The 120,000-nt window shown below is 52.2% G+C and overlaps 2 protein-coding genes and 1 long non-coding RNA gene across 3 annotated transcripts; 2 read left to right on the forward strand and 1 right to left on the reverse strand.

Moving 5' to 3' along the window:
* Nucleotides 1–16,677: 16,677 nt before the first annotated feature.
* LOC142498825 (uncharacterized) lies at nucleotides 16,678–43,622 on the forward strand. The gene is made up of 3 exons (XR_012802557.1): nucleotides 16,678–18,112; nucleotides 20,423–20,562; nucleotides 43,393–43,622. It is a non-coding gene; the product is annotated as an uncharacterized LOC142498825 (long non-coding RNA).
* NDUFA10 (NADH:ubiquinone oxidoreductase subunit A10) lies at nucleotides 23,879–47,554 on the reverse strand. The gene is made up of 10 exons (XM_075607377.1): nucleotides 47,397–47,554; nucleotides 46,598–46,766; nucleotides 46,234–46,449; nucleotides 45,704–45,790; nucleotides 45,358–45,479; nucleotides 43,578–43,657; nucleotides 39,484–39,538; nucleotides 38,960–39,045; nucleotides 38,736–38,844; nucleotides 23,879–24,224 (listed from the first exon to the last, which is right to left on the reverse strand). The coding sequence occupies exons 1-10, from the start codon at nucleotides 47,463–47,465 to the stop codon at nucleotides 24,156–24,158; spliced, it is 1,062 nt and encodes a 353-aa protein (XP_075463492.1). The 5' UTR covers nucleotides 47,466–47,554; the 3' UTR covers nucleotides 23,879–24,155.
* A 2,766-nt stretch (nucleotides 47,555–50,320) lies between these two features.
* On the forward strand, nucleotides 50,321–105,848 carry LOC142498826 (uncharacterized). The gene is made up of 10 exons (XM_075607378.1): nucleotides 50,321–50,629; nucleotides 53,439–53,626; nucleotides 61,859–61,959; nucleotides 68,156–68,245; nucleotides 69,445–69,571; nucleotides 95,755–95,885; nucleotides 102,372–102,574; nucleotides 102,887–102,996; nucleotides 103,179–103,320; nucleotides 103,476–105,848. The coding sequence occupies exons 1-10, from the start codon at nucleotides 50,571–50,573 to the stop codon at nucleotides 105,142–105,144; spliced, it is 2,820 nt and encodes a 939-aa protein (XP_075463493.1). The 5' UTR covers nucleotides 50,321–50,570; the 3' UTR covers nucleotides 105,145–105,848.
* Nucleotides 105,849–120,000: the final 14,152 nt, after the last annotated feature.

Here is a 120,000-nt window from a genome sequence, read left to right on the forward strand (position 1 = left end):
GCTCCTGTTCCACCACACTAATCCACTCCAGCTATTACCAAAACCCAGCAATCACTGCATGTAAACTGTGATGTGCTCCAGCGCTTCCTGTGAGCGGAGCAGATAACTGGAGATTCACAATATAAACACACGCCACACGGTTCCTGCTTTTACAATGCCTTAGGCAGAGTCCCCGGTGGTCCCGGCGGCGTGCCCGCCACACACCACAGCACAGCCCTCTATGGGGCAGGCCCCAGTGGCTTTGTGTGTGGGCGCGCAAAGCGCTGTGACGTCTACGCTAGCAGAGAAGACAAAAATGTCGTCTTCCCGTGCCGCGATCACGTGGCCGCGCGCAGATACGCCCCGTCATGGCCACGCCCCGTCATGGCCTGGCCCCCTCGCTCTCCCCTACAGACCGCCGATCGCAGCTGTAGTCTCTGCACGCGCCGCCAGGTGCGTGTGCAGCAGGGAGGACTGGGGCCGTGGCCTATGGAACAATACCGAGTCTCCCCATATTTTATTTTTCCCAATGGGACTCTCAGCACTTCACAGCTACAAGAAAGAAAACATTGAAGGTTATAGAAGAGACCAAACACAAGGAGATAGAATACAGGACAGGATAGTACTGTAGTTAATAGTCGGACAGGTTGTAGTTCACGGAATGGAATCTTTTGCCAGGGGCAAAACGCCACCGCAGGACACTTCGCCACGATGTTCGGTCCGCCATGCAACCGACCCAACAAGCCAAAACAGGTCTGCCACTCCGACAACTGCATGTTTAAACGTCCCGCGCGGGACCGCTACAGTGCCTGATGTCCCGCAGAACATTTTAAACATGCAGTTGTTGGAGAGGGTGGGCGCACGGTGGACGGCGGTCAGGTATAGGAGTGGACATAGTAGCGAAGTGATCCGGCGGCATTTTGGCAAAACTTCCTAGACCTGTGGCTCATTAATCAAGTGCCTGGGTAAATAGGTAGGTCTTGAGCCTGTTTTTATAGATTTCCAGAGAGGGGGCCTCTGGAACTGCACGAGGCAGACTGTTCCAGACTGTGGGAGCAGCGTGGCAAAGCTCAAGCCCCAAAGGGATTCAGGGCGGCTCTGGGAACCGTTAGGAGTCCTTAATTTGCAGATGGAAGAGAGGCAGCCAGGGCAGAGAACAGGTGCCATAGGGCAAGAACGGCTCTGGTCAGTTAATAAGTAAGACTGTTACAATATGTCGGGGCACTGACGCAGTATCCAAAAATAGAAAAAACAGGGTACCCCTATAAGTGGCAAACTAAAAAAAAGGCTTTATTAGAACATAGATAGGTGGTATTCAGTATAGAATAGTCCTCCCACGCAAGTGTTGCGCTTTCTCAAGGAGTAGCCTCACGAGACAGAGACCCTCTAGACCAGTGGCGGCCAACTCCAGTCCTCAACAGACACCAGCAGGTCAGGTTTTAAGGATATCCCTGCTTCAGCACAGGTGGATCCATCAGGGGCTCGGTCAACGACTGCGCCACCTATGCTGAAGCAGGGATATCCTGAAAACCTGACCTGTTGGTGGCCCTTGAGAACTGGAGTTGGCCGCCCCTGCAGTAGACAAATAACCAGGCATTCAATGTTTATTCGGAAACCAAGAAGAAATGCTCAGAGACCGAGCATAGATCAGGTTGTAATTACAGGTTGCAAATAATTAATGCAGCATTCTTGACGAGCTGCCATTTCTGCTGAATGGAAGAAAGTGGGTTAGATTTACTGCGTCGCCAACACACACACACACACACACAGGGTAGCACTGCTGTACCGCAACGGTAAACTATCAAGCATTCTCATTTTAATATGGAGCACGCAAGGGCAGCTCATGAGCAATTCAACAGCAGTCTCTTTACAGCCTCGGTTACAAGAACTCACACCTGGACCACACTAACTCGGAGGAAAAAGAAGAATCGACATGCTGCGTTGTTCCTGCAGGAAGACTGGGCAATCTGTGCATATAACACTCACGGTGTCGGTTTGCTCCGGTCTGAGCATATACTTGTTTAACCGCATTGGCGCAGACAATGTCACAAAGCACAAAAAGCTCACTACGGCTCTTTCACAAGTGCCGGAAGATCTGTAAGTCAGCCCAGCTCTGCCCACTCGCCAAGAAAAATGTGCACCTCGTCTGTACAGAAACTTTGCACCGTGCCAAATAATTATTTTGAAGGTTTAAATTGCAGCCTGTCTGGGGGAGAATTTTTTTTATTTTTTTTTTTAAATAACTGGATGGAAACAAATAGTTTTTTGGTCACCCTGGCAACCGGTTTCAAGTGTGGTACGCTGCTCTGTGTGACTCCATTACTGGTTCAACATGAGCATCCTACAGCAGGCGCTGCTCAGCAGGCAGAGAAGGCAGCTGGTACCATTCCTGGGCGTTGCATTTCACACCCACACAGGGTACTTGGATTGCGGATGCACGTGTTCTGCAGCCGCTCATCATCATCTCCTTTTGAAACGCTAGCTGTAGTCAAGGTTCCCCAAGACATGCAGAAAAGGAAGAGTCCTCCAAGCTCCCTGACCTGTGGTCGGAGGGCGGGGGGGGGGTGGGGGGGTATGGAGGGTTGAGGAATTCAAAAGTGATAACACTGTAAAGTGAAAGAGGAAGGAATCCTAATCGAGGTATGCAAGGTATGCCCCATCCCATCAGAAAACCGTCAACACCAACCACTTCCAACAGAATATGAGCTGCAGCCACGCGCAAGACATCCACATAGCTATCTACAACCGAAGATACCAGTAATCTCTCAGGAGAAGCACATGGGAACTCAATTATGGGTCATTTAATTAACCTGGTCACTGAATAAAGCTAAAAAGATGACAGCCCGGGCACACAAATACTCGTCATTTTCAATGTCAAAAGGGGCCAGCGACCAGCCCCCTTGCTGTACTGCAAGTACAGCTTGGTGAATAAGGCTGTGTCCTTAATGCGGGAAACGGCGTGAGCCAAACTCTACAAACACAAGGACGACAATGTATTCGTGTATAGTGCGCGCTAGCGCGTGCACATGTGCACCGGGGAGACCGGCGCTTCGTGCTACAAACAAGTTTGTATTTCCCTGCGAGACGGCCAAGTCACGTGAGTGGTTCGCCCAGTGAGGGCGAACCAGCTCCGTGATGTCACGGCCGCACCCCCCGACACGCCTTCCTGTCGCCTCAACCTGCAGGACAGGAAATCTCTCCTGCTGCAAGCGAGCGTGCGCCGATACGAAGCACGCGGAAGCGGGCGCATCCACTATAGCCAAGGCCTAAGGCTGCGGTCTCAATCAGCACTGTAGCACCGCACCCGGCAGGCGGGGAGGGGGGGGGCAACGCGTGCACACATGGAAAACGCGATCTGCGGTGAGGTGCATGGCAGGGGTTTTGCAGGGGTGTGGCCATGACCTCACGTGGCTGGTTTTCCCTCATTGGCTGAACCGCGAGGGGGGGCGTGGCCACTCCTCCGCCGCAGGTTGTAAATACAACAAAATTGTATTTAGAAAAACGGGTTGTAGAGCGCGGCTGCCAAATGCGCGCCAAGGTACATACTGGGCCCAGCCCCATTGAGGGGCGGTACTTGTTGGTGCAGCGCACGCGTAGAACGTACTGGGGACATAGCCTAAGGCTGTGTGGGCTATGGCTCCAGAGCAGGGTTTTCCAATCAGGGCTATGTCACACTGCGTACCTTTCTTATTTGCATTGTGTTGCCTATTTTATTCGTATAAATTACTGTGGTGCACAGATTAAAATGTTATGATCTTTAAGACGCAAACTCAGACCCTGCAGTGGCAAGGATGAGGTCAGGCCTCATCATGGGAGCTGAATCACTGCACACACCCTTTAGTATTAGTATTAAACAGAGCTCGAAGGCCACAGTGTGTTAAACTGCAGCTACAGAGCGCTTCCAATCCCTGGAACAGCTAAACTAGAACCATTTAAAGCGGCAATCCAAGCCAGCCACATTTTTTAGCCAATATACTTACCTCTGAAGTAGGTGTCGGTAGCCGCTCTCCTCAGCTACCAGGGATCACATAATGTTCAAAGCTCCTGTGCCCTGCGGGCCAATAGGAAGTCATGACCTCATCGGTGGGGCATAATATTGGCCCATGAGACACGGGAGCGTTAGACTTTAAAGACCAGCTCGCTCAGCCGGAGCGGCTACCGGCACCTACTACAGGAGGTAAGTATCTCCAGAAGAGGGGGTCCCCAGAGCTGAAATTTGTGGGGTTCAGCTCCGGAGACCCCCAGCTAGATACAGATACACACACACACACACCAGTTACAAACAGGGAAAAAGAAGAAAACATTTAAGGTTAGCAGCAAGACCAAACACAAGGAAAGGCACAGTGCAGGGTGGGACGGTACTGTAGCTATTAAATGCCTTACAGGTTGTGATTAATTAAATGCCTGGGTGCACAGGTAGTCAGCCTGTGTTTATAGTTTTCCAAATAGGGGGGCCCTCAAACTGTACGAAACACTCTTTCGTTCCAGCCAAGATCAAGACAAAAACTGGTGCAAGGGAGAGAGAAAAGGAGCTGAAATCTGTTTACGGCGTGTTGTTTCAAAGCACAGCGCTTATTAAACAAAATGAGCACACATTTTACTGCAGCCTCCTGGTTAAGGCATGAAATCCTGTTCCTTTCGCTAGACACAACACAAGACCTCTTCAGGTAGAATAAGGTTTTCTATGTAAAGAAGAACAGCAGAGACGCTCTCTTGTGATGAATATCAAATATTAAAGGGAATAAAAGTGATCGATGGTGAAATAATGAAGAAAGTGTTATATATCCGTGAAATAAATAATTAAAAATGATACGCTGCTCGACCGTCCTTCGATCCTTAGGAAATGTTGGTTGTAGGATAAGGGGAGCGCAGGATCATGACAAAGATAAAATGTACATATATTGCAATATTGCAATAGCCAAATGTTCTTGAAGAATAGTGGTAATTGTGTAAGTGGTCGTTGCCACTCCTCACATGGCCCAGATAGAAGGAAGACACGGAAAGGTTTCTTTATTGTATGTCTTTATTTATATAGCGCCATAAATGTACATAGCGCTTCACAGTAGTAATACATGCTGTAATCATATAAATAACAAATAATATAAACAGGTCATGGGAATAAATGCTTCAGACATAAAAGTAACATTAAGGAAGAGGAGTCCCTGCTCCCTACTTCTAGTAAGTGCGTCTGCAGGGGCCAAGCTTTATGTATCGTGTGTCCAGGATTATCCAGTGCTATTCATATGCTTCTTTAAGCAAATGTGTCTTAAGGTGGAGGAATGGTCTCCGTCCATCACCATCCCTGGAAGTCTTGGAACTGGCGTGTTACAGGGGAAGCATCTACCATAAGTTGGACCGGAACAGAGATCCTTCTGGGGATGTGTTGTGTTGCCTGCCTTTCCCCCACTGGTGTGGATAATAGTACACAGGTTTTCTTTCAGGTCCAACCGAAAATGATCCCAAAAAGCTCTGATGACCAGACCCCAGTTATGGCTGCACAAACTCATCACGAGTATAACTGCAACACACTCTGGAGCCCACACATCTTCAGCCCTTTTTGATGAAGGCCTTTCCCAATGAACTTCGAGGTACGTTTTTGCACGCATCTTCTTCACGTTGCTCTGACAAATTATGTGCATATATAGATTGTAAGCTCTTCAGGGCAGGGAATCCTTTTTCTATTGTTTGATTTCTGAAGCGCTTATTCCCATGATGTGTTGTATTATTAGGTTACATGTATTGCTGCTGTAAAATGCTATGTACCTGTATGGCGCTATTTAAAGACATACATACAGTACATACTTTAGGGCAAGAGTCAGAGTGTGTATGTCACAGACATACACACCCACACCCCCACACACACACACGCGAGTAGTCAGACCGTGGCCCCTCCCCTATCAAAACGCTGGCTCCTAGAAAGTATCTTACATTTTTGTCCACCCCTGAATTTTACAGGACACACACACACACACACACACACACAAAATCAGACACTGTTGTGTTATTTCAGGGAACCCCCAGTAAATGCTTGTTCAGAGCAACACACCAGAATTCACTGTTACAGTACTTTTATTATTAAAGGCCAAGACAAGAAAACAAAATAACTGCAGCCAGGAGGACTATCCTACAGCAGGGAGCAGCAGTGTAAAATGTGAAGGGAACTTTGACTCTCTCCAGCTGCCAACTTGTGAAAGCTGAATAACCATGTGCAGAATGACCGCAAAATGACCGCGCAGAGAGGCAGAGCCCCGCAGAATGACCGCGCAGAGAGGCAGAGCCCCGCAGAATGACCGCGCAGAGAGGCAGAGCCCCGCAGAATGACCGCGCAGAGAGGCAGAGCCCCGCAGAATGACCGCGCAGAGAGGCAGAGCCCCGCAGAATGACCGCGCAGAGAGGCAGAGCCCCGCAGAATGACCGCGCAGAGAGGCAGAGCCCCGCAGAATGACCGCGCAGAGAGGCAGAGCCCCGCAGAATGACCGCGCAGAGAGGCAGAGCCCCGCAGAATGACCGCGCAGAGAGGCAGAGCCCCGCAGAATGACCGCGCAGAGAGGCAGAGCCCCGCAGAATGACCGCGTTATTAAAAACTCAGTTTTACAACCAAACAAAATAAATCACAGCAGCTTCCTCTCCACCAGAAGCAACAGGCAGCGAGGGCACGTGTGGAGGCCAAGGAGGGCATCTCAGGATAGCACTAATACCTTCACATCAGGCCCGCACTTGGAGTAAAGTGAGGCTCTAATTGTTCTGTGGTCTGTGAGGCTGGCACGGTGATAGTCCAGTGATACCTGCTATTAAGTGCAAGGTTAGCCACAAGGTGATTGCTCCCGGTGAATAGAGTGCAGTTAACATCTGGCACTATGGCCAGTGCTTTGATTGTGTATTCATTATTTGTATTCGCTACATGGCAAAGTGTGAAGCCCTGGGGGAGAAGGGCAGTGGAATACAGCAGGATCTTAAAGCCACTTCTCTGCCAGAGGATCCCTGCATCGCATTGCTGTGCGTACGGCTCTACGAAGCGTTGCTGGCACAGAGGGAGCTCAGCAAGGTTCCACAATAACCCTATAGCAAGTCTGCCATATTCCTGAACCAGCCACGGCTGTCTATCCCGAGTGCACAGGCCATGCTCACTGCAGACTCCATGACACACCCCAGCAACGGTCTAGAACAACGTGCCACAGCAGTGTCGCTGCGAAGATAACTCTCTAACCTTACCCCAAAAGCCCCCAGCATTAAGTCCTTACCCCAACCCTAAAACCCCTTACCCTAAATCCCCTAACCTTAAACAATAATCTTCACCCTAAAAAGCTTAACCCCTTACCCTAATACCCACAATCAGAGCCCGTACTATAAAATCCTTAACGCCTCAACCTAAAAAGTTAAGTGTGGAGACGGGCGGCGGCGAGCTATCCCATTCCCCCCAGCCACGCTGTGCTCAGTGGCCGTGAGGAAGCCTGATATAGGCAGCCGCATGTAGCAATATATTCTTCTCAAATCATGTAACAACCATTAAAAAGCAGCAATACTACTTTCCAACTTTCCCCCCCGTTTCTTATTGGTATATGTAAAGCCTGTGACTATGTATAACTCCACATTCTCACCTAATCTGGCAATCGTTTGGTGCTCCTGTTATACATCTGTGAAAGTCCTGATTGTGTGCCTAACATAATGGCTGCTTCAGTCAGTGTTGGGCTACGGCCCCAGTCACTGAGCGCGTCGGAGCGCGTGCACCGGTTTCAGCCACGACTTGTAGTTGCGATGGGACGCGCGTCCAGAGAAGAGCAGGGGGGGAAGATAAGATCGCGACCGGGGGTGGGGCGTGGCCACAACATCACGCGGCTGATTTGCCCTCATTGGCTGAACCGCCGCCATAACGTGGCCATCGCTCTGCCGCCAAGAGTCAAATATCTTGACTTTTGAAAATGTGATCGCACATCGCGCTTCCTGCAGGCGCGCGCAGGTGGTTACTGGGGCCAGCCCCATAGAGGGCCGTCCTTTGTGTGCGCCGCGCACACCATCGCGTGCAGCGGGGACAAGGCCTGAGGCTGAGCTTAGAGTCAGCGCGCACGACAAACATAAAATTGCTTGATGTCTATGTGGCCGCCCCGAGTGCGCACGACGGAGAGCGATAGCGCGAACGCGTTTTTAAGAGAAAATGTTTTGTCTTTTCAAGCGCGCCCGCGTGATGTCCGCTGTTCAGCCAATGAAGGCGAACCAGCTCTGTGACGCGCCAGCAACGCCTCCAATCTCCTGCAGCCAAGTTCACAGATGGTTGGGGCTGCGTGCGCGAAGCTATGCAGTCTGACGCGCAGGTAGTATAATCTTTGCCCAACGCAGCAGCTACAATGTATCCTTATATTACGAAGTTAACATTATCTATTGTTACAGTTTACAACTCAAACTGCTGGGAATATTGGCAACAAATTATCCTAAAACAGGAAAGTGTTGCAAAAAACTTGCACTGCTTGGGAGGTGGGTTAAAGCTGCAGTTCAGGCAATATCCTGCATGTGTGTTTTTATTAATAAATCAGTTCTGTAGTAAGAAAAAATACTTTTAGCATTTTCTGTTTAAAAAAAAAAAAAAAAAAAACAACTTTGAAAGACCAATTTTCTTGTATTTTATTTTAACAGCCATTTGCTAAGGCACTGCCCCTTCATGTCCTGTCACAAGCCCTGGCACACCCCTTTGTGAGCCCTGCCCTCCCTCTTGCACATGTCAGTGGAGGAGTGCTCATGAATATTCATGAGCTTCCACTGAGTGACAGAAACAGAGGAAATACATTCCCCATATTTAAAGATGTCGCCAAACTTTGCCGATCAATTCACGGAGAACGAATTGACCGGCAGCTATGCAGTTCTTTAGGTAAGTAGAGATTGCCCACATGAAACTATTGAAGTAAAAAAAAAAAAAGTAAAAAAAAATTAATTAATTTTAAAAAAAAGGGAGCTTGAACTGCAGCTTTAAAACCAGCTATAGAAACCAAGGGATGCTTTAAAAAACTCATTAAAAATGGCATTAAAAGTTGAATAAAAACAAAAAAAACTCACAAATACTACAGAACCGATTAAAACAAAATAAGATTTCACATGTTTTGCTGCTTTAAAATGGAATGTTGCAGTTGGTTTAATTTAAACCTAAGCGCCAAAATCTTCTATAACAAAATCAAATAATACAAGACATGAAGAAGAGCTGTTCATTTCTAGCTGGGAGCTCACACCTGACACAGGAAAGAATGCAGAAGACCTTCTGACTTCACACGATCATAGCCAACTTATCAAGATATTCCATCAAAAACACACAACTTCTCAATGACTTCACAATGAGCCATGTGATGAAGGTGAAAGTGAGGCAAATACAACTGGGATTTATTTGTAGAACCACATTTTAGAAAGAAAACACACTTAACGTTGGAACACACTTGCCACACCCCAAAATCGTGAAGAAAGCAAATTAAAAAAGCATGTTAGAATCAATACTGAACCATTATGCAAAGACAGTTACACATATTTCATCCAACGCCACGGTTCACATAATCACATTCATGAAAAACAGAAGCGTCAAGAAATGTCAGACACCCTCTGGTTTAAAATGCCATCAAGTTCCCTGGGGTATTCGTGCCTTTCATCAGGTTGAAGATGCAGAGATGGTGTTCATGAGCTGTCCTTCACGTCTCGGCATCACTTGAAAATATTCCCTTGCCCAAAAACCCTCACTCTGGAAGAAAAAGAAATCCAGAGGGAGCAAGCAGGCCAGACACACGTGAGGTTGGAAGAGAACGGCTGTGCTGCACAGTGATGGAGAGCATCTTGATCAGTGTTTTTCCACCAGGGTTCCTAGGAACCCTTGGGTTCCCCCCGCATCCCTAAAGGGTTCCCTGCAATCTTCTGGTCGTTTGAAAATTGTATCTAATACAGAAGAATTTACAAAAGCATCTGATCACAGGGTTGCTATTCGAGATAGTTGGGGGTTCCTAAGAATTTCACTTGGGGTTCCTTGACCGTGATCTAAACCAATGATCCCAGTGTCCTCATCGCTAAGGAACCCCAGGCACGCAAGATTTGAGGAGTAACAAGAACACAGAATGGGATATTGGTTGGTTTAAAAATAAATAAATAAGTAGAGACTCCCTAAATTGCTTAACTCCCTGATCCGGTGTCTAATACATATTCTCCTTAGAGAAAACAGAAGGGAGAAAAATACATGTAATTAATTAGTCATAGAAAAAAAACTATATATATATATATATATAAAAAAAATCAGGTCACAAACCAGCTGCGCATTTCACGCCATAGCGCTTTATCAAGGTGTAGAGAAAGACAAGAATCTACATTATAATAACTATTTCATACGGCTCTTTTCTCCCATTGGGACTCAAAGGCGCTTCACAATGCCAGTATAGTGCGCGGTTCGCAGGGCATAGGGAGTTTTACTGATAGTCCCTGCAGTCATTCTCGATGAATTTACCATCTAAGCTTCTGGTGCCGACACCGGGAATTGGACCCCTGTTGTTGAGTCTTGACTCACTGAGCCACTCCTCCTCCAAGCATGAAGCCATGTTGCTGCTGGCCACCACATTCTCTTAACCCTTTCTCTGCCAGAGAAGCCAGAATCACAAAGCAAAGGGGTTACTACCCATCATTACAGTCCTTCCCCACCGCATGGCTTTTCTATTGGAGACTGGATGTATGAAGAAAGGAGTTGGTGAGAGCCTATATAGCTTTCTGGGAGTGTCATTTTAAATAGTAATAGTTAGAAGCGGGACGATTAAAAACCGGAGAAAAATGCAGTGGTGAAATGGCTGAAAAAAACTCAGAAATAAATCTCGATATCCTGTATGATTTGCAGAATAAGCAGCCAACAGCAAAACTTGTATCTTCATCAGCATGTTCAAGACATGTTTGATATACTGAAGAAAGGATGACAGAGAACTCTGTGCTGCCGTCAGTCTGCTTATTCCATCGCATTACCTTGCTCAGTACAATGAAGAACATATACAGACTGGTGTAACGCTGAAAGCGCTGGCCCTTGCCAGAAAAGGCACAATGCCCAAGACTCCCTATATTCTCCGTATTGGTTGGTAATGGCACTGCACTTGGATTCCAGCTTATCAGGATGCAGGTGAGTGCTGGCTGCTAGTGGCCTCACCAGAATTGTTTAGGTGGTGATTACTCCCGGTGCAGTCACAGCATGGCGCCTGGAACCGGTGCACAGCTTTTTAGTTATGAAGAGGAGATTACTCTCAGTCACAGGCCCTGTGTTTGCTTTGTTGACACAGGTAGATTCAGTCTGTCACACCTCTGCCTGTGCGGGTGCTGCTTTTCTAAAGCTTTAGTTTTATAAAAAGGTGGACTTCTCAGAAGAGCGCGTGTGTTCTGGTTTTGTTTGGTAACGGGTTCTGTACCATCCCTTTTATGGAGCAGTTGTGCCGGAGGAAAAGTTATGCTTCGCATGGAGAGAATAGCCGCAGAGCACTGCATCGTCTGTCCTGCTCAGGTGAGCCTGTTTTGCTTTTGAGTTGAGACAATCTGTTTTTGCAGTGGGTGGGTGATTCTCAAAGACAATCTTGTTGTAGACTTCCTTCAGGAGAACCTACTCAATACATACATTGTGTGCGTACACACCCGCTATTCTCATACTCCTTTGATTTCAGGGGGCTTCTCCGCTCAGAGGTAATAAAGGCCTCGATTCCACACGGCGTCAAGATCTCAGTAATAAACAGGCATCTAAAAAAAACATCATGGTTTTCACCGGGATGCCTCATGTTGGCTGTAGCCAGAAGAGAAAGCTCACTTCCTAATACTCTTCAGGGGGAAAAAAATACTGCATTGTACAGCAATACTGTGTACGACTGGAAGGGTTTGTGTGAGGACCTCTCCTTTATGTTTACCCACCGTTTTTGCACACTCCACAAACGGCTCCTCTCCACTTATTCACAGTGCAATTTTCCAGTTTCTGGTGCCTCCCGAATCTGTGAAGTTACATTTTCTGTCTGATTTTTCCCCAGGGGGGTTTCTGCTTCCATACCACTCTGAAAGCCATTCTTTGGATTCTCTTTCGATCATCTCATCTTCAGAGGCCTTCCCATTACGAGAGGCCCAGGAAACAGAAGTGAAATCTTAGGCGCGCTTCTACCGACACTCAGTCTGCCCACCCTCCCACCGCGACAGCAACAAAGAATAGAAAACAGAATGAATAAATAAGAACCCTGCCTCACGCATAATGCAGTTCTTATATTTCGATGATGAACAGAGTTTCTAGAAGAGCAGATTATTCCATAGCAACATTTGGCTGCTCATATGGAGAGGTTTACATAACTCCAACGTAAGCGACCATTTCAGCTCAATGCTGCTGGCTTCCTAGTGACTGAGCCAGCGCAGTAAAGTGTAATACGAATGGCTGTCATCAAGTGCTAGCAACATAAACAAGGCAGGAACTAGCAGGGAGCCGCGGGGAATACAAGGTGAATGAGTAGGAAATAAAGACCAGATACATCTGAACTCACTGCAGCCCATCCCCAGCGATTACACACCCGGAGCGCAGGAGATATTGTCTACAAATCACATTCCTGTAGCAAATTAACGCAACTTTCACTTATAAAAGAAAGGTAGCGACGAGCGATAAGAGAAGATTAATGTTCATGCACAGTGTGTGAAGCCCACGATTGAAACATACCCTGTCACCGACAGATCCAGGGAAACATTACACTAAAACCGCACACAATGTAACAGGCAGCAAAAAAACAGGGGTGGATAGAAAATAATTGTTTTCTCTTGTATATATACCACTGCCACTGTACATACAATTTTTGCAGGCACGGGTCCCTGCCCTAGAGAGCTTACAATCTATGTTTTTGGTGCCTGAGGCACAGGGAGATAAAGTGACTTGCCCAAGATCACAAGGAGCCGACACTGGGATTCTACAAAACTTAGGAACGAGGCAAATGCACAACCTCATCATACACACAGGAGCAAGATACACCAAAACTCCCCCTCCCGCCCAGGAGAGGGCCGCAGGGACGGAAAACCATTGCGGGCGGGGAGTGGCATCTCATATTTAGCACTTACTCGTCTGTTTTTTAAACCCCAAACATGTTAGGTCTTTGAAAATGGGATCTCAAGAGATATTACCCCTTCCATATGGTGACTCTCCTTGCCTCTCTCTCTACCTCTCCTCGCCTTCTAGTGCTCAGTCTCTTAACATAGCAGGCGCCATCTCCTCTCGAACCTCGCCCAGCTAAAGAGCCAAAGCACAAAGCTACAGGTTCTAAAAACATCCTCATGCACCTCCCTGTGAGTCCCACACACCCTCTTCAAGAAATAAGCTGCTGTACATCCTGGGAAGTAGTGGAAACACTTCCACCCGATACAGAGGAGACAGACCGCACACTCCCTTATCAAGAAGAGCTCTTCCCGCCGCCCAAGGTGCGCCACCACGAGGCTTGCGCAGCGCTACACAATTCATTGTGGGGCATGACTTTATAGAGCAGTGAATGAAAGCACCGACTCGGATTTGGGTGCAAGATCCTGGTCCGTTCGTTCCAGCAATGGGGCGTCTGTGAGGAGAGGAAAGGAGAGACGCACATGGCTGGCACCATAACACACGCACACAGCATTCTTCAAAGCGTGCACAAAACTTTCTCTGTTAGAGGTACAAAAACACACAGAATCCCAGCAAACTCAAAAAAAAAACATACCACACACACACATATCTATATCTATATCTCAACCCCCCTTATAACGCTGTGCTTGGGGTCCAAAGAATCACATCGCGCTATAAGCGGATCGCGTTAGAAATAATGTACAATTGTATGCATTGTACAATAAAATATTTAAGATACCAATAATTGTGATTTAAAGTATTCATAAATATGAAAATTGGGAGCCACGCTTGCATCGCGTTATAAGTGGATTCGCGTTGTAACGGGGTTGAGATTATATATATATATATATATATATATATATTAAAAAGTGTCAAAAGGAGTGCTAATGGGTGTGGCCAAATGTACACAACAAAAGACAGAAGCCCAAAGCTACATCCAATATGACAAAAATACACAGTGAAATACCTATATATTCTCTTGAAAAAGGGTCATTTAGTTAAACCCTTTGGCCAAAGCATTATAAGCCTGCAAGCCACATCAAGCAAGGCATGAGCAAATGTGCAGGTCCTAACACTACCTGATTAAAATTCTTATTTACCTTTATAATTAGAGGAAGAATGATCACATTGGATCTGACAGGGCACGGAGTGGCCCAGGAAGTCATTCTTGGCCAACTCCAGTGGTTAAACTGCAGACAAATTCTGTTTAATGACATAGAAATGAGCACAGTAAGTGTGTCATATTTTGCTTTCTACCCATCTTAAACAAGAGTATTCAAGGAAAGGAAGTCTACATACAATGCACGGAATATCAATGTAGTAAAAAAAAAAAAGGAGGAAGTAGGTGGTATGATGCCTTTTATTGGACCAACAAGTAACATTTCCACTACTTGTCAACAAGTAACATGGACAAGTAACATTTCAACTACTTGTTGGTCCAATACAATGTATCATACCACCTACTCCCTACCTCCTTTTTTTACTACATGGAAGGACCAACATGGCTACCCATACTTCTTTGCATGCGAAATATCAATGAAACACCACAAGATCATGAGAAGATAGGACAATTAGTAGAAGCGTTTCCAATGTACTGGAAGGATTTTAACGCAGAATATCTAAATAACTGCATGTTTGGTGTTTAATAATAAATGCATCAAATGCGTCCCATTGCAACGTGTGTTCTGCAGAAACTCTCCACACCACAAGCAGGTGCAAATGGGCAAAAAAAATAAAAAAAGAGAAGGAGCAAAGCCCCGCGATAAAACAGATATCCCACACGCACACACCCACTATCCCATCACCTGAAGCAAAGGGCTCTGGTACAGACTGAAGCTGTCGGTCACAGTCATGGCTCCATGAACTGGACATGCCCTCAGCACCAAGTCAGACCGAGCAGCGGACATAGGCACAGACACACCCAGCTCTGGTGAAACCAGAGCCTGAGGAGACAGGCCCTGAAACAGTAACCCCTTCACTGTTTATATGTGCAAAGTACCGCCCCCCAACCACCCCCAAGTACGTAGCGCACAGCATAGGGTTGTGAAATTCATTAACCCCAGATAATATTAAGCAGATTATTGTGATAAATACATTAACAGTTTTGCGTAATATTAAACACCGTTATTCCATATTTCTGAATGTCAGAGATAGATGTCGGGGATGTGACTAAGAGGAAGGAGGTAAACACAAGGTAAAGTGATCTCTTTGTGGTAGAGGGTTGAGAGAGATGCCAAGATCGTGTTTACATTGGCAGTTTCGCCTTCATTGAAGCCTATATGTTTTAAACGGCATATCATTAGCGGGCCCTGGCAAGTCAATGACATTCTAGGCTGGCTGATAGTAATATCACAATAATAAACATTTTCAATACGGACCTATCATTTTATATCATCACAATATCACTATCAAATGGTATAGCTGCCTAGCACATCATATAAACAGGGCCCAGCCTCACCTGGAACACTGCATATAACAGGGGGGGGGGGGGGAATGAGGAGAAGAATCATCGCCAATCTCTCTAAATGCATTATGGTAGGATACATAATAATAAACTTTATCAATATAGTGTTTTTCTCCCAACAGGACTCATAGAAATATGAACAAATATGCGTACACACACTGGGGGTACAATACTCATGCCCCATTACATACACTAACACAATTAGATAAGCATACATATATGTAGAAATATGTATAATACATAAACAAGCACAGTGATAGCATCAGTACCTGACCTTCTACATATAAACAGGAGAGCATATCTACAGTATGGTTACAGTATCACACACTAAAACACGTGCAAAGAACTGCACAGAAATCTACACAGGATATGTAAATATTTATATTCACAAACCTTACACATGTACAAACAAATCTGCAGACAGCACTATCAATATTTGGAGCAATGAGCCTTTAAATACACACACACACACACACACACACACACACACACGTGTGTGTGTGTGTAAAACACACAATTGTGTGCAACACACACACATATATATATATATACACACACACACACACACACACACACACACACACACACAGAAATATGTGAGTGACACACACACGAACTAGGGGTGTGTCTGTGTACACAGATATGCAATGATAGATATAGATAGACACACAAATGTGTGACACACGAACTATGGGGGTGTCCGTCACACATTTCTGTGTGTATCACACTGCGTGTGTTTGAGTGACAGCGGGTGTGTATGTGTGTCACAGTGTGTGTGTGTGTGTGTCACAGTGTGTGTGTGTGTGTGTCTCAGTCACACATTTCTCTGTGTGCCAGTGTGTGTGTGTATATATATATAAACACACAGCTGATTCACCCTCTGCTCCCATGTTCCTCTCACCCGCCGGGTCACCCCCAGTAGCTCACCCTCCGCCCCCCGGCTGAGGGCACCTCAGGCCCTGCGCACCCCGAGGCTCCAAGCCGCCGCCATCCCGCGCATCCAGCCGGACACACCGCGCGCTAATTGGCCCACGCCGCTGTCACTCTGCTGAGTAGGATACGCCTACAAGACGGAACTCGCCAACCGCGGCCCGCGCTGAGAGAGAACCGCGCGCTGATTGGACAGAGGAAGCGTCAGTCATGAGAAAGGGGGCTGAAGCGAGTGCTGCAGACACGCCCGGTCTCTCTACGGACCCCCTGGCTGCGAATTAGCGGCGGGGGTAAGCGCGGCCGTCGGATAACGGAGCGAGGAGATTGGCTACCTGGGCGACCACGCCCCCAGGTGTGATCACGTGCAGGCTGGCCCTCGGGGGCCCGGGCCCTGGGATTGGTTGCTCCTTGTCACCTGCTCCATGTTTGTTCTTTCGCGCGGCCAATCAGCGCGCGAGTTATTTTTAGACTCACCGATGTAATGTCTCTTACAACCAATCAGAGGCGAGGGCGGGATCGAGAGTGGCGGCGCTTGCAGAACACACACACACACACACACACACACACACACACACACACACACACACACACACACACACACACACACACACACACACACACACACACACACACACACACACACACACACACACACACACACACACACACACACACCTCTCCTCCTGCATCTCACAATGCCCCCACCCTAATTGCTTTTTCTGTTTACCGTTTCCTCACTTCTTTGTGAACGTTTCTGTTCTCTCCAACTTCCCCACACCCCTCCTACCCACATTTCTTCATCTCCCCTCAACCTATTCCTGTGCCCATACACTGCACCATTATTTATACACCTGTGGCCCAGGTTCCCCTTAGGCTTCTCTTAGTCCCCCTCACCTCTGCATGTCTCCGCTGCGGGTGGCGCAGGGGCATGCATGCGCCTCCGATGGGGCTGGGAGGAGTGTGGGGGCTGCCGGTGTGGCGAGCGCCTCGCCGGAGCTCCGACGGGAGCGGGTGCTCAGGGCGCCGCCATTTTGTTTATTCCTGCGCATGCCCAGAAGATCCTCAAGTCCGGCAGCCATGTTGGGGTTGGCGCCGGCACAAGAGAAACTTCGTGCATGCGCAGGACGGACGGATGATGCGGCGCAGCTTAGCCAATAGGGCGGCTGCATTGGTAGATAGGGAAAGAGGTCGTTTTAGCGCGAGGGAGCTCGCGCTGGCAGTTGTTAGGAGAGGGACAGTTTAGGCAGTTGTAGGTTGAAGGAGAGACAGTGAGGAAGTGAGTTGTGTATTAGGAGTAAGTTAGTAACTTAGGAGTTAGTGAATTATAAGTTAGTGAGAGAAAATCAGGAAAAGGGTGGGTTGTGCACTGGACCAGAGCTTCCCCATTATATCCCAGCTAGTCCCATACTCACCTCAGCTTGTGTTGCTCAGGGACCGGCCATAGTATAGGGACTCGGCCCTGTACAATCATCAGAGTTGCAGGATACAGCCAAGACGCAGTGACATCTTGGCCCTTTGGTGAACTTGGACCCTATCACCTCACATGAAGAATTTCCCCTGCGATGACGGACGCACCAGAATCATCAACTACCGTGTACCCCGTCGCAGGACACAGCGCGCCCGGGTGCGGACGCACCCGGCAGGTACCTATCCCAATAAGTGCACCAACAATTAATTCGAGAGCGCTACTCCTTACACTTTGGGTGGGCTGGACACTGGGGAAAGGGACCTCAAGGTATTGGTGCCTAACACCCAAAGTACTGTTGGGACATTCACTGGGGGTTTGGGTTAGGTGCTCTTTATACTTTGTGTGTTGTTATGTTGCATATTTATTATTATACGTACTGTCCAGTAAATACTATGACATATACCTTGTGTGCAATTACTGACTGTATTGTCTTGGGAGGGGCTATCCGACTGCGTGAGGATCCTTCCCAGGTGGAGGCGCGGTTAGCATATTTATTACACACACCCCAGGCTCCCAGAGGCGGAGGCTCAGACTCCTGTTAGCCACAGGTATTGCACCACACGCACAGTAGTCGCCTTATCTCCCAAGGGGTGGGGAAACGTGCGCTACACACCTCTCTCCCAACAACTTCTTTACCCCTCAATAAAAAGTACCCCCACAAATCCTCTATTCACACCCTGTATCTACTCCTTCCTGCTGCTGGGGATCTCCCCTAATCCTGAACCCAGACATACACACCTGCTCTCACCCACGCCTCCCTGCCATCTCTTCCCCTGTAAATGGTGTTAACCTTCTGATTTAATACAGTACTGACTAACCTTAAAACTCACCCCACAAATCAAGTATCCCATTATCCTGCACTCATGGCTATTGTCCCACACCCACAGTCACTCCTACCACCCATTGTGGCCAAGCACTGCCATCTACCGCACTTATTCCCTCACCTGCTGTCTCTGTAAGTCTCCCATCATACCTCTTAGATTGTAAGCTCTTTGGGGCAGGGATTTCCTTTCCTATTGTCAGATTTTGCTGCGCTTATTGTATTATTATAATTCCCTGTACTGTATTCTTTGTGAAGCGCGGAGTACACCACTTTTGGTGCTATATAAATAAAGACATACAATACACAGACAAATGCACTTGCCCGCTCGCCATGGGCGAGTGCTTACCTGCGGCGTGGTCCGGCGGAGTGGTGCGGCGATCTTCTCCCCTGCAAATTGTACACTTTCCCCTGCAGGTCCTGAAAAAATGGCCGCGTTGCCATGGCTACGTGACGTAACATCACGCGGCGCCACGTTGCGTGATGCCAGCTTCCTGTTGCCATGGCAATGCGGCGTCATTTGATGCCGCATGGCCATTTTTTCAGGACCTGCAGGTGAAAGAATACAATTTTGCAGGGGAGAAGATAGAGATCGCCGGACCCCGCCGCAGGTAAGAGCCATTATGGTGGGGGGGGGGGAGTTACTTTTGGGGGTGGCGGGCTAGTGGGTTTTTCCCTAGTTTGTTGAGCCCTGTATCATATATAAAACATACATATTGGTGCGAGGTACACTCAGTCCTGTCGTTGCTCAGTGATGTGGGGTCAGTCTCACTGATTTTCCGCTTCTCACAGACTTCAGAGGAATCTTTCTGATAAAAATCGACACTTTTCAATGAAAAAGCCATTATTTAATCCAGAACAAAATCTCACTGGTTTGTGTGAGTGTGTCACTGTTGGCGAGTGCAGGTGTCTGCTGGTGTCAGTGTCTCTGCTGGGCCCTTCTCCTCCACCCACTCTCTTCTCTCACATTATTAACTTGCAGCTGCATCTTCCTCATTAAATATTAACGTGAAATTACTTCAAACCACAAGACCATCTTCTCCCCTAATGGCTCCCCACCCCAGGATGATGATGATGATGATGATGATGGTGGTGGTGGTGGTGGTGGTGGTGGTGGTGGTGGTGGTGGTGGTGGTGGTGGTGGTGGTGGTGGTGGTGGTGGTGGTGGTGGTGGTGGTGGTGGTGGTGGTGGTGGTGGTGGTGGTGGTGGTGGTGGTGGTGGTGGTGGTGTGTGTGTGTGTGTGTGTGTGTGTGTGTGTGTGTGTGTGTGTGTGTGTGTGTGTGTGTGTGTGTGTGTGTGTGTGTGTGTGTGTGTGTCTGGTCAGCTCTCCCTTCTCCTGAGCACTTTCCAGTTCTCCCCCCTTCTATTATATTTATATCTATATATATACATGCAGCCAGGATACATATAGCACACTATATAGGTGTGTATGTGTCTCCAGCTGCCTTTCTGTTAATTTAGCTCATACAATTTAGGTAACACTTTGTATACAAATTTAAATAAGTGCAAAGGGAAACTGCAGTGAGGAAAGCAACCACTCTGCATCCGAGGGGCCCGTCACAGAACTATCTCCCTGCTCACACTCTGCTGCTCTACACATCAATGCCCCATCACAGGTGCAGTGTTCGTGTGACTAGTTCACCTCCACTGGTTTTATATTCTAGGGATCGAGCCTTGAATCAGCAGCGGAGGTTACAGTGGACAAGGTGGGAAAGGATCAGGGCGTTTACAAGAATTTATCCCAGCTTTCTTGTCGAAACGTCTGCACTTTGTGAATGTGAAGAGCGATGGATCGCAGTGCCAGGTGATAAAACAGCATAGTATTGGGAAAGAATGGTGTGCCGCGTGGAGTCCCAAGCATGGTCTGTAAGGGGTACGTGAATAGATTTTAAGTGACAGTGGGACATCAGGTAGGACATTGCAGGGAAGCCACCGAGACAGGCACAGGGAGCAATGAGTGTTAGAGTTTAGGCCGAAGTCTCCCAGCTCCAGTAAAACAGTTGGCAAAAAGCAGGCGGGCGAGGAGATATGGGTTTGTACGATTGATGCAGTGGTGGTATGTGTGGGCCATATCTATTTAAATAACCCCTCAGAGGGGCTGCGGTGTGTACTGCCACCAGGGGTGGGGGAGGGAGAGCAGGTGTATATTGGGAGGAGAGGAGGCATAAGAACTTTTATTTTTTTAATCACAGTTTTGGGAATAACTCAGAAGGGTCAGAAATGCAGAGCTCCCTCGTTCAGGGACATACCCAGCCAGTCCTTGGGCAGTTAACACTTCTAGTGCGGCAAAAACTGTACTTTGGTTCTATGACGCTCCACAAACAGATGGTTTGCTGTTAAATTGAGTCATTTAGAACGGGCATTGCCTGTATGAATGTGTCACACTGCCAGGGATGAGCGTAGTACAGGAACAGAGGCAGGTCCCTGCCATCCCATGTGGCGATTGGGAGGCACAAAAACATAAGGATGGAGTACTCATTTATATTCATGTATGTTAGTATTTGTGTACGAATATGCTTTTGTGTTAGTATCAGTATGGCAATATCTGTGTATGCTAGTATTGTGTTAATGTGTGAATATCTGTGTATATTAAGAGTTTGTGCATCAGTGTGTGTTAATATCTGTGTTGGTGTATGTTAGTATTCGTGTGTTTCTGCGTCAGTGTATGTATGTGCGTTAGTATCAGTGTGTATTAATGTGTGAATATCTGTGTATGTTAGTGTTTGTGTGTCTGTGTGTAGTAATGTGCTAATAAATATGTATGTTGGTATTGGTGTATCTGTGCGTCAGTGTGTGACTGTTTTGTTAGTGTCAGTGTGTATCAATGTGTGAATATATGCGTATGTCAGTATTAGTGTTTCTGCGTTGTGTGAATGTGTGTGTGTGTGTATCTGTGTTAGTATATGTATGTGAATGTAGAATCAGTCTATGAATTGTGCTTTGCAAGTCTCAGGAGAGCTAATGTCACACTGTAAGCGAGTGACGGTGACCCGTCTCACTATGAGTGAGTGACAGTGACCCGTCACCCTGTGCAGTCTCCACCTCCTCCCTGGAATAGCAGCTGCTGAATATCTACCAGCAGCTCAGCCCCAACAATTAGCTCAATTAAAGTCAAACCCGCTGTAATTTGTAAAGAAATGCAGGAGGTTAATGGGCATAGAATCGCTCCCCAGGCAGAGCTTCCACGTGCGACACCCAGCTGCAGCAGCGACATTATGACATGTCCCCAACACAGCTCAGAAACAGGCAGTCAAAATCTTCCTGCATCTCCCCACCTCCACAAACTGCTTAACTTCTGCTCCCCCAGTTTGCCATCATTGTACGGCCCCTACACACACTCACTGCATTATTCCACCACGAACACCCCCCCCCCCAGCTCTGACACTGTACCCCAATATTAAACTGCATTACTTGTACACCTGAACAGACTCCCATCCCTCACACACAGCGGTCATTGCACCCCAATATTACACTCCACTACTATCCCAGCACTGTTCCCCCCCCCCACATACAGCTGTTAATGCACATCAGTCCTACCTTGCAGCTTTCTCTGTTACTCCTGCACACTACATCGCCTCCCCCAGTACTGAGTCTTATCCAGATTCCTGAAACTTTACACCCCACAAGAGGAGCAGGGAGAGTAGTCAGCCTGAATCCGGTGGGAGGGGGAACACACACGCATCCCAAGAAGAATCGGACAACAGGTCCATGCAGACATGCAGCGCCTGCGCTGCTGGTCTCGGGCACTGAAGGGGTTAATGTTTTTTGCCCATTATCTCTCATCTCCGATAATCCTCCTGCTGAATAATGCAAACAACTCCTCAGTGGAAACAGAATGGAGGAGGATGGAAAAACCTGTTCCCATCAACCTGATCAGATCCTTTTTACAGACAAATTAGCAGAGTCCCAGGAGTAGTGGCCCGTGCTGGGGGGGGGGGAGGAAGCGAGCGCAGGGGGCAGGGCCGCGTCCGGAGGCGCATACTGCAGTTGATATATTTTCATATAGCGCCAAACATGTACAAGCCAAGCTGATGTAAAATACAGAGGTGTATCAACTGTGCAATTGCAAACCTATATCGTCACTTCTTTTATCAAGAGATCTAATTAACATCTCTCCCAGCACAAACCTTTGCAATCCCCGTGACTAAGCACCCTTGTTTTTTAGGGAGGGGGTTTAAGGGATTTTTGCTCTCCTGCTATCACACACACACAGTCCCACTATCTTGTGAGCGCTGCCTCGTGAGCGCACAGTCACCGGGCTCCATCCTGCAGAGCAGATTATGCCCGGGCGGCCTCACGCTGCGCTGGATCTCATCACCTCTCGTGTTACCCGTTGTGGGTGAGCTCATGCAACCTACACCACTTAACCCTGTGCCTGCTGGACGGCCGAGAGACCGCAATGCGCTTGTGTTTTCAGGTCGTTGATGGTGATGAGGAAAAAGCTCACAGCCCAAGCGGGAGGTGGGTGCCAACAACCTGCGATTGTGGAACTACAGATATTTAACATTTCATTACTTCACTGGAGTCTTCATTCAGACAGAATGCGAGTGGCTTCTATGAATATTATTATTATTATAACCCAGCACCTGATAGGACTAGCATGAAACTGAAGCTCAACGCGGAGTATCTAAATCCATCTCTTTAATCCCTGCTCCACATCACCGTCTGCTGTTAGATTTAGAGGTGGAATCAGAAATGCACAGCACTTCTGCACGTGGCACGAGCGCTGCCTAGTGGCAGGCCAGGAGAATGCAGGCAGTCTGTGCTACCATGTTACCTGTTGGATCCATCTGTGTAGTGTCTGGGCAGCCTCTGCCTGGGTAACAAAGCACCTCTGACAAATGACACTTGTATCCCCCTGAACCATTAGGTAATGTAATGTAAAAGCAAGGCACCCGCCCCCGATCTGACCCCCGTCTCCAACTTTACCCAACCAGTCCTAAGGAATTAAGCGTGCACCCATGGCAGTGCCAGGCTGTGTGCCTGTGTCTGGGCGGCAGTGCCAGGCTTTGCGCCTGTGTCTGGGCGGCAGTGCCAGGCTTTGCGCCTGAGCACACGTCCCTAGCAGTGTAACATTCCTTCTAAGTTGCAGTTTGAAGTGAAATCGTTTGGTTACAGAGTTAACACTTTAAATAGATTTTATTTATAGTTCTGAGAACATCACAATCGGCCAAACATGAAAGAGTTAAAGTACATGATGAAATCCCTGCCCCAGACAGGCCAGCAACACTCTAACCCCTTCACTGCCAGGGCAGAGTGGCACATATGCCCACGCAGCATAGTCATATACACAGCACTGCTGGCATTCGTGCAGACAGCGCGCCTGGAGTGAGTGAGGAGGTTATGAGTTACTCCTGGATGTCATTCCTCGTGCTCCGGATCCCCGACCTTTCACCTTTACTTCAGCCAGATCATCTTATCCCCGATATCCTCGTTGTATCCCTCAGCGTATTTCCTTCCTGGTAGCTGCAGAAAGTGAGGAGACTTTAGGGGAGCAGCAAACCTCACGTCTCTGTGTGGACGGTCACAACTGTCATTCAGGACATGTGAAGAGACCGGTGAGGTTTGGGAAGCGCTGGACGCGTGGAGGAGAGACCTGTGAGGTTTGGGAAGCGGCGCACGCGTGGAGAAGAGACCGGTGAGGTTTGGGAAGCGCTGGACGCGTGGTTTGGGAAGCGGCGCACGCGTGGAGAAGAGACCTGTGAGGTTTGGGAAGCGCTGGACGCGCGGAGGAGAGACCGGTGAGGTTTGGGAAGCGCTGGACGCGTGGAGGAGAGACCGGTGAGGTTTGGGAAGCGCTGGACGCGCGGAGGAGAGACCGGTGAGGTTTGGGAAGCGCTGGATGCGTGGAGGAGAGACCGGTGAGGTTTGGGAAGCGCTGGACGCGTGGAGGAGAGACCGGTGAGGTTTGGGAAGCGCTGGACGCGCGGAGGAGAGACCGGTGAGGTTTGGGAAGCGCTGGACGCGCGGAGGAGAGACCGGTGAGGTTTGGGAAGCGCTGGACGCGCGGAGGAGAGACCGGTGAGGTTTGGGAAGCGCTGGACGCGCGGAGGAGAGACCGGTGAGGTTTGGGAAGCGCTGGACGCGCGGAGGAGAGACCGGTGAGGTTTGGGAAGCGCTGGTCGCGGAGGAGAGACCGGTGAGATTTGGGAAGCGCTGGACGCGCGGAGGAGAGACCGGTGAGGTTTGGGAAGCGCTGGACGCGCGGAGGAGAGACCGGTGAGGTTTGGGAAGCGCTGGACGCGCGGAGGAGAGACCGGTGAGGTTTGGGAAGCGCTGGACGCGCGGAGGAGAGACCGGTGAGGTTTGGGAAGCGCTGGACGCGCGGAGGAGAGACCGGTGAGGTTTGGGAAGCGCTGGACGCGCGGAGGAGAGACCGGTGAGGTTTGGGAAGCGCTGGACGCGCGGAGGAGAGACCGGTGAGGTTTGGGAAGCGCTGGACGCGCGGAGGAGAGACCGGTGAGGTTTGGGAAGCGCTGGACGCGCGGAGGAGAGACCGGTGAGGTTTGGGAAGCGCTGGACGCGCGGAGGAGAGACCGGTGAGGTTTGGGAAGCGCTGGACGCGCGGAGGAGAGACCGGTGAGGTTTGGGAAGCGCTGGTCGCGGAGGAGAGACCGGTGAGGTTTGGGAAGCGCTGGACGCGCGGAGGAGAGACCGGTGAGGTTTGGGAAGCGCTGGACGCGCGGAGGAGAGACCGGTGAGGTTTGGGAAGCGCTGGACGCGCGGAGGAGAGACCGGTGAGGTTTGGGAAGCGCTGGACGCGCGGAGGAGAGACCGGTGAGGTTTGGGAAGCGCTGGACGCGCGGAGGAGAGACCGGTGAGGTTTGGGAAGCGCTGGATGCGGAGGAGAGACCGGTGAGGTTTGGGAAGCGCTGGACGCGGAGGAGAGACCGGTGAGGTTTGGGAAGCGCTGGACGCGCGGAGGAGAGACCGGTGAGGTTTGGGAAGCGCTGGACGCGCGGAGGAGAGACCGGTGAGGTTTGGGAAGCGCTGGACGCGTGGAGGAGAGACCGGTGAGGTTTGGGAAGCGCTGGACGCGCGGAGGAGAGACCGGTGAGGTTTGGGAAGCGCTGGATGCGGAGGAGAGACCGGTGAGGTTTGGGAAGCGCTGGATGCGGAGGAGAGACCGGTGAGGTTTGGGAAGCGCTGGACGCGGAGGAGAGACCGGTGAGGTTTGGGAAGCGCTGGACGCGGAGGAGAGACCGGTGAGGTTTGGGAAGCGCTGGACGCGCGGAGGAGAGACCGGTGAGGTTTGGGAAGCGCTGGACGCGTGGAGGAGAGACCGGTGAGGTTTGGGAAGCGCTGGACGCGGAGGAGAGACCGGTGAGGTTTGGGAAGCGCTGGACGCGGAGGAGAGACCGGTGAGGTTTGGGAAGCGCTGGACGCGCGGAGGAGAGACCGGTGAGGTTTGGGAAGCGCTGGATGCGCGGAGGAGAGACCGGTGAGGTTTGGGAAGCGCTGGACGCGTGGAGGAGAGACCGGTGAGGTTTGGGAAGCGCTGGACGCGCGGAGGAGAGACCGGTGAGGTTTGGGAAGCGCTGGACGCGGAGGAGAGACCGGTGAGGTTTGGGAAGCGCTGGACGCGCGGAGGAGAGACCGGTGAGGTTTGGGAAGCGCTGGATGCGGAGGAGAGACCGGTGAGGTTTGGGAAGCGCTGGACGCGGAGGAGAGACCGGTGAGGTTTGGGAAGCGCTGGACGCGCGGAGGAGAGACCGGTGAGGTTTGGGAAGCGCTGGACGCGTGGTGGAGAGACCGGTGAGGTTTGGGAAGCGCTGGATGCGGAGGAGAGACCGGTGAGGTTTGGGAAGCGCTGGACGCGTGGAGGAGAGACCGGTGAGGTTTGGGAAGCGCTGGATGCGGAGGAGAGACCGGTGAGGTTTGGGAAGCGCTGGACGCGTGGAGGAGAGACCGGTGAGGTTTGGGAAGCGCTGGATGCGCGGAGGAGAGACCGGTGAGGTTTGGGAAGCGCTGGACGCGTGGAGGAGAGACCGGTGAGGTTTGGGAAGCGCTGGACGCGCGGAGGAGAGACCGGTGAGGTTTGGGAAGCGCTGGACGCGTGGAGGAGAGACCGGTGAGGGTTGGGAAGCGCTGGACGCGTGGAGGAGAGACCGGTGAGGTTTGGGAAGCGCTGGACGCGTGGAGGAGACCGGTGAGGTTTGGGAAGCGCTGGACGCGCGGAGGAGAGACCGGTGAGGTTTGGGAAGCGCTGGACGCGCGGAGGAGAGACCGGTGAGGTTTGGGAAGCGCTGGATGCGGAGGAGAGACCGGTGAGGTTTGGGAAGCGCTGGATGCGGAGGAGAGACCGGTGAGGTTTGGGAAGCGCTGGACGCGTGGAGGAGAGACCGGTGAGGTTTGGGAAGCGCTGGACGCGCGGAGGAGAGACCGGTGAGGTTTGGGAAGCGCTGGACGCGTGGAGGAGAGACCTGTGAGGTTTGGGAAGCGCTGGACGCGTGGAGGAGAGACCGGTGAGGTTTGGGAAGCGCTGGACGCGGAGGAGAGACCGGTGAGGTTTGGGAAGCGCTGGACGCGTGGAGGAGAGACCGGTGAGGTTTGGGAAGCGCTGGACGCGTGGAGGAGAGACCGGTGAGGTTTGGGAAGCGCTGGATGCGGAGGAGAGACCGGTGAGGTTTGGGAAGCGCTGGACGCGTGGAGGAGAGACCGGTGAGGTTTGGGAAGCGCTGGACGCGGAGGAGAGACCGGTGAGGTTTGGGAAGCGCTGGACGCGCGGAGGAGAGACCGGTGAGGTTTGGGAAGCGCTGGACGCGTGGAGGAGAGACCGGTGAGGTTTGGGAAGCGCTGGATGCGGAGGAGAGACCGGTGAGGTTTGGGAAGCGCTGGACGCGTGGAGGAGAGACCGGTGAGGTTTGGGAAGCGCTGGACGCGCGGAGGAGAGACTGGTGAGGTTTGGGAAGCGGCGCACGCGTGGAGAAGAGACCGGTGAGGTTTGGGAAGCGCTGGACGCGTGGAGGAGAGACCGGTGAGGTTTGGGAAGCGCTGGACGCGTGGAGGAGAGACCGGTGAGGTTTGGGAAGCGCTGGACGCGTGGAGGAGAGACCGGTGAGGTTTGGGAAGCGCTGGACGCGTGGAGGAGAGACCGGTGAGGTTTGGGAAGCGCTGGACGCGTGGAGGAGAGACCGGTGAGGTTTGGGAAGCGCTGGACGCGTGGAGGAGAGACCGGTGAGGTTTGGGAAGCGCTGGATGCGGAGGAGAGACCGGTGAGGTTTGGGAAGCGCTGGACGCGTGGAGGAGAGACCGGTGAGGTTTGGGAAGCGCTGGACGCGTGGAGGAGAGACCGGTGAGGTTTGGGAAGCGCTGGACGTGGAGGAGAGACCGGTGAGGTTTGGGAAGCGCTGGACGCGTGGAGGAGAGACCGGTGAGGTTTGGGAAGCGCTGGACGTGGAGGAGAGACCGGTGAGGTTTGGGAAGCGCTGGATGCGCGGAGGAGAGACCGGTGAGGTTTGGGAAGCGCTGGATGCGCGGAGGAGAGACCGGTGAGGTTTGGGAAGCGCTGGACGCGTGGAGGAGAGACCGGTGAGGTTTGGGAAGCGCTGGACGCGCGGAGGAGAGACCGGTGAGGTTTGGGAAGCGCTGGACGCGCGGAGGAGAGACCGGTGAGGTTTGGGAAGCGCTGGATGCGGAGGAGAGACCGGTGAGGTTTGGGAAGCGCTGGACGCGTGGAGGAGAGACCGGTGAGGTTTGGGAAGCGCTGGACGCGTGGAGGAGAGACCGGTGAGGTTTGGGAAGCGCTGGACGCGTGGAGGAGAGACCGGTGAGGTTTGGGAAGCGCTGGACGCGTGGAGGAGAGACCGGTGAGGTTTGGGAAGCGCTGGACGCGCGGAGGAGAGACCGGTGAGGTTTGGGAAGCGCTGGACGCGTGGAGGAGAGACCGGTGAGGTTTGGGAAGCGCTGGACGCGTGGAGGAGAGACCGGTGAGGTTTGGGAAGCGCTGGACGCGTGGAGGAGAGACCGGTGAGGTTTGGGAAGCGCTGGACGCGTGGAGGAGAGACCGGTGAGGTTTGGGAAGCGCTGGACGCGTGGAGGAGAGACCGGTGAGGTTTGGGAAGCGCTGGACGTGTGGAGGAGAGACCGGTGAGGTTTGGGAAGCGCTGGATGCGGAGGAGAGACCGGTGAGGTTTGGGAAGCGCTGGACGCGCGGAGGAGAGACCGGTGAGGTTTGGGAAGCGCTGGACGCGCGGAGGAGAGACCGGTGAGGTTTGGGAAGCGCTGGACGCGTGGAGGAGAGACCGGTGAGGTTTGGGAAGCGCTGGACGCGCGGAGGAGAGACCGGTGAGGTTTGGGAAGCGCTGGACGCGTGGTGGAGAGACCGGTGAGGTTTGGGAAGCGCTGGATGCGGAGGAGAGACCGGTGAGGTTTGGGAAGCGCTGGATGCGGAGGAGAGACCGGTGAGGTTTGGGAAGCGCTGGATGCGGAGGAGAGACCGGTGAGGTTTGGGAAGCGCTGGACGCGTGGAGGAGAGACCGGTGAGGTTTGGGAAGCGCTGGACGCGCGGAGGAGAGACCGGTGAGGTTTGGGAAGCGCTGGATGCGGAGGAGAGACCGGTGAGGTTTGGGAAGCGCTGGACGCGTGGAGGAGAGACCGGTGAGGTTTGGGAAGCGCTGGACGCGCGGAGGAGAGACCGGTGAGGTTTGGGAAGCGCTGGACGCGCGGAGGAGAGACCGGTGAGGTTTGGGAAGCGCTGGACGCGCGGAGGAGAGACCGGTGAGGTTTGGGAAGCGCTGGATGCGGAGGAGAGACCGGTGAGGTTTGGGAAGCGCTGGACGCGCGGAGGAGAGACCGGTGAGGTTTGGGAAGCGCTGGACGCGCGGAGGAGAGACCGGTGAGGTTTGGGAAGCGCTGGACGCGCGGAGGAGAGACCGGTGAGGTTTGGGAAGCGCTGGATGCGGAGGAGAGACCGGTGAGGTTTGGGAAGCGCTGGACGCGTGGAGGAGAGACCGGTGAGGTTTGGGAAGCGCTGGACGCGCGGAGGAGAGACCGGTGAGGTTTGGGAAGCGCTGGACGCGTGGAGGAGAGACCGGTGAGGTTTGGGAAGCGCTGGACGCGTGGAGGAGAGACCGGTGAGGTTTGGGAAGCTCTGGACGCGTGGAGGAGAGACCGGTGAGGTTTGGGAAGCGCTGGACGCGTGGAGGAGAGACCGGTGAGGTTTGGGAAGCGCTGGACGCGTGGAGGAGAGACCGGTGAGGTTTGGGAAGCGCTGGATGCGGAGGAGAGACCGGTGAGGTTTGGGAAGCGCTGGATGCGGAGGAGAGACCGGTGAGGTTTGGGAAGCGCTGGACGCGTGGAGGAGAGACCGGTGAGGTTTGGGAAGCGCTGGACGCGTGGAGGAGAGACCGGTGAGGTTTGGGAAGCGCTGGACGCGTGGAGGAGAGACCGGTGAGGTTTGGGAAGCGCTGGACGCGCGGAGGAGAGACCGGTGAGGTTTGGGAAGCGCTGGACGCGTGGAGGAGAGACCGGTGAGGTTTGGGAAGCGCTGGACGCGTGGAGGAGAGACCGGTGAGGTTTGGGAAGCGCTGGATGCGGAGGAGAGACCGGTGAGGTTTGGGAAGCGCTGGACGCGCGGAGGAGAGACCGGTGAGGTTTGGGAAGCGCTGGACGCGCGGAGGAGAGACCGGTGAGGTTTGGGAAGCGCTGGACGCGCGGAGGAGAGACCGGTGAGGTTTGGGAAGCGCTGGATGCGGAGGAGAGACCGGTGAGGTTTGGGAAGCGCTGGACGCGTGGAGAAGAGACCGGTGAGGTTTGGGAAGCGCTGGACGCGTGGAGGAGAGACCGGTGAGGTTTGGGAAGCGCTGGACGCGTGGAGGAGAGACCGGTGAGGTTTGGGAAGCGCTGGACGCGTGGAGGAGAGACCGGTGAGGTTTGGGAAGCGCTGGATGCGGAGGAGAGACCGGTGAGGTTTGGGAAGCGCTGGACGCGCGGAGGAGAGACCGGTGAGGTTTCTGAAGCGCTGGACGCGTGGAGGAGAGACCGGTGAGGTTTGGGAAGCGCTGGACGCGCGGAGGAGAGACCGGTGAGGTTTGGGAAGCGCTGGACGCGCGGAGGAGAGACCGGTGAGGTTTGGGAAGCGCTGGATGCGGAGGAGAGACCGGTGAGGTTTGGGAAGCGCTGGCTGCGTGGAGGAGAGACCGGTGAGGTTTGGGAAGCGCTGGATGCGGAGGAGAGACCGGTGAGGTTTGGGAAGCGCTGGACGCGCGGAGGAGAGACCTGTGAGGTTTGGGAAGCGCTGGATGCGGAGGAGAGACCGGTGAGGTTTGGGAAGCGCTGGACGCGGAGGAGAGACCGGTGAGGTTTGGGAAGCGCTGGCTGCGTGGAGGAGAGACCGGTGAGGGTTGGGAAGCGCTGGATGCGGAGGAGAGACCGGTGAGGTTTGGGAAGCGCTGGACGCGCGGAGGAGAGACCTGTGAGGTTTGGGAAGCGCTGGATGCGGAGGAGAGACCGGTGAGGTTTGGGAAGCGCTGGACGCGGAGGAGAGACCGGTGAGGTTTGGGAAGCGCTGGACGCGTGGAGGAGAGACCGGTGAGGTTTGGGAAGCGCTGGACGCGGAGGAGAGACCGGTGAGGTTTGGGAAGCGCTGGACGCGCGGAGGAGAGACCGGTGAGGTTTGGGAAGCGCTGGACGCGTGGAGGAGAGACCGGTGAGGTTTGGGAAGCGCTGGATGCGGAGGAGAGACCGGTGAGGTTTGGGAAGCGCTGGACGCGCGGAGGAGAGACCGGTGAGGTTTGGGAAGCGCTGGACGCGCGGAGGAGAGACCTGTGAGGTTTGGGAAGCGCTGGATGCGGAGGAGAGACCTGTGAGGTTTGGGAAGCGCTGGACGCGCGGAGGAGAGACCGGTGAGGTTTGGGAAGCGCTGGATGCGGAGGAGAGACCGGTGAGGTTTGGGAAGCGCTGGACGCGCGGAGGAGAGACCGGTGAGGTTTGGGAAGCGCTGGACGCGGAGGAGAGACCGGTGAGGTTTGGGAAGCGCTGGATGCGCGGAGGAGAGACCGGTGAGGTTTGGGAAGCGCTGGACGCGTGGAGGAGAGACCGGTGAGGTTTGGGAAGCGCTGGACGCGCGGAGGAGAGACCTGTGAGGTTTGGGAAGCGCTGGATGCGGAGGAGAGACCGGTGAGGTTTGGGAAGCGCTGGATGCGGAGGAGAGACCGGTGAGGTTTGGGAAGCGCTGGACGCGGAGGAGAGACCGGTGAGGTTTGGGAAGCGCTGGACGCGTGGAGGAGAGACCGGTGAGGTTTGGGAAGCGCTGGACGCGGAGGAGAGACCGGTGAGGTTTGGGAAGCGCTGGACGCGCGGAGGAGAGACCGGTGAGGTTTGGGAAGCGCTGGACGCGCGGAGGAGAGACCGGTGAGGTTTGGGAAGCGCTGGACGCGCGGAGGAGAGACCGGTGAGGTTTGGGAAGCGCTGGACGCGCGGAGGAGAGACCGGTGAGGTTTGGGAAGCGCTGGACGCGTGGAGGAGAGACCGGTGAGGTTTGGGAAGCTCTGGACGCGTGGAGGAGAGACCGGTGAGGTTTGGGAAGCGCTGGACGCGTGGAGGAGAGACCGGTGAGGTTTGGGAAGCGCTGGACGCGTGGAGGAGAGACCGGTGAGGTTTGGGAAGCGCTGGATGCGGAGGAGAGACCGGTGAGGTTTGGGAAGCGCTGGATGCGGAGGAGAGACCGGTGAGGTTTGGGAAGCGCTGGACGCGTGGAGGAGAGACCGGTGAGGTTTGGGAAGCGCTGGACGCGTGGAGGAGAGACCGGTGAGGTTTGGGAAGCGCTGGACGCGTGGAGGAGAGACCGGTGAGGTTTGGGAAGCGCTGGACGCGCGGAGGAGAGACCGGTGAGGTTTGGGAAGCGCTGGACGCGTGGAGGAGAGACCGGTGAGGTTTGGGAAGCGCTGGACGCGTGGAGGAGAGACCGGTGAGGTTTGGGAAGCGCTGGATGCGGAGGAGAGACCGGTGAGGTTTGGGAAGCGCTGGACGCGCGGAGGAGAGACCGGTGAGGTTTGGGAAGCGCTGGACGCGCGGAGGAGAGACCGGTGAGGTTTGGGAAGCGCTGGACGCGCGGAGGAGAGACCGGTGAGGTTTGGGAAGCGCTGGATGCGGAGGAGAGACCGGTGAGGTTTGGGAAGCGCTGGACGCGTGGAGGAGAGACCGGTGAGGTTTGGGAAGCGCTGGACGCGCGGAGGAGAGACCGGTGAGGTTTGGGAAGCGCTGGATGCGGAGGAGAGACCGGTGAGGTTTGGGAAGCGCTGGACGCGCGGAGGAGAGACCGGTGAGGTTTCTGAAGCGCTGGACGCGTGGAGGAGAGACCGGTGAGGTTTGGGAAGCGCTGGACGCGCGGAGGAGAGACCGGTGAGGTTTGGGAAGCGCTGGACGCGCGGAGGAGAGACCGGTGAGGTTTGGGAAGCGCTGGATGCGGAGGAGAGACCGGTGAGGTTTGGGAAGCGCTGGCTGCGTGGAGGAGAGACCGGTGAGGTTTGGGAAGCGCTGGATGCGGAGGAGAGACCGGTGAGGTTTGGGAAGCGCTGGACGCGCGGAGGAGAGACCTGTGAGGTTTGGGAAGCGCTGGATGCGGAGGAGAGACCGGTGAGGTTTGGGAAGCGCTGGACGCGGAGGAGAGACCGGTGAGGTTTGGGAAGCGCTGGCTGCGTGGAGGAGAGACCGGTGAGGGTTGGGAAGCGCTGGATGCGGAGGAGAGACCGGTGAGGTTTGGGAAGCGCTGGACGCGCGGAGGAGAGACCTGTGAGGTTTGGGAAGCGCTGGATGCGGAGGAGAGACCGGTGAGGTTTGGGAAGCGCTGGACGCGGAGGAGAGACCGGTGAGGTTTGGGAAGCGCTGGACGCGCGGAGGAGAGACCGGTGAGGTTTGGGAAGCGCTGGACGCGCGGAGGAGAGACCGGTGAGGTTTGGGAAGCGCTGGACGCGGAGGAGAGACCGGTGAGGTTTGGGAAGCGCTGGACGCGGAGGAGAGACCGGTGAGGTTTGGGAAGCGCTGGACGCGGAGGAGAGACCGGTGAGGTTTGGGAAGCGCTGGACGCGTGGAGGAGAGACCGGTGAGGTTTGGGAAGCGCTGGACGCGTGGAGGAGAGACCGGTGAGGTTTGGGAAGCGCTGGACGCGGAGGAGAGACCGGTGAGGTTTGGGAAGCGCTGGACGCGTGGAGGAGAGACCGGTGAGGTTTGGGAAGCGCTGGATGCGGAGGAGAGACCGGTGAGGTTTGGGAAGCGCTGGACGCGCGGAGGAGAGACCGGTGAGGTTTGGGAAGCGCTGGACGCGCGGAGGAGAGACCTGTGAGGTTTGGGAAGCGCTGGATGCGGAGGAGAGACCTGTGAGGTTTGGGAAGCGCTGGACGCGCGGAGGAGAGACCGGTGAGGTTTGGGAAGCGCTGGATGCGGAGGAGAGACCGGTGAGGTTTGGGAAGCGCTGGACGCGCGGAGGAGAGACCGGTGAGGTTTGGGAAGCGCTGGACGCGGAGGAGAGACCGGTGAGGTTTGGGAAGCGCTGGATGCGCGGAGGAGAGACCGGTGAGGTTTGGGAAGCGCTGGACGCGTGGAGGAGAGACCGGTGAGGTTTGGGAAGCGCTGGACGCGCGGAGGAGAGACCTGTGAGGTTTGGGAAGCGCTGGATGCGGAGGAGAGACCGGTGAGGTTTGGGAAGCGCTGGACGCGGAGGAGAGACCGGTGAGGTTTGGGAAGCGCTGGACGCGTGGAGGAGAGACCGGTGAGGTTTGGGAAGCGCTGGACGCGGAGGAGAGACCGGTGAGGTTTGGGAAGCGCTGGACGCGCGGAGGAGAGACCGGTGAGGTTTGGGAAGCGCTGGACGCGTGGAGGAGAGACCTGTGAGGTTTGGGAAGCGCTGGACGCGTGGAGGAGAGACCGGTGAGGTTTGGGAAGCGCTGGATGCGCGGAGGAGAGACCGGTGAGGTTTGGGAAGCGCTGGATGCGGAGGAGAGACCGGTGAGGTTTGGGAAGCGCTGGACGCGCGGAGGAGAGACCGGTGAGGTTTGGGAAGCGCTGGACGCGCGGAGGAGAGACCGGTGAGGTTTGGGAAGCGCTGGATGCGGAGGAGAGACCGGTGAGGTTTGGGAAGCGCTGGACGCGCGGAGGAGAGACCGGTGAGGTTTGGGAAGCGCTGGACGCGCGGAGGAGAGACCGGTGAGGTTTGGGAAGCGCTGGACGCGCGGAGGAGAGACCGGTGAGGTTTGGGAAGCGCTGGACGCGTGGAGGAGAGACCGGTGAGGTTTGGGAAGCGCTGGACGCGCGGAGGAGAGACCGGTGAGGTTTGGGAAGCGCTGGACGCGGAGGAGAGACCGGTGAGGTTTGGGAAGCGCTGGACGCGTGGAGGAGAGACCGGTGAGGTTTGGGAAGCGCTGGACGCGTGGAGGAGAGACCGGTGAGGTTTGGGAAGCGCTGGACGTGTGGAGGAGAGACCGGTGAGGTTTGGGAAGCGCTGGATGCGGAGGAGAGACCGGTGAGGTTTGGGAAGCGCTGGACGCGCGGAGGAGAGACCGGTGAGGTTTGGGAAGCGCTGGACGCGTGGAGGAGAGACCGGTGAGGTTTGGGAAGCGCTGGACGCGTGGAGGAGAGACCTGTGAGGTTTGGGAAGCGCTGGACGCGCGGAGGAGAGACCGGTGAGGTTTGGGAAGCGCTGGACGCGCGGAGGAGAGACCGGTGAGGTTTGGGAAGCGCTGGATGCGGAGGAGAGACCGGTGAGGTTTGGGAAGCGCTGGACGCGGAGGAGAGACCGGTGAGGTTTGGGAAGCGCTGGACGCGCGGAGGAGAGACCTGTGAGGTTTGGGAAGCGCTGGACGCGCGGAGGAGAGACCGGTGAGGTTTGGGAAGCGCTGGACGCGCGGAGGAGAGACCGGTGAGGTTTGGGAAGCGCTGGACGCGGAGGAGAGACCGGTGAGGTTTGGGAAGCGCTGGACGCGCGGAGGAGAGACCTGTGAGGTTTGGGAAGCGCTGGATGCGCGGAGGAGAGACCTGTGAGGTTTGGGAAGCGCTGGACGCGGAGGAGAGACCGGTGAGGTTTGGGAAGCGCTGGACGCGTGGAGGAGAGACCGGTGAGGTTTGGGAAGCGCTGGATGCGCGGAGGAGAGACCTGTGAGGTTTGGGAAGCGCTGGACGCGGAGGAGAGACCGGTGAGGTTTGGGAAGCGCTGGTCGCGGAGGAGAGACCGGTGAGGTTTGGGAAGCGCTGGACGCGGAGGAGAGACCGGTGAGGTTTGGGAAGCGCTGGACGCGCGGAGGAGAGACCGGTGAGGTTTGGGAAGCGCTGGATGCGGAGGAGAGACCGGTGAGGTTTGGGAAGCGCTGGACGCGTGGAGGAGAGACCTGTGAGGTTTGGGAAGCGCTGGACGCGCGGAGGAGAGACCGGTGAGGTTTGGGAAGCGCTGGACGCGTGGAGGAGAGACCGGTGAGGTTTGGGAAGCGCTGGACGCGGAGGAGAGACCGGTGAGGTTTGGGAAGCGCTGGACGCGCGGAGGAGAGACCGGTGAGGTTTGGGAAGCGCTGGACGCGTGGAGGAGAGACCGGTGAGGTTTGGGAAGCGCTGGACGCGGAGGAGAGACCGGTGAGGTTTGGGAAGCGCTGGACGCGTGGAGGAGAGACCGGTGAGGTTTGGGAAGCGCTGGATGCGGAGGAGAGACCGGTGAGGTTTGGGAAGCGCTGGACGCGTGGAGGAGAGACCGGTGAGGTTTGGGAAGCGCTGGACGCGGAGGAGAGACCGGTGAGGTTTGGGAAGCGCTGGACGCGGAGGAGAGACCGGTGAGGTTTGGGAAGCGCTGGACGCGTGGAGGAGAGACCGGTGAGGTTTGGGAAGCGCTGGACGCGCGGAGGAGAGACCGGTGAGGTTTGGGAAGCGCTGGACGCGTGGAGGAGAGACCGGTGAGGTTTGGGAAGCGCTGGATGCGGAGGAGAGACCGGTGAGGTTTGGGAAGCGCTGGACGCGGAGGAGAGACCGGTGAGGTTTGGGAAGCGCTGGACGCGTGGAGGAGAGACCGGTGAGGTTTGGGAAGCGCTGGATGCGGAGGAGAGACCGGTGAGGTTTGGGAAGCGCTGGATGCGGAGGAGAGACCGGTGAGGTTTGGGAAGCGCTGGACGCGTGGAGGAGAGACCGGTGAGGTTTGGGAAGCGCTGGACGCGTGGAGGAGAGACCGGTGAGGTTTGGGAAGCGCTGGACGCGCGGAGGAGAGACCGGTGAGGTTTGGGAAGCGCTGGACGCGCGGAGGAGAGACCGGTGAGGTTTGGGAAGCGCTGGATGCGGAGGAGAGACCGGTGAGGTTTGGGAAGCGCTGGACGCGGAGGAGAGACCGGTGAGGTTTGGGAAGCGCTGGACGCGTGGAGGAGAGACCTGTGAGGTTTGGGAAGCGCTGGACGCGCGGAGGAGAGACCGGTGAGGTTTGGGAAGCGCTGGACGCGCGGAGGAGAGACCGGTGAGGTTTGGGAAGCGCTGGACGCGTGGAGGAGAGACCGGTGAGGTTTGGGAAGCGCTGGATGCGCGGAGGAGAGACCGGTGAGGTTTGGGAAGCGCTGGACGCGGAGGAGAGACCGGTGAGGTTTGGGAAGCGCTGGACGCGCGGAGGAGAGACCTGTGAGGTTTGGGAAGCGCTGGATGCGGAGGAGAGACCGGTGAGGTTTGGGAAGCGCTGGACGCGTGGTGGAGAGACCGGTGAGGTTTGGGAAGCGCTGGATGCGCGGAGGAGAGACCGGTGAGGTTTGGGAAGCGCTGGACGCGTGGAGGAGAGACCGGTGAGGTTTGGGAAGCGCTGGATGCGGAGGAGAGACCGGTGAGGTTTGGGAAGCGCTGGACGCGGAGGAGAGACCGGTGAGGTTTGGGAAGCGCTGGACGCGGAGGAGAGACCGGTGAGGTTTGGGAAGCGCTGGACGCGTGGAGGAGAGACCTGTGAGGTTTGGGAAGCGCTGGACGCGCGGAGGAGAGACCGGTGAGGTTTGGGAAGCGCTGGACGCGCGGAGGAGAGACCGGTGAGGTTTGGGAAGCGCTGGACGCGTGGAGGAGAGACCAGTGAGGTTTGGGAAGCGCTGGACGCGGAGGAGAGACCTGTGAGGTTTGGGAAGCGCTGGACGCGCGGAGAAGAGACCGGTGAGGTTTGGGAAGCGCTGGACGCGTGGAGGAGAGACCGGTGAGGTTTGGGAAGCGCTGGATGCGGAGGAGAGACCGGTGAGGTTTGGGAAGCGCTGGACGCGCGGAGGAGAGACCGGTGAGGTTTGGGAAGCGCTGGATGCGGAGGAGAGACCGGTGAGGTTTGGGAAGCGCTGGACGCGCGGAGGAGAGACCGGTGAGGGTTGGGAAGCGCTGGATGCGGAGGAGAGACCGGTGAGGTTTGGGAAGCGCTGGACGCGTGGAGGAGAGACCGGTGAGGTTTGGGAAGCGCTGGACGCGCGGAGGAGAGACCGGTGAGGTTTGGGAAGCGCTGGACGCGCGGAGGAGAGACCGGTGAGGTTTGGGAAGCGCTGGACGCGGAGGAGAGACCGGTGAGGTTTGGGAAGCGCTGGACGCGTGGAGGAGAGACCGGTGAGGTTTGGGAAGCGCTGGACGCGCGGAGGAGAGACCGGTGAGGTTTGGGAAGCGCTGGATGCGGAGGAGAGACCGGTGAGGTTTGGGAAGCGCTGGATGCGGAGGAGAGACCGGTGAGGTTTGGGAAGCGCTGGACGCGTGGAGGAGAGACCGGTGAGGTTTGGGAAGCGCTGGACGCGCGGAGGAGAGACCGGTGAGGTTTGGGAAGCGCTGGACGCGTGGAGGAGAGACCGGTGAGGTTTGGGAAGCGCTGGACGCGCGGAGGAGAGACCTGTGAAAGCGCTGGACGCGCGGAGGAGAGACCGGTGAAAGCGCTGTACTTTATCATTTCACATATGACTCCACAAACACACACTCCAGTTTGTCCCTCAACCACTAGACCCACACACCTCAACCCTGCTCTTTGCGCTGTTTCTCCCCAGCAGAATGTAGCACCCACCACAGGCCCCTTACCGATCTGTACTGGTAGTATGCAGCATCATACTCCAATGCACCAATGGTGACCTCAGGAAGGTAGTTGGGCACGACCATCATGCAGGCAACTCCGTACTTGTCCTCCACCCTGCAAACAAAAACAGGAACCAGCTGAGTGTAGAAAGAACCAATCCCCTCTCCTCCCCCCCCCCCCCCCCCCCATGTGATATCCCAGAGGCCTCTGGGGCAGGCCTAGCACTTACAGCATACGCAGATGGTGGAAGCTGATGTCATCCTGCTCTATCCAAGGGCCCTTCTCAAACTTAAGGTAGTGAATGTCTTCCACCACCTGGGGAAAGACACACACAAAGCAGTGAGAGGAGCAGGGGGAGACCCCCCCCCCCCCCTTAATGCCAGAGCTCTTGTACTTTTCCATCCTCTATCACACAGAAACCCCCAGCTCTCCCTCCTCCTAATCCCACAGGAGCTCCAAGCGTTCCCAAAACGTCACACAGAAACCCCCAGCTCTCTCCCCCCCAATCACACAGAAACCCCCAGCTCTCCCTCCTCCTAATCCCACAGGAGCTCCAAGCGTTCCCAAAACGTCACACAGAAACCCCCAGCTCTCTCCCCCCCATCACACAGAAACCCCCAGCTCTCCCTCCTCCCCATCACACAGGAGCCCCAAGCTTTCCCTACCTCCCCCCCACGTCTCACAGAAACCCCCAGCTCTCCTCCTCCCTCTCCATCACATAGAAATCCCAGCACCCCCTGCTTCCCATGTTACCTTGTCCACATCCTGAGCCTCACTCCCCAAATACTGCAAAACCTCAGTGGTATTACTGCAGAGAGAGGAGACCTGTCAGTAACTGTGAGCACAGACCCATGTCCTCTTGTCCCTCTTCTATGTCTGCAGCTGTACCCAACTCAGGACAGTTACACCTTTATACACATGATAGCATGGTAAGGTTGGGGGGGGGAGTCAGGGCAGGAGCGTGGCGAGGTTGGAGGGGGGGGGGAGTCACGGCAGGAGCGTGGCGAGGTTGGGGGGGGTGAGTCACGGCAGGAGCGTGGCGAGGTTGGGGGGGTTGAGTCACGGCAGGAGCGTGGCGAGGTTAGAGGGGGGGGTGGAGTCACGGCAGGAGCGTAGTGAGGTTGGGGGGGAGTCAGGGCAGGAGGGTAGTGAGGTTGGGGGGGAGTCAGGGCAGGAGGGTAGTGAGGTTGGGGGGGGAGTCAGGGCAGGAGCGTGTTTTACCAGGAAGTAATACAGTGAGAGTTACCTCTCGTTTTCAAGTATGTCCTGGACATAGTTAATATGACAAATAATACATGGTTACAAATAGTTTCATAAATGAACAGGGTATACATTATATACAATATATTGCATGCACAGTTAGAGAAGATGTATATTATAGGCTTTTTTAACAGTTACAGACCAGATTAAAATGTGAGACAGACTTAGTTTTGAAAGAACTTAAACTGGTGGTGGATGTGAGAGTCTCCGGTAGGTTGTTCCAGTTTTAGGGTGCACGGTAGGAGAAGGAGGAACGTCCGGATACTTTGTTGAGCCTTGGGACCATGAACAGTCTTTTGGAGTCTGATCTCAGGTGATAAGTGCTGCATGTGGTAGGGGTGAGGAGCTTGTTCAGGTAGCTGGCCAGGAGACTTAGGGAGGATTTGTTCCTGTAAAGTACCCCTAGTTGGGCATAGGTTTTAGATGTCAGGGCATCAATTTGCCTTCCGAATGTTAAGTGGGAATCAAACCATATGCCCATGTATTTAAAACTAGCAACAGGGGTTAAGGGTGGTGTTAGCTTTGGTTCTGATCTGGAGCTCAGTCACTGGAAGGTTTAAAAATGTAGTCTTGGTCCCAAATACCATTGTTACAGTCTTGTCAGTGTTTAAAAACAGTTTGTTGTGGGGAATCCAGTTTTCGAGTCTCAAAAAGTCAGACTGAAGTATGTGTTCAAGGTCGGAGAGGCTATGGCTGTGTGCATATAAGGTTGTGTCATCTGCATACATGTGTATTGAAGCTTCCTTACAAGCTGTGGGAAGATGATTGATGAACACTGAGATGAGTAGGGGCCTCAGAACAGAGCCATGCGGGGCGCCACAGGTGATATCCAGGGGGTTGGTGTTAGAGCCTGAGATGGACACATGTTGGGATCTACCTGATAGGTAGGACTGAAACCAGTTTAAAGCATGCTTCCCTATTCCAGAGCACTGGAGTTTGTTAAGCAGGATAGCATGATCAACAGTATCAAAAGCCTTTGCAAAATCTAGGAATACTGCACCAGTGAGTTGACCCCGTTCCATTCCACACTGGATTTCATTGCAAACTTTTAGCAGGGTAGTTACGGTGGAGTGTTTGGGGCGAAAGCTAGATTGGAATTGGCTAGGGAAATGTGTCTTGGTATAGTAATCGCTTAGTTGGGAGTGGACACATTTTTCCATAACTTTGGATAGGATTGGGAGAAGGGAGATTGGCCTGTAGTTTGAGACAGTGGTTTTGTCCCCACTTTTGAAGATTGGGACAACTCTAGCAGTTTTCCAGGTCTTAGGGACATGGCCTGCAGACAGGATAGAGTTGACTATGGAAGCAATTGGTTTGGCAATGGCTGGGGCACCAAGTCGTAGGAACCTAGATTGTAGTAAGTCAGGTCCGCATTGGCTGCTTATTTTTAATTTGAGAAGCGCTTGTGTAATCTCCTCTTCGAATACTGGGCCAAATTGAAATTTGTGGGCAGTGTTGGGAGGGGGTGTGGCTATATGGGTACTCCCAGGATGAGATTCAGGTTTGTGGTTTGGCCTGCGTTTCGCTAATAAGTTAGTAGCACACCCCACAAAGTAATCATTGAATGCATTTGAAATGTCGGTGGGGTTTGTCAGAGTAATATCCCCCCTAGTGATATTACTTGGCTGTTGATGGTTAGAAGGCTGGAATATGTTGTTGATAACCTTATAGAAGTTAGCTGGGTTTGATGTATTTTGGTGGAGATTGTCAGAGTAATATTGTGCTTTTGCATGCCTTGTTTGCCTTGTGCACATGTTCCGCAGGCATCTGTAGTGATTGAGATCCTTGGTAGTGCCAGTTACTTTGTGGCTTTTCCACAAGGCATCCCTGAACTGGTAGAGTGCTATAAGGTCAGGTGTAACCCATGGAAGGTGGGCCCCCCGTACCCTTATTCTGCGTAGTGGAGCATGGGTATCGCAGAGTTTTAAGAACTCGGATTTTAAATAGTCAAGCGCAGAATCAGGGTTTAAGAGCTGGAGCTGCAAGCGAAAGGGACAGGAGCTGTAGGGATTTGGTATAGGGTGGGAGGAAGAGGTTATGGCAGGAGCTGCGTGGGGCTGTTGAGGGGGTGGGGGTGTAAGGGCTGGAGCTGCAAGCGAGAGGGACAGGAGCTGCAGATTGAGGTTAATGGCAGAGAGGGGGGCGGCGATCAGGGCTGAAGCTGTAAGTGGGAAGAGGGGAGGAAGCCAGAAGCTACAAGGTGGGAGGTTATGACAGGGGATACGGAAGTGGGGGTCATGTCAGGATCTGTAGGGGCTTGGTGAGGTGTGGGGAGGGTTAGGAGCTGTATGGAGACAAATAGTCTGAGCCAACGAAAAGTGGCATCAGATCAGGTCCTGTGATCCAGAATCGCAGCAAGAATCGTCTCCCTGACATCTCACTAATCGTCTGTAATGTGGCGTGAAGATCAGCATGAATGGGGCGTCCCACAGGGGAGAGGAGACTCCACATTCACCTCCCAACCGCAGACATTTGACACTGCCTCTTTCCCCCTGGATGCTGATGAGGCAGACAGAGGCGGGGACAGCAGGCAGATACAAATGTGCCAAGAGCAAAACTGAGAAAAGAGGGAGCATAAGAATAGGAAGCAAAGCAGAAAAGAAGGGAAGAGAAAAGCAGTGAGGATAGAGAGGAAATAACATGAGGAGTCACTGAGTAGAGAGAGGAAAAGGGGGGAGAGACATATAGCTGAGAGACAGAAGGTCACATGGTACCCAGCATGCAGTTTGTGCGCCCCAAGCAGTGGCTGCATCACGTGACTGAATGAGGGACCCTGGCAAGCCAGGGGAAAAGTTGAAATCACAGCAGGAGCAGTCAGAGTGCGATAAGAGCGTGAGAGGGAATGAGATCGTCATCTCTCCTCCCCCAGGGGGGGCGTCCAGGACATGCTTGGCCTGATAGAAGGGGAGGGGGAAGGAAAGAGGGACGACTGGGCACAGAACAGGGTGAAGTAGCGTCTAACTGGGCATATGATGCAGCACACCAGTCTCAGTACTTCATAAAATCCCTTTCAATTCAATTATGGTTTTAGTGTTCAGAAGGTCCTGGTGAAGCTGTGACATTTCACCGCAACGTTGGTATCGAATAAGAGATGGTATTAGATACTGAAGACTAGTGTACAGAAACTGCTGATGGGAGCACCCAGCAACAAACACAGGACAGCCATGTGGTGGCTATATTTGAGCAAGGTGTGCATCTCCTGCATCTAATGTCCAAACTTCTAACTGTGCTGCTACTAAGACCCTGGGACAGTGGAGGCAGCTGAGACAGCAGGGACACGGCCGCGTGATGCGGAACGAGATTTATATCAAGTTTAAATAATAATCAGCCCATGCTGTGTACTAATATATAGATTCCCTGACCAGAAAAATACTCCATTAATAATACTGTTCTCTTACATAGCACTGGGATTCACCCACTTCAAAGGCAGTGGGATTCACCCACTTCAAAGGCAGTGACATTCCCACTGACATCTTGCTGCAGTTCCTCCTGAAACCTCCCAGCAATACATAAAAGAATTAATCTTACCCCACCGCCCCTCTCCCATCCAAGAGCCACAACAAACTGCAGGGTGTCACACGTCTCACCTGATCTGTGGGAGGAAAGATTTCTTGTAGGAGTCCTGGATACTCTGTAGGTAAGCCAGAGAAACCTTCTTTTCAGAGGCCTGAAGCAGAGACACACAGGGAGGCCATGAGAAACAATCACTGTACGCGTGGGGGGACAAAGAGGGTCCGACAGCGCGACCAGGAGGGAGGGGACAAAGAGGGTCCGACAGCGCGACCAGGAGGGAGGGGAAGGCGGTCCGACGGCGCGACCAGGAGGGAGGGGACAAAGAGGGTCCGACAGCGCGACCAGGAGGGAGGGGAAGGCGGTCCGACGGCGCGACCAGGAGGGAGGGGACAAAGAGGGTCCGACAGCGCGACCAGGAGGGAGGGGACAAAGAGGGTCCGACGGCGCGACCAGGAGGGAGGGGAAGGCGGTACGACAGCGCGACCAGGGAGGAGGGGAAGACGGTCCGACAGCGCGACCAGGAGGGAGGGGAAGGCGGTCCGACAGCGCGACCAGGAGGGAGGGGAAGGCGGTCCGACAGCGCGACCAGGAGGGAGGGGAAGGCGGTCCGACAGCGTGACCAGGAGGGAGGGGAAGGCGGTCCGACAGCGCGACCAGGAGGGAGGGGAAGGCGGTCCGACAGCGCGACCAGGAGGGAGGGGAAGGCGGTCCGACAGCGCGACCAGGAGGGAGGGGAAGGCGGTCCGACAGCGCGACCAGGAGGGAGGGGAAGGCGGTCCGACAGCGCGACCAGGGAGGAGGGGAAGACGGTCCGACAGCGTGACCAGGAGGGAGGGAAGACGGTCCGACAGCGCGACCAGGAGGGAGGGGAAGGCGGTTCGACAGCGCGACCAGGAGGGAGGGGAAAGCGATCCGACAGCGCGACCAGGAGGGAGGGGAAGGCGGTCCGACAGCGCGACCAGGAGGGAGGGGAAGGCGGTCCGACATCGCGACCAGGAGGGAGGGGAAGGCGGTCCGACAGCGCGACCAGGGAGGAGGGGAAGACGGTCCGACAGCGTGACCAGGAGGGAGGGGAAGGCGGTCCGACAGCGCGACCAGGAGCGAGGGGAAGGCGGTCCGACAGCGCGACCAGGAGGGAGGGGAAGGCGGTCCGACAGCGCGACCAGGAGGGAGGGGAAGGAGGTCCGACAGCGCGACCAGGAGGGAGGGGAAAGCGATCCGACAGCGCGACCAGGAGGGAGGGGAAGGAGGTCCGACATCGCGACCAGGAGGGAGGGGAAGGCGGTCCGACAGCGCGACCAGGGAGGAGGGGAAGACGGTCCGACAGCGCGACCAGGAGGGAGGGGAAGGCGGTCCGACAGCGCGACCAGGAGCGAGGGGAAGGAGGTCCGACAGCGCGACCAGGAGGGAGGGGAAGGCGGTCCGACAGCGCGACCAGGAGGGAGGGGAAGGAGGTCCGACAGCGCGACCAGGAGGGAGGGGAAGGAGGTCCGACAGCGCGACCAGGGAGGAGGGGAAGCCGGTCCGACAGCGCGACCAGGGAGGAAGGGGAAGGCGGTCCGACAGCGCGACCAGGAAGGAGGGGAAGGCGGTCCGACAGCGCGACCAGGGAGGGAGGGGAAGCCGTTCAGACAGCGCGACCAGGAGGGAGGGGAAGGCGGTCCGACAGCGCTTCCAGGAGGGAGGGGAAGCCGGTCCGACAGCGCGACCGGGAGGGAGGGGAAGACAGTCCGACAGCGCGACCGGGAGGGAGGGGAAGACGGTCCGACAGCGCGACCTGGGAGGAGAAGACAGTCCGCAAGCACCAGTATGACCATGGGGAGTAGGGGGAGAACGAACTTTTGTTTTGATTACATTTCCTCTTTCCAGGATTTTCTTGTGCACGTCAGCGGCCGGCACATCCAAGTATATAACAAGGTGAGGAGGCAGGAACTCGTTTATACTCACGCCCTTTATTTCATTGTAATGATCCACACCTGATGGTGAGAGGAGAGCACAAAACAGATAGTGCTGGGCGCATCACTCAACACTCACGGAGGGAGAGAGAGAGAATGTCACCATGTTTACGCATATATACACGTTTTTTCTAATGTATAATCTACTGTGTGGACGTATACGTGTGTGGGTGTGAATACGTGTTTGTATTGTTTACATGTATGTACATGCTCCACATGTAGAGGGCAGTATGTGCGGCACTCACACTGCGTGCGGATATATCCGTTCTTGTACATGGCGTCCAGGAAGACAAAGTCACTGAAGGGGGAGCGCTCCAGCACCGCTCCCTGCCCTGCAGGACAGACAGATGGAGGTGAAGCGGCAGACACTACAAACAGAGTCCCCAGACCGCGGCAAACCCCCAACTCCTGCAAGCTAAAGTCTGTGATGCTCTAGAAGAAACATTTATGTTACTTTTCAATAAAACTATTTATGCTGTGTGCAGTGATTCTTGCTTTTCTCTACAACTATACAGGGCTACATTGCAGATTTAAGATCTATGAGGTAAATCAAGACAGTGGCATTTTACTCCAAAAAGGTAAGGAGGAGGTGGGGGGGGAGAGAGAATTGCCTCTTTATCCAGGCGCACCTGTCTCTCGTCTGATCACCCGCGTCTGCAGGGATTAGTGAGGAACCCCATGCCCTCTCTCTGGGCTGCCCACTATATTTAGACAGGCACCTGGTGCTAACCCAACCCACCACAGTCCTCCTTCCCCCCTACAATCTACATGTTACCTGTGCTTAAGAGGTGCGCCAGAGCGTCAATATACTGCATCACACGCACATTGTACATCCAGAACTGCAGGCGGTAAGCGTTCCCATCAGGGCATGTGGGATCATCATAGAACTGCTGCAGGCTGCAGGAGCCGCTGAACTTGGAGGGCAGGATTCTCCCATCACCTGTGACCTTGTTCAGGTAATGTTCATCTGGCTCCGGGAAATATCGCATCCCTAGGGATAGGAACACAGCGTGACAACTCTAGTGCAGCTCCCTGGGGAAGGTTGTCCAGGCAGTGAAGGGTTAAATCCCACCCAGCCTCTACAGGGCACCAAGGACATAATCTCCCCCAGACTTTGGGCACTGAAGAGTTAATCTCACCCATCTTCTCTGCCAGTTGCTGTGCCAGCTTGCTCTTGCCAGATGCCAGGTTTCCATCCACGGTGATAATTTTGCTGTGCTCCCCAAACCTCTTGGTGGTTCTCTCCCCCAGGATATACGCCCAGAACCCGTAGCGCATCTTGTGACGAGAGCTGACATGGAGCCCGGCCTGTGCAGGACACAATCAGTAAGCCATGGGCTCGCACGGCTCCAGGCCAGAGTGTGTTAATAATGTCACCTGCTAGCTATCAATCTTCAATATCCTCATTACCGACATGCTCTCAATACTGTCATTACCAGGATTTTTACGGTGATCTCACTACACTGACCCCGGTTATGCACCTAGCTTCACTGCCAGTCGTATACACAGAATGACAGTGCATAGGAGTAATGATATAGTCGTGCAAGGTCAGTGAGTATTACATGGGGGGGGGGGGGGGAGAGGAAGCAGGATCTACGTATTTATATAGCACTGTATATATACCCACGTGTTTATCTCACTATGTATATACTGCTACACGCACTGTATATACTGTATATATACCTAGTGTATGCATCGCTACACGCCCTGTATGCATAGCGTGTATGTATGTATATACACACCGTCTGTATACATTGCTACATCACTGTATGCATCACTATGGACGCACACTATGTATACCGTGTGTGTGTATATATATATCACTATAAGCTCACACTGTATGAATACCGTGTGAATACTGTATGCATACCCTGGGTAAGTCACTATACACATGCAGTGCGCATGTTTCGGGCCCCCAGTCCTCCCCTCTGCCCTCACCCTGGCTCCGGTCAGGTTCCCGGGCCCCTGTAGCAGCCTCAGCCCGCGGGTCACCGCCCTCACAGACATGACTAGAACTCCTCGTCCTTCCCGGGTAACCTGCGCCGCGGCTGCAGGGTCCTTCCTTCTCCCCGCGCACAGCGTGACGTCACCAGGCTGCCCTGCGCGCTGCCTGTTCACAGGGGGCAGACATGTGACTGCCCAGAGTGGGACCCTATTGGGAGGGAACAGAGGCTGTCCACATTGTGTGAGTGATAGAGCGAGACTGCTATAGGGAGTGAGTGACAGAGAGAGACTGTTCTACAGTGAGTGAGACTGCTTTCCTAGAAACAAGACTGTCCTACAATAAAGTTGGTGCCCCACCAGGGAGACAGGCTGCTGCTTCTTAGTGAGTGTAACCAAGCTGCACTTATAGTGACAGCGACGCAATGTCGCGTCAAAACATATGCATTGGCGCCGTCGCGTGTGCTTATAGTAAGCGCGACGTGACAGATTGGTCGCGATCGCTGGAAGTCATCTCAATTTGATTTTTCCAGCGACCGTAGCCTGACATCTCCGGCGCGTCGCTGTCACTATAAGCGTAGCCTAATAATAGGGGAGAGAGAGACGTGCACTGTGTAAGTACATGTGTAACAGGAAGCTCGGGCACTCACGGGCCTTTCCAGTTCAGTGTAGCAGGGATTATTGAAGGATATGCAAAGTGTTGGTCCTCACACGGACCTTTGCCAAGAAAAGAACAAGCTGGAGATCTTCCTATTAATACCCCCGCACATCACAATATAAATACTTTCTTCCTAAATGCCAAAAGCACTTAAACCGCCTGGAGTAGTTCTTAGCAACCTTTTATATTTCTCTGCACATACATACATCGATTTATACATATATTGCTCTGCACATTGATATACAGATATTGCTGTACACACAGATACAACTTCAGTCCTCAAGGGCCACCAACAGGTCAGGTTTTCAGGTGACTCAATCACTGGCTCAGTCAACATCTGAGCCACCTGTTCTGAAGCAGGGATATCCTGAAAACCTGACCTGTTGGTGGCCCTTGAGAACTGGAGTTGGCCACCCCCGCTGTAGACAACTAACCAGGCATTCAATGTTTATTAGGAACAAGGAAGAAATGCTCAGAGACAGAACATAGATCTATCAGGTTTGTAATTACAGGTTGCAAATAATTAATGCAGCATTCTTGACAAGCTGCCATTTCTGTTGAATGGAAGAAAACGGGTAAGATTTACCGAGCCACTGATTGAGCCACCTGAGCTGAAGCAGGGATATCCTGAAAACCTAACCTGTTGGTGGCCCTTGAGGATTGGAGTTTCTCACCCCAGCTCTACACAGATAAATAGGTATTGCTCTGCACATAGATATACATACACTGCATCACAAAAAGTAGCCGTTTTCTGCCCAGGTAACACCGTTCTTACAGCTATCTGTCTCGGGAAGAGGAGGGGGCTTGTTACAGGCTTATTATTAATTCATCGTGGATGCCTGCAGATCAGCACAGCAGAGACCTCCTCCACAGCGTGGGACATAAACCCCCTCCCTGCCACCCCAGACAGTGTCACTGTCCTACACACTGGGTGTGAGTGTGGAATCCTCTGATAAACACACAGGGTGAGGATGAGATGATCGTGTCGTGTGGACAGAATCAACATAATGTGTTTAGATATTGAGTAGTGCAGTATAATGCGGTGACACTGATACCAGTGTAACCGCTTCAGCTTAGTGGCAATATTACGATCTTTCATTCCGGTGTCGGCTCCTTGTGACCTTGGGCAAGTGACATTCTCTCCCTGTGCCTCAGGCGACAAAATTAGACTGTAAGCTCTACAGATCAGGAACTCATTGTGCCTGCACAATTGTATGGCTAGCACAGCGTACACTGCCAGCGTTATATAAGAAATCAACATTATTATTATACGCACCGCACTTTTTCTGAGGCACAAAATGAACAATACATGGTGTCACAGAGCATTTGTTTATGAAAAGGAGGGGGAAGGCATTGTGCACAGGTGTCTGGTCCTTGTCAGTCTCCTTTACCCATATACTATCCGTAAATCTCACCTATATATTGAAACTATTCCCAACTGCTAATCTATACTCAGACTAATATATATAAAGTATATATATATAATCCAAAAAACAGTCGGCACTCCACTTGAAAGTAAACAAAGTTTGGTGCTTATCCCATAACACAATAATAGACCATACGATACCGGTTGAAGCACGACATCAAGGGACAGCGCTCAGTTAAGTTGATCACAAGTTCTTTGCATTGAAAAAGACAAAAAAATGACGTTTCGGTCCCCAGTGGGACCGAAACGTCGTTTTTTGTGTCTTTTTCAATACAAAGAACTTGTGTATCGTATGGTCTATCTATATATGTATAGATACACGGCTATTTTCTGCTATATATATATATATATATAGCAGAAAATAGCCGTGTTGGTCCAGTTGCGATAGTGCAGAATAAATGAGTTATTCAGTATTAGGTGATACCTTTTTTATTGGACTAACAATTTATCTCATAGGACAAGCTTTCGAGAGTTCTCTCTTCTTCAGGTATTGCTTGACATGAAGAAGAGAGGAGAACTCTCGAAAGCTTGTCCTATGACATAAATTGTTAGTCCAATAAAAAAGGTATCACCTAATACTGAAGAACTCATTTATTCTGCACTATATATATATATATATATATATATATATATATATATATATATAATACTATATAATATATATATAATACTTCCTGTCAAGGGTGTACTGTATACCCCTCCTATCCCGGACATACTTCCCCTGTCCCGTCCTTATTCTTCTATCTGTGCACAACCACCTTAATTTAGACAGGTTTGGCAAACTGAGGAGGAAGTGAGAGAAGACAAGGGGAAGAGTTTAAAGACCAGGAGGGTGGAGCTGGCAGTGCAAAGCACAGGCACAGAAAGGGAGGAGGGAGGGAGAAGTAATAAGAGCAGAGAAGGGGAAAGAAGGGCAGGGGAAAAGTGAGAGAGAGGGAAAAAAGCACAGAGGGAGATCAGAGACAGTGAGGGAGGATCGGTAGTTGCATGGGGAGTACAAGGGGGTGTGCGGGTGTCCCAGGCCACGGTTGATTGACACCTGATAGCTGTGATCTCCGTGACCCGCCGGTTGAACGTGAAGGGCAGAATGTTACCCACTGGGGGCATCTATGCGGCGAAGAAGAGGAAAAAACCAGTGCAGAAAAGGTACACTATCTATCTCTCTGCACAATACATGCATATACATCGCCTAACACCACACCCCATGTACATATATCACGCCCAATACTATATACTACACCATTTTATAAGCCACACACTCGCCATATTATATAACACGGGGACACCACACGATACTAAGAGGTCATTGAGGATGGGCGCTCGTGGTAGAGAAGTGGAAGCTTGTGCGGTAAGGTGGCCCAGCGGTGGGGGGGGGGACCCTGACCCTGACCCTGACCCTGACCCTGGTGACCGTCGGGAGCATCACAAGTAGAAACGTTCCACCCAATGCGACCCGCAGCCAGGAGTGGGGAGGACAGTCCAATACAATTATCTGATCCCTCCGTCGGGCGCTGAGGGGAAAAGGATTGAAATGTTCTCATGTCTCCTGTGTAATGAATCGTGTGAGCTGGAAACATCCCACTTGGAATTGGCCCCTTTTTTTTTTTTTTTAAATTAAGGACCCCTATACTTATATTGTGAAATTCTGCGGAGCCCCAACCCTCTCTAAATGCGCGTCTGAGATCAGGCGCATTGTAAGGAACCCCAACCCTCTCTAAAAGCGCGTCTGAGATCAGGTGCATTGTAAGGAACCCCAACCCTCTCTAATAGCGCTTCTGAGATCAGACGCATTGTAAGGAACCCCAACCCTCTCTAATAGCGCTTCTGAGATCAGACGCATTGTAAGGAACCCCAACCCTCTCTAATAGCGCGTCTGAGATCAGATGCATTGTAAGGAACCCCAACCCTCTCTAATAGCGCGTCTGAGATCAGATGCATTGTAAGGAACCCCAACCCTCTCTAATGTTGCGTCTGAGATCAGATGCATTGTAAGGAACCCCAACCCTCTCTAATAGCGTGTCTGAGATCAGGTGCATTGTAAGGAACCCCAACCCTCTCTAATAGCGCGTCTGAGATCAGATGCATTGTAAATTGTTTGGGACCATTTTTTTAATTATCTATGAATAACAGGGAACCCTTTAGGAATGCCCGGTGAACCCAAGGCTTCTTAGAACCCCAGTTGAAAAACTGCTGTACGTACACCTTTTAATAACACCTGCCTATGTACACCCCAACGATACCTTCATATGCACCCCCTAATATAACCCCTTATGCGGGGCATCAACCATGCCAACCTTCCCCTCACACACAGCAGCAGTGTCACCCTCCCCACCACATACACACACAGCGCAGCAGTGCCAATCTCAAACACACACACACACACACAGAGTGGCATTGCCAGTTTCCCCCTTACACACGCACAGTGTTATCCTCATCCTGACACACACAGCGGCAATGCCAGCATACTCTGCACACACAGTGCAAGCTCCCCCCCCCCCCCCTCACACACACAGCGGCAGTGCCTGCTTTTGCCTTACACACACACAGCAACAGTGCCTGCTTTTGCCTTACACACACACACAGCGGCAGTGCCAGCCTCATAAACACAGTGGCAGCCTCCCCCTTGTGTACACACAGCGGCAGTGCTAGCCTATGCCTCATATACACACAATCGCAGTGCCAGCCTCACACACAGTGGCAGCCCCGACTCTTACACAGGCAGTGCCAGCCTCCCCCTCACACACAGTGGCAGTGCAGCTTCACACACAGTGGCAGACCCCACCCTTACACATGGGCAGTGCCAGCCTCCCCCTGACACACACAGTGGCAATGCCAGCCTCACACACAGTGGCAATGCCAGCCTCACACGCTGTGGCAGCCCCCACCCTTACACGGGCAGTGCCAGCCTCCCCTTGACACACACAGTGGCAGTGCTAGCCCCCACCCTTACACGGGCAGTGCCAACCTTCCCCTAACACACACAGTGGCAGTGCCAGCCTCACACGCAGTGGCAATGCCAGCCTCACACACAGTGGCAGCCCCCACCCTTACACACGGGTAGTGCCAGCCTCCCCCTGACACACACTGTGGAAATGCCAGCCTCACACGCTGTGGCAGCCCCCACCCTTACACGGGCAGTGCCAGCCTCCCCTTGACACACACAGTGGCAGTGCTAGCCCCCACCCTTACACGGGCAGTGCCAACCTCCCCCTAACACACACAGTGGCAGTGCCAGCCTCACACGCAGTGGCAATGCCAGCCTCACACACAGTGGCAGCCCCCACCCTTACACACGGGCAGTGCCAGCCTCCCCTTGACACACACAGTGGCAGTGCCAGCCCCCACCCTTATACGGGCAGTGCCAACCTCCCCCTAACACACACAGTGGCAGTGCCAGCCTCACACGCAGTGGCAGCCCACCCTTACACGGGCAGTGCCAGCCTCCGCCTCACAAAAACAGTGGCAGTGCCAGCCTCTCAGTGGCAGTGCCAGCCTCATACACAGTGGCAGTGCCAGCCTCCCCCTCACACACACAGTGGCAGTGGCAGCCCCCACCCTTACACGGGCAGTGCCAGCCTCCCCCTCACACACAGTGGCAGTGCCAGCTTCACACACAGTGGCAGACCCCACCCTTACACACGGGCAGTGCCAGCATCCCCCTGACACACACAGTGGCAATGCCAGCCTCACACACAGTTTCAATGCCAGCCTCACACGCAGTGGTAGCCCTCACCCTTACACGGGCAGTGCCAGCCTCCCCCTCACACACACAGTGGCAGTGCCAGCTTCACATACAGTGGCAGACCCCACCCTTACACACGGGCAGTGCCAGCCTCACACACAGTGGCAGTGCCAGCCCCCACCCTTACACGGGCAGTGCCAGCCTCACACGCAGTGGCAGCCCACACCCTTACACACACATTGTGCCAACCTCCCTGTTATTTTGTCCCCCCAGCCCGCTAACCCCTCCCTCTGATGGCACCCTGACAAACCCTTCGAAACGTCACCGTGCACGTCTGAACCAGGAGCTGGGTGCCCTGACCTCCCTGCTGCCCTTCCCTGAGGAGGTGCGGGTGCGACTGGACAAGCTGTCCATACTCAGGCTCCTTGTTGGCTATCTCAGGGTCAAGGGATTCTTCTCAGGTAGGTGACCCCTCCACCCCCATGCACTGTGCGCTGAGGTCGGAGGTTACGAGGCTTGCTCACTTATCTCCCCTGCTCTTAGTCCCATCTTCCCTGTCTCTTTCCCTCCTGTATGTTCGTTCTTTCGCCTGACCCCTCTCTCTTGTCCATACTCTTACACAAGCCCTTGTGATGCCTCACTGAGGTCCCACACATACCGACTAAATTACACAGTAATTGCCAGTTCGTCTTCATTATATCACTTGTGCCCCAGTCTCCTCCGTTATTCCAACTGTCTCTCCCTCACTCCCTTTTTCTCGCCCCTTCAAGCCTGTCTCCCTCCTCTCCCTCCCTCCTCTCCCTCCTCTCCCTTTCTCCTCTCTCTCTCCTCTCTCTCCCTCCTCTCCCTCCCTCCTCTCCCTCCCTCCTCTCTCTCCTCTCCCTGCGTTTCCAGAAAACCAGACAAACAAGTAGTTTAAATAATGAATGAATTCAGGAAGCGGCAGAGCCTGACCCACATACAGAGACAGGGAGCGCGGCAGGAGCAGTCTGGGACAGTCACACAGAGCGAGAGACCGCCAGGAGCAGTCTGAGACACTCACACAGAGCGAGAGACCGCCAGGAGCAGTCTGAGATAGTCACACAGAGCGAGAGACCAACAGGAGCAGTCTGAGACAGTCACACAGAGCGAGAGACCGACAGGAGCAGTCTGAGACAGTCACACAGAGCGAGAGACCGACAGGAGCAGTCTGAGACAGTCACACAGAGCGAGAGCCTGACCCACATACAGAGACAGGGAGCGTGGCAGGAGCAGTCTGAGACAGTCACACAGAGCGAGAGACCGCCAGGAGCAGTCTGAGACAGTCACACAGAGCGAGAGACCAACAGGAGCAGTCTGAGACAGTCACACGGAGTGAGAGACCAACAGGAGCAGTCTGAGACAGTCACACGGAGTGAGAGACCGACAGGTGCAGTCTGAGACACTCACACGGAGTGAGAGACCGACAGGTGTAGTCTGAGACACTCACACGGAGTGAGAGACCGACAGGTCACACACAAAGCGTGTTGGAAAGAGGCTGATCTCTTTAGAGAACATAGAAGAATCTTCAGGGTCCTGCTGCTCAGGCGCTGCCGGCGTGTTTATCGCGCGCTGCTCAGGCGCTTCCGGTGTGTTTACCGCGCGCTGCCATATATACAGTATACACAATCTTACTTTTTTATTGCTTGTATTTTGATTAAACCAATGTGATTCCACCTCCCAGTGTTAATCTGCATATAACAGCTCACTGGGCTCAGTCTTATACTGATTGGGGTCAGTGTCGGTGGTGCGGGTAATTTGGGGTCAGTCTCAGTGGTGCGGGTAATTTGGGGTCAGTGTCGGTAGTGCGGGTAATTTGGGGACAGTCTCGGTGGTGCTGGTAATTTGGGGACAGTCTCGGTGGTGCGGGTAATTTGGGGACAGTCTCGGTGGTGCTGGTAATTTGGAGTCAGTCTCGGTGGTGCGGGTAATTTGGGGACAGTCTCGGTGGTGCGGGTAATGTGGAGTCAGTCTCGGTGGTGCGGGTAATTTGGGGTCAGTGTCGGTGGTGCGGGTAATTTGGGGACAGTCTCGGTGGTGCGGGTAATTTGGGGCCAGTCTCGGTGGTGCGGGTAATTTGGGGTCAGTCTCAGTGGTGCGGGTAATTTGGTGACAGATGCGGTGGTGCGGGTAATTTGGGGTCAGTCTCGGTGGTGCGGGTAATTTGGGTCAGTCTCGGTGGTACGGGTAATTTGGGATCAGTCTCGGTGGTGCGGGTAATTTGGGGTCAGTGTCGGTGGTGCGGGTAATTTGGGGTCAGTGTCGGTGGTGCGGGTAATTTGGGGTCAGTGTCGGTCGTGCGGGTAATTTGGGGTCAGTCTCGGTGGTGCGGGTAATTTGGGGTCAGTCTCGGTGGTGCGGGTAATTTGGGTCAGTCTCAGTGGTGCGGGTAATTTGGGTCAGTCTCAGTGGTGCGGGTAATTTGGGGTCAGTGTCGGTGGTGCGGGTAATTTGGGTGAGTCTCGGTGGTGCGGGTAATTTGGGGTCAGTGTCGGTGGTGCGGGTAATTTGGGTCCGTCTCAGTGGTGCGGGTAATTTGGGGTCCGTCTCAGTGGTGCGGGTAATTTGGGGTCAGTCTCGGTGGTGCGGGTAATTTGGGGACAGTCTCGGTGGTGCGGGTAATTTGGGGTCAGTGTCGGTGGTGCGGGTAATTTGAGTCAGTCTCAGTGGTGCGGGTAATTTGGGGTCAGTCTCGGTGGTGCGGGTAATTTGGGTCAGTCTCGGTGGTGCGGGTAATTTGGATCAGTCTCAGTGGTGCGGGTAATTTGGGGTCAGTCTCGGTGGTGCGGGTAATTTGGGGTCAGTCTCGGTGGTGCGGGTAATTTGGGGTCAGTCTCGGTGGTGCGGGTAATTTGGGGTCAGTCTCGGTGGTGCGGGTAATTTGGGGTCAATGTCGGTGGTGCGGGTAATTTGGGGTCAGTCTCGGTGGTGCGGGTAATTTGGGGTCAGTCTCGGTGGTGTGGGTAATTTGGGGTCAGTCTCGGTGGTGCGGGTAATTTGGGGTCAGTCTCGGAGGTGCGGGTAATTTGGGGTCAGTCTCGGTGGTGCGGGTAATTTCGGGTCAGTCTCGGTTTTGCGGGTAATTTGGGGTCAGTCTCGGTGGTGCGGGTAATTAGGGGTCAGTCTCGGTGGTGCGGGTAATTTGGATCAGTCTCGGTGGTGCGGGTAATTTGGGGTCAGTCTCGGAGGTGCGGGTAATTTGGGGTCAGTCTCGGTGGTGCGGGTAATTTCGGGTCAGTCTCGGTTTTGCGGGTAATTTGGGGTCAGTCTCGGTGGTGCGGGTAATTAGGGGTCAGTCTCGGTGGTGCGGGTAATTTGGATCAGTCTCGGTGGTGCGGGTAATTTGGGGTCAGTCTCGGTGGTGCGGGTAATTTGGGGTCAGTCTCAGTGGTGCGGGTAATTTGGGGTCAGTCTCGGTGGGGCGGGTAATTTGGGGACAGTCTCGGTTGTGCGGGTAATTTGGGGACAGTGTCGGTGGTGCGGGTAATTTGTGGACAGTGTCGGTGGTGCGGGTAATTTGGGTGAGTCTCGGTGGTGCGGGTAATTTGGGTGAGTCTCGGTGGTGCGGGTAATTTGGGGACAGTCTCGGTGGTGTGGGTAATTTGGGGTCAGTCTCGGTGGGGTGGGTAATTTGGGGTCAGTCTCGGTGGGGCGGGTAATTTGGGGTCAGTCTCGGTGGTGCGGGTAATTTGGGGTCAGTCTCGGTGGTGCTGGTAATTTGGGTCAGTCTCTGTGGTGCGGGTAATTTGAGGTCAGTCTCGGTGGTGCGGGTAATTTGGGGTCAGTCTCGTTGGTGCGGGTAATTTGGGGTCAGTCTCGGTGGTGCGGGTAATTTGGGGTCAGTGTCGGTGGTGCGGCTAATTTGGGGTCAATCTCGGTGGTGCGGCTAATTTGGGGACAGTCTCGGTGGGGCGGGTAATTTGGGGTCAGTCTCGGTGGTGCGGGTGAAGTCTCCAGCCGGAAGGTTCCACCTCTGTGCTGCCACGTGCAGCTCTCGTCCAAGGCCACAGTCCGCCGCGTGGACATCTGTCCACCAGTGCGGTAGGGCGGCTGTAGTTCTAAGGTGGGGAGGATCCCTATCTGGGGCCTTCCCTACAATATAGAACTAGAATTTGTCTCAGAACATTAACTGGGGCCTGCAGGGAAGTCTGGCCTAGTCCAGGGGCTTACTAGCTCCTGTTCCCTTGGCGCCTCCATCAGAACTGATTCGCGGGCTCTCCGCCCGCAGAGGATATCCTGCTCCTCCAGGCTGCATACATTCCATTGGCTTGATCAGCCCATGTGATCAACCCTCCCCCTGAGGATTCTGGGACTCGTAGTTCCGTTTCAGTCCGTGAGGAGCCATTACAAAATGGCTGCCGCGCTGCCAACACTGCGCATGCGAGCTTGCCACAAAATGGTCACCCCCATAAATTCCCTAATCGCGCGGCGTTCCGCTGAGCAGCGGAGCAGTTACCCCCTCACCGGGGGTAAGAAGGGGGGGGACTCTTTCACACTTAGTTAGGGGTGCTTCGATCCTGCATAGCACTGGATGCACACCCCTACAAAATACTGGTTTATCGGGTTTACAAGCATCAAACAACATTACAATTCAGAAAAAAACAATAAAATACACAGAAAAACATACTTTTACACAAAAATAATTTTTAGTATTGCTCATCACTTATAACTTCCAAATTCAACACATTAACACAAATAATAGTAATAAAAAGATAAAACAGATAATAGCATTTTCAAAGATTAAGATCAAAGCTATCGTCACACAGCCTCCTATCAGAATCTGGCATCAGATTCCCCATTTACTATCTCCCCCATCATCCCCAAGTTTCTTCTTTAATGTATCAAAAATCTGCAGCAATACAAAAATATAGAAGACCACATAATGGAAGGGAAGTCAGCAGACACCCGCTGTTACATGTGCAAATTACAGCCATGTTACAAGGGCTGCTGGCTCCTTTGTCAGGCTTAATTATAATGTACATCCAAGGGGGTTTAAAGCAGCAGAACAGGCTGCATTGCGTTTTAATTATTATTATTATTTTTATTACAGGTTTGAAGCAGGAGGTCTCTGGAGCTGAATTCCCCCCCCCCCCCCCCCCCCCCCCCCCACCCCCCCCTGCATCCAGAGATGCTTATCCCCACAGGTGCTGCTGGTAGCCCGTCAAGTTTAAATGTCCCGGTCACGCTGGCCAATAGGAAGCCACACCGGAAGACGTCACGGCTTCCTATTGGCCCGCGTGACGTGGGACATTTAATGCCGCCATTATGTTAGGCACGCACTTCCCTACCTGCATAGATACCAGCACCACTACGGAGCTAGGGAACTGTGTGCCTAACATAATGGCGGCATTCAGTGTCCCACGTCACGCAGGGCAATAGGAAGCCGTGACATCATTCTCTGGACGCACGGGGTCCCCGGAGCAGAAGTGAACAGTTCGGCCCCGGAGACCCCCTGCTTCAATCCTGTAATTGCAACCTTGTTTTCTTATATATATTTGTATTGCTGCAGATTTTTGATCCATGAAAGAATAAACCTGGTGAGACCAAAAGGAACACATCATTATCTTGTTTAAATACATTCGTTGACTGCTGATGTAAAGTGTTATGTTATGTAAAGCAAATGAACATATTGTCATATTATATAACAGATAATGTAACAATATATGGTATAATGTCATGTAATATATTATGCCATGTAGTAAAGGACATGTTATGTGATAAGATGCCGTGTAAAAAAGGATGTGATAAGATAGCATATGAAATGTAATATAATAATATGTAATGTAAATGAATGAGAGTAGCTACTCACAATGATATATATATATATATATATTTACAGTTGCTATATATATATATATATATGTATATATGACCCGGCGTTGCCCGTGAGTTAAATTTGCCGCTAGGAAAAGGTGGGGGGAGGGACAGTGGACAGGAGGAGGGGAGGGACGGGGACAGTGGACAGGAGGGGACGTGGACAGGAGGGGATGGGGACAGTGGACAGGAGGGGGGTAGTGGACAGGAGGGGGGGGCAGTGGACATGAGGGGGGGGGGGGCGGGGGGCAGTGGACAGGAGGGGGGGGCAGTGGACAGGAGGGGGAGGAGAGTGGACAGGAGGGGGAGGAGAGTGGACAGGAGGGGGAGGAGAGTGGACAGGAGGGGGAGGAGAGTGGACAGGAGGAGGAGGAGAGTGGACAGGAGGGGGGCACACACACACACACACAGTGTAACACACACACACAAAGTGTCACACACACACAAAGTGTCACACACACACACAGTGACACACACACACACGTCACCTCTCCTTCGGCCGCCGCCATGTTACTTAAGTCCGCGAGGGAGAAGGGGGTCCTTCCGTCCGCCGCCATCTTAGGTGCCGCGTGGCAGCGCAGGCTGCCCTGCCCACTGCCTGTCCCCGCGCCTGGGAGGGAGGTGAGTGGAGCGGGAGGGAGGTGGAGGGAGGTGAGTGGAGAGGGAGTGCAGCTTGAGGGAGGTGAGTGGAGCGGGAGGTGAGGTGAGTGGAGTGGGAGGGAGGTGAGTGGAGCGGGAGGGAGTGGAGCGGGAGGGAGGTGAGTGGAGCGGAGGGAGGCTGGGAGGTGAGTGGAGCGGAGGGGAGGCGGGGAGGTGAGTGGAGCACCGGGAGGGGGGGAGGTGGGGAGGTGAGTGTGATGGAGGGGGAGAGGACAGAGAGAGGTGTGTGGTGTGTGTGTGTGTGTGTGTGTGTGTGTGTGTGTGTGTGTTTTTTGGACCTTTGGCCTGTCACTCCGCCTCAGGCCAATGAGAGGTGTGGGGGGCGGGCCAAGGGGGTGGTGTGAGTGTGTGAGGCCAATGAGAGGTGTGCGGGGGCGGCGGGCCAAGGGACCAATGAGATTGCCGCTAGGGACAGGGAACACAGTGAAACATACATACATACAATGCTTTCAGAAATATATAGTAGATATATATATATATATATATATATTATAACAGTTTGCACTCACTCGTATTCCAATGAATTTGATGCTTGTCCCATATGAATAATAGAAGTATAATTACCAGATGAGGGTCCAGCAATAAGAGACCGCACACAGTTCTGTTATTATAACGTGTGTATGTGTGTGTGTGTATATGTATATATATATATATATATATATATATATATATATATATATATATATATATATAAATATACTATATATATATATATATATATATATATATATATATATATATATATATATACAGCTCAACCACCTTAGAACGTTGTATTTGGGGTCCAAAGAATCACATCGCGTTATAAACGGATCGCGTTAGAAATAATGTACAATTGTATGCATTGTACAATAAAGTATTTAAGATACCAATAATCGTGTTGTAAAGTATTCATAAATATGAAAATTGGGAGCCACGCAGACATCGCGCTATAAGCGGATCCGCGTTGTAACGGGGTTGAGCTGTGTGTATATGTGTATATGTTTATATGTGTATATACATATATATATTTTATATATATATATAAAACGGAAATTGCCGTGTTAGTCCAGTTGCGATAGTGCAGAATAAATTAGTTCTTCAGTATTAGGTGATACCTTTTTTATTTGGACTAACAATTTTTGTCATAGGACAAGCTTTCGAGAGTTCTCCTCTCTTCTTCAGGTCAGCAATACTGATATACACAGGAATCTATAGTTAAAACAGTAGAAAAAAACAAACAAAAACAGATATGTACTGTAGATACACTTTTAACACCCTACCTTATCTACAGTACATATCTGGTTTTTTTTCTACTGGTACACTGTTTTAACCATAGATTCCTGTGTATATCAGTATTGCTGACCTGAAGAAGAGAGGAGAACTCTCGAAAGCTTGTCCTATGACATAAATTGTTAGTCCAAATAAAAAAGGTATCACCTAATACTGAAGAACTCATTTATTCTGCAGTGTGTGTGTATATATAATCATTATATTGCATTGCGGTAGCTACTCTTTTATTATACTGTATTACACTACATTTAATACTAGTTGAAATTACCCGGCATTGTTCGGGAATTCTAAGAAACCAACAATACTGAGATATAGAAATGGATAATTACATTTTTTTTCATTTCCTAATGAGAAAATGTTTATGTATTTTTATTCTAATGCTGTTGGGTAAACTATATTTTTGGTTTGTCCATCAGTTGCACAAACCTACACATATATTCCCAGCTCCCACTCTGGAGCATCCAATGTAAAATTGACCAATGTGCAAAACCATGGATTTTCTATTCATTGTTCTCCGTTTTGGGGTATGTTGGGGTGTACTGCAGTATTCTGCACAAACTCTGATAATTTGAGCTAATCCTGGGTGTGTTCTATCAGTTTGTCTATCGTAGGGTGTATTTGTGATGTATGTGTGTGTATCTATCTTTATATATATATATATACATATACATATACATATACATATATATATATATATATATATATATATATATATATATACAGTGTTCGAGAAACCTATACATTTGCTCGCCCCGGGCGAGTGGATTTAACCCCCGGGCGAGTAAATATTGGCCCAAACAGCACACGTTTGGTACTAGGTGGCGAGTAGATTTTTTGGTGATTTGTCAACCACTGTATATACACACACACACACACACACACGCACGCTCTCCAGGGTTCCCTCATACACCTCTCTCCCTTGATCTCAGCCTCCCTGCCAAAGACTCGCAGCCGGACAGGTGATGGTGTCAGTGCCGAGAACATCCAGATACACGGAGTGTCCTGCAGTGAGGGGGAGTTACTGCTGCAGGTGAGACACATGCAAGCGGAGTACACACAGTACAGAGGTACACACACACACACAGAAACTATACACAGAAGAGAGGTACACACACACACAAGGTATATACACAGAGGAGAGGTACAACACACAAAAGGTGTATACACTAAGGAGAGGTAGATATACACAAAAAAGATGTATACACTAAGGAGAGGTACACACACAAACACAGAAACTATACACAGAGGAGAGGTACACACACACACACACGAGGTATATACACAGAGGAGAGGTACACACACACACACACACACACAAGGTATATACACAGAGGACAGGTACAACACACAAAAGGTGTATACATAGAGAGGTTAGTTCAGAAAGAGGTGCGCTCACGATTCTGTAGGAAACTGCCACAGATGCTCAGCGACAACGCCCCAGCGCTCAGCGACAACGCCCCAGCGCTCAGCGACAACGCCCCAGCGCTCAGCAACAACGCCCCAGCGCTCAGCGACAACGCCCCAGCGCTCAGCGACAACGCCCCAGCGCTCAGCGACAACGCCCCAGCGCTCAGCGACAACGCCCCAGTGCAGCAGCACAAACTGCTGACAATCTAAGATGCAAAAATGAAACAAGTGGCACTTCAGCACTGTGTCACAATAGAAGGGATTTATTTGCAGTGACCTGCGTTCGGTCCGCCTGCGAACCTTTACCAAGATCATGTGCAATAAGCAAAGTGTGCTATATACACCCTCTTAGTGCGTCAAACCAGACAAAAGCCGCCACGCATCCTCAACGTAACTGCTGCAAAACATAAGCAGTGTAACCATAACGTGACACAGTCACAAAGTGACACAAGGAGCAATAAAAGCAATAAAAGCAACATAATAATAGGACGTAATACTACAGAATATGTAACACATAAATAACATACAAGTGACCGGGAATGTCAGCATTAGGCTGCGCTTATAGTGCCGGCGACGTCAGGCTCCGCTTATAGTGCCGGCGACGTCAGGCTGCGCTTATAGTGCCGGCGATGTCAGGCTCCGCTTATAGTGCCGGCGACGTCAGGCTGCGCTTATAGTGCCGGCGACGTCAGGCTGCGCTTATAGTGCCGGCGACGTCAGGCTGCGCTTATAGTGCCGGCGACGTCAGGCTGCGCTTATAGTGCCGGCGACGTCAGGCTGCGCTTATAGTGCCGGCGACGTCAGGCTGCGCTTATAGTGCCGGCGACGTCAGGCTGCGCTTATAGTGCCGGCGACGTCAGGCTGCGCTTATTGTACCGGCGACGTCACGCTGCGGTCACTGCAAAAATCAAATGGAGACGACTTCCAGCGATCGCAACCAAGCCGTCGCTCTGTCGTGTCGCGCTTACTATAAGCGCACGCGACGGCGGCAATGCATTTGTTTTGACGCGATGTGGCTGTCGCTGGCACTATAAGCGCAGCCTTGGTCACAAAGGGAGAGACAAAAATAAGAATAAAAAATGGTCCCATCTGAGCTATAAAAGCCATCATATATATGTCCGCATACCCAAATCAATATAACTTCAGAGGTAATAATAAACTGTGGCGACAGCTGGTACTGCCCCGAGCCAGAGCTATACTGTCGGAAGTACGCGGTGTCAGTGTAGGAGAGGGGACTGCCTTAAAGCAGCCGTCCAAGCTGCCGGTTTTTATTTTTATTTCTTCCCTTTAATATGTGCATGAATACAATCCACACAATGATAAGTAATTAGCTAAGTTTCCAACCGATCCGTTCTCCTGTGATTAAGCGGTGAAGATTTGGCTCGGGGGGGGGGGGGTTCACTAAATGGCTGTACGTGTAGAAGAAGAGGACCAAAGATGCAAAGTTCTGTGGGGAAGATCATGTGACCAGGCAGTCACTCGATACAATTGGTGCACTGCTAGAGAGAGGGCAGGGCTCAAAAAGGGGCGTGCCAGAGTCTGTTTCAGAAGGGGATGTGACTTTGTCAATGGTTGCTATAGAAACAAAAGATGCCTGTTACATTATAATACATTAAACATGTAATTCAGAGTGGGTTTAAATAAAATGCTACAAGTATTTTCTCATAGTACAGAGACAATTTATTTAAAAAAACAAACAAACATGTAGGATATTGCATGGTCTGCAGGTTTAAGTCACGTATCATATATTTAGCAAAACCTATGGACAGCATTCCATTTGCTCTCAAATATATAGGCTTTGAGTGACAGGTAGGGAATCAAGAACTCTTGATCTCCTTGTTAGAATGCCGGTGTTTGAATGAAGTCCCCTGGATCAGTCCACTTCTGCACATCATGCAACCTTGGCATTTGTAGAAAGCATGTTTACGTGGAGCCAAAACGGTATTCGAAAGTAATGTACAGCGAATGCGGTCATTCAAAGTATTAAGCTCATGTACAAACGTCAATAACTCGGCATGTGAACCCGTCCATAAGATAAAAAGATCGTCAATGTATCTGTTATAATAGAGGATACATTGCCTAAATTTGTGATCAGAAATTATAAAGAGATCCTCATATCTGCTCAAACAGATTGGCAAACGATAAGATAATGTCAGATCACCTGGGGTTACTACCTTTTAGCGCTGTTTTTTCTCTCGTCCTTTATGACTAACGCTGATATTCCCGGTCACTTGTATGTTATTTGTGTTTTACCTATTCTGTGTCTATTAATAGTATTATGTCCTTTATGTAATTATTTATATGTTTAGTTACTCTGACACAATGTTGTTTTTATTGATATTTGTATCACTTTGTGACACAGTGTCACTTCATGGTTACACTGCTTCTGTTTTGCAGCAGTTACATTGAGGATACGACAAAAAAGGAAAGTGCTGAAAGCGCTTCTGCTTACAAACAATATGTGTGGTGCCCACTAGTGACTAAATATAATCAAAGTGTACAGAGTATGTATTGTATGTCTTTATTTATATAGCGCCATTAATGTACATAGCGCTTCACAGTAGTAATACACGTGGTAATCGAATAAATAACAGATAATATAAATAACAGATAATATAAATAACAGATAATATAAATAACAGATCATGGGAATAAGTGCTTTAGACATAAACGTAACATTAAGGAAGAGGAGTCCCTGCCCCGAGGAGCTTAAAGTCTAATTGGTAGGTAGGTAGAACGAACAGAGACAGTAGGAGGGAGTTCTGGTAAGTGCGTCTGCAGGGGGCCAATCTTTATGTATCATGTGTTCAGAATGTTCACAGTGCTATTCGTATGCTTCTTTAAGCAAGTGTGTCTTAAGGTGGGTCTTAAAGGTGGATAGAGAGGGTGCTAGTCGGGTACTGAGGGGAAGGTCATTCCAGAGGTGTGGGGCAGTCAGTGAAAAAGGTTTAAGGCGGGAGAGGGCTTTAGATAAAAAGGGGGTAGAAGAAGACATCCTTGAGCAGAACGCAAGAGTCGGGATGGTGCATAGCGAGAAATTAGGGCTGAGATGTAAGGAGGGGCAGAAGAGTGTAAAGCTTTAAAAGTGAGGAGAACAATGGAGTGTGAGATGCGGGATTTGATCGGAAGCCAGGAGAGGGATTTCATGAGGGGAGATGCTGAGACAGATCTAGGAAAGAGTAGAGTGATCTGGCAGCAGCATTTAGGATAGATTGTAGGGGAGACAGGTGAGAGGCAGGAAGGCCGGACAGCAGGAGGTTACAGTAATCAAGACGGGAGAGAATGGGGGCCTGAGTCAGAGTTTTAGCAGTCGAGCAACAGAGGAAAGGGCGTATCTTAGTTATATTGCGGAGGAAAAAGCAACAAGTTTTAGAAATGTTTTGAATGTGAGGGGCGAATGTGAGAGAGGAGTCGAGTGTGACCCCTAGGCAGCGTGCTTGGGCTACTGGGTGAATGATCGTAGTTCCAACAGTAATGTGGAAGGAGGTAGTAGGGCCAGGTTTGGGAGGAAGTATGAGGAGCTCTGTTTTAGCCATGTTGAGTTTAAGGCGACGGAGGGCCATCCAGGATGATATAGCAGAGAGACATTCAGAAACTTTGGTCTGTATAGCAGATGTAAGGTCAGGTGTTGAAAGGTAAATTTGTGTGTCGTCAGCGTAGAGGTGATATTTAAACCCAAAAGATGTTATTAGGTCACCTAGAGAGAGTGTGTACAGAGAAAAGAGAAGAGGTCGCAGGACAGAGCCCTGGGGTAGCCCCACAGAGAGATCGATAGAGGAGGAGGAGGTGTTAGCAGAAGGTGTATACATACATATAAGCAGGGCTGCCTGATAACAAACCGACCGAACGAGACCAGGGAAACATACATATCACAAATACAAACCGGCGCCTCAAAAAAGTCCAATAAATGCAAATATAAATTGTATTTATTGGACTTTTTTGAGACGTCGGTTTGTATTTGTCATATGTAAGTTACATTGAGGATGCTTGGCTCCTTTTTTCGGGTTTGGCGTTTTAAGAGGGTATACACAGAGGCAACATGTACACACACACAAAATGTGTATACACTGAGGAGAGGTATACACACACACACAAAATGTGTATACACAGAGGAGAGGTGTGCACACACACACACACACAATGTGTATACACTGAGGCAAGATGTACACACACACAAAATGTGTATACACAGAGGAGAGGTGTGCACACACACACACACACACACACACACACACAATGTGTATACACTGAGGAGAGGTATACACACACACACACACACAAGATGTGTATACACAGAGGAGAGGTGTACACACACACACAAGATGTGTATACACAGAGGAGAGGTGTACACACACATATATAAGAGATGTGTATACACAGAGGAGAGGTGTGCACACACACACATATATATATATAAGAGATGTGTATACAGAGGAGAGGTGTACACACACACATATATAAGAGATGTGTATACACAGAGGAGAGGTGTACACACAAACACATATATATATAAGAGATGTGTATACAGAGGAGAGGTGTACACACACACACATATATATATATATATAAGAGATGTGTATACACAGAGGAGAGGTGTACACACACACACACATATATATATAAGAGATGTGTATACAGAGGAGAGGTGTACACACACACATATATATATAAGAGATGTGTATACACAGAGGAGAGGTGTACACACACACACATATATATATATATATAAGAGATGTGTATACAGAGGAGAGGTGTACACACACACACATATATATATAAGAGATGTGTATACACAGAGGAGAGGTGTACACACACACACATATATATATAAGAGATGTGTATACACAGAGGAGAGGTGTACACACACACACACATATATATATATAAGAGATGTGTATACACAGAGGAGAGGTGTACACACACACACACATATATATATATAAGAGATGTGTATACAGAGGAGAGGTGTACACACACACACACACATATATATATAAGAGATGTGTATACACAGAGGAGAGGTGTACACACACACACATATATATATAAGAGATGTGTATACACAGAGGAGAGGTGTACACACACACACATATATATATAAGAGATGTGTATACAGAGGAGAGGTGTACACACACACATATATATATATATATAAGAGATGTGTATACAGAGGAGAGGTGTACACACACACACATATATATATAAGAGATGTGTATACAGAGGAGAGGTGTACACACACATATATATATATAAGAGATGTGTATACAGAGGAGAGGTGTACACACACACATATATATATATGAGATGTGTATACACAGAGGAGAGGTGTACACACACACACATATATATAAGAGATGTGTATACACAGAGGAGAGGTGTACACACACATATATATATATATATAAGAGATGTGTATACAGAGGAGAGGTGTACACACACACACATATATATATGAGATGTGTATACACAGAGGAGAGGTGTACACACACACACATATATATATATATAAGAGATGTGTATACACAGAGGAGAGGTGTACACACACATATATATATATATAAGAGATGTGTATACAGAGGAGAGGTATACACACACATATATATATAAGAGATGTGTATACAGAGGAGAGGTGTGCTGCTTGCACATGTTCTGGAACAGATCGAAAGGGCCCCACGGTGAAGGGAACCTCTCTCTGGTTGATGTGTGGGCGCATTGTGCTGGGCGCAGGGGGCCAGGTGCTGCTTGTGTAACCTGAGAGGCAGCCCAAGGTAAATGTGCAGTCAGTGCCCCTCTCACACCGCATGCTTTCTCCCTCGCAGGCTCTGAATGGCTTTGTTCTGGCGGTGACATGCGATGGTTTCATCTTCTACGCCTCTCCCACCATTCAGGACTACCTGGGCTTCCACCAGGTGAGTGTGAGTGAGCAACGAGGGAAGTAAGGGGAAGGCTCCCTGTGTAGTTGCCGTGTGATAACGCATGTCCCTGTGTAGTTGCTGTGTGATAATGCATGTCCCTGTGTAGTTGCCGTGTGATAACGCATGTCCCTGTGTAGTTGCCGTGTGATAACGCATGTCCCTGTGTAGTTGCCGTGTGATAACGCATGTCCCTGTGTAGTTGCTGTGTGATAATGCATGTCCCTGTGTAGTTGCCGTGTGATAACGCATGTCCCTGTGTAGTTGCCGTGTGATAACGCATGTCCCTGTGTAGTTGCCGTGTGATAACGCATGTCCCTGTGTAGTTGCTGTGTGATAATGCATGTCCCTGTGTAGTTGCCGTGTGATAACACATGTCCCTGTGTAGTTGCCGTGTGATAACGCATGTCCCTGTGTAGTTGCTGTGTGATAATGCATGTCCCTGTGTAGTTGCCGTGTGATAACGCATGTCCCTGTGTAGTTGCCGTGTGATAACGCATGTCCCTGTGTAGTTGCTGTGTGATAATGCATGTCCCTGTGTAGTTGCCGTGTGATAACGCATGTCCCTGTGTAGTTGCCGTGTGATAACGCATGTCCCTGTGTAGTTGCCGTGTGATAACGCATGTCCCTGTGTAGTTGCCGTGTGATAACACATGTCCCTGTGTAGTTGCCGTGTGATAACGCATGTCCCTGTGTAGTTGCCGTGTGATAACGCATGTCCCTGTGTAGTTGCTGTGTGATAACGCATGTCCCTGTGTAGTTGCCGTGTGATAACGCATGTCCCTGTGTAGTTGCCGTGTGATAACGCATGTCCCTGTGTAGTTGCCGTGTGATAACGCATGTCCCTGTGTAGTTGCCGTGTGATAACGCATGTCCCTGTGTAGTTGCCGTGTGATAACGCATGTCCCTGTGTAGTTGCCGTGTGATAACGCATGTCCCTGTGTAGTTGCCGTGTGATAACGCATGTCCCTGTGTAGTTGCCGTGTGATAACGCATGTCCCTGTGTAGTTGCCGTGTGATAACGCATGTCCCTGTGTAGTTGCCGTGTGATAACGCATGTCCCTGTGTAGTTGCCGTGTGATAACGCATGTCCCTGTGTAGTTGCCGTGTGATAACGCATGTCCCTGTGTAGTTGCCGTGTGATAACGCATGTCCCTGTGTAGTTGCCGTGTGATAATGTGCTTCTCTACTCACAGTCTGACATCATCCATCAGAGCGTTTTTGAGCTGATCCACACAGATGACAGAGACATATTCCGATGCCAGCTTGACTGGGCCATGAACAACCCGGAGACCCACCAGCAGGGGGCACCACACTCCGACAGTATGAACTCTCACACAGCTCCGTCACTGCATCCTCTACTATTCCTGAGCTGAACTCGCACACCGCTCCGTCACTGCATCCTCTACTATTCCTGAGCTGAACTCGCACACCGCTCCGTCACTGCATCCTCTACTATTCCTGAGCTGAACTCGCACACCGCTCCATCACTGCATCCTCTACTATTCCTGCACTGAACTCGCACACCGCTCCGTCACTGCATCCTCTACTATTCCTGCACTGAACTCGTACACCGCTCCGTCACTGCACCCTCTACTATTCCTGCACTGAACTCGCACACAGCTCCGTCACTGCATCCTCTACTATTCCTGCACTGAACTCGCACACCGCTCCGTCACTGCATCCTCTACTATTCCTGCACTGAACTCGCACACCGCTCCGTCACTGCATCCTCTACTATTCCTGAGCTGAACTCGCACACCGCTCCGTCACTGCATCCTCTACTATTCCTGCACTGAACTCGCACACCGCTCCGTCACTGCATCCTCTACTATTCCTGCACTGAACTCGCACCGCTCCGTCACTGCATCCTCTACTATTCCTGCACTGAACTCGCACACCGCTCCGTCACTGCATCCTCTACTATTCCTGCATTGAACTCGCACACAGCTCCGTCACTGCATCCTCTACTATTCCTGCACTGAACTCGCACACAGCTCTGTCACTGCATCCTCTACTATTCCTGAGCTGAACTCGCACACCGCTCCGTCACTGCATCCTCTACTATTCCTGAGCTGAACTCGCACACCGCTCCGTCACTGCATCCTCTACTATTCCTGCACTGAACTCGCACACCGCTCCGTCACTGCATCCTCTACTATTCCTGCACTGAACTCGCACACAGCTCCGTCACTGCATCCTCTACTATTCCTGCACTGAACTCGCACACCGCTCCATCACTGCATCCTCTGCCATTCCTACACTGAACTCGCACACAGCTCCGTCACTGCATCCTCTACTATTCCTGCACTGAACTCGCACACAGCTCCGTCACTGCATCCTCTACTATTCCTGCACTGAACTCACACACCGCTCCGTCACTGCATCCTCTACTATTCCTGCACTGAACTCGCACATCGCTCCGTCACTGCATCCTCTACTATTCCTGCACTGAACTCGCACACCGCTCCGTCACTGCATCCTCTACTATTCCTGCACTGAACTCGCACACCGCTCCGTCACTGCGTCCTCTACTATTCCTGCACTGAACTCGCACACCGCTCCGTCACTGCATCCTCTACTATTCCTGCACTGAACTCGCACACAGCTCCGTCACTGCATCCTCTGCCATTCCTACACTGAACTCGCACACAGCTCCGTCACTGCATCCTCTGCCATTCCTACACTGAACTCGCACACAGCTCCGTCACTGCATCCTCTACTATTCCTGCACTGAACTCGCACACAGCTCCGTCACTGCATCCTCTACTATTCCTGCACTGAACTCACACACCGCTCCGTCACTGCATCCTCTACTATTCCTGCACTGAACTCGCACACCGCTCCGTCACTGCATCCTCTACTATTCCTGCACTGAACTCGCACACCGCTCCGTCACTGCATCCTCTACTATTCCTGCACTGAACTCGCACACCGCTCCGTCACTGCAACCTCTACTATTCCTGCACTGAACTCGCACACCGCTCCGTCACTGCATCCTCTACTATTCCTGCACTGAACTCGCACACCGCTCCGTCACTGCATCCTCTACTATTCCTGCACTGAACTCGCACACCGCTCCGTCACTGCATCCTCTACTATTCCTACACTGAACTCGCACACAGCTCCGTCACTGCATCCTCTACTATTCCTGCACTGAACTCGCACACCGCTCCGTCACTGCATCCTCTACTATTCCTGAGCTGAACTCGCACACAGCTCCGTCACTGCATCCTCTACTATTCCTGCACTGAACTCGCACACCGCTCCGTCACTGCATCCTCTACTATTCCTGCACTGAACTCGCACACAGCTCCGTCACTGCATCCTCTACTATTCCTGCACTGAACTCGTACACCGCTCCGTCACTGCATCCTCTACTATTCCTGCACTGAACTCGCACACCGCTCCGTCACTGCATCCTCTACTATTCCTGCACTGAACTCGCACACAGCTCCGTCACTGCATCCTCTACTATTCCTGCACTGAACTCGCACACCGCTCCGTCACTGCATCCTCTACTATTCCTGCACTGAACTCACACACAGCTCCGTCACTGCAACCTCTACTATTCCTGCACTGAACTCGCACACCGCTCCGTCACTGCATCCTCTACTATTCCTGCACTGAACTCGCACACCGCTCCGTCACTGCATCCTCTACTATTCCTGCACTGAACTCGCACACCGCTCTGTCACTGCATCCTCTACTATTCCTGCACTGAACTCGCACACCGCTCCGTCACTGCATCCTCTACTATTCCTGCACTGAACTCTCACACCGCTCCGTCACTGCATCCTCTGCCATTCCTACACTGAACTCGCGCACCGCTCCGTCACTGCATCCTCTACTATTCCTGCACTGAACTCGCACACCGCTCCGTCACTGCATCCTGTACTATTCCTGCACTGAACTCGCACACCGCTCCGTCACTGCATCCTCTACTATTCCTACACTGAACTCGCACACAGCTCCGTCACTGCATCCTCTACTATTCCTGCACTGAACTCGCACACCGCTCCGTCACTGCATCCTCTACTATTCCTGAGCTGAACTCGCACACCGCTCCGTCACTGCATCCTCTACTATTCCTGCACTGAACTCGCACACCGCTCCGTCACTGCATCCTCTACTATTCCTGCACTGAACTCGCACACCGCTCCGTCACTGCATCCTCTACTATTCCTGCACTGAACTCACACACAGCTCCGTCACTGCAACCTCTGCCATTCCTGCACTGAACTCGCACACCGCTCCGTCACTGCATCCTCTACTATTCCTGCACTGAACTCGCACACAGCTCTGTCACTGCATCCTCTACTATTCCTGCACTGAACTCGCACACCGCTCCGTCACTGCATCCTCTACTATTCCTGCACTGAACTCACACACAGCTCCGTCACTGCATCCTCTACTATTCCTGCACTGAACTCGCACACAGCTCCGTCACTGCATCCTCTACTATTCCTGCACTGAACTCGCACACAGCTCCGTCACTGCATCCTCTACTATTCCTGCACTGAACTCGCACACAGCTCCGTCACTGCAACCTCTACTATTCCTGCACTGAACTCGCACACAGCTCCGTCACTGCATCCTCTACTATTCCTGCACTGAACTCGTACACCGCTCCGTCACTGCATCCTCTACTATTCCTGAGCTGAACTCGCACACCGCTCCGTCACTGCTTCCTCTACTATTCCTGCACTGAACTCGCACACCGCTCCGTCACTGCATCCTCTACTATTCCTGCATTGAACTCGCACACAGCTCCGTCACTGCATCCTCTACTATTCCTGCACTGAACTCGCACACAGCTCTGTCACTGCATCCTCTACTATTCCTGCACTGAACTCGCACACCGCTCCGTCACTGCATCCTCTACTATTCCTGCACTGAACTCGCACACAGCTCCGTCACTGCATCCTCTACTATTCCTGCACTGAACTCGCACACCGCTCCATCACTGCATCCTCTGCCATTCCTACACTGAACTCGCACACAGCTCCGTCACTGCATCCTCTACTATTCCTGCACTGAACTCGCACACAGCTCCGTCACTGCATCCTCTACTATTCCTGCACTGAACTCACACACCGCTCCGTCACTGCATCCTCTACTATTCCTGCACTGAACTCGCACACCGCTCCGTCACTGCATCCTCTACTATTCCTGAGCTGAACTCGCACACCGCTCCGTCACTGCATCCTCTACTATTCCTGCACTGAACTCGCACACCGCTCCGTCACTGCATTCTCTACTATTCCTGCACTGAACTCGCACACCGCTCCGTCACTGCAACCTCTACTATTCCTGCACTGAACTCACACACAGCTCCGTCACTGCGTCCTCTACTATTCCTGCACTGAACTCACACACAGCTCCGTCACTGTATCCTCTACTATTCCTGCACTGAACTCGCACACCGCTCCGTCACTGCATCCTCTACTATTCCTGCACTGAACTCGCACACCGCTCCGTCACTGCATCCTCTACTATTCCTGCACTGAACTCGCACACCGCTCCGTCACTGCATCCTCTACTATTCCTGCACTGAACTCTCACACAGCTCCGTCACTGCATCCTCTGCCATTCCTACACTGAACTCGCGCACCGCTCCGTCACTGCATCCTCTACTATTCCTGCACTGAACTCGCACACCGCTCCGTCACTGCATCCTGTACTATTCCTGCACTGAACTCGCACACCGCTCCGTCACTGCATCCTCTACTATTCCTACACTGAACTCGCACACAGCTCCGTCACTGCATCCTCTACTATTCCTGCACTGAACTCGCACACCGCTCCGTCACTGCATCCTCTACTATTCCTGAGCTGAACTCGCACACCGCTCCGTCACTGCATCCTCTACTATTCCTGCACTGAACTCGCACACAGCTCCGTCACTGCATCCTCTACTATTCCTGCACTGAACTCGCACACAGCTCCGTCACTGCAACCTCTACTATTCCTGCACTGAACTCGCACACAGCTCCGTCACTGCATCCTCTACTATTCCTGCACTGAACTCACACACAGCTCCGTCACTGCATCCTCTACTATTCCTGCACTGAACTCGCACACAGCTCCGTCACTGCAACCTCTACTATTCCTGCACTGAACTCGCACACCGCTCCGTCACTGCATCCTCTACTATTCCTGCACTGAACTCGCACACAGCTCCGTCACTGCATCCTCTACTATTCCTGCACTGAACTCACACACCGCTCCGTCACTGCATCCTCTACTATTCCTGCACTGAACTCACACACCGCTCCGTCACTGCATCCTCTACTATTCCTGCACTGAACTCGCACACCGCTCCGTCACTGCATCCTCTACTATTCCTGCACTGAACTCTCACACAGCTCCGTCACTGCATCCTCTACTATTCCTGCACTGAACTCGCACACCGCTTCGTCACTGTATCCTCTACTATTCCTGCACTGAACTCGCACACAGCTCCGTCACTGTTTCCTCTACTATTCCTGCACTGAACTCGCACACAGCTCCGTCACTGCATTCTCTGCCATTCCTGCACTGAACTCGCACACCGCTCCGTCACTGCATCCTCTACTATTCCTGCACTGAACTCGTACACCGCTCCGTCACTGCATCCTCTACTATTCCTGAGCTGAACTCGCACACCGCTCCGTCACTGCTTCCTCTACTATTCCTGCACTGAACTCGCACACCGCTCCGTCACTGCATCCTCTACTATTCCTGCATTGAACTCGCACACAGCTCCGTCACTGCATCCTCTACTATTCCTGCACTGAACTCGCACACAGCTCCGTCACTGCATCCTCTACTATTCCTGCACTGAACTCGCACACCGCTCCGTCACTGCATCCTCTACTATTCCTGCACTGAACTCGTACACCGCTCCGTCACTGCATCCTCTACTATTCCTGAGCTGAACTCGCACACCGCTCCGTCACTGCTTCCTCTACTATTCCTGCACTGAACTCGCACACCGCTCCGTCACTGCATCCTCTACTATTCCTGCATTGAACTCGCACACCGCTCCGTCACTGCATCCTCTACTATTCCTGCACTGAACTCGCACACAGCTCTGTCACTGCATCCTCTACTATTCCTGCACTGAACTCGCACACCGCTCCGTCCCTGCATCCTCTACTATTCCTGCACTGAACTCGCACACAGCTCCGTCACTGCATCCTCTACTATTCCTGCACTGAACTCGCACACCGCTCCATCACTGCATCCTCTGCCATTCCTACACTGAACTCGCACACAGCTCCGTCACTGCATCCTCTACTATTCCTGCACTGAACTCGCACACAGCTCCGTCACTGCATCCTCTACTATTCCTGCACTGAACTCACACACCGCTCCGTCACTGCGTCCTCTACTATTCCTGCACTGAACTCGCACACCGCTCCGTCACTGTATCCTCTACTATTCCTGCACTGAACTCGCACACCGCTCCGTCACTGCATCCTCTACTATTCCTGCACTGAACTCGCACACCGCTCCGTCACTGCATCCTCTACTATTCCTGCACTGAACTCGCACACCGCTCCGTCACTGCATCCTCTACTATTCCTGCACTGAACTCGCACACCGCTCCGTCACTGCATCCTCTACTATTCCTGCACTGAACTCGCACACCGCTCCGTCACTGCATCCTGTACTATTCCTGCACTGAACTCGCACACCGCTCCGTCACTGCTTCCTCTACTATTCCTACACTGAACTCGCACACAGCTCCGTCACTGCATCCTCTACTATTCCTGCACTGAACTCACACACCGCTCCGTCACTGCATCCTCTACTATTCCTGCACTGAACTCGCACACCGCTCCGTCACTGCATCCTCTACTATTCCTACACTGAACTCGCACACAGCTCCGTCACTGCATCCTCTACTATTCCTGCACTGAACTCGCACACCGCTCCGTCACTGCATCCTCTACTATTCCTGAGCTGAACTCGCACACCGCTCCATCACTGCATCCTCTGCCATTCCTACACTGAACTCGCACACAGCTCCGTCACTGCATCCTCTACTATTCCTGCACTGAACTCGCACACAGCTCCGTCACTGCATCCTCTACTATTCCTGCACTGAACTCACACACCACTCCGTCACTGCATCCTCTACTATTCCTGCACTGAACTCGCACACCGCTCCGTCACTGTATCCTCTACTATTCCTGCACTGAACTCGCACACCGCTCCGTCACTGCATCCTCTACTATTCCTGCACTGAACTCGCACACCGCTCCGTCACTGCATCCTCTACTATTCCTGCACTGAACTCGCACACCGCTCCGTCACTGCATCCTCTACTATTCCTGCACTGAACTCGCACACCGCTCCGTCACTGCATCCTCTACTATTCCTGCACTGAACTCGCACACCGCTCCGTCACTGCATCCTCTACTATTCCTGCACTGAACTCTCACACAGCTCCGTCACTGCATCCTCTGCCATTCCTACACTGAACTCGCGCACCGCTCCGTCACTGCATCCTCTACTATTCCTGCACTGAACTCGCACACCGCTCCGTCACTGCATCCTGTACTATTCCTGCACTGAACTCGCACACCGCTCCGTCACTGCATCCTCTACTATTCCTACACTGAACTCGCACACAGCTCCGTCACTGCATCCTCTACTATTCCTGCACTGAACTCGCACACCGCTCCGTCACTTCATCCTCTACTATTCCTGAGCTGAACTCGCACAACGCTCCGTCACTGCATCCTCTACTATTCCTGCACTGAACTCGCACACCGCTCCGTCACTGCATCCTCTACTATTCCTGCACTGAACTCACACACAGCTCCGTCACTGCATCCTCTACTATTCCTGCACTGAACTCGCACACCGCTCCGTCACTGCGTCCTCTACTATTCCTGCACTGAACTCGCACACCGCTCCGTCACTGTTTCCTCTACTATTCCTGCACTGAACTCGCACACAGCTCCGTCACTGCATTCTCTGCCATTCCTGCACTGAACTCGCACACCGCTCCGTCACTGCATCCTCTACTATTCCTGCACTGAACTCGTACACCGCTCCGTCACTGCATCCTCTACTATTCCTGAGCTGAACTCGCACACCGCTCCGTCACTGCTTCCTCTACTATTCCTGCACTGAACTCGCACACCGCTCCGTCACTGCATCCTCTACTATTCCTGCATTGAACTCGCACACAGCTCCGTCACTGCATCCTCTACTATTCCTGCACTGAACTCGCACACAGCTCTGTCACTGCATCCTCTACTATTCCTGCACTGAACTCGCACACAGCTCCGTCACTGCATCCTCTACTATTCCTGCACTGAACTCGCACACAGCTCCGTCACTGCATCCTCTACTATTCCTGCACTGAACTCGCACACCGCTCCATCACTGCATCCTCTGCCATTCCTACACTGAACTCGCACACAGCTCCGTCACTGCATCCTCTACTATTCCTGCACTGAACTCGCACACAGCTCCGTCACTGCATCCTCTACTATTCCTGCACTGAACTCACACACCGCTCCGTCACTGCATCCTCTACTATTCCTGCACTGAACTCGCACACCGCTCCGTCACTGTATCCTCTACTATTCCTGCACTGAACTCGCACACCGCTCCGTCACTGCATCCTCTACTATTCCTGCACTGAACTCGCACACCGCTCCGTCACTGCATCCTCTACTATTCCTGCACTGAACTCGCACACCGCTCCGTCACTGCATCCTCTACTATTCCTGCACTGAACTCTCACACAGCTCCGTCACTGCATCCTCTGCCATTCCTACACTGAACTCGCGCACCGCTCCGTCACTGCATCCTCTACTATTCCTGCACTGAACTCGCACACCGCTCCGTCACTGCATCCTGTACTATTCCTGCACTGAACTCGCACACCGCTCCGTCACTGCATCCTCTACTATTCCTACACTGAACTCGCACACAGCTCCGTCACTGCATCCTCTACTATTCCTGCACTGAACTCGCACACCGCTCCGTCACTTCATCCTCTACTATTCCTGAGCTGAACTCGCACACCGCTCCGTCACTGCATCCTCTACTATTCCTGCACTGAACTCGCACACCGCTCCGTCACTGCATCCTCTACTATTCCTGCACTGAACTCACACACAGCTCCGTCACTGCATCCTCTACTATTCCTGCACTGAACTCGCACACCGCTCCGTCACTGCATCCTCTACTATTCCTGCACTGAACTCGCACACCGCTCCGTCACTGCATCCTCTACTATTCCTGCACTGAACTCGCACACCGCTCCGTCACTGCATCCTCTACTATTCCTGCACAGAACTCACACACAGCTCAGTCACTGCAATCTCTACTATTCCTGCACTGAACTCACACACCGCTCCGTCACTGCATCCTCTACTATTCCTACACTGAACTCGCACACAGCTCCGTCACTGCATCCTCTACTATTCCTGCACTGAACTCGCACACCGCTCCGTCACTGCATCCTCTACTATTCCTGAGCTGAACTCGCACACCGCTCCGTCACTGCATCCTCTACTATTCCTGCACTGAACTCGCACACCGCTCCGTCACTGCATCCTCTACTATTCCTGCACTGAACTCACACACAGCTCCGTCACTGCATCCTCTACTATTCCTGCACTGAACTCGCGCACCGCTCCGTCACTGCATCCTCTACTATTCCTGCACTGAACTCGCACACCGCTCCGTCACTGCATCCTCTACTATTCCTGCACTGAACTCACACACAGCTCCGTCACTGCAACCTCTACTATTCCTGCACTGAACTCGCACACCGCTCCGTCACTGCATCCTCTACTATTCCTGCACTGAACTCACACACAGCTCCGTCACTGCATCCTCTACTATTCCTGCACTGAACTCGCACACCGCTCCGTCACTGTTTCCTCTACTATTCCTGCACTGAACTCGCACACAGCTCCGTCACTGCATTCTCTGCCATTCCTGCACTGAACTCGCACACCGCTCCGTCACTGCATCCTCTACTATTCCTGCACTGAACTCGTACACCGCTCCGTCACTGCATCCTCTACTATTCCTGAGCTGAACTCGCACACCGCTCCGTCACTGCTTCCTCTACTATTCCTGCACTGAACTCGCACACCGCTCCGTCACTGCATCCTCTACTATTCCTGCATTGAACTCGCACACAGCTCCGTCACTGCATCCTCTACTATTCCTGCACTGAACTCGCACACAGCTCCGTCACTGCATCCTCTACTATTCCTGCACTGAACTCGCACACAGCTCCGTCACTGCATCCTCTACTATTCCTGCACTGAACTCGCACACAGCTCCGTCACTGCATCCTCTACTATTCCTGCACTGAACTCGCACACCGCTCCGTCACTGCATCCTCTACTATTCCTACACTGAACTCGCACACAGCTCCGTCACTGCATCCTCTACTATTCCTGCACTGAACTCGCACACAGCTCCGTCACTGCATCCTCTACTATTCCTGCACTGAACTCGCACACCGCTCCATCACTGCATCCTCTGCCATTCCTACACTGAACTCGCACACAGCTCCGTCACTGCATCCTCTACTATTCCTGCACTGAACTCGCACACAGCTCCGTCACTGCATCCTCTACTATTCCTGCACTGAACTCACACACCGCTCCGTCACTGCATCCTCTACTATTCCTGCACTGAACTCGCACACCGCTCCGTCACTGTATCCTCTACTATTCCTGCACTGAACTCGCACACCGCTCCGTCACTGCATCCTCTACTATTCCTGCACTGAACTCGCACACCGCTCCGTCACTGCATCCTCTACTATTCCTGCACTGAACTCGCACACCGCTCCGTCACTGCATCCTCTACTATTCCTGCACTGAACTCTCACACAGCTCCGTCACTGCATCCTCTACTATTCCTGCACTGAACTCGCACACCGCTCCGTCACTGTATCCTCTACTATTCCTGCACTGAACTCGCACACCGCTCCGTCACTGCATCCTCTACTATTCCTGCACTGAACTCGCACACCGCTCCGTCACTGCATCCTCTACTATTCCTACACTGAACTCGCACACAGCTCCGTCACTGCATCCTCTACTATTCCTGCACTGAACTCGCACACCGCTCCGTCACTTCATCCTCTACTATTCCTGAGCTGAACTCGCACACCGCTCCGTCACTGCATCCTCTACTATTCCTGCACTGAACTCGCACACCGCTCCGTCACTGCATCCTCTACTATTCCTGCACTGAACTCACACACAGCTCCGTCACTGCATCCTCTACTATTCCTGCACTGAACTCGCACACCGCTCCGTCACTGCATCCTCTACTATTCCTGCACTGAACTCGCACACAGCTCCGTCACTGCATCCTCTACTATTCCTGCACAGAACTCACACACAGCTCCGTCACTGCAATCTCTACTATTCCTGCACTGAACTCGCACACCGCTCCGTCACTGCATCCTCTACTATTCCTGCACTGAACTCGCACACAGCTCCGTCACTGCATCCTCTACTATTCCTGCACTGAACTCGCACACAGCTCCGTCACTGCATCCTCTACTATTCCTGCACTGAACTCGCACACCGCTCCGTCACTGCTTCCTCTACTATTCCTACACTGAACTCGCACACAGCTCCGTCACTGCATCCTCTACTATTCCTGAGCTGAACTCGCACACCGCTCCGTCACTGCATCCTCTACTATTCCTGCACTGAACTCGCACACAGCTCTGTCACTGCATCCTCTACTATTCCTGCACTGAACTCGCACACAGCTCCGTCACTGCATCCTCTACTATTCCTGCACTGAACTCGCACACAGCTCCGTCACTGCATCCTCTACTATTCCTGCACTGAACTCGCACACCGCTCCATCACTGCATCCTCTGCCATTCCTACACTGAACTCGCACACAGCTCCGTCACTGCATCCTCTACTATTCCTGCACTGAACTCGCACACAGCTCCGTCACTGCATCCTCTACTATTCCTGCACTGAACTCACACACCGCTCCGTCACTGCATCCTCTACTATTCCTGCACTGAACTCGCACACCGCTCCGTCACTGTATCCTCTACTATTCCTGCACTGAACTCGCACACCGCTCCGTCACTGCATCCTCTACTATTCCTGCACTGAACTCGCACACCGCTCCGTCACTGCATCCTCTACTATTCCTGCACTGAACTCGCACACCGCTCCGTCACTGCATCCTCTACTATTCCTGCACTGAACTCTCACACAGCTCCGTCACTGCATCCTCTGCCATTCCTACACTGAACTCGCGCACCGCTCCGTCACTGCATCCTATACTATTCCTGCACTGAACTCGCACACCGCTCCGTCACTGCATCCTGTACTATTCCTGCACTGAACTCGCACACCGCTCCGTCACTGCATCCTCTACTATTCCTACACTGAACTCGCACACAGCTCCGTCACTGCATCCTCTACTATTCCTGCACTGAACTCGCACACCGCTCCGTCACTTCATCCTCTACTATTCCTGAGCTGAACTCGCACACCGCTCCGTCACTGCATCCTCTACTATTCCTGCACTGAACTCGCACACCGCTCCGTCACTGCATCCTCTACTATTCCTGCACTGAACTCACACACAGCTCCGTCACTGCATCCTCTACTATTCCTGCACTGAACTCGCACACCGCTCCGTCACTGCATCCTCTACTATTCCTGCACTGAACTCGCACACCGCTCCGTCACTGCATCCTCTACTATTCCTGCACAGAACTCACACACAGCTCCGTCACTGCAATCTCTACTATTCCTGCACTGAACTCGCACACCGCTCCGTCACTGCATCCTCTACTATTCCTGCACTGAACTCACACACAGCTCCGTCACTGCATCCTCTACTATTCCTGCACTGAACTCGCACACAGCTCCGTCACTGCATCCTCTACTATTCCTGCACTGAACTCGCACACCGCTCCGTCACTGCTTCCTCTACTATTCCTACACTGAACTCGCACACAGCTCCGTCACTGCATCCTCTACTATTCCTGAGCTGAACTCGCACACCGCTCCGTCACTGCATCCTCTACTATTCCTGCACTGAACTCGCACACCGCTCCGTCACTGCATCCTCTACTATTCCTGCACTGAACTCGTACACCGCTCCGTCACTGCATCCTCTACTATTCCTGAGCTGAACTCGCACACCGCTCCGTCACTGCTTCCTCTACTATTCCTGCACTGAACTCGCACACCGCTCCGTCACTGCATCCTCTACTATTCCTGCACTGAACTCGTACACCGCTCCGTCACTGCATCCTCTACTATTCCTGAGCTGAACTCGCACACCGCTCCGTCACTGCTTCCTCTACTATTCCTGCACTGAACTCGCACACCGCTCCGTCACTGCATCCTCTACTATTCCTGCACTGAACTCGCACACCGCTCCGTCACTGCATCCTCTACTATTCCTGCACTGAACTCGCACACAGCTCCGTCACTGCATCCTCTACTATTCCTGCACTGAACTCGCACACCGCTCCGTCACTGCATCCTCTACTATTCCTGCACTGAACTCTCACACAGCTCCGTCACTGCATCCTCTACTATTCCTGCACTGAACTCGCACACCGCTCCATCACTGCATCCTCTGCCATTCCTACACTGAACTCGCACACAGCTCCGTCACTGCATCCTCTACTATTCCTGCACTGAACTCGCACACAGCTCCGTCACTGCATCCTCTACTATTCCTGCACTGAACTCACACACCGCTCCGTCACTGCATCCTCTACTATTCCTGCACTGAACTCGCACACCGCTCCGTCACTGTATCCTCTACTATTCCTGCTCTGAACTCGCACACCGCTCCGTCACTGCATCCTCTACTATTCCTGCACTGAACTCGCACACCGCTCCGTCACTGCATCCTCTACTATTCCTGCACTGAACTCGCACACCGCTCCGTCACTGCATCCTCTACTATTCCTGCACTGAACTCTCACACAGCTCCGTCACTGCATCCTCTGCCATTCCTACACTGAACTCGCGCACCGCTCCGTCACTGCATCCTCTACTATTCCTGCACTGAACTCGCACACCGCTCCGTCACTGCATCCTGTACTATTCCTGCACTGAACTCGCACACCGCTCCGTCACTGCATCCTCTACTATTCCTACACTGAACTCGCACACAGCTCCGTCACTGCATCCTCTACTATTCCTGCACTGAACTCGCACACCGCTCCGTCACTTCATCCTCTACTATTCCTGAGCTGAACTCGCACACCGCTCCGTCACTGCATCCTCTACTATTCCTGCACTGAACTCGCACACCGCTCCGTCACTGCATCCTCTACTATTCCTGCACTGAACTCACACACAGCTCCGTCACTGCATCCTCTACTATTCCTGCACTGAACTCGCACACCGCTCCGTCACTGCATCCTCTACTATTCCTGCACTGAACTCGCACACCGCTCCGTCACTGCATCCTCTACTATTCCTGCACAGAACTCACACACAGCTCCGTCACTGCAATCTCTACTATTCCTGCACTGAACTCGCACACCGCTCCGTCACTGCATCCTCTACTATTCCTGCACTGAACTCACACACAGCTCCGTCACTGCATCCTCTACTATTCCTGCACTGAACTCGCACACAGCTCCGTCACTGCATCCTCTACTATTCCTGCACTGAACTCGCACACCGCTCCGTCACTGCTTCCTCTACTATTCCTACACTGAACTCGCACACAGCTCCGTCACTGCATCCTCTACTATTCCTGAGCTGAACTCGCACACCGCTCCGTCACTGCATCCTCTACTATTCCTGCACTGAACTCGCACACCGCTCCGTCACTGCATCCTCTACTATTCCTGCACTGAACTCGTACACCGCTCCGTCACTGCATCCTCTACTATTCCTGAGCTGAACTCGCACACCGCTCCGTCACTGCTTCCTCTACTATTCCTGCACTGAACTCGCACACCGCTCCGTCACTGCATCCTCTACTATTCCTGCATTGAACTCGCACACAGCTCCGTCACTGCATCCTCTACTATTCCTGCACTGAACTCGCACACAGCTCTGTCACTGCATCCTCTACTATTCCTGCACTGAACTCGCACACCGCTCCGTCACTGCATCCTCTACTATTCCTGCACTGAACTCGCACACAGCTCCGTCACTGCATCCTCTACTATTCCTGCACTGAACTCGCACACCGCTCCATCACTGCATCCTCTGCCATTCCTACACTGAACTCGCACACAGCTCCGTCACTGCATCCTCTACTATTCCTGCACTGAACTCGCACACCGCTCCGTCACTGCATCCTCTACTATTCCTGCACTGAACTCGCACACCGCTCCGTCACTGTATCCTCTACTATTCCTGCACTGAACTCGCACACCGCTCCGTCACTGCATCCTCTACTATTCCTGCACTGAACTCGCACACCGCTCCGTCACTGCATCCTCTACTATTCCTGCACTGAACTCGCACACCGCTCCGTCACTGCATCCTCTACTATTCCTGCACTGAACTCGCACACCGCTCCGTCACTGCTTCCTCTACTATTCCTACACTGAACTCACACACAGCTCCGTCACTGCATCCTCTACTATTCCTGCACTGAACTCGCGCACCGCTCCGTCACTGCATCCTCTACTATTCCTGCACTGAACTCTCACACAGCTCCGTCACTGCATCCTCTGCCATTCCTACACTGAACTCGCGCACCGCTCCGTCACTGCATCCTCTACTATTCCTGCACTGAACTCGCACACCGCTCCGTCACTGCATCCTGTACTATTCCTGCACTGAACTCGCACACAGCTCCGTCACTGCATCCTCTGCCATTCCTACACTGAACTCACACACCGCTCCGTCACTGCATCCTGTACTATTCCTGCACTGAACTCACACACCGCTCCGTCACTGCATCCTGTACTATTCCTGCACTGAACTCGCACACCGCTCCGTCACTGCATCCTCTGCCATTCCTACACTGAACTCGCGCACCGCTCCGTCACTGCATCCTCTACTATTCCTGCACTGAACTCGCACACCGCTCCGTCACTGCATCCTGTACTATTCCTGCACTGAACTCGCACACCGCTCCGTCACTGCATCCTCTACTATTCCTGCACTGAACTCACACACAGCTCCGTCACTGCATCCTCTACTATTCCTGCACTGAACTCGCACACCGCTCCGTCACTGCATCCTCTACTATTCCTGAGCTGAACTCGCACACCGCTCCGTCACTGCATCCTCTACTATTCCTGCACTGAACTCGCACACCGCTCCGTCACTGCATCCTCTACTATTCCTGCACTGAACTCACACACAGCTCCGTCACTGCAACCTCTACTATTCCTGCACTGAACTCGCACACCGCTCCGTCACTGCATCCTCTACTATTCCTCCACTGAACTCACACACAGCTCCGTCACTGCATCCTCTACTATTCCTGCACTGAACTCGCACACAGCTCCGTCACTGCATCCTCTACTATTCCTGCACTGAACTCACACACAGCTCCGTCACTGCAACCTCTACTATTCCTGCACTGAACTCGCACACCGCTCCGTCACTGCATCCTCTACTATTCCTGCACTGAACTCACACACAGCTCCGTCACTGCATCCTCTACTATTCCTGCACTGAACTCGCACACCGCTCCGTCACTGCACCCTCTACTATTCCTGAGCTGAACTCGCACACCGCTCCGTCACTGTTTCCTCTACTATTCCTGCACTGAACTCGCACACCGCTCCGTCACTGCATCCTCTACTATTCCTGCACTGAACTCGCACACCGCTCCGTCACTGCATCCTCTACTATTCCTGCACTGAACTCACACACCGCTCCGTCACTGCATCCTCTACTATTCCTGCACTGAACTCACACACCGCTCCGTCACTGCATCCTCTACTATTCCTGCACTGAACTCGCACACCGCTCCGTCACTGTTTCCTCTACTATTCCTGCACTGAACTCGCACACAGCTCCGTCACTGCATCCTCTGCCATTCCTGCACTGAACTCGCACACCGCTCCGTCACTGCGTCCTCTACTATTCCTGCACTGAACTCGTACACCGCTCCGTCACTGCATCCTCTACTATTCCTGCACTGAACTCGCACACCGCTCCGTCACTGCATCCTCTACTATTCCTGCACTGAACTCGCACACCGCTCCGTCACTGCATCCTCTACTATTCCTGCATTGAACTCGCACACAGCTCCGTCACTGCATCCTCTACTATTCCTGCACTGAACTCGCACACAGCTCTGTCACTGCATCCTCTACTATTCCTGCACTGAACTCGCACACCGCTCCGTCACTGCATCCTCTACTATTCCTGCACTGAACTCGCACACAGCTCCGTCACTGCATCCTCTACTATTCCTGCACTGAACTCGCACACCGCTCCATCACTGCAACCTCTGCCATTCCTACACTGAACTCGCACACAGCTCCGTCACTGCATCCTCTACTATTCCTGCACTGAACTCGCACACAGCTCCGTCACTGCATCCTCTACTATTCCTGCACTGAACTCACACACCGCTCCGTCACTGCATCCTCTACTATTCCTGCACTGAACTCGCACACCGCTCCGTCACTGTATCCTCTACTATTCCTGCACTGAACTCGCACACCGCTCCGTCACTGCATCCTCTACTATTCCTGCACTGAACTCGCACACCGCTCCGTCACTGCAACCTCTACTATTCCTGCACTGAACTCGCACACCGCTCCGTCACTGCATCCTCTACTATTCCTGCACTGAACTCGCACACAGCTCCGTCACTGCATCCTCTACTATTCCTGCACTGAACTCACACACCGCTCCGTCACTGCATCCTCTACTATTCCTGCACTGAACTCGCACACCGCTCCGTCACTGCAACCTCTACTATTCCTGCACTGAACTCGCACACCGCTCCGTCACTGCATCCTCTACTATTCCTGCACTGAACTCGCACACCGCTCCGTCACTGCATCCTCTACTATTCCTGCACTGAACTCGCGCACCGCTCCGTCACTGCATCCTCTACTATTCCTGCACTGAACTCACACACAGCTCCGTCACTGCATCCTCTACTATTCCTGCACTGAACTCGCACACAGCTCCGTCACTGCATCCTCTACTATTCCTGCACTGAACTCGCACACCGCTCCGTCACTGCATCCTCTACTATTCCTGCACTGAACTCGCACACCGCTCCGTCACTGCATCCTCTACTATTCCTGAGCTGAACTCACACACAGCTCCGTCACTGCATCCTCTACTATTCCTGCACTGAACTCGCACACCGCTCCGTCACTGCATCCTCTACTATTCCTGCACTGAACTCGCACACCGCTCCGTCACTGCATCCTCTACTATTCCTGCACTGAACTCGCACACCGCTCCGTCACTGCATCCTCTACTATTCCTGCACTGAACTCGCACACCGCTCCGTCACTGCATCCTCTACTATTCCTGCACTGAACTCTCACACAGCTCCGTCACTGCAACCTCTACTATTCCTGCACTGAACTCGCACACAGCTCCGTCACTGCATCCTCTACTATTCCTGCACTGAACTCGCACACCGCTCCGTCACTGCATCCTCTACTATTCCTGCACTGAACTCTCACACAGCTCCGTCACTGCATCCTCTACTATTTCTGCACTGAACTCGCACACCGCTCCGTCACTGCATCCTCTACTATTCCTGAGCTGAACTCGCACACAGCTCCGTCACTGCATCCTCTACTATTCCTGCACTGAACTCGCACACCGCTCCGTCACTGCATCCTCTACTATTCCTGCACTGAACTCGCACACCGCTCCGTCACTGCATCCTCTACTATTCCTGCACTGAACTCACACACAGCTCCGTCACTGCATCCTCTACTATTCCTGCACTGAACTCGCACACCGCTCCGTCACTGCATCCTCTACTATTCCTGCACTGAACTCACACACCGCTCCGTCACTGCAACCTCTGCCATTCCTGCACTGAACTCGCACACCGCTCCGTCACTGCATCCTCTACTATTCCTGCACTGAACTCGCGCACCGCTCCGTCACTGCATCCTCTACTATTCCTGCACTGAACTCGCACACCGCTCCGTCACTGCATCCTCTACTATTCCTGCACTGAACTCGCACACCGCTCCGTCACTGCAACCTCTGCCATTCCTACACTGAACTCGCGCACCGCTCCGTCACTGCATCCTCTACTATTCCTGCACTGAACTCGCACACCGCTCCGTCACTGTATCCTCTACTATTCCTGCACTGAACTCACACACAGCTCCGTCACTGCATCCTCTACTATTCCTGCACTGAACTCGCACACCGCTCCGTCACTGCATCCTGTACTATTCCTGCACTGAACTCGCACACCGCTCCGTCACTGCATCCTCTACTATTCCTGCACTGAACTCGCACACCGCTCCGTCACTGCATCCTCTACTATTCCTACACTGAACTCGCACACAGCTCCGTCACTGCATCCTCTACTATTCCTGCACTGAACTCGCACACCGCTCCGTCACTGCATCCTCTACTATTCCTGCACTGAACTCGCACACCGCTCCGTCACTGCTTCCTCTACTATTCCTGCACTGAACTCGCACACCGCTCCGTCACTGCATCCTGTACTATTCCTGCACTGAACTCGCACACCGCTCCGTCACTGCATCCTCTGCCATTCCTGCACTGAACTCGCACACCGCTCCGTCACTGCATCCTCTGCCATTCCTACACTGAACTCGCGCACCGCTCCGTCACTGCATCCTCTACTATTCCTGCACTGAACTCGCACACCGCTCCGTCACTGCATCCTCTACTATTCCTGCACTGAACTCGCACACCGCTCCGTCACTGCATCCTCTACTATTCCTGCACTGAACTCACACACAGCTCCGTCACTGCATCCTCTACTATTCCTGCACTGAACTCGCACACAGCTCCGTCACTGCATCCTCTACTATTCCTGCACTGAACTCACACACAGCTCCGTCACTGCAACCTCTACTATTCCTGCACTGAACTCGCACACCGCTCCGTCACTGCATCCTCTACTATTCATGCACTGAACTCACACACAGCTCCGTCACTGCATCCTCTACTATTCCTGCACTGAACTCGCACACAGCTCCGTCACTGCATCCTCTACTATTCCTGCACTGAACTCGCACACCGCTCCGTCACTGCATCCTGTACTATTCCTGAGCTGAACTCGCACACCGCTCCGTCACTGCAGCCTCTACTATTCCTGCACTGAACTCACACACAGCTCCGTCACTGCATCCTCTACTATTCCTGCACTGAACTCGCACACCGCTCCGTCGCTGCATCCTCTACTATTCCTGCACTGAACTCGCACACCGCTCCGTCACTGCATCCTCTACTATTCCTGCACTGAACTCACACACCGCTCCGTCACTGCATCCTCTACTATTCCTGCACTGAACTCACACACCGCTCCGTCACTGCATCCTCTACTATTCCTGCACTGAACTCGCACACCGCTCCGTCACTGCGTCCTCTACTATTCCTGCACTGAACTCGCACACCGCTCCGTCACTGTTTCCTCTACTATTCCTGCACTGAACTCGCACACAGCTCCGTCACTGCATCCTCTGCCATTCCTGCACTGAACTCGCACACCGCTCCGTCACTGCGTCCTCTACTATTCCTGCACTGAACTCGTACACCGCTCCGTCACTGCATCCTCTACTATTCCTGCACTGACCTCGCACACCGCTCCGTCACTGCATCCTCTACTATTCCTGCACTGAACTCTCACACAGCTCCGTCACTGCATCCTCTGCCATTCCTACACTGAACTCGCGCACCGCTCCGTCACTGCATCCTCTACTATTCCTGCACTGAACTCGCACACAGCTCCGTCACTGCAACCTCTACTATTCCTGCACTGAACTCGCACACCGCTCCGTCACTGCTTCCTCTACTATTCCTGCACTGAACTCGCACACAGCTCCGTCACTGCAACCTCTACTATTCCTGCACTGAACTCGCACACCGCTCCGTCACTGCATCCTCTACTATTCCTGCACTGAACTCGCACACCGCTCCGTCACTGCATCCTCTACTATTCCTGCACTGAACTCGCACACCGCTCTGTCACTGCATCCTCTACTATTCCTGCACTGAACTTGCACACCGCTCCGTCACTGCATCCTCTACTATTCCTGTACTGAACTCGCACACAGCTCCATCACTGCATCCTCTGCCATTCCTACACTGACATCGCACACCGCTCCGTCACTGCATCCTCTACTATTCCTGCACTGAACTCGTACACCGCTCCGTCACTGCATCCTCTACTATTCCTGCACTGAACTCGCACACCGCTCCGTCACTGCATCCTCTACTATTCCTGCACTGAACTCGCACACCGCTCCGTCACTGCATCCTCTACTATTCCTGCATTGAACTCGCACACAGCTCCGTCACTGCATCCTCTACTATTCCTGCACTGAACTCGCACACAGCTCTGTCACTGCATCCTCTACTATTCCTGCACTGAACTCGCACACCGCTCCGTCACTGCATCCTCTACTATTCCTGCACTGAACTCGCACACAGCTCCGTCACTGCATCCTCTACTATTCCTGCACTGAACTCGCACACCGCTCCATCACTGCAACCTCTGCCATTCCTACACTGAACTCGCACACAGCTCCGTCACTGCATCCTCTACTATTCCTGCACTGAACTCGCACACAGCTCCGTCACTGCATCCTCTACTATTCCTGCACTGAACTCGCACACAGCTCCGTCACTGCATCCTCTACTATTCCTGCACTGAACTCACACACCGCTCCGTCACTGCATCCTCTACTATTCCTGCACTGAACTCGCACACCGCTCCGTCACTGTATCCTCTACTATTCCTGCACTGAACTCGCACACCGCTCCGTCACTGCATCCTCTACTATTCCTGCACTGAACTCGCACACCGCTCCATCACTGCAACCTCTGCCATTCCTACACTGAACTCGCACACAGCTCCGTCACTGCATCCTCTACTATTCCTGCACTGAACTCGCACACAGCTCCGTCACTGCATCCTCTACTATTCCTGCACTGAACTCACACACCGCTCCGTCACTGCATCCTCTACTATTCCTGCACTGAACTCGCACACAGCTCCGTCACTGCATCCTCTACTATTCCTGCACTGAACTCGCACACCGCTCCGTCACTGCATCCTCTACTATTCCTGCACTGAACTCGCACACCGCTCCGTCACTGCATCCTCTACTATTCCTGCACTGAACTCGCACACCGCTCCGTCACTGCATCCTCTACTATTCCTGCACTGAACTCGCACACCGCTCCGTCACTGCATCCTCTACTATTCCTGCACTGAACTCGCACACCGCTCCGTCACTGCAACCTCTACTATTCCTGCACTGAACTCGCACACCGCTCCGTCACTGCATCCTCTACTATTCCTGGACTGAACTCTCACACAGCTCCGTCACTGCATCCTCTACTATTCCTGCACTGAACTCGCACACCGCTCCGTCACTGCATCCTCTACTATTCCTGCACTGAACTCTCACACAGCTCCGTCACTGCAACCTCTACTATTCCTGCACTGAACTCGCACACAGCTCCGTCACTGCATCCTCTACTATTCCTGCACTGAACTCGCACACCGCTCCGTCACTGCATCCTCTACTATTCCTGCACTGAACTCTCACACAGCTCCGTCACTGCAACCTCTACTATTCCTGAGCTGAACTCGCACACAGCTCCGTCACTGCATCCTCTACTATTCCTGCACTGAACTCGCACACCGCTCCGTCACTGCATCCTCTACTATTCCTGCACTGAACTCGCACACCGCTCCGTCACTGCATCCTCTACTATTCCTCCACTGAACTCACACACAGCTCCGTCACTGCATCCTCTACTATTCCTGCACTGAACTCACACACAGCTCCGTCACTGCATCCTCTACTATTCCTGCACTGAACTCACACACAGCTCCGTCACTGCATCCTCTACTATTCCTGCACTGAACTCACACACAGCTCCGTCACTGCATCCTCTACTATTCCTGCACTGAACTCGCACACCGCTCCGTCACTGCATCCTCTACTATTCCTGCACTGAACTCGCACACCGCTCCGTCACTGCATCCTCTACTATTCCTGCACTGAACTCACACACAGCTCCGTCACTGCATCCTCTACTATTCCTGCACTGAACTCACACACAGCTCCGTCACTGCATCCTCTACTATTCCTGCACTGAACTCGCACACCGCTCCGTCACTGCAACCTCTGCCATTCCTACACTGAACTCGCGCACCGCTCCGTCACTGCATCCTCTACTATTCCTGCACTGAACTCTCACACAGCTCCGTCACTGCATCCTCTGCCATTCCTACACTGAACTCGCGCACCGCTCCGTCACTGCATCCTCTACTATTCCTGCACTGAACTCGCACACCGCTCCGTCACTGCATCCTCTACTATTCCTGCACTGAACTCGCACACCGCTCCGTCACTGCATCCTCTACTATTCCTGCACTGAACTCACACACAGCTCCGTCACTGCGTCCTCTACTATTCCTGCACTGAACTCGCACACCGCTCCGTCACTGCATCCTGTACTATTCCTGCACTGAACTCGCACACCGCTCCGTCACTGCATCCTCTGCCATTCCTGCACTGAACTCGCACACCGCTCCGTCACTGCATCCTCTGCCATTCCTACACTGAACTCGCGCACCGCTCCGTCACTGCATCCTCTACTATTCCTGCACTGAACTCGCACACCGCTCCGTCACTGCATCCTCTACTATTCCTGCACTGAACTCGCACACCGCTCCGTCACTGCATCCTCTACTATTCCTGCACTGAACTCACACACAGCTCCGTCACTGCATCCTCTACTATTCCTGCACTGAACTCGCACACAGCTCTGTCACTGCATCCTCTACTATTCCTGCACTGAACTCGCACACCGCTCCGTCACTGCATCCTCTACTATTCCTGCACTGAACTCACACACAGCTCCGTCACTGCATCCTCTACTATTCCTGCACTAAACTCACACACAGCTCCGTCACTGCATCCTCTACTATTCCTGCACTGAACTCACACACAGCTCCGTCACTGCATCCTCTACTATTCCTGCACTGAACTCACACACAGCTCCGTCACTGCAACCTCTACTATTCCTGCACTGAACTCGCACACCGCTCCGTCACTGCATCCTCTACTATTCCTGCACTGAACTCACACACAGCTCCGTCACTGCATCCTCTACTATTCCTGCACTGAACTCGCACACAGCTCCGTCACTGCATCCTCTACTATTCCTGCACTGAACTCACACACAGCTCCGTCACTGCAACCTCTACTATTCCTGCACTGAACTCGCACACCGCTCCGTCACTGCATCCTCTACTATTCCTGCACTGAACTCACACACAGCTCCGTCACTGCATCCTCTACTATTCCTGCACTGAACTCGCACACAGCTCCGTCACTGCATCCTCTACTATTCCTGCACTGAACTCGCACACCGCTCCGTCACTGCATCCTCTACTATTCCTGAGCTGAACTCGCACACCGCTCCGTCACTGCATCCTCTACTATTCCTGCACTGAACTCACACACAGCTCCGTCACTGCATCCTCTACTATTCCTGCACTGAACTCGCACACCGCTCCGTCGCTGCATCCTCTACTATTCCTGCACTGAACTCGCACACCGCTCCGTCACTGCATCCTCTACTATTCCTGCACTGAACTCACACACCGCTCCGTCACTGCATCCTCTACTATTCCTGCACTGAACTCACACACCGCTCCGTCACTGCATCCTCTACTATTCCTGCACTGAACTCGCACACCGCTCCGTCACTGCATCCTCTACTATTCCTGCACTGAACTCACACACCGCTCCGTCACTGCATCCTCTACTATTCCTGCACTGAACTCGCACACCGCTCCGTCGCTGCATCCTCTACTATTCCTGCACTGAACTCGCACACCGCTCCGTCACTGCATCCTCTACTATTCCTGCACTGAACTCACACACCGCTCCGTCACTGCATCCTCTACTATTCCTGCACTGAACTCACACACCGCTCCGTCACTGCATCCTCTACTATTCCTGCACTGAACTCGCACACCGCTCCGTCACTGTTTCCTCTACTATTCCTGCACTGAACTCACACACAGCTCCGTCACTGCATCCTCTGCCATTCCTGCACTGAACTCGCACACCGCTCCGTCACTGCGTCCTCTACTATTCCTGCACTGAACTCGTACACCGCTCCGTCACTGCATCCTCTACTATTCCTGCACTGACCTCGCACACCGCTCCGTCACTGCATCCTCTACTATTCCTGCACTGAACTCTCACACAGCTCCGTCACTGCATCCTCTGCCATTCCTACACTGAACTCGCGCACCGCTCCGTCACTGCATCCTCTACTATTCCTGCACTGAACTCGCACACAGCTCCGTCACTGCAACCTCTACTATTCCTGCACTGAACTCGCACACCGCTCCGTCACTGCTTCCTCTACTATTCCTACACTGAACTCGCACACCGCTCCGTCACTGCAACCTCTACTATTCCTGCACTGAACTCGCACACCGCTCCGTCACTGCTTCCTCTACTATTCCTGCACTGAACTCGCACACAGCTCCGTCACTGCAACCTCTACTATTCCTGCACTGAACTCGCACACCGCTCCGTCACTGCTTCCTCTACTATTCCTACACTGAACTCGCACACCGCTCCGTCACTGCATCCTCTACTATTCCTGCACTGAACTCGCACACCGCTCCGTCACTGCTTCCTCTACTATTCCTGCACTGAACTCGCACACCGCTCCGTCACTGCTTCCTCTACTATTCCTGCACTGAACTCGCACACCGCTCCGTCACTGCATCCTCTACTATTCCTGCACTGAACTCGCACACCGCTCCGTCACTGCACCCTCTACTATTCCTGCACTGAACTCGCACACCGCTCCGTCACTGCATCCTCTACTATTCCTGCACTGAACTCGCACACCGCTCCGTCACTGCATCCTCTACTATTCCTGCACTGAACTCGCACACCGCTCTGTCACTGCAACCTCTACTATTCCTGCACTGAACTTGCACACCGCTCCGTCACTGCATCCTCTACTATTCCTGTACTGAACTCGCACACAGCTCCATCACTGCATCCTCTGCCATTCCTACACTGAACTCGCACACCGCTCCGTCACTGCATCCTCTACTATTCCTGCACTGAACTCGCACACCGCTTTGTCACTGCATCCTCTACTATTCCTGCACTGAACTCGCACACAGCTCCGTCACTGCACACTTTGCTATTCCAGCAATAAAATGTACAAGCTGGACAGTCATTGCACCCCAGCACCTCCCCACCACCCTCAGTACCATTCTCTGCTGTTCCTGTGCTGCTTCCTCCAACACTTTTGTTATATATACACTCCTCAGATATCTATCCCTCTTCTCTGTCTCAGTTGCATCGTCCAATCAGAGCCCTCTGAACTTCTCTGCAATCTACGACCTCCAGCACCTGTCATCTGAGCTAGAGAGAAGCTTCGTGTGTCGCTTCCGCTGCTTGCGGGACTGCTCCTCCTCGGGATTCCTGGTGAGAAGCCATGGGAGGTGATATAACCCAAACACCCCTATTACTCTTGCCTATAACCCAAACACCCCTATTACTCTTGCCTATAACCCAAACACGCCTATAACTCCTGCTTATAACCCAAACACTCCTATAACCCAAACACCCCTATAACTCCTGCCTATAACCCAAACACCCCTATAACTCCTGCCTATAACCCAAACACCCCTATAACTCCTGTCTATAACCCAAACACTATGATAACTCCTGCCTATAACCCAAACACTACGATAACTCCTGCCTATAACCCAAACACCCCTATAACTCCTGCCTATAACCCAAACACCCCTATAACTCCTGCCTGTAACCCAAACACCCCTATAACTCCAGCCTATAACCCAAACACCCCTATAACTCCAGCCTATAACCCAAACACCCCTATAACTCCTGCCTGTAACCCAAACACCCCTATAACTCCTGGCTATAACCCAAACACCCTATAACTCCAGCCTATAACCAAACACCCCTATAATTCTTGCCTATAACCCAAACACCCCTATAACTCCTGCCTATAACCCAAACACCCCGATAACTCCTGCCTATAACCCAAACACCCTATAACTCCTGCCTATAACCCAAACAGCACGATAACTCCTGTCTATAACCCAAACACTACGATAACTCCTGCCTATAACCCAAACACTACGATAACTCCTGCCTATAACCCAAACACCCCTATAACTCCTGCTTATAACCCAAACACCCCTATAACTCCTGCTTATAACCCAAACACCCCTATAACCCAAACACCCCTATAACTCCTGCCTATAACCCAAACACCCCTATAACTCCTGCCTATAACCCAAACACCCTTATAACTCCTGTCTATAACCCAAACACTACGATAACTCCTGCCTATAACCCAAACACCCCTATAACTCCTGCCTATAACCCAAACACCCCTATAACTCCTGCCTATAACCCAAACACCCCTATAACTCCTGTCTATAACCCAAACACCCCTATAACTCCAGCCTATAACCCAAACACCCCTATAACTCCTGCCTGTAACCCAAACACCCCTATAACTCCTGCCTGTAACCCAAACACCCCTATAACTACTGTCTGTAACCCAAACACCCCTATAACTCCTGCCTGTAACCCAAACACCCTATAACTCCAGCCTATAACCAAACACCCCTATAATTCTTGCCTATAACCCAAACACCCCTATAACTCCTGCCTGTAACCCAAACATCCCTATAACTCCTGCCTATAACCCAAACACCCTATAACTCCTGCCTGTAACCCAAACATCCCTATAACTCCTGCCTATAACCAAACATCCTTATTACTCCTGCCCATAACCCAAACACCCCTATAACTCCTGCCTATAACCCAAACACCCCTATAACTCCTGCCTATAACCCAAACACCCCTATAACTCCTGTCTATAACCCAAACACTACGATAACTCCTGCCTATAACCCAAACACTACGATAACTCCTGCCTATAACCCAAACACCCCTATAACTCCTGCCTATAACCCAAACACCCCTATAACTCCTGCCTGTAACCCAAACACCCCTATAACTCCAGCCTATAACCCAAACACCCCTATAACTCCAGCCTATAACCCAAACACCCCTATAACCCCTGCCTGTAACCCAAACACCCCTATAACTCCTGCCTGTAACCCAAACACCCCTATAACTCCTGCCTATAACCCAAACACCCTATAACTCCAGCCTATAACCAAACTCCCCTATAATTCTTGCCTATAACCCAAACACCCCTATAACTCCTGCCTGTAACCCAAGCATCCCTATAACTCCTGCCTATAACCCAAACACCCTATAACTCCTGCCTGTAACCCAAACATCCCTATAACCCCTGCCTATAACCAAACACCCCTATAACTCCTGCCTATAACCCAAACACCCCTATAACTCCTGCCTATAACCCAAACACCCATATAATTCCTGCTTATAACCCAAACACCCTATAACTCCAGCCTATAACCCAACCCTAATCTTCTCAGTGTTCATCAATGATCTTCATACAGGGAGCTTCAATACACATGTATGCAGATGACATATGCACACAGCCCTAACCTCTCCGACCTTGAACACATACTTCAATCTGAATTTTTGAGACTTGAAATTTGGATTTCCCAAAACAAACTGTTTTTAAACACTGACAAGACTGTAACAATGGTATTTGGGACCAAGGCTACATTTCTAAAGCTTCCAGTGACTGAGCTCCAGATCAGAACCAACTCTAATACCATCCTAACCCCTGTTACTAGTTTGAAATAGTTGGGCATATGGTTTGACTCCCATTTAACATTTGGATACATATTTATACCCTGACATCCAAAACCTATGCCAACCTAGGTGTACTTTACAGGAACAAATCCTCCCTAAGTCTGCTGGTCAGGAAGCGTATCGCACAGCAGATGCTAATGCCAATTATCAACTATGGTGACATAGTATATGGCTCGGCACTGCAAACCCTCCTTAGCAAACGTAATACCCTCTACAACTCAATATGCCGTTTTGTTCTCCAATGCAACTACAACACACATCACTGTGACATGCTCAAAGAACTAGATTGGTCATCACTCGAGTCTAGGCGCAAAGTTCATCTCTCCTGTCTTGCCTTCAAATACTTTCTGGGCAAGCTACCCGTCTATCTGCACAAGCTCCTCACCCCTACCACATGCAGCACTTATTATCTGAGACCTGACTCCAAAAGACTGTTCATGGTCCCAAGGCTCAACAAAGTATCCGGCCGCTCCTCCTTCTCTTACCGTGCACCCCAAAACTGGAACAATCTACAGGAGACTCCCACAGCCGCCACCAGCCTAAGTCCTTTCAAAACTAAAGCTGTCTCACATTTTAATCTGGTCTGTAACTGTTACATACGTATATATATATATATATATATATACAGTGCTTGACAAATCACCCAAAAATCTACTCGCCGAACCAAAAAATCTACTCGCCACCTAGTCCCGCCCCAACCCCGCCTCTAGTCCCGCCTCCAACCCCGCCTCTAATCCCGCCCCCAGCCCCGCATTTAAAAAACCCATAAATGAAATAAATTTAATAAATTTCTAGTAAGAACATTCGTTTTTGACATAAGTTTATTTATTGTATTACATTATACTACAATTAGTCCTTGTTTTGTGTGTGTGTATGTGTGTGTATAAATGTCGAATCTAGAAAAAAAAGCCAGATGTGAATGACTAGTTTCCTGCACCCCTTAACTAGTGCCTGGATGCCCCCGCTTCAGAATGTTTAAAGCAGCAATCCCACCTGGGATCTTACCTGATCCGCAGACCCTCAATGTCCAGGTACCTCATTCCCACAATGTTATACATTGGAGGGGATGTGTTCCCTACCTGTCTTCTGGGTTACAGGGGATTCCAATGTCTTCTGTGTGAAGCTTGAGTCAGATCTGGAAGAAAGCAGTATAGGTTATTTCGGTGTAGTATAGGGCAGTTAAGATATACAGGGTAAATAAAATATCCAGATCCAGATTTTGAGACAGAGAGAGGGTGAGACAGAGAGAGGGTGAGACAGAGAGAGGGTGAGACAGAGAGAGGGTGAGACAGAGAGAGAGAGAGAGGGTGAGAGAGAGACGGAGAGAGGGAGAGAGAGAGGGAGAGAGGGAGAGACAGAGGGAGAGAGAGAGGGTGAGAGAGAGACGGAGAGAGGGTGAGAGAGAGACGGAGAGAGGGTGAGAGAGAGACAGAGAGAGGGTGAGAGAGAGACAGAGAGAGGGTGAGAGAGAGACGGAGAGAGGGTGAGAGAAAGATGGAGAGAGGGTGAGAGAGGACGGAGAGAGGGTGAGAGAGAGACCGAGAGAGGGTGAGAGAGAGACCGAGAGAGGGTGAGAGAGAGGGTGAGAGGGAGAGAGAGAGGGAGAGAGAGAGGGAGAGAGGGAGAGACAGAGGGAGAGAGAGAGGGTGAGAGACGGAGAGAGGGTGACTGTGGGGGGATGGGGTGACTGGGTGGGGTGATGGGGAGACTGGGTGGGGTGATGGGGTGACTGGGTGGGGTGATGGGGTGACTGGGTGGGGTGATGGGGTGACTGGGTGGGTGATTGGGTGGGGTGACTGGGGGGGTGATTGGGTGGGGTGACTGGGTGGGTGATTGGGTGGGGATTACTGACTGACTGGGTGGGGATTACTGACTGTCTGACTGGGTGGGGTGACTGGGCAGGGGGGTGGGATGACTGACTGGGTGGGGGGGGTGACTGACTGGGTGGGGGGGTATGACTGACTGACTGGGTGGGGGTGTATGACTGACTGGGTGGAGGGGGTATGACTGGGTGGGGGGGTATGACTGGGTGGGGGGGTATGACTGGGTGGGGGGGGTTATGACTAACTGGGTGGGGGATTATGTTTGACTTGGTGGGGGGGGTATGATTGACTGGGTGGGGGGGTATGACTGACTGGGTGGGGGGGTATGACTGACTGGGTGGGGGGGTATGACTGACTGGGTGGGGGGTATGACTGACTGAGGGGGTATGACTGACTGGGTGGGGGGGGTATGACTTACTGGGTGGGGGGGTATGACTGACTGGGGGGTTATGACTGACTGGGTGGAGGGGAGTATGACTGACTGGGTGGGGGGGAGTATGACTGACTGGGTGGGGTGGGGGGATGACTGACTGGGTGGGATGGGGGGATGACTGACTGGGTGGGGGGGGTATGACTTACTGGGTGGGGGGGTATGACTGACTGGGGGGTTATGACTGACTGGGTGGAGGGGAGTATGACTGACTGGGTGGGGGGGAGTATGACTGACTGGGTGGGGTGGGGGGATGACTGACTGGGTGGGATGGGGGGATGACTGACTGGGTGGGATGGGGGGATGACTGACTGGGTGGGGGGATGACTGGGTGGGGTGGGGGGATGACTGACTGGGTGGGGGGATGACTGACTGGGTGGGGTGGGGGGTACCTTTGGTGTCCTACACGTTCTCTCTCTCTCACACACACACACACACACACACACACACACACACACACACACACACACACACACACACACACACACACACACCACTCTCTCTCATACATACACACACACACACTCTCATACAAACACACTCTGTGGAACCGGAGGGCAAGCGGGACAGGGGGGGGAAATCCCCTGCCCCGCGCGAGCAGCCACGGGGACAGGAGCGGAGACCAAAGGGGAAGCAGGTTTGGGGGGGGAAATCCCCTGCCGTCATCTCCTGCCCCACGCGAGCAGCCACGGGGACAGGAGCAGAGACTGAGGGGATGAGAAGGGAAGCGCGAGCAGGAGACAGGGACCGCGCACGCGAGGAGCAGCCATTACTTACCCCTGCAGAGAAGGGCTCCATTCCGCGTCACGACCGCGTCACGGCCAATCAGCCAGGAAGATATTTTTTTTTGTTATTTATTTATTTTTTTAAATTTGTGGGGGGGTGGGGAAGCGGAGACAGCCACGGGGACCGAGGGGAACACCCCTGCTGGCATCGGGAGCAGCCACGGGCACTGGGGGAAAGCGGGGATCGTAGGGCAACCGGGACGGGAGGGGGGGGGGAGACATCGCCCGCTGTCATCTCCTGCCCCACGCATGCAGCCACAGGGACAGGAGAGGAACCGGAGGGCAAGCAGGACAGGGAGGGGGGGGGAGACATCGCCCGCTGTCATCTCCTGCCCCACGCATGCAGCCACAGGGACAGGAGAGGAACCGGAGGGCAAGCAGGACAGGGAGGGGGGGGGAGACATCGCCCGCTGTCATCTCCTGCCCCGCGCGAGCAGCCACAGGGACAGGAGAGGAACCGGAGGGCAAGCAGGACAGGGAGGGGGGGGAGATGGGGGGAGAAATCCCCTGCTGTCATCTCTTGCCCGACAGGAGCGGAGACTGGAGGGGATGAGGAGGGAAGCGTGGGCAGGAGACGGAGACGGACTGCGCTTGCGAGGAGAAGCCATTACCCCTGCAGAGAAGGGCTCCATTCCGCGTCACGACCAATTGGCCAATCAGCCAGGAGGATATATTTTTTGTTATTTTTTTTTTTTAATTTTTTTAAAATTTGCGCAGAGCAGGGGGAAAAAGTAGCTGGCCACGGGCCAATTTCCGTTCGCGCCTGGCGAGTGGGCGACCGGGTTTGTCGAGCACTGTATATATATATATATATAATCTTTAACTGTGCATGCAATGTCTTGTATATAATGTATACCCTGTTCACCTAATGTAACTATGTATTTGTAACCATTTGTCATCTTAACTCTGTGCCCGGGACATACTTGAAAATGAGAGGTAACTCTCAATGTATTACTTCCTGGAACAACATTTTATAAATAAATAAAACCTAAAAAGCCCTATAACTCCTGCCTATAACCCAAACACCCCTATAACTCCTGCCTATAACCCAAACACCCCTATAACTCCTGCCTATAACCCAAACCCCCATCATTCCTCCATATGACTCCCCCATACACACTTCCCTGTGTCTCCCCTCCCGCAGGCACTCAGTATCCAGGGCCGTTTGCAGGTGCTGCACGGTCTGAGCCGGCGTGGGCCGGACGGGTCAGCGCTGCCTCCTCAGCTGGCTCTGTTTGCTGTTGCCTCCCCCCTCCAGCCTCCGGCAATCCTGGAGCTCCGCACAAAGACCTTCCTCTTCCAGACCAAGCACAAGCTGGACTTCACCCCACTGGCCTGTGACTCCCGGTCAGTGCAGGGAGAGGGGGTGCAGACGGGGAAGAGTCAGGGTGATCGTAGGGGAGAGTGTCCGGTACAGGGAGAGGAGGGTGGAATAGCCTGAAAAAGAGAGGGAGGTTAGTGTTTGTAGGGGGGGGGGGGGGTTCAGTGTAGGGGGGAGGAAGGGGACGCAGTGACAAGTGTCACGATGCAATGACAAACGCTGGGTACCCATTATATGCTGCCCCCACCCTGTGCAGGACCAGTTAGGAACAAGGCACTGACTGCTCCCCCTCCCATGTTCCGGCTCTTCTGTGTACCCTCCCTCCTGTGACTCCGCAGGGGCAAGGTGGTCCTGGGATACACAGAGTTGGAGCTGTGCGTGCGAGGGACGGGCTACCAGTTTATCCACACGGCCGACATGATGTACTGTGCGGACAACCACATGAGGAGTAAGTATCATACGGCGTGGGGGAGAGGACAGGCAGGGCAGAGGAGCCAGGTGGGTGCCTCTTTGTACCTGTGTGTGTCTCTCCATCACATTCCCTGCAGGTGATGTGTGTCTCCGTCTGTACCGGACACACGCGCCTCGCGCTCTCTTTCTGTGGGTGACGCGTCTCTCTCTCTGTGTCAGTGATGAAGACGGGGGAGAGCGGTCTGACAATATTTCGGCTGCTCACCAAGCTGACTGGCTGGATCTGGGTTCAGGCTAATGCCCGACTTGTGTACAAGGGGGGACGCCCAGACTGTATCATCGCCCGACAGAAGGCCATATCGTGAGTACCTGTATATATCTATACCCACCCATCGTCGCGGTGGTCCCTCTCTCCCCTTCTCCCTCCCCCTCTCCCTCCCCCTCTTCCTCTCTCATCCCCTCTCTCTCCCCCACCTGACAATATCTCTCTTGTCCTTTACCGTTTCTTGCCTGCAGTGATGAGGAGGGGGAAGAGCACCTAAGGAGTCGTGCTCTGCAGTTGCCATTCAGTTTTGCCACGGGGGAGGCAGTTCTGTATGAGAGCAGCTTCCTGGAACCCCCCAGCATGGGGCCCCGCGATCAGAGGGGGAGGAAGGGTAAGCCTCTAGACCCCAACACCCTGTTTGACGGGATCTTGCAACAGGGGGAGTCTGTGTACGTGTCACAGGCAGCCCCTGTGTTCCCCAACCCCAGTGGGGGAGCTACCAGCGAGCCTGGGGGGGCGCAGGAAGTCAACAGCCTAATTTCCGTCCTGGGGAACCTGCTGGACATTGAAGAGTCAGCGGAGGGGTCAGGACGGCAGGGGTGGGAGGAGCCGCTTAGGATGGGGAGCCCTTTGACATCTAACCTCCTGCTGAGCAGTGAAGTGACCGCCATTGTGAATAAGCTTCTGTTTACTGGTGCAGATGCAGGGATCCTCCTTAACAGGGCAGGAATGGCCTTCAGCCATCAGGACCAATCCCACCATAGCACAACCTCTCACTTGCTGGGGTCACAAGATCCTGAGGTCACACACAGCATCCTCCCAGACCTGGACTCATTGGAGCCCCTCTCGAATCTCTCCAACGTCATGCCACCCCCCAACAAGAGCAATCGCCCTCACCCTGCCTTTTGTCCATCTGTGTCAGAGGTCACCTGCAGTCAGACTGACCCAGTCATAGACAGAGAGTGGACACAGCAGCACAGACTCCCCCCTACAGACTATGTTCAGCAGCAACAAAACCAGCACCTCCTCTTCCAGAACCAGCACCAACAACCTATCCCATGTCCACCAAACCTGCATATCCTCCCCCCAAATGCTCCATATCAAGTCCCATTCTTACAGAACCACCAGCCCATCTCACAGTACCAGAACCAACAGCCCATCTCACAGAAGCAATATCCCACCCCACAGAACGAGTACCATAACCACCAGCCTACCTCACAGAACCAATTCCATAAACACCAGCCCATCTCACAGAACCAGTACTATCAGTCTAGCCTGGACCAATATAAGAACAATCAACCCATCCTACAGAGCCAGTACCATCTGAACCCACAGCTCCAGCCGACCCAGGAGCATTGCACAGCTGTACAGCCTCAGTACTTTCCAGATAATATGCATCCAGACCCAGCACTTCAGTACCAGCACACAACCTCACAGCTCCAACGCTATCCTTCACACCCAACACCGATTTCACAGCTCCAGAGCCAGGAGCTGCCAGCCGGGCTCCAGAACCACCACTCGCCCCATCAGTTCCCCTCGCTGCTCCACTTTCAGTCCACTTCACCTTGCGCAGTGAAGTCATTGACTTCCATGCCTGGTGGTGGCCCCAGATGCCAGCCAGTGCCCATCCTGGACCAGCTCACGACTGAGACATCCTTGTACTCTCCATGCAACTACAGCCAATGTTCCCTTCAAACTTTGACCAGAGCTGAATTCCTCGCTACAGAGTCTCAGGAACAGAAGCTGTGCCTGGGCACTGCCCAACCCCGGCATGTGGACTGGCATGGACAAAACCTTGTTGTTCCCCCTGTCCTGCTGCCCTCCCTGACGGGCAGCGATGCCCCCGATCCGCAGCTGAGCTTCCCCTATGTGTCCCTGACAGATGGTAGCACTCCGACTGCAACATGTAACTCCAGGTGAGTATAGGAATTTGTGCAGCTATCTCCGTGACTAGAGGGAATGATGGAGCCAGATCAGAGCCGGCCCAACAGAGCCAGGAACAGCACTTGCCCGTCAGGAGACAGATATCTGTAAGATTGTGCACATCCCTTGTGTAAAGGAGAGAGTCCCGTGCCCAACCAAACCTGACCTAAATCTTCTGTTAAAGACACAAGTTACCCGGGGAGTGAAGGCTGCAGATCCTGTGAGACAGTCACAATACTCTCCAGTAAAAGGTCCAAGTTTTGTGTTTGTGTCAGGTAATAAAGGGCCACGCTGAACATATTAAGGTGTGTCGCTTTGTGTGAGTGTGTAACTAACCTCAGGGAGCAGAATGAGGTGGTTCAGAGGAACTCTCATTACATCAGTGACCTAATCACATTGACCATTAACCCCTTCACTGCTGGAGGTTCACCCACGCATTATGTACACTGCTCTACCGGCATCGAAGGGTTTAATGGATTTGATGAGATTTAACCAAGCCAATTGTGTATAAGATGCAGAGAGCATGCGTGCCGGGGCTTCCTTCTCCACATCGGAAGGCTTCTGAGACCCCCACATGTATCGTACAAACGTTATACACACAAATACCAGGACTCTGCCAACCTGAGAAAGATGAGGGGAGACCCTCAAATATACAGCTGTATTTTGGACAAACTGTCTGAATAAAGATGTTGGATACATAACCTGTCAGCCCCCTTCAATACTTGATAATAGTGATACAAAAAACAAGCGCAAATAACACCACTTTAAACAAACTTAGCAATAAACCGTATGTATACTGTCCTTAGAGAGTGCAGCTCCCAACTCAGGACTCAGACCAAATCCAGCCAGCATCGACGAAGAAAACCGGTGCGCAAATCTCATCAGGACATAGAAGAAGTGAAGACACCAAATAGTGCAATATTGTCAATTACAACAATGTGGTCAATGTTGAAAGCTCTACAAAGTTTGCACTCACGTGTACAACGTGATATTAGGGCGTTGTGGTTGTTAGAAGTTACCAACTTTATTTATCCAGATCCATGCTCCAGATCAACACCGATATTGTTCCACAAGAAAGGAAGGGAAATCCACATACAAAGGAGAAAAAGCAGAATAGTGTAATATTGCTTTTAATATTAAAAACACAAAGTATTCCACTTACATTAGTGTCTTTGTGGTAGGCATTCAGACCACCCTGGGTCATATGGACAGAAAATACTCTTCACAGCAACAGCATCTGCTCCACGGCCGTCACAGCATAGACTGGGCTGATTGGTGATGTCTTCCACTGTGAATGTCACCAACAAAGTTCCACTCTGAGCCCGTGAGGAAGACTATTAAGTAGAAACGCGCGTTGGGTGAGTCGTGGATTACAGAGTGGAACTTTGTTGGTGACATTCACAGTGGAAGACATCACCAATCAGCCCAGTCTATGCTGTGACGGCCGTGGAGCAGATGCTGTTGCTGTGAAGAGTATTTTCTGTCCATATGACCCAGGGTGGTCTGAATGCCTACCACAAAGACACTTATGTAAGTGGAATACTTTGTGTTTTTAATATTAAAAGCAATATTACACTATTCTGCTTTTTCTCCTTTGTATGTGGATTTCCCTTCCTTTCTTGTGGAACAATATCGGTGTTGATCTGGAGCATGTATCTGGATAAATAAAGTTGGTAACTTCTAACAACCACAACGCCCTAATATCACGTTGTACACGTGAGTGCAAACTTTATAGAGCTTTCAACATTGACCACATTGTTGTAATTGACAATATTGCACTATTTGGTGTCTTCACTTCTTCTATGTCCTGATGAGATTTGCGCACCGGTTTTCCCCTTCAATACTTGAGCTTCTCTCTCTTCTCACACAACCCGGGGCCCTTACCTTGCAGTCATAGCAGAATAACAAATTCATCATCAGCATAAGGGATGCCATTTTTAACACGACTCCGTCCTGCTTGGGATGTGGGAAAGCGCGGCGCGGCCACAGAGAAGGGGACCAGACATACAGAGGAGCCTGCGCAATTCCATGAATGGAAGGCAGAGGCATCCCGTGCCCTTTATCTGCGTAGCGGGGTGAGGAGATCCCTGCTGGGTCATCCGAACTTCATCCAATAGGGGCCTCAGCGCCAGCTGGTCTGATTGATCCCTGTGTGTGGAGGACGTACCGAGGGTGGAAGGATGGAATGTGATTTGTACAGTTATGTACACGTCTCATTGACATGTTCTGTCCAATAAATCTCAGCATCTCACTAATAACGTGATATCACAAGCATGTAGCATGATTCAGTGTGTGTGTGTGTGTGTGTGTGTGTGTGTGTGTGTGTGTGTGTGTGTGTGTGTGTGTGTGTGTGTGTGTTGCATCATATATGCCACGTATAAGCTCTGTGGGGCAGGATCTCCCTCTGCCTTATTTTGTCATTTACCTGTTGCACTTTCCCCCATTGTTTGTACTTTACTTACCTTGTATTGTAATTGTGGCGAGCGCTGCGTACACTGCGGGCTCTATATAAATAAAACGGTACATAGATCCAAGCGCTCTGTAAGTTGTGTGCCCGCTTCATTTGTTAGGATGGTGGTTGATAAGATGCCATTAAAAAGAGATGATATAAAGCACATAAACTCCATAATGTGGGTATTGTGGCATTTAGGTGAGACGCATCATTTACAGTATATCACAAGTCACAGTTTCCTGGGAAGGTAGGAGATTGGTGTTAGAAACAAACTGCACTTTCTAAGCGTGTTAGGAGCCGTAGAAATAACAGAACATTGATTTAAAAGGCTGCACGTGACTGGAATTCATCTGCAATATCAGGACGAGTGAGATATTGTTTGATACTTAAAATACAAGAACCCTGTCTGTAACACACCTATTTTGTAACACGTAATAATAGAACATTTATTGAAAGGTTGGATTAAACAGCTGGGTTACACCATGTAAAGGGCAGCAATGAAGAGCCATGACAGACTTAGTGTGTTGATGGCGTTTGGATGCTAGTTTCATTGTTTTTATAACAGGTCTCAAGATTCTCATACTTGCAAATAGTGACAATTTTTAAACTGTATAAAATACAAGTGACATTTTATTACAGTATGTTTGGGTATCTGACTACACTAGATTTACAGCAGCACAAACCTAGAACAGGGGAGCTCAAGCCCCTCCCCCCCAACAGGTCAGGTTTTCAGGATATTGCAGCTTCAGCACAGGTGGCTTAATCAGTCCCAGCTTCAGCACAAGTGGCTCAATCAGTCCCTGCTTCAGCACAAGTGGCTCAATCAGTGTCTGGAGATGGGTGGATTCATCCCTTTGTTACCCCGTGGCAGAAACACTGCGCCATGTCAATTAGTATTATTACCAACTTTCATTTGTATGTCCCCCTAACTCCCTGTTTTGTGGGGTTATTGTCTTGTGTTTGTTGCTCACTGTTGGCTCCAGCCAAAATAATCTAACAGCTATTAATCACTGTGTTCTGCCTGGTAATTGCGATCCCAATGTACCCCGGTCACACAGCCATATTACCGTACTGCATGGGGGTCAGCTTGTTACCTGCTTGTGTTTAGCTAATATCCTGATTAACTCCACCACCCCCCCTCCCTTCCGCTCTCCCCGGGCCGAGCCTTTGCTATTCCCAGGCTGAGTCTCTGCTATCGCCGGGCCTCTGCTCTCACCAAGCTTCTGCTCTCCCCGAGCCGAGCCTCCGCTTTCCCCGGGCCTACACTCACCCCAAGCCTCTGCTCTCCCCGAGCCGAGCCTACACTCACCCCAAGCCTCTGCTCTCGCCGAGCCTCCGCTCTCCCCGGGCCTACACTCACCCCAAGCATCTGCTCTCCCCGGGCCGAGCCTCTGCTATCCCTGGGCCTCTGCTCTCACCGAGCCTCTGCTCTCACCAAGCTTCCGCTCTCCCTAGGCCTCCGCTCTCCTCGAGCCTCTGCTATCCCTTAGCTTCTGCTCTCCCCAAGCCAAGCCTCTGCTATCCCCAAGCCGAGCCAAGCCTCTGCTATCCCTGAGCCAAGCCTCTGCTATCCCCGAGCCAAGCCTCTGCTATCCCCGAGCCAAGCCTCTGCTATCCCCGAGCCTCTGCTATCCCTTAGCTTCTGCTCTCCCCAAGCCGAGCCTCTGCAACCCCCGGGCCTCTGCTATCCCCGAGCCGAGCCTCTGCTCTCACCGAGCCTCTGCTATCCCCGAGCCTCTGCTATCCCCGAGCCTCTGCTATCCCCGAGCCGAGCCTTTGCTATCCCCGAGCCGAGCCTCTGCTATCCCCGAGCCGAGCCTCTGCTATCCCCGAGCCGAGCCTCTGCTATCCCCGAGCCTCTGCTATCCCCGAGCCGAGCCTCTGCTATCCCCGAGCCGAGCCTCTGCTATCCCCGAGCCGAGCCTCTGCTATCCCCGAGCCGAGCCTCTGCTATCCCCGAGCCGAGCCTCTGCTATCCCCGAGCCTCTGCTATCCCCGAGCCGAGCCTCTGCTATCCCCGAGCCGAGCCTCTGCTATCCCCGAGCCGAGCCTCTGCTATCCCCGAGCCTCTGCTATCCCCGAGCCTCTGCTATCCCCGAGCCTCTGCTATCCCCGAGCCAAGCCTCTGCTATCCCCGAGCCTCTGCTCTCGCCGAGCCAATCCTCTGCTATTCCCGGGTCTCTGCTATCTGCGAGCCTCTGCTATCCCTAAATCTCTGCTTTTCCTGAGCCGAGCCTCTGCTATGTATACAAAAAGGAAGCGGTTTAAGCTCAAGGGCAAGCACTGGATGTTCCAACAGAACAGTAACAATTACGTTTTGAATTTGTCATTGGGTATCAACTTAGAGGATTAAGTCACTTCTGATTCGATGTAAAAATAGCAATTGCCAAATGTGTTGAATGCTGGAGGAATAAGATGAGCATGTACAGGGTATATGACAGATACAATTAACCCATGAAGGGTAAAGCATAGAGGGTAAATAAATTACCTTAACTCAAAGTTCAGCTTCCGACTGTCTTACCCATGCCTCCAGTCTTAGCGGTGATGGGGTTTCTCTTACCGCATGTGTACACCGGCGCTGGTTCAGCTGGCTGTCCAGCAGCGTTCCGTCTTGCAGCAGGAGTGGATACAATGAATCCGTGAAACCTCAGCGCGTCGCTCCAATCAGGAAGAGAATACAACACGAGCACAGGCGATTGGTAGGATAGCGGACCCGTGAAAAAGTTACAAACTCACCGGGATAGGGAAAAATAAAAAAATGTTTATTCTTTACATGCTTAAAAAAAAACACAAAACGGACCAAGACAGAACAAAAAATCTCACCCTACGCGTTTCACGCCCGAGTGGCGCTTTCTCAAGGAGCACAAGGAGGTGAGTGAACCAGCTTCTTATTTAAACCCTCCATGTTAATCAGAAACATCTGTGACAATCAAATTAAATAAACAAATGCATTGGACAGGTATGTTGGATGCCTGCAGCCATCAACGGTGGAATTTATAAGTGGCATATCAAAATATCCTGTTTGCTAATCAAACAAATCTTGTCAGTATAGTAGATCATCTATGTTGGTAATATTTATATAGCTTAATATAGACAAGATAAAAGATATGTCTCCACATATTGTCCCTAGATAAGCATTAGTCAGACAAACAGGCAGCAATGATACAGGGACGTCCAAGATATCTGCACATTTCTACACTTAGAGAAATATACTGACAAGTTCTTGTTAAAAGGCAAGAACAAAAGGGAGAAACAAAATATAGACATGTTCATTGTGTAAGTATGATCATTGTATTTAAAGATTATTATATTTATGATGCTCATTTGTAGTTATGTAGAGCAAAATAAACACATGTATCATTTTTTAGAGCAACATAATAAATATGTTGCTCGTAATGCAAGTAGTTGCAGTTCATAGATACAAACCACATGTCTATATATGTAGCATTGAGTTGTTATATGGAACCATCAGGATACATCATATCAAACATTTGAAAGAGACAAAGGCGACAAAAATTCAAACATATCAATCAAAGCGTAACTTCAAAAGACGTAAGCACATGTCAAAGATCGTTATTCGGATGTCATATGTTTTTATAAAGGAGATTATGAATCAATGAAATAATGCATAGGACAGTATGGTGTTAGATCAGGGATCTATTACAAAGAGATAGCAGGCAGAACTGGTATTGCTCCATATCCAGCTAGTTTATTATTTTTAAAAAATTAAGTCCCATTCTGAATTCAAACCTTGTGGAATGAGTGTATCTAATTGGAATATCCAGAAGGCTTCCCTCCTATACAAAGCATTGATCCTGTCACCTCCTCTTAGATGGGCTTTGACATGTTCCATTGCTAAACATTTAAAATTATTCAAAGCCCCTTGTTGGCATACAGTATGCGGCACTGCTTCGAAACTGGATGTATCTGGTCTTTTTTGAGAATAAGTCTCATATGCTCCATGATACGAATCTTGAAGGGTCTTGTAGTGAGACCTAAATATCTTTTATTACATCCACAAATCAACATATAGATTACAAACTCTGTGTTACATGTGGTAAAGGACAGAATATTAAATGTCTTCGTTCTCTCCATATTCTCACATTCTTTCGTTTTCATTGTATAGCTACACCTTTTACAATGACCACATGGATAGCAAGCTAAAAATGTTGGAAATAAATCTCGTGAGTTGGATGGTTGATTGGTTTTTAACATACTAGAAGATATGATATTACCAAGTGGCTGAGATTTTTTATATACAAATTTGGGTTGAGTTGCTACAATACCTCTCAACAGAGGATCCGTTGGGAGGATGTTCCAGTGTTTTTTAATGATGGATTTTATAGCATAAGCTTGATTTGCTATATTGTGTGATAAAATATGGAGAGTCACAATCAGACAAATGTTTTGATTGAACCATTCCACTACATCTTGCTATTTTTCTGTTTTGAAATGTATCATGGTCAGGGTCAATCAGAACCTCTCTAGTTTTGGCCAAGGCATTGTCATATGTTTCTAGAAGTGTCTGACTGTTGTATCCCCTAGATATGAATCTATGGTACAATTCTTCAGATCTGTATTCAAAGCCCGTCCATATTGGAACAATTGCAACATAGACGCAAAAATTGTCCATATGGAATGCCTTTAAATAGCATATGATTGTGACAATTTGTAGCATGCAAAAGTGTATTTCTAGAGTTGGGTTTCCTAAATATGTTGGTGTGAACGTTTTGATCAACACCGCCATAAATACAAATCTAAAAAATGAATGTGATGTAAATGAATCTGTGATGTAAACTGAAGATTAAATGAATTGTTGTTGAGATAATCAATAAATAGATGAAGTTCGTCTAAAGTCCCCCTCCAAATGAGGAGGAGGTCATCAATATAGCGGCGATAAAAGAAAATCGAGTGGCGATAGGGATTTTTATCTCCAAACACGTGAGCAGCCTCCCACCAACCCATGAATAGGTTGGCATAGGAGGGTGCAAAGCATGTGCCCATGGCAGTGCCATGTGTCTGGGATAGAAACCCCCATCGAAAAGAAAATAGTTGTGCGTCAAAAGAAACTGTATACTGTCTAAGAGAAAAATAATGTGTGCTGGTGAGAGATTGGAACTGGATTCCAAAAAGTGTCTAGGGGCAGTCAAACCATGTGAGTGCTATAATCGTCTATAGTGAAGATACGTCTAGTGTAACCCAAATAAAATTGGGGGAGCAGTGAAAATCTGTGAACAGTGATAATACATGTGAAGTGTCAAGGAGGTGTGAAGGAAGAGTGAAAACTAAAGGTTGTAAAAAGTGATCTATGTAAGTAGAAAGGTGCTCACCCAGTGACTCTATACTTGAAACTATTGGTCGACCAGGTGGTGAGTGAGTGGATTTGTGTATGTTTGGTAAGTGGTGAAAAATGGGAATAATGGGATGTGAGCAGTGAAGATAATCATATTCCGTGGTGGAGAGGACCTGTAGGTCCCTATCCAAGTCAATTAAACCATAAAGTTCCTTAAGAAAGGAACTTGTTGGATTAGATTTTAACAAGATTTATGAGGATCGGTCATTAAGCTGTCAAAGCGTAGAAATAAAATCAATGAGTCAAGGGTTCAAAAAGTAACAACATGAGTTTATCTGTACCAAGGCACAATTGAGAGAAAAGAATTCCAACAAGGAACTCAGGCCTCTGCCAACATATTGCTTGATATCACATTTTTATACATTTCAAAATGAGTAATACGCCCCTTAAGGGGGCTGGCTTAGAGATAAATAATATATGATGACTTACACAAAAATACATATCTACTATATATTTCTGAGTTCACTGTATGTCTGCGTCCCTAGCGGCAATCTCATTGGTCCCTTGGCCTGCCCGCCCCCGCACCTCTCATTGGCCTGAGGCAGAGTGACGGGCCAAACAAAAAAAACTAAAAAAAAAAAAAAAAACACACACACACACCCCTCCCCCTCTCCCGGTGCCCCTCACTCTCTCCCCCCTCCCCACCTCACCCAAATCCCCACGCTCCGCAACATCCCCAGCCGCACCATCACCCTCACCGTGCGCCGCGGAGGAAGCGCGGCCCTCCTGCTCAACAGCAAACTCCAGGCTCCTCCCCCCTCGCGGCGCGGCCCGGGCCTCCTGCTCTCCCCCTCACGTTCACCGCTACCGGAGAGGGGAAGCGCGGACTGGGCCTCCTGCACTCCCCCTCACGTGCGCCGCTACCGGAGAGGGGAAGCGCGGCCCGGGCCTCCCGCCTCAGATCCACGTGGGAGCGGCCGGACGAGTGAGTGAGCGGCCTTCACCTTCCCTCACCCCCCTTCACCTCCCCTCACCCCCCTTCACCTCCCCTCACCCCCCTTCACCTCCCCTCACCCCCCTTCACCTCCCCTCCACCCCCCCACCCCCCCGGCGCCGCTACAGTCAGCGGGGGAGCGAGCGCCCGGGACACAGCGGGGGAGCGGCCACAACAAGCTGCCTCCTGCCTCAGATCCACGTGGGAGCTGCTGGATGGGTGAGTGAGCGGCCGGACGGGTGAGGGAGCTGCTGGACGGGTGAGTGAGCGGCCGGACGGGTGACTGAGCGGCCTTCACCTCCCCTCACCCCCCTTCACCTCCCCTCACCCCCCTTCACCTCCCCTCACCCACCCCTCACCTCCCCTCACCCACCCCTCACCTCCCCTCACTCCACCCCTCACCTCCCCTCACTCCACCCCTCACCTCCCCTCACTCCACTTCCCCTCCCTTCCACCTCCACCTCCCTTCACCCCCCCTCCACCTCCCCTTCACCCCCCCACCACCTCCCCTTCACCCCCCCTCCACCCCCCCTTCACCTCCCCTCCACCCCCCCCTTCACCTCCCCTCCACCCCCCCTTCACCTCTCCTCCACCCCCCTTCACCTCTCCTCCACCCCCCCTTCACCTCCCCTCCACCCCCCCCTTCACCTCCCCTCCACCCCCCCTTCACCTCTCCTCCACCCCCCCTTCACCTCTCCTCCACCCCCCCTTCACCTCTCCTCCACCCCCCCTTCACCTCTCCTCCACCCCCCCCCTTCACCTCCCCTCCACCCCCCCCTTCACCTCCCCTCCACCCCCCCTTCACCTCCCCTCCACCCCCACCTTCACCTCCCCTCCACCCCCACCCCCACCTTCACCTCCCCTCCACCCCCACCTTCAACCCCCCTTCACCTTCCCTTCACTCCCCCCTTACAACCTCCCACCACCTCCCCCCTCCTCACCACCTCCCCCCTCCTCACCACCTCCCCCCACCTTCACACCTTCCCCCACCTTCACACCTTCCCACCACCTCCTCCCCCCTTCCCACCACCTTCCCACACTTCCCACCACCTCCCCCCCCTTCCCACCACCTCTCCCCCCTTCCCACCACCTCCCCCCCCTTCCCACCACCTCCCCCCCCTTCCCACCACCTCCCCCCCCTTCCCACCACCTCCCCCCTTCCCCCCACCACCTCCCCCCTTCCCCCCACCACCTCCCCCCTTCCCCCCTCCTCCCCCCCACCACCTCCCCCCTTCCCCCCTCCTCCCCCCCACCACCTCCCCCGCCCCCTCCCCACCACCTCCCCCCCCTTCCCACCACCACACACATGTATACACACACACACACATGTATACACACACACACATGTATACACACACACACATGTATACACGCACACACGTATACACACACACACTTATACACACACACACATACACATACAATGTATACACACAAACATGTATACACACACACAAACATGTATACACACACACAATGTATACACACACACGTACACATACACACACATGTATACACACACACACACACAATGTATACACACAAACATGTATACACACACACATGTATACACATACAATGTATACACACACACGTATACACACACACACACACACACACACACACACACTATCCCCAGCACCACCACATCACCACACCGGTATCTCATGCCCCCCCAGCACACTGGCATTCTCGGCTCCCCGCCATTCCCAGCCCCCATCAGCACCCACACATCGCCACCTTTGCCCCTCCCCCATCGGCACACCCACATCCGCACCCCCACATCAGCACCAAACCCTCCCAAATCAGCACACCGATACAATCACCATAAGTACAGCCACAGCAGCACTACCACCGCACATGGGCCGCGTGGACCACTCCCACCCAAATGCCACACCCACACCACAAACATCCCGGGCAACGCCGGGGCTCTCAGCTAGTTGATATATAAATATGCTTTACATTGCTATATTCTTATCCTCTTATCACCATAATGTGGGCCGCCCTTAACCTTGTGACATAAGGGAGTTACTGTGTCCAGCCCTGTGTGTGTATTGTAGCTGTCAGATAACAGAACCTAAGGTCAGCAGAATTATCTAAGGCAGGAAAAACCTCTTACGAATGCTATTTAAATTCTTGCATGCCTTGTAGGAATTACACAAGGGTGAGTTACATCCAGGAGCGATACTCTGCAGAATCAAATATTCACAGAAACAAATAAGCTTACATACAAGCAAACACTCAAAATGGCAGTTAGGCCAAAATGGAGGTGATGATAGCCACACACATTATCTCAATCTTCACAAAGCTGTCTGTAAGCTTCAAAATTGTAAAATGTACAGTCGAGTACCACAACAGCGCCACCTTTATCGGCGTTTTCTACTACAATATTTTCATTATCTTTCAATGATTGAATTGCATTGCGCTCGGGGCTTCGATTATTTTGATGTTTATATTGATTTGTTATATTAATGCCTTTAGAGAGAAGTAGCAGATCTCGTTCTACAGCTTGCTGGAACACATCGATGGCACTTCCCTTCATGAAGATTGGACACAATGTGGATGTATTTTGAAGTCCTGAATCCTTCTATTCCCAAAAAGGAGGAGGCAGAGGGATCTTGTAAGTCCACTTGTTCTTCAAGTACGTCTTTCATATCTTGAAAGAAGCAGTGATCTCTAAAGGTCAGATGCAGTGTGATGTGAAATAATGGTAACATGTCATCTTCTTCGCTAATGATGAGTACTCTAGCGTTAGGTGTTGTGATGTTTTCATTATTTTCCTTTTGCTTAAAAAATCTTTTGAGTGTTAATTTGCGAATGAATTTATACAAATCAACAGTGGTTGAAAAAAAGATTAAAGTTGGTATCTGGAGAAATGTGAGACCTAAATTGAGTACCTTAAGTTCTGTTTGTGTCAAAGTATACTTACAAATGTGGATTACATTGGTATTGTCAATAATTAGCATTTCCTTTTCTTGGCTGGTACATCCCACTGATTTTTGATCTCCTTGTCTTGCTTCGTCGTTTTTTGACGGAGTAGCTCGCCTGGCGGTTGCATTTTGACTCCGATGTGTCTCATCTGCTGAGGAGTTGATGGAATCGCCTTCTGAAAAAGAAACGCTGTGCGTTGCGACATCATTATCAGATCGTTCAGGATCAACAGACTTCTCGCTCCGATAGCCAGTCTGGAGGACTCTCTAAGAATTGATTTTGTTGGTTTCGCTGATGTTTTGTTTTGAGAATTATTATGAGATGTTTGTCTAGTGGATTGTGGTTTCTGACAGATAGATATCTGGTTGCGTTCATAGTCAACTTTGTCTAGTTCAAATTTGTTTTGTTTGGTTTGCATTATGTTTCTGCTTTCCCTCTGTTGTAGCGTGCGTGTCACGGATGCGTCTCACCGATACCGGAAATGACGTCATCCGCTTCCAGAGGTTCCGGTCAGTTAGTCAACGTCACTCTACGCGTTTCACCTTCTCGGTTTCATCAGGAGTATCGTTGATTAGATGTTAGGAACATATATACTCTAAGCTCTGTTCCCATAGGTGGGTATTTAACAAGGTAATGGTGTTATCATTAACTGACATGGCTAAGATATATTGGGGGGCGGATACTTAGTCACTCTACATCAAACATGTAGAGCCCAAATGTGTAATCGAGGGAAAGCAGAGACACCACTCATCCGGCCGCTGAGATCCACTGCGTGAGATCTAAATGCTTTTTTATACTTTATATCATGTGAGTTCATTGGATTTTACTTACCTTTTATAAATACTTTATACAGTCTGCACTATGTCCGGTTCTATGTTTCATTAAGGTCCACTGGAGTGTATACCTTTATGGTGACGATTTGATATCTTGACCGCATTGCCGACAGAGCATCACCTAAAGATACCTTTACGTGTCCATTTACATCTCACGTTTGTAAGTATTCTGCATATAGACCTGATACTTTATCTTTCACATTATTGTTTTTACATTATTGCACCATCAGAATATTTTTCTGTTTTTACATGTTTGCGCTTCCTGATGATCTACACCTTTCCACTTATCACGAAGATTGAGAGAGCAGTCCTACACTGGGTTACAGCGGCATTCATCAAATGTGTTTGTATGAGTATCAATTTTATTTGAAATAAGTTTAAGCATCACTGTTAACTTTTTCACGCAAGATTTTATACACATTGGTATATTTAGAGCGCCACTATTGATAAGTTTTTTTCTCACAATATGTGTAAATGCCTGTAGTTTCAATTGTATGTCTTTCACTTGTTTCTCTGCGGGTCCATCAATTAAAAGAACACTTGTCTAGAATTAGGCCAGGTCCCCGCTGGCTACTGCAACGCCTGCTGTGGCGGACGCTGCAGGGACAAGAGCCGCCCCACAATGGGGCCGGGCCCGCTGCGAAGGGGGGGGGGGGGGGGGCGCCGACAGAAACTCCTGCTCTCGAGAATTGAGATCAGGACTCGCGATGGAGCGCTAGGCCACGCCCCCCAGCAGTTCAGCCAATGAGGGCGAACCTGCCAGGTGACATCACGGCCGCGTCCTCGTCACGCCGCCCCCCCTTGTCTTTCTCCCTGCAGCTCACTGCAGACCGGGGGACTCGGCTGCATGCGCCGCCAGCCTCGCAGACGTGCGTGCAGCGCAGGCAGTGGGGCCGTAGCTTTAGGCTGCGCCCATAGAGGGGGGAGCAGTGCTGAACCGCGCTGAGGCTGTGCGATTTCATGCACATGCAGGCGAGCCAGCAGGCGCAATCGGGAGCCCGGGCAGTGACGTCGCTTGGCCAATAGCCCGCGACGCACCGACGTCAACGTGACGTTGATGCTGCTGTGCTGCGATTGGAGGTTTTCAGCGCGCTGAAAAACAGCTTTGGCTGTCGGCTGAAAAATCCAACTCCTCAGCACGCCTGCGGACGCTCGCGTGAGCCCCCTCTAAAGACATCCTCATTGAGGCTGCAGGGGCTCAGCGCGGAGCGTCCGCACGGCTCAGCGTGGCCTGTCCTTCTATGGATGCAGCCTTTAGACTCCACTGTCTCTCAAACTCTTTATCCTCAAATCCAAACGATGGAATTTTAGTCGTTCTGAGCCCTTTAGGTATTCTTTGTTTTTTTGGTAGTTTTTCTAATGTTATTATCTCCCATCAAATTCGAAGGACTTGAGATATGTATTTTTCCAATCAAGGAAAAATGCATTTTGAGGTCCTGTGAATCCTCACAAAATAAATCTTTATCATTATCAAAGACTGAGTCTGCCTTTGTGTTACTTGCAGTAAGGTTAAAGCAATTAAAGGCAAAGGGTGAATGTGCAGTAACTGCAGCAGTAGGGTGAATGTCCTGCGGTATATCCAGTATGAAAATCGCTTATCAAATGCTAAGGAATTGCAAAGCCTCTGCTATCCCCGAGCTGAGCCTCTGCTCTCCCCGGGCTGAGCCTCTGCTCTCCCCGAGCCGAGCCTCTGCTATCCCCGAGCCGAGCCTCTGCTATCCCCGAGCTGAGCCTCTGCTATCCCCGAGCTGAGCCTCTGCTATCCCCGAGCTGAGCCTCTGCTATCCCCGAGCCGAGCCTCTGCTATCCCTGAGCTGAGCCTCTGCTATCCCCGAGCTGACCCTCTGCTATCCCCGAGCTGACCCTCTGCTATCCCCGAGCTGAGCCTCTGCTATCCCCGAGCTGAGCCTCTGCTATCCCCGAGCTGAGCCTCTTCTATCCCTGAGCTGAGCCTCTGCTATCCCTGAGCTGAGCCTCTGCTATCCCTGAGCTGAGCCTCTGCTATCCCCGAGCCGAGCCTCTGCTATCCCCGGGCTGAGCCTCTGCTATCCCCGGGCTGAGCCTCTGCTATCCCCGAGCTGAGCCTCTGCTATCCCCGAGCTGAGCCTCTTCTATCCCTGAGCTGAGCCTCTGCCCCCCCCCCGAGCCTCTGCCCCCCCCCCCCGAGCCTCTGCTATCTCCAAGCCTCTGCCCCCCGAGCCTCTGCTCCCCCCGAGCCTCTGCCCCAACCCCGAGCCTCTGCCCCCCCCCAGAGCCTCTGCTATCTCGGAGCCTCTGCCCCCCCCCCCCGAGCCTCTGCCCCCCCGAGCCTCTGCTATCCCCGAGCCTCTGCCCCCCGAGACTCTGCTAT

This window comes from Ascaphus truei, chromosome 7, assembly GCF_040206685.1.
Source record: "Ascaphus truei isolate aAscTru1 chromosome 7, aAscTru1.hap1, whole genome shotgun sequence".
In the NCBI taxonomy this organism is placed as follows: Eukaryota; Metazoa; Chordata; class Amphibia; order Anura; family Ascaphidae; genus Ascaphus; species Ascaphus truei.

Excerpts from the sequence above, each read along its gene's own strand:
- NDUFA10 (XM_075607377.1), bottom strand. The coding sequence starts at position 47,465 with ATGTCTGTGAGGGCGGTGACCCGCGGGCTGAGGCTGCTACAGGGGCCC. Across the intron at positions 46,767-47,396 it reads GGAACCTGACCGGAGCCAGG|GCCGGGCTCCATGTCAGCTC; the intron begins GTGAGGGCAGAG and ends TGTCCTGCACAG. Across the intron at positions 46,450-46,597 it reads GCAACTGGCAGAGAAGATGG|GGATGCGATATTTCCCGGAG; the intron begins GTGAGATTAACT and ends TCCTATCCCTAG.
- LOC142498826 (XM_075607378.1), top strand. The coding sequence starts at position 50,571 with ATGTTACCCACTGGGGGCATCTATGCGGCGAAGAAGAGGAAAAAACCA. Across the intron at positions 50,630-53,438 it reads AAAAAACCAGTGCAGAAAAG|CCCGCTAACCCCTCCCTCTG; the intron begins GTACACTATCTA and ends TTGTCCCCCCAG. Across the intron at positions 95,886-102,371 it reads GCTCCTCCTCGGGATTCCTG|GCACTCAGTATCCAGGGCCG; the intron begins GTGAGAAGCCAT and ends CCCCTCCCGCAG.